Source organism: Macaca thibetana, chromosome 9 (genome assembly GCF_024542745.1).
Source record: "Macaca thibetana thibetana isolate TM-01 chromosome 9, ASM2454274v1, whole genome shotgun sequence".
NCBI classification, from domain to species: domain Eukaryota; kingdom Metazoa; phylum Chordata; class Mammalia; order Primates; family Cercopithecidae; genus Macaca; species Macaca thibetana.
In genome coordinates, this window is record NC_065586.1 from 38,092,470 (window position 1) to 38,227,723 (window position 135,254).

At 39.7% G+C, this 135,254-nt stretch overlaps 2 protein-coding genes across 13 annotated transcripts; one reads left to right on the plus strand and one right to left on the minus strand.

Moving 5' to 3' along the window:
- Positions 1-3,459: 3,459 nt before the first annotated feature.
- On the plus strand, positions 3,460-4,634 carry LOC126963118 (enolase-phosphatase E1-like). Its single transcript, XM_050805113.1, has one exon. It carries the CDS (start codon positions 3,676-3,678, stop codon positions 4,459-4,461), a length of 786 nt encoding a protein of 261 aa, XP_050661070.1. The 5' UTR covers positions 3,460-3,675; the 3' UTR covers positions 4,462-4,634.
- A 9,753-nt stretch (positions 4,635-14,387) lies between these two features.
- On the minus strand, positions 14,388-116,144 carry LOC126963121 (uncharacterized). Of its 12 annotated transcripts, XR_007728940.1 has the most exons (7): positions 115,420-116,142; positions 103,567-103,704; positions 101,764-101,875; positions 37,602-37,712; positions 35,925-36,024; positions 33,824-33,968; positions 14,388-19,063 (listed from the first exon to the last, which is right to left on the minus strand). XR_007728940.1 is itself a non-coding variant. In XM_050805116.1 (4 exons), the coding sequence occupies exons 1-4, from the start codon at positions 115,697-115,699 to the stop codon at positions 37,628-37,630; spliced, it is 591 nt and encodes a 196-aa protein (XP_050661073.1). In that variant the 5' UTR covers positions 115,700-116,144; the 3' UTR covers positions 36,401-37,627. The 12 variants fall into 12 exon arrangements, 2 of the variants coding, with proteins under 2 accessions (XP_050661073.1, XP_050661072.1); XR_007728942.1 differs by lacking the exon at positions 101,764-101,875 and having other exon boundaries at positions 115,420-116,144; XM_050805116.1 differs by lacking the exons at positions 14,388-19,063; positions 33,824-33,968; positions 35,925-36,024 and having other exon boundaries at positions 36,401-37,712; positions 103,567-103,680; positions 115,420-116,144.
- Between the last annotated feature and the right edge of the window lie 19,110 nt (positions 116,145-135,254).

Below are 135,254 nucleotides of genomic sequence, written 5' to 3' on the forward strand. Positions count from 1 at the left end.
TTTTCTTGTAAATTTGTTTGAGTTCTTTGTAGGTTCTGGATATTAGCCCTTTGTCAGATGAGTAGATTGCAAAAATTTTCTCCCATTCTGTAGGTTGCCTGTTCACTCTGATGGTAGTTTCTTTTGCTGTGCAGAAGCTCTTTAGTTTAATTAGATCCCATTTGTCAATTTTGGCTTTTGTTGCCGTTGCTTTTGGTGTTTTAGACATGAAGTCTTTGCCCATGCCTATGTCCTGAATGGTACTACCTAGGTTTTCCTCTAGGATTTTTATGGTATTAGGTCTAACATTTAAGTCTCTAATCCGATGATGGATTTATTTGTATTCCAGACCTCAACATTACACAATATATTTTTGTAACAAACCTGCACTTGTACCCCCAAATTTAAAATAAAAGTTGAAAAAATAAAAAGAATAAAAGGTGATTGGCTGTGTCATACAAAAATACTATGACTTATCTTAAAATTAGTCTCTGACCCATGAGGAAAAAAATCAGACTTCTTCGTGCAGATCTAGTTGACATTATTAGACAACTCTACTAGAGTTCTGCCTTAGTGGTTGTCATATACGTTGTTATAGCCATCCTTGAAAAGAAAAAAACAAGACAGGAAAACTGAAGCTTCAAAATCCTTCCTGTATTTTCTAAATATCTCTCATTGTATTGCTTGCATTCCTCCAACTGATAGATTCCAGAAGCTCACATAGTTGCAAATGAAAACATGAGTAGTAAATATACCGCCAAATTATTTCAGAACTCAGCAATTATAAATTGATTTTTATTCATATAGTTATCTTTTTATTGATCCATAATTCAAATTTAGCAATAAATTAAAGATAAATCATAAATGAACACTTGGAAAAAGGTTCAAAGTTGGCATTTAATAAAAATAGTTTAATATGTTCTTATTCCTTTCTCATAAAAAAACTGGATGAAGAGAAATTTTAATCTTCATAAAAATGTAAATTCCAATGTAGATCAAATATTTGGTTGTTTTGTTTGTTGAAAGCGTGACTTTGTTTGCTTCATTTAGAGAGACTATAAGATGAAAAAGTTTAGCACTAGTAAGAGAATTAAGCACTAGAATCACAGAGAATGGGATTTTGAAATGCCCCTGTGAGTTTATATACGTTCCTAAAGTTCCATGTTTAATATTCTGAATAAAATAGGTGGCTATGCTCAGGACCTTGGAAGTTAATAGTAACTTCTTTCTTTTTCAGATACTGTGTTGACCAGTGGTCATACCACTGCCTATTTATTTGTTGAAAATATTGTTTACACAGTAAGTTTGCCTCTGTTTATTGAGCCATTCTTAGCTCATGTGTGGCTTGTACTTCTCTGAACCCTTTATATAAGAACTCTCCTTGTTACTATTCCTTATTTTAAATCTTCACAATGTATTTGATAGATCCTTTAAAGGCCTGAATGGTTATGAAATGTTTACATTATTGTTTTTGAAGATTACATAAAATCAGAATTTTTTGACAGGTGGTTAGCTGATTACCCCATTCTTCAAATGACCATTTCACATTTACCTGCAAAGGAGAACAACACTCAGAAAGGTGATGTCTCCCAAATCATCCAAGCTAAGAGAAAGTCTTTCTCTACTATTAATGAGAAGGTCCATCATAGATTGAGAGCTCTTCTGGAAGTGAATCTGCCTGTATGTTCCCTACAAACAACCCCTAGAGAGTTAGCTACTGAGATGGCTATATTTTCAAACTTAGCTGCCTTGGTGAAAGCAGTTCTGGAGTGGAGACATGGGATTTCTCATGGAAAGTGAAAATAACTCACTAAGAATAAGGTTTTTTCATACTCTTCTGTCTTTTCACAGGATATTCTTGTCGCTGATTGTCAGAATCTGGTTTTGAGACTACAGCTTGGACTAAAGTTTTGTCTAGAATTGTTTCTTTATTCAGTATAGACATTTTCATGCTATGATTTATTTTTAAGCCTAGGGGAAACAATAAGCAATGTCTGCCTATCTTATTTCAAATTTGATATGTAAAAATTGTGGATTGATTTTTATTGGAGCAAATTTGCAATGGAAAGTCTTTAGGTGATTTATTTGTTTGGCACCTAATACAGCTCTAAGTTCACAATAGTCATCTCATTTCAAATGTAAAGCCTCACCGTAAAAACAAAAACCATATACTTACCCAAATGTATAGAAAATAAAGAAAGACTAAAAAAATTTGATTTTTGTAATTTTATCACCAAAGAGACAGTCACTACTAATGCTTTGCTGGGAATCCTTCGAAACGTTGTTCTATGTCCGTGTGTGTGTGTGTGTGTGTGTGTGTATGTGTATTTTTAAATAAGATGATGCATTATACAACAAAAGGCTTTGTTATTTAAAAAAAATTAGACACATGTTCTATGCCTTAAAATGTAATTCAACAAAATTATTGTTTATGATTAAAGAGTATTAAGTTTTACAGATGTTCCATCACTTATTTCAGCAGTCTCCTATTTTAGACATTTTGGTTATTTCCAGCATTTAAAGATTATAACTAAATTGTTATGTTTGCCTGTCATGAACTGTCATAACCTGGCTAATGTTTAAATACTCTACTAAAAAAAAAAACATGAGTATGAGGTGATCAGTCTATGTGGAATCAGTAATCTCCTATGATAGCAGTCCCCAACCTTTTTGGCACCAGGGACCAGTTTCATGGAAGACAGTTACTCCATGGACAAGGAGACTTCCATGAGTCCCCTAGGAGCTGGTTTCAGGATGATCCAAAAACATTACATTTATTTTGCAGTTTATTTATATTATATATTACATCATAATATATAAGAAAATAATTATACAATTCATCATAATGCAGAATCAGTGGGAGTCCTGAGCTTGCTTTCCTGCAACTGAACAGTCCCATCTGGGGGTGATGGGAGACAGTGAGAGATCATCAGGGATTAGATTTTCAGAAAGAGCACTCAACCTAGATCATTTTTGTGCACAGTTCTCAATAGCATTCATGCTCCTGTGAGAATCTAATGCTGCTGCTGATCTGACAGGAGGCAGAGCTTCAGGTGGGAATGCCAGTGATAGGGAATGGCTGTAAATACAGATGAAGCTTTGCTTGCCAACCTGTTGCTCACCTCCTGCTGTGGGGCATGGTTCCTAACAGGCCATGGTCTGGTACCAGCTCATGGCCTGTGTTGTGGGTTGGGGCCCCCTGCCCTAAGAGACAGTGGTGATTAATCCAGGTTGGATGTGATGATGTCTTAGCCTGGGATGTTAGAGGAGAAGGCAGTGAGATGTTGTCAGAGTCTGGATTTATTTTACCTTTTTAAAATCTAACAGAACTTGCACAAGGATTAGATTGTGAGTTATGGAAGAAAGAAATAAGTCAAGATTCATCTTTTTTTTTTTTTTTTGAAGAAAATGCTTTTATTAATCACAACATGAAATCAACAGATATCCTATTAGAATTAAACCAGGATAAATACTGCTGTCCACGAGTTCAGGGGCTCCTGGGTGGCCGCCTTTTCCAGTGCCAGGTGTGCAGAGGTGTTCTCTTCCCTACGCGCGGCGGGCTGCACTTGGTCGCTGGCTCCAAGATCGCGCGGGGCCGTCGGAAGCCCAGGACGGTACCGGGGGCAGCAGCCGCAGCCGGCGCCGCCCTCCACCCTCCCCGACTGCAGGCCGAGTCCCGTAGCATCCGGTAGGGAAATGGTCGTGCTTTCGGTCCCCGCCGAAGTCACCGTGATCCTGTTAGATATCGAAGGTACCACAACCCAGATTGCTTTCGTGAAGGACATTTTATTTCCTTACTTCGAAGAAAATGTTAAAGAGTATCTGCAGACACATTGGGAAGAAGAGGAGTGCCAGCAGGATGTCAGTCTTTTGAGGAAACAGGCTGAAGAGGACGCCCACCTGGATGGGGCTGTTCCTATCCCTGCAGCATCTGGGAATGGAGTGGATGATCTGCAGCAGATGATCCAGGCCGTGGTAGATAATGTGTGCTGGCAGATGTCCCTGGATCGAAAGACCACTGCACTCAAACAGCTTCAGGGCCACATGTGGAGGGCGGCATTCACAGCTGGGCGCATGAAAGCAGAGTTCTTTGCAGATGTAGTTCCAGCAGTCAGGAAATGGAGAGAGGCCGAAATGAAGGTGTACATCCATTCCTCAGGGAGTGTGGAGGCACAGAAACTGTTATTTGGGCACTCTACGGAGGGAGATATTCTTGAGCTTGTCGATGGTCACTTTGATACCAAGATTGGACGCAAAGTGGAGAGTGAAAGTTACCGAAAGATTGCAGACAGCATTGGGTGCTCAACCAACAGCATTTTGTTTCTGACAGATGTTACTCGAGAGGCCAGTGCTGCTGAGGAAGCAGATGTGCACGTAGCTGTGGTGGTGAGACCAGGCTACGCAGGATTAACAGATGACGAGAAGACTTACTACAGCCTCATCACATCCTTCAGCGAACTATACCTGCCTTCCTCAACCTAGAGAAGGGTTGCTAAGGCAGACCGCACTGTTCCCAGAGTTGTCCCTGTAGTGTCTAGGTTTATTCTAATGGTAAAAGTAACTTACTTAAAAAACATACATGTACACATATGTATGCAAGTATGTATATATGTGTATGCTCAAATTAACTTCCACAGGTACATAAGTGAAAGAAGATTCATCTTTTTAAGAGGACAAAGGAGGAAAAATGAACAACTCGGTAGATGCTTAAAGGAACATTGTTAAGAGGCAATATCCATTTCATATTAAAAAAAAACTTTTTACAAAATGTACAGAACAATTGAAGTCCCAAAATGATCAATAAAAACAACTTACTGATTTTGTCCGTTCAGCTACTCTCTTAACAGATTAATGAATCCATGTTGTATATGGCCTTAGGTTGAAGCAAACACTTGCCATGAACGGAGAGGGGCCTTCTGTCACTATGGGATAAATCTTAGAGGAAGGCCAGCCGTGACAGCAAAAGCATGTTCATCTTCAGAGTACTTTGGGGACACTCATTACTGGAAGTCATTGTTAAAAATTCTGAGACAAGGGAGTTAGGAAGATCGAACTCCCCAGTAAGCTATGAGTCATAAGAATCTTTCCATAAGGATTGGTAACTTGGAAGCAGGGATTCTGTAGCAGGTGGAGTTTGGATGAATCTGCCAGGCCAGCTGAGAAGCCCTGTCTGAGTGACTGTCTTCCTCTTCAGTTCAGTCATCTGGCTGTCTGGGGGAGTATGCTGACCTGGCTGGTGTTTTTTGGCATCTACTCAACCATCTGGCCCGCCATTCTCATTGCCCCAAATATAAGAATACAGATAAGTATGCCTAATTTGGAGTTTGCCTTCTGTGTCTTGTGACAACAATGTTTCTCTATGTGTGGGTAAACGGGCCTTCTGTGTTTTACAACTGCAATGAGGTTCAGTAGAGGCTGGTCCCCTACCTGTTTCTACCAGATCTATCAGGAGGTAAACCAAATTTTAGCACCTGGAAGATGTCACTCAGTCCACAGAAATGGCATTTTAGATTTAGTGTATTATAAAAAGTCAACTAAAATCCTCTTAGTTACCTGGCATGTCCACATTTTCATAATAAATTATGTGTTAATTGCACATAGTACTGACATGTACAGTTTGTGGCCCTTTGGAAACTGGAGTTATTTTGAGTTTTTCATAATCCAGTGATTATATTGGTTACAGTTTTGATGTTGTACTCTGATTAGTAGTTATCCTCTGCTGAGTCACCTATGGAAGTTAAATGTAACAGCTCTATGAACCAGCATCTCTCATTGTTCATCTCTTTGAACTAGAGAGGCTGAGATTAAAGACCTTTATACTCATTTGAATGTCTCTCTATTCTTTTCTTTTATATTACCTTTGTCTAGTGCATGAGATTGAGCCATCAACAGTGACAAACTGGATCATGGAATTTCACAGTATCAAGTTTGGATATAAAGGAGCTTGGCAATCTTGTGGTCCACAACACCTCAATTTACCAAGGAAGCTGTGCAAGCTCAGGTCTCCAGGTTCATCCCAGGAACCCACAGCGTTCCTGTCCTTAGATCCCCAAAACAGGCTGTGGGACCCTGTGCTTTAGAGACCTCTGCAATGGCCCTCCCTAGCTGGGTGTGTTCCTCTGCACAGAGTGAAAAGTTGTGATGCACACAGCCAGTCTTCCCACTTTTAATCTGTTCTCTGGTCTCCCAGGAACCCGAGTCTCTTTCTCAAACAGGAAATGCCCACTGCCCAGGCCTGCCTGGGCCTCCTTCCAAATCCAGGCCAGTTTGCACAATCCTGGGCCCTAGGGGCAGCTGTTTACAAGGGACGTGCACTGAGTAGATTGATGTTTGCACTGGTGTTTCCACACACGTTAGAAGAGGATGTTCATGCTGGGGCATGGAACCCAGGTGGGAAGGGAAGAACAGTGGGTCAGACTTTAATTGGTGTTTCTGACCCAGGAATACATATTTTAGGGGCAGGCCTGTGCATGGCACAGTTGTCTGCTATCTCTGCCTCACTGTGCAGAAGTAAACAAAATCCCCCAGGTTCACCCAAGTCTAGACCGTGTCCAGCTGCTGTTTCTTGTGAGGTACATATTGAAGGTAGTTAATAAAAATTGTTGAACCAATGAATTGGTCTGTCTTGTGCACCAGGCTATGAGGTCTGAAAGGACTGGATCAAGGTCTGTTTTGCTCATTACTGTATCTCCACACACAGGAGACATACTTAATAAATATGTGCTGAATAAAAGTGAAAGAATAATAAGTCAAGAGTTATAAATCCAGGAACACTCTAAAAAATCCAGGCCAGACACTTTTGACCAGATAGTGTAGTTAACTATAGCAGTATCCTCCATATGTGTGTTCAGAGCCTGCTCTGAGGGACTAGGCAAATACAAGTGAAATGCAAGTTTGCCAAAAGGTTTCACCCACCTGTAGGTACATTCAGGGTTACATGAAGACTGCCTGATTTCAGGACTTATTTCCTTTATTTGCATAATGCTTGTCCTCAGTCCTTAAGATGTCCCCTTCAGCATTTCTGAGAGTCACCAGGGAGTGTCTCACTTGTGATTAAGAAAAAATCTAACTTTATTAATTCTCTCACTGCCTTGTAGACACCACATTTATCCTCCAAGGATCACTTACTCTCCTAGGTCCTGTTCCTCCATTCATAACGTTCTTCAGCAAACCCCCACTGCTGCTTCACTGACCACAAAGGACTTTACCACACTCTAGAGCATTTCTGAAAATTTCACAGCAATAAAGCTTGGTGGTCTATGGCAAACTCTCTGCTGTGGTTACCTCTCTCTCCCTTGTAACTTTTAATCTGAGGTGTTAAAAACAGTGCACTATGTGTGTGTGTGCCTTAATATTTATAGTGTTCACTGAATGTTTTTTCAGTTTTTACCTGTGGCTCTCACTTTGCCTAGGACCCACACACGCATCTATGGAATTTGGCTGGGAACAGATATGAGTCACAGTCGCAAAGTTATACTCAGAATCCATATTCTCCTCTGGAAAGAAACTGGGGGGCTCCTTATGACTCCCACCTTCCATCCTTAGGATGAGTTCTCTCCCAGAGGACTCTATAGCCCTCCTTCAATTAGACTGCTGTCAGGGTATCTCACAATTTATTCAAAATGCCTGGTGGCCCAAGCAGGAGACAAAGCTCAAGCTCTTTCCTATAGGCTCTTCAGGTTCCAGGAAAACAGGCTGGCTTCACAAATTCCCCAGACATGCTTGGACAGGCCCAGATTCAAGCTGAAACTCTGCTATGTTGATACACAAAAAAATCTTCAAATGAACTCAGCTGTAACAAACCTTCAAACCACATAAAGCCATCCCAACCTTTGGCAATAAACACAGCCAACAGCAACAGAGGCCATGAGGTGACAGCAAGAGCAACTTAAAGGCCATGAAAGGGAATACAGAAGCCAAATACCTCACAGGATACTCTGCCAAGAACAAGAAGGAGTTTGAGCTTCTGACAATTCTGCTGAAATTCCTCCATGATACTCTTCAAACTAAGAACACTGGTTACTTGACATTATACAAATATATAGAAAGACTGGATATATAAATCATTAAAATAGTTGTGTTTGGATGATGAAATTGTGATGCTTTTTCTAAATAAGGTTTAATTTGTATATTTTGCTACTCTGTTTTCACAATTAAATGGCAAGGGAAAAAATGAAAAAAAAAAAGGAGTCTTTATCTTCTGTAAAGAACCTCATGATATGGTATGTGAAACCCAACCAGACAACATATTAGAAAGTTCCAGTCGAAGTTTTTGAAATCAAAGAAGCCATGTGCATCCTTCCTGTCTTGAAAATATTCCACATTTGTGGGATCTTAAAAGGAACCCTGTTTTTCCATTTCTCTCTTCTTAAGCTTAGATCTAAGTTAAAATCTCAGATTCTGTCTATCCTGATTAATGCCAGCTAAGTCTTCAGCTATGGAAAATATGCGACAATGTTTTTCTTTAGGGGACTATGTGTTTTTTCCCCCAGTAACATATCTGTGAGATTAAAGTTTCCCCATAAAGGATCATCAAGGCAAATACTTAAAGGTAGAATATGACTAAATATTTTTAGTTCACTCTCTTTCCCAAAGTTGCCTGCTGATGGAGATTTGGAGAGATGAGGAAAACTTGATCCAAAATTAGATTTGGAAATGTGTTTATATTTTCTTCATGCTTTTCCCAATAGTTTTGACTTTAGTACTGGTAGAGGGAATGCCATGTTACTTGACCGCTGTATGAAAGTCAGGAGACCTAGCAGGGTTTATGCACAGGCAGTTATATAACCTTTGGCAAATCACTTTACCTGCATTAATATCCCAATCAGCAAAGTTAGAATACCACTCACCCTAATTACCTTAGAGGATTGTGGAAACGATATAACAACCTGTGGAAAATCTAAAACAGGCATGCTCTTCTTTTTCCTGGAGTGATTAATTATTTGTAAACCTTCATGAATAGAAAGATTGCTGTGATTTAAACTCCAAATTCTTTTTGCCACATAATTTCAACATTTTATAGGTTCTAAATTGGATGTTTCTCAGCAAGGTCCATTGACCACCTGCATCCAGATCATCTGGGTTGCTTGTTAAAATGACAACCCCTCCACCTGCAGGCAATCTCTCCCTCTCTCTCTGTCTCTGTTTCTCTCTCTCTCTCTCTCTCTCTCTCTCTCTCTCACACACACACACACACACACACACACACACACACACACATATGCAATGAATAGGAACCTCTGGGTGTGGCACGCCAGCACCTAAATTTTAATAAATCTCCAGGTGATTGTTTCCTTTAAACTTTGAGAACCACTGCTCCAAAACACCTAAAATATGATGGCTCCACTAGAATGTTTTAGCTCTATGGTACACTGAAGATAGTCACAGCTGAGAATGTCTCTGGAGGAGGAGAGATTAAGAGTGGGAATAGGCCTAGGGTCAGGAGAGGACTTGTTTTCACGTTAAGGTTTGTGGTCTGGGGCCATGTTTGGTTGCCCAACCATCCATTCTTCTTCACCCTTTCCTAATTGTTCCTGTACGTGCTGTGACTTTCCCCCTTACTCCTGGGGAAAACTTAATCCCATCCCCTCTTCTGTAGTGATTGATTAATGAAGCCTAGAGACATGGGGAGACACTTGTCAGGGGCTTCTGGGATAGCAGCAAGTGTGCTCCTAAAAGAAATCCATCAGAGAGATAGCTTTCTCATCCGAATGCTGTCGTTGCTGCTGTGATGCTGGGAATGGTTTGGCCAAAGGAGGAAAACCACCCTCAGAATCCTACTGCTTGCAGACAAAAAGGCAAACAAAACCAAAAGTGTCTTTCTTACTGCTTTATTATTTGACAAGTAAATAAAACCCAAAAGTCTCTGCATGATTGTTAGACCCTATATACAGCCAGCTTCAAAGCCCAACCCAAATGGGGCACTCAGTGTCTCCTGTGTGTGGCCTGGCATTGTGGGCAGCTCTTGTCAAGGAAGCTTCTCTTCACCCAAGTGAGGCTGTCAAGATGTTTCCTTAGCCTGTTCACTCTGATGGTAGTTTCTTTTGCTGTGCAGAAGCTCTTTAGTTTAATTAGATCCCATTTGTCAATTTTGGCTTTTGCTGCTGTTGCTTTTGGTGTTTTAGACATGAAGTCTTTGCCCATGCCTATGTCCTGAATGGTACTACCTAGGTTTTCCTCTAGGATTTTTATGGTATTAGGTCTAACATTTAAGTCTCTAATCCATCTTGAATTAATTTTCGTATAAGGAGTAAGGAAAGGATCCAGTTACAGAATGGGAGAAAATTTTTGCAATCTACTCATCTGACAAAGGGCTAATATCCAGAACCTACAAAGAACTCAAACAAATTTTCAAGAAAAAAACAAACAACCCCATCAAAAAGTGGGCAAAGGATATGAACAGACATTTCTCAAAAGAAGACATTCATACAGCCAACAGACACATGAAAAAATGCTCATCATCACTGGCCATCAGAGAAATGCAAATCAAAACCACAATGAGATAGCATCTCACACCAGTTAGAATGGCAATCATTAAAAAGTCAGGAAACAACAGGTGCTGGAGAGGATGTGGAGAAATAGGAACACTTTTACACTGTTGGTGGGATTGTAAACTAGTTCAACCATTATGGAAAACAGTATGGCGATTCCTCAAGGATCTAGAACTAGATGTACCATATGACCCAGCCATCCCATTACTGGGTATATACCCAAAGGATTATAAATCATGCTGCTATAAAGACACATGCACACGTATGTTTATTGTGGCACTATTCACAATAGCAAAGACTTGGAATCAACCCAAATGTCCATCAGTGACAGATTGGATTAAGAAAATGTGGCACATATACACCATGGAATACTATGCAGCCATAAAAAAGGATGAGTTTGTGTCCTTTGTAGGGACATGGATGCAGCTGGAAACCATCATTCTTAGCAAACTATCACAAGAACAGAAAACCAAACACCGCATGTTCTCACTCATAGGTGGGAACTGAGCAATGAGATCACTCGGACTCAGGAAGGGGAACATCACACACCGGGGCCTATCATGGGGAGGGGGGAGGGGGGAGGGATTGCATTGGGAGTTATACCTGATGTAAATGACAAGTTGATGGGTGCAGCACACCAACAAGGCACAAGTATACATATGTAACAAACCTGCACGTTATGCACATGTACCCTACAACTTAAAGTATAATAATAATAAATAAATTTTAAAAAATCATAAAATGAAACATTAAAAAAAAAAAAAAAAAAAAGATGTTTCCTTAGCTTCATAAGCTCCTGGTCAGCCAAGGAAGTAAATGCTTTTTAAGAACAAAATCTTTAGTATAGCATGTTTAGCTGTTTTACTACACCTGAAGTTACAGATTGGTTTACGAACCTTGTAAAGAATTATTTAGTGTTGCAATTATCAGGTTTTTAGGTAATAACATCCCAGAAAATGCCTAATAATCATATCTTAAGCTTATTTGAATTAATATCTAACACAGTATTTCATAGACTCAGTCCAGTTTTCCTCAAGTATCATATTTCAGAAACCTGAGCCCTGTCTGGTGAGGAGCAGTCAGCCTCATCAAGGAGGAAGTCCCATCAGCAGAGGCTTGCCATTCTGTTTGAAATGACATTGTGGCATATTTTTGTACAGTTTTCTTGAATATTGAAGTTGGCTGAATTATTTGTTGAAGTGCAATTTCCATTCTGCCTTTTAAACTTGTACATTTTGTGGAATAGTAAGACTCACTAACAACAAGTGATATGCTGTTTTTCTGGATGATATTCTCATCTGAATACAAAGCACGATGAGATGAGCAAAGTTAACCTGGCACAGACTTCCTGGTTTCTCCCATACCTGTGACTCTTGTACCTGCACCCTGCGGTCCCCCATTCACGTGTATTTCTCTCCTTGAAGGCTCCTGATATCAATCCCTGTCTGAAGCAATTTCTAGAACAACAACAACAACAAAAATACTATAACAAAAAGCCATCTTCACTGATAATAAAAAAGTCAGAAACTTTAACTTGACCAGTGCTAGAGAGGTGCGTTCTCACAGCCTGTAAATATTTGGGTTCTATAATCAGAAAACTCAGGCATCCATCGACAACAATTCTGTCACAGAATTGCTTTTGTCATTGTCATATGTAATGCCAACTGGTTTTTGTTTTTCTTTTCTAATTAACAAATAAAAAGAAGGTACGTGTATATATATATATATGTATATATATATATATATTTGTATAGGGGTGTGTGTGTATATATATGTATATATAAAGTTGGAAGTGGTTTCAGATTCTTTTTATAGGCAGTGATGGGCACGGCACCCCCCTTTATCATAATTGCCTCTGGATTCTCTTGAATCCTTTGGATTAAAGTGACCCAAATCCAGTTTTTCCTATTCAGTTAAAATTATAACTGTGAAAGTAGGATTTGAACTAAATTAACCTAATGCCTAAATTATTTATGAAGTTAAGTCTATTGTTCATAATAGGTATACTTGTGTTATTTCTGAGCCTCAGCTTTTCAGGTGTATGAAGGAGATAATATCTATCTTTGGATTTTATATGGAAATTAAAGAAAATAAGGCATGTAAATAGGAGTTTATTGTTTATTGAACAATTACTATGTGTCAGACAATATATTTATGAAAATATGTTTTTACTATATGCAATTACATGCATAAGTTTATCATCAGCTTATTCAGTAATCTGGAACCTCAGGAAACTGAGGCTTAAAGAGGAAGAATCAGGTCCTTAACCAGGGAGGGAGCAGAGTAGCTGGGATTTCCCCTGCAGTCAGTCAGACTCCAAGCTGTGAGTTTCCTCACTTTGTGACTCTGGATAGCACCTACAGTGTTAATGAACCAGGCATCTGAGAAACGGTTAACTCTTTTTAACATTTTGCACTTAATAAATTTAATCTGAAGTGACTTACCCTCCAATGCAATCTAATTTTAAAAATACAAATGTAGAGTTATAAGGAATAAGCAGACTTTGTGTTTGAGCTGCAATCTTTTGTCCACAAGCCCAATCTTTCCTATGGTAAAGCAGGTTTCAAACAGCAGTGTTTAATTTTTATGTACATTATGAAAAGTCAAATGGTATTTCTGGTTCTAGATCCTTGAGGAATTGCCACACTGTCTTCTACAATGGTTGAACTAATTTACACTCCCACCAACAGTGTAAAAACGTTCTTATTTCTGCACAGCCTCTCCAGCACCTGTTGTTTCCAGACTTTTTAATGATCACCATTCTAACTAGTGTGAGATGGTATCTCATTATGGTTTTGATTTACATTTCTCTAATGACCAGTGATGACGAGCTTTTTTTTTCATGTTTCTTGCCTGCATAAATGTCTTCTTTTAAGAAGTGTCTGTTTGTATCCTTTGTCCACTTTTTGGTGGAATTGTTTGATTTTTTTCTTGTAAATTTGTTTAGGCTCCTTGTAGGTTCTGGATATTAGACCTTTGTCAGATGGGTAGATTGCAAAAATTTTCTCCCATTCTGTAGGTTGCCTGTTCACTCTGATTTTAGTTTCTTTTGCTGTGTAGAAACTCCTTAGTTTAATTAAATCCCATTTGTCAATTTTGGCTTTTGTTACAATTGCTTTTGGTGTTTTAGTCATGAAGTATTTGCCCATGCCTATTTCCTGAATGGTATTGGCTAGGTTTTCTTCTAGGGTTTTTATAGATTTAGGTTTTATATTTAAGTCTTTAATACATCTTGAGTTAATTTTTTTATAATGTGCGAGGAAGGTGTCCAGTTTCAGTTTTCTGCATGTGGCTAGCCAGTTTTCCCAGCACCATTTATTAAATAGGGAATCCTTTCCCTATTGCTTGCTTTTCTCAGGTTTCTCGAATATCAGATGTTTATAGATGGGTGGTGTTATCTCTGAGACCTCTGTTCTGTTCCATTGGTCTATACATCTGTTTTGGTACCAGTACTATGCTATTTTGGTTACTGCAGATTTGTAGTATAGTTTGAAGTCAGGTAGTGTGATGCCATCAGATTTGTTCTTTTTTCTTAGGATTGCCTTGGCTATAAGGGGTCTTTTTTGTTTCCACATGAAATTTAAAGTAGTTTTTTCTAACTCTGTGGAGAAAGTCAATGGTAGCTTGATGGGAATAGCATTGAATCTATAAATTACTTTGGACTGTGTGGCCATTTTTATTGATTCTTCCTATCCATGAGCATGGAATATTTTTCCATTTGTTTGCATCCTCTCTTATTTCCTTGAGCAGTGATTTGTATTCTCCTTGAAGAGTTCCTTCATATCCCTTGTAAATTGTATTCCTAGGTATTTTATTTTCTATGTAGCAATTGTGAATGGGAGTTCATTCATGATTTAGATCTCTGCTTGTCTATTGTTGTTACTTAGGAATGCTTGTGATTTTAGCACATTGATTTTACATCCTGAGACTTTGCTGAAGTTGCTTATAAGCTTAAGAAGTTTTGGGGCTGAGATGATGGGGTTTTCTAAATATACAATCATGTCGTCTGCAAACAGAGACAATTTGGTTTCCTCTCTTCCTATTTGAGTACAGTTTATTTCTTTCTCTTGCCTGATTGCTCTGGCCAGAACGTCCAATACTGTGTTGAATAATAGCAATGAGAGAGGGCATTCTTGTCTTGTGCTGGTTTTCAAAGGGAATGCTTCCAGCTTTTACCCATTCAGTATGATATTGGCTATGTGCTTATAATAAATAGCTCTTATTATTTTGATATATGTTCCACCAATACCTAGTTTATTGAGAGTTTTTAGCACCAAGGGTGCTAAATTTTATCAAAGGCCTTTTCTGGATCTATTGAGATAATCATGTGGTTTTTGTCATTGGTTCTGTTTATATGATGGATTATATTTATTGATTTGCCTATGTTGAGACAACCTTGCATCCCAGGGATGAAGCTGACTTGAACGGGATAGATAGGCTTTTTGATGTGCTACTGGATTCAGTTTGTCTGTATTTTATTGAGGATTTTCATGTAAATGTTAATCAGGGATATTGGCCTGAATTTTTCTTTTTCTGTTGTGTCTCTGTCAGGTTTTGGAATTGGGATGATGCTGGCCTCATAAAATGAGTTAGAGAGGAATCCCTCTTTTTCTACTGTTTGGAATAGTTTCAGAAGGAATTGTACCAGCTCCTCTTCATACCTCTGGTAGAATTCAGCTGTGAATCCATCTGGTCCTGAGCTTTTTTTGGTTGGTAGGCTATTAATTACAGCCTCAATTTCAGAACTCGTTATTGGTCTATTCAGTGATTCAACTTCTCCTTGGTTTCATCTTGGGAGGGTGTATGAGTACTGGAATTTGTCCATTTCTTCTAGATTTTCTAGTTGATTTGCATAGAGCTGTTGCAGCATTTTCTGATGGTAGTTTGTATTTCTGTGGCATCAGTGGTGATATCCCCTTTATCATTTTTTATTGTGTCTTTTTGTTTCTTCTCTCTTCTTTATTAGGCTGGCTAGTGGTCTATTTATTTTGTTAATCTTTTAAAAAACAGATCCTGGATTTATTGATTTTTGAAGGGATTTTCAAGTCTATAAATCTTTCAGTTCTGCTTTGATCTTAGTTATTTCTTGTCTTCTGCTAGCTTTTGAATTTGTTTGCTCTTGCTTCTCTAGTTCTTTTAATTGTGATGTTAGGGTGTTGATTTTAGATCATTTACACTTTCTGATGTGGGCATTTAGTGCTACAAATTTCCCTCAAAACAGTGCATTAGCTGTGCCCCAGAGATTCTGGTACATTGTCTCTTTGTTCTCATTGTTTTCAAAGAACATTGTTATTTCTGCCTTAATTTCATTTACCCAGTATTCAGGGGCAGGATGTTCAGTTTCCATGTAGTTTTGCGATTTTGAGTGAGTTTCTTAATCCTGAGTCCTAATTTGATTGCACTGCAGTCTGAGAGACTGTTTCTTATGATTTCCATTCTTTTGCATGTGCTGAAGAGTGTTTTGCTTCCAATTACGTGGTCAATTTTAAAATATGTGCTATGTGGTGCTAAGAAGAATGTATATTTTGTTGATTTGGGGTGGAGGGTTCTGTAGATGTCTATTAAGTCTGCTTGGTCCAGAGCTGAGTTCAAGTCCTGAATATCCTTGTTAATTTTCTGTCTCATTGATCTGTCTAATATTGACAGTGGAGTATTAAAGTCTCCCACTGTTATTGTGTGGGAGTCTAAGTCTCTTTGTAGGTCTCTACGAACTTGCTTTATGAATCTGGGTGCTCCTGTATTGGGTGCATATATATTTAGAATAGTTAGCTCTTCTTATTGCATTGATCACTTTACCATTACGTAATGACCTTCTTTGTCTTCTTTGATCTTTGTTGGTTTAAAGGTTTAAAGTCTGTTTTATAAGAGACTAGCATTGCAACCCCTCCTTTTTTTGCTTTCCATTTGCTTGGTACATATTCCTCCAACCTTTTATTTTTAGCTTATATGCGTCTTTGCATATGAGATGTGTCTCCTGAATGCAGCACACAGATGGGTCTTACTCTATCCAATTTGCCAGTCTGTGTCTTTTAATTGGGACATTTAGCCCATTTACATTTAAGGTTAAAGTGGGTATGTATGAATTTGATCCTGTCATCATGATGCTAACTGGTTATTTTGCACATTGGTTGATGCAGTTTCTTCATAATGTCATTGGTCTTTATATTTTGGTGTGTTTTTGCAGCGGCTGGTACTGGTTTTTCCTTTCCATATTTAGTGCTTCCTTCAGGAGCTCTTGTAAGGCAGGCCTGGTGGTAATAAAATCCCTCAGCATTTGCTTGTCTAAAAAGGATTTTATTTCTCCTTGACTTATGAAATGTAATTTGGCTGGATATGAAATTCTGGGTTGAAAATTCTTTTCCTTAAGAAAGTTGAATATTGGCTCGCATTTTCTTCTGGCTTGTAGGGTTTCTGAAGAGAGATCTGGTGTTAGTCTGATGGGCTTTTCTTTGTAGGTCACCAACCTTTCTCTCTCGTTGCCATTAACATTTTTTCCTTTGTTTCAACCTTGAAGATTCTGACAATTATGTGTCTTGAGGTTGCTATTCTCAAGGAGTATCTTAGTGGCGTTCTCTGTATTTCCTGAATTTGGATGTTGGCCTGTCTTGCTAGGTGGGGAAGTTCTCCTGGATAGTATCCTGAAGTGTGTTTTCCAACTTGGTTCCATTCTTCCCATTGCTTTCAGGGACCCCAATCAATTGTAAGTTTGGTCTAGTCCCACATTTATTACAGATTTTTTGTTCCTTTTCAATCTTGTTTCTCTAATCTTGTCTTCACATCTTATTTCAGTAAATTGATCTTCAATCCCTGATATCCTTTCTTCTGCTTCATCGATTCAGTTATTGATACTTGTGTATGCCTCACAATGTTCTTGTGCTGTGTTTTTCAACTCCATTAGGTCATTTATGTTCTTTTCTAAACTGGTTATTGTAGTTAGCAGTTCCTGTAACTTTTTGTCAAAGTTCTTGGCTTCCTTGCATTGGGGTAGAACATGCTCCTTTAACTCAGAGGAGTTTGTTATCACTCATCTTCTGAAGCTTTCTTCTGTCAGTTCATCAAACTCATTCTCTGTCCAGTTTTGTGCCCTTGCTAGAGAGGAGTTGTGATCATTTGAAGGAGAAGAGGCATTCTGGTTTTGGAATTTTCAGCATTTTTGTGCTGGTTTTTCCTCATCTTCATGAATTTATCTACCTTTGATGTTGGAGGCTGATGACCTTTGGATGGAGTTTCTGTGTGGGGGTTTCTTTTGTTGATGTTGATGTTATTGCTTTCTGTTTGCTAGTTTTTCTTCTAACAGTCAGATCCCTCTTCTCCTGGAGTGCAGTTTGCTGGAGTTCCACTCTAGATTCTATCTGCCTAGGTATCACCAGCAGAGGCTGCAGAACAGCAAAGATGGCTGCCCACCTCTTTCTCTAGAAGCTTCATCCCAGAGGGACACCAGCCTGATGCCAGTGGAAGCTCTCCTGTATGAGGTGTCTGTCAACCCCTGTTGGGAGGTCTCTCCCAGTCAGGAGGCACGGGGGTCAGTGATCCACTTGAGGAGTCAGTATGTCCCTTAGCAGAGCTCAAGTGTTGTACTGGTAGAACTCTACTTGTAAAAATCTGCTGCTCTCCTCAGAACCGGCAAGCAGGAATGTTTAAGACTGCTGAAGGTGTGCCCACAGCAACCCCCTTCCCCAAGATGCTCTGTCCCAGTAAGAGGGGAGTTTTATCTATAAGCTCCTGACTCGGGCTGCTGCCTTTCTTTCAGAGATGCCCTTCCAGGTGAAGAGGAATCTAGAGAGGCAGTCTGCCACAGCTGCTTTGCTGCACTGTGTTGAGTTCTGCCCGGTCTGAACCTCTAGGCCTTTTTAGCACTGTCAGGGGACAGCTCAGTAATGGTGGATGTACCTCAGTAATGGTGGATGCCCCTCCCCCAACCAAACTGGAACATCCTAGGTCAACTTCAGACTGCTGTGCTAGCAGCCAGAATTTCAGGCCAGTAGTTCTTAGCTTGCTGGGTTCTGTGGGAGTGGGACCTGCTGAGGGAGACCACTTGTCTCTCTGGCGTCAGCCCCCTTTCCAGGGGAGTGAACGGTTCTGTCTCAGTGAGATTCCAGGCGCCACTGGGGTAAGAAAAAAAAAAACAAAAAACAAAACAAAAAAAAACTCCTGCAGTTAGCTCAGTGTCTGCCTGAACAGCTGCCCAGTGTTGTGCTTGAAACCCAGGGTCCTGGTGGTGTAGGCACACTAGGGAATCTCCTGGTCTTCAAATTGCAAAAATTGTGGGAAAAATGTAGTGTCTGGGCCAGATAGCACAGTCCATCATGGCTTCCCTTGGCTGGGAAAGGGCGCACCCCTCCACCCACTTCTTGTACTTCCTGGGTGAGGTGATACCCCAACCTGCTCCTGCTCACCCTCTGTAGGCTGCACCTACTGCCTAACCAGTTACAATGAGATAACAGGGTACCTCAGTTGGAAATGCAGAAATCACCCACCTTCTGAGTTGATCTCGCTGGGAGCTGCAGACCTAAGATGTTTCTATTCGGCCATCTTGCCAGCCCATATTTGAACTTTGAGTTACCAGCCGTCATAAGTGTTTGGCATTTCTTTGGCTAAAGGCAAAAAAGAGAAATCTAGGTTGCTTTTGTCTGTGCTCCTATGTGTTCTTAGAGTCACAATACTTCTGTAATGATTGTGGCCTGATTTCATTGAAAGATGGAAACTGAAACAAGGTCATATTTAAATGTGCAAATATTTTTCAGTGTCCTCAGATGATAAACCCTATCACTTTGCTCAGCAGTAGTGAAGACATCTCTTGTGCAGGGTGCAGTGGCATCTTGTCATCTTCTGCTTGCTCTGCATTCATTTCCCTTTCTTCTGGTCACATCCTTAATCCCTTAAGGATGTGATCCCTTGCCCTTTTTTGAACATACATTCAAATGGTGCTGGTTTCACCTCTATGCCACCTCTGGGGTCTGGATCTGTGGCCCAACACTAGTCAACAAGGTTTTTCCATAGGCTTTACATGGCTTTGCTGGTTGGTCATTGTAGGGTCAAATTTACAAAGAAAAGGGTAGTCAGCTCAGGTACATTGACAACAGCTGGCCAGCTAGCTGACCCAGAGCACTTTTTATGGAGTCCTATTTGGAAAAAGGAGTCAGGCTGGCAGGACCAAGGAAAAGCAAAAAAAGAAAGCAAATAAGCTGTAAGTCTGCTTTTCGTCATGGTCCAGAACATGTAACCCTCGTGCACCCAACTTATCACCAGGTACTTGCAAGTTAGCTCACTCGCAACCTTGGTATTATCAGTACCGCACAAAGCCCTCTTCAGCACACAGCAGAAACACTATCCTATAAAATCTCCAGCAAGCCCTTGCTTTATTGCAGTTTCTTTCTCTCATGCTGATGTGATCATTGCTTTCTTACAATATATTTTCATACTTTCTCTAATAAATCTGCCTTTCTTTATCTACAACTGACTTGGTAAATTCTTTTGCCCCTGCACCACCAGCCCAAGTATTTGTTGGCCTTATCTGCAACACTTTTTTATATTCCTGGCAAGGATCCATAATATCTAAGTAGGCTCTGTGAACATCCATCCTGTATGACTCATTTGGTTAAGTTCCAAAGCTTGCATAGCTAATTTATAGTGTTGGAGGTCAGGAGAGTGGTTATGCCTGGGTTGAGGAATAATGAATAAGAAATGGAAAGGGCATGAGGAGGCAGTTTCTGACTTTTTAAAAATAGAAGTGCTGTCCACATGTATTCATTTTTTGAAAATGGAACACCACTTGAGATGCACACATTTGATCTGTGCACTTTATGGGTATTCTACTTCTAAAAAGTTTTCACTAAAAATAACCCATAAGATTGTAAAAAAAAAAAATTTCTCAGCCTAACTTTTATTAATACTAAGTTCAGACAGGAGGAAGGCAAGACAACAAATCTAAGTACTACATGTCTTCCATATGAAGGCCCTGAGACAGCAGCTTATTTCACATTCACCCTGTGAGTCCTTTAGGTTATAATCACATCTAAGTTTTGATTTGTTTATTGAAAATTCCCAGTTTGGTTTTTTTAGATTGTTTTCTTTAACAGATCAATAATAATTAAATCAATATGTTTTTGACTCTCAATGGAATACTGTTGAATAAATTTTTCAGTGGGCTGCTTATGCAATAAATAATCTAGAAATTTATTTCAACATACTGACTTGGATATTACTGCCATTTGGGTGATATTTTAAAAAATTTTTTAAAATAAAAAAGGACAAAATTCTTCAGACCAGTTTAAGTGATGAGTGATAGAGGAGAAAAACTAATGAAATATCAGTAAGGAAATCTAGAAAAGAATTATGCTTCTGGAGCAAAAGACAAAGAATTTCTAGAAGAAATGAATGGGCAGAAGTAAGTGCTGCCAGGAGAGTGACCAATGTGAAGGTTAAGGAGAAGTCACGCATTTGGGAAGGAGGATGCCAAAGTGACAATGACAACATGCTGCAAGAAAAGAGCTAAGGTGCACAAAAACCTACACCAAGGCTCAGATAATTGTCCTTTTAAAGAAAAGCACCAATCCACCAGTTGACCTCAAGCAAGTGTGAACAGGGTTACGATGAAAGCACATCTCAAAATTTTTTTCTAAGAACAAGGCATGTAAATGATGAGTTGATGGGTGCTGACGAGTTGATGGGTGCAGCACACCAACATGGCACAAGTATACATATGTAACAAACCTGCACGTTATGCACATGTACCCTAGAACTTAAAGTATAATAATAATAATAATAATAATAATAAATAAATAAAAACAAAAAAACAGGAAAAAATAAAGAACAGGGCAATTATTGCTTAAAGATTTCTATAGCCACAAAATAGAGAAAATTAAGTGATTTAGAAAAACACTAGGGGATTTTCCACGCAAGCTTTCATCTAGAGGATTTTTCATCCTTTCAATATAAAGATTTAGTTTTTCATTAATTTTAATAAATCATTTAAATTATACATATGACAAAGGATGAGCAAACAAATTTAACAGCAACTAAAAGACATTAATCTGTATTAGGATGTGGAGAAAAAGATCAGGGCTGAAGCAACAACAACAAAAATAGTAAAACAAATTACTGTCTGAAGGTAGCATGCAAATAAAATTTAAGTATTCGTGGAGAATGCAAAAAGCTAATAACTTCCAAATATATGTCACTAGCACAACACTTTATAGTTGCCTACAACTCAATTTACTTTGAAAGTGGAGATACATCTCTTTTATATTTTGTATTTCTTTAAATACCTAATAGAATACTTGGCACACAAATACTAGGTAGAAAAAAACTGTACACCAATTAAATTTTTAAAATAATTTCTATATCAACTTTAGGATTGTATTGTAATGAAATATTTTTCCAGTGATTCACTGGAAAAAAAATGAATGCTGTAGATATTTTTCCCCAGATGTGTATTTGTACTTACGTCCTAATGACCAACAGACTACCCTCAAAATTGATTTTTTTTTTTTTTTTTTTTTTTGTTTTTTTGTTTTTTTGAGACGGAGTCTCACGCTGTTGCCCAGGCTGGAGTGCAGTGGCGCGATCTCGGCTCACTGCAAGCTCCGCCTCCTGGGTTCACGCCATTCTCCTGCCTCAGCCTCCTGAGTAGCTAGGACTACAGGCGCCCGCCACCGCGCCCGGCTAATTTTTTGTATTTTTAGTAGAGACGGGGTTTCACTGTGGTCTCGATCTCCTGACCTTGTGATCCGCCCGCCTCGGCCTCCCAAAGTGCTGGGATTACAGGCTTGAGCCACCGCGCCCGGCAGAATTGATTCATTTTTAACTCAAGCGTCTAAGAGACAGAAATGCATGTTAGGAATTTAGATGTCATATTACACAATAATTGTTTTCTTTATTCTTGTGGGACATACTGATTTTGAGCATAAGTCTGTGGAGTAGAAATGAGAAAATATTTGGAAACTTTCTTTTTCTTAGTTGGAGCCTTTTATTGCTAAAAGTGAATATTCCATAGAGCTTAGGAAAGATCTATGTTTTTAGCATTTAAAAACAGAGCTGCATTTAAGTTCTGTGGCAATAGAAGATATTGGTTTAAAATGACATGGCAGATGTCATGAAATTTGTTTTAGAGCATTACTCCCAGGTTAAGTTATGTGTGCCAAGTTACAAGCTAAAATACATTTTTACAAATCAGCAAAGCTCTGAATTGAGAGACTATGATGATAAAAGAGTGTCATGTTCTGTGATGGGCCATAAGTGCTCTATCGAGCTGTGGATGAGGAAATGAACCTCACATTGCCCTAGAAACATGCTGTGTCTCTTCCTGAGTGGATTTAGCAAAGCCAAAGATGGTCCCTGAGGTTTACTTTGTTTAATAGAAGTGTGTTTTAATACATGTTGTTCATTCGTTTCACTCATTTTTAGAGTGATCTGTGGTTTTCCTCAACAGGTATTTGATGTTTCTTTAGGGCGATGTTCTGTCAGACAAAAATGATAGGGTTGAAAGTTCATTATATTCTGAATGTGGTAGAAATCAAGTTGCTTCTTAGATCTGAGCCATTTGATTCCTGCTTTCATCCCTATTAACTTACAGTATATAAATATCATTAGGAGACTCTGTGAGGTGGGTTTGGACTGATGTTGGAAGGTTTATGCTACAGTTCCTGCTTCTGCATTTAAGTGTATAAGTGTTTTACAGGGATGGCCAATGTGTCCCACTCTGAGAAAAGAAGAGAAAACAGGCCAAACAAGGTTTTCTTTTGTCTGATAATTTTAAAAATTCCAACGTAATATATTTAACAGATTTGTTGTACTGAATTGTTTTTGTGTGTGTGTATAGTTTGCCTGATTTTGAGACTTCATAGTCTTTTAAAAAGATGGAGGTGTGTGACCTTCAGAGCCTTTTTCTCATTTTTATTAGTAGTGTTTTCAGCTTGAGTACTTTCCATGCAGAGCCTATCTTGCATACCACCTACTAATCTCTTTGATTATGAGACATTTAATTTGGCTTTGGGGTGGAATTTTCTTGATGCCTATGAAAAATAAGTTAAAAGACAATGGCAACAACAAGTGGAAACTTTTACCACTCTCTTTCTCTCTCACTCTCCCATTCTCTCTCTCTGTCACCACACACACACACACACACACACACACACACACACACACACACACACAGGTTAGTCATCTTTTTTTCTTCTGCCTGTGTCACACAGGTATTCTAGGACACTGTGCATACAGAGTGCAATGCTCTCTCATCCATGCCTTGGAGCTGCCCCCTGTATCCCCCTCCTCTGTAGTGGCCTAGTTGATGACATTGGTGACTGTGTGGGGTCACAGGTTGGATCTTACCTTTGTGTGAAGCACAGAGATTTTGTTCATATGTTTATTTTTTGCATCAATATGAGGACCGAATGATTTTAGAACTACTGATAGAAAATATTCTTCAAAGAATATCCAGGGCTGAAAGCATAAAAAGTTAGCACAAGTGTTAAGGGGATGGTAATATTAGATAAACCCAAGTTTGGGACTGTTTTCATAAAACATATTGGACATATCAATAAAATTTGGTTTTAGCATAAATCTGGAGGAGTTTATTACTGACAACTATGGCTGCATGCATGCATTGGTTCCCAGTCTGCATGCTGGAGCTCCATAGAGTCAGGACAGCTTAAGACGTCCTGCCAGTGTGTCCTGGCAATTCTGTAATACAGGAGCTGTTCTTTCTGCTCCTTGTGTTGTGACATACCACAACACATGTAACGCCCTGAGCCTGGGTATGTCTGACAAATTGAGGATATAGGGCCTAATTTGTTTAGAGTTTTGCCAGGTTGAACACATAAAGGTGTCTTGTATACTCCCCTGAATATATACTATGGTTATGTTGAGAATTACCATAGTGAGGGACTGGGTACTTCCTGTAGATCACATGGTAATGGAAGCCTCCCACAGGAGGCACCATCTTGGCAGAGATCTGAGTGAGGAGCAGACCTGGTGCTGCCCATGCCAGGAGAGGCCAAGCTGAGCCAAGGACACAGCATGTGGTATGTTTTGAGGACAAGGTCACAGCCAGCCAGGCAGGCAGGAAAAAGAAGGTGGCAGGGAGAGTGGCAGAAAGGAGAGAAGAGGGGTGCACAGCAGCTGGACCATGGGGATCTTTGTAAAAGAGCAAGAGACTTGACTTTTCCTGGAGATGGGATGGAGAGCCTATGGGGAGCTTTAGCAGGAAAATGACATCCTCTGATGTTCAATGTTCACTTTAAAAGCTGACCCTGACTGTCTAGGAAATAGATGGTACAGGGGAAGGAGTGGAGGCAGGGAGGCCAGTTCAGTGATGACTTGCAGTTGAGGGTCAGATGGACACAAGGAACATGGCTGTCTTTAGGATGCTAGCACCTGTGCAGGGATTGGAGTAGAAGCCGTCAACTGAAGAATCACGAGGTTCAAAATTTGGGAAGAGCTTGATTTCCCATAAAGGGTTACAAACTGAAGGTTGGCCATCCTGCTGGCTGGGAGGCATAGCTGAGAGGAAACACTTGGAGGAAATGGAAGGCAAGTCAGAAATTCACGCTGAGTGGGGTGGCCAAATATACATATTTAATGAGTTATAATGAGCTATAGGAGGAGTTACAAATATTTCTGAGAGGGGAAACCTGTTCATGAACAATTCTTAATGCCTCTTCATGGATTGCATGTTTTTAAAAATGGCAGCGTTAGTGTAATCTGAGGTGGAGTTTTCAACCCTCTGACGTCAAAAGGTAAAGTGAAGGACACCAAAACCCCCACTGCATCCTTTGAGAGTCCGCCAAAACACACCCAGTGATACTGGTCAGTGTTTAGAAAGAAATGCATTGTGTGACTGGTGAGCTGTCACTTGTAAGCAGTGAAGAGGAAGGGGAGTCTGCTAGCAGCCTCAGATGATTACCTAAAGATGAAAAAGAAATGAGTCATCTATTTCTTGTTTTCCAGAGCTGGTCTCTGTTTACTCCTTAGGAAAGAGTTTTGGCTAAAGGTTGATAAAGAAGGGGCATACTGAGGCATGCTTGACCTCCCATCTGACATGGCCGATAACTGAGCTTTTAAGGTTTATCTGGAATCCTCTTGGCCAAGAGAGGGGTCTTTTCAGTTGACTAGGGGCTTAAGATTTTATTTGTATTTCTCAAAGATTAGGGAAAAAGAAGAATCAAAGCCACCTGCTAGAGTTTTGCCTAAGCAGGAAGTTGGGGAGGTAGTAGAGCTGTTGGCCAAGATGGAAATCACTTAGAAAGGAGGGGGCTTGTAGGGAAACCACACCTCCATTCCAGCCATATCAGTTGCTAATGTAGGTGACACAGAGAAACAACAGAGCACCCATGAGTGTCTTCATGGAGTTTGGATCATGATGGGTAAAAAGACTATGTGTTTAGTATAAGAGAATGTCTAAGGCATGCCTCATCTCAGAAGCCAGGGGGTGGTATAATTATTGCTGAAATTATACCAGGGGTGGTATAATTATTGCTGAAATTATACCAGGGGTTGGTTGGTATAATTAGTGCTGAAATTAGTGCTGAACTGTGGGGTGGCTTCATTGCTCCAGTGAGGAAGGAAGTGCTGAAGGGAAACAGGTGGAAGAGGCGAAGCAACTGGATAAGTTTGTGTAAGTACACTCCAGGATGTTCCCACAAGAATAAAATCCCCTAAGGATGCTTTTTCTCAAAATGCGTCTCCACTGTTAAGTGATATGCCTCTGTATTTTGTAAACTGTTTATCCCCTCTGGCATGATTTGAAGACTAATTTTATCTTTACTTCAAGGTAGCAAACTTAAAAGGACTTGTCCTACTAAGGAATAGTGAGGGCCCATGAAATCCAATAAAATGTGATGGACAGTTTAGATTCCCAATCTTCTATTTATGAATGAGCTCTGTGTTGCTTATTAACTGAGCACCAGGATACAGCAGCTTTTGCTTTATTGAGTAAGGATACATGACTGGTTGCTCACATAGCACAGCTGCAGTGTGCTGGAGGAATAGCAACAACATTCTTTGCAAACAGTCCAATTATTACATTTATCATTTTAAACTGTTACATTTTAAGCAAAATAGAAAAATGGTCGGCCGGGCGCGGTGGCTCACGCCTGTAATCCCAGCACTTTGGGAGGCCGAGGCGGGCGGATCACGAGGTCAGGAGATCGAGACCATCCTGGCTAACACGGTGAAACCCCGTCTCTCTACTAAAAATGCAAAAAAAAAATTAGCCGGGCGAGGCGGCGGGCGCCTGTAGTCCCAGCTATCGGGAGGCTGAGGCAGGAGAATGGCGTGAACCCGGGAGGCGGAGCTTGCAGTGAGCCGAGATCGCGCCATTGCACTCCAGCTGGGCTAAGCGAACTCTGTCTCAAAAAAAAAAAAAAAAAAAAAAAAAAAAAAAAAAAAAAAAAAAAAAAGAAAAAAGAAAAATGGTCAGGAATATGGTAAAATAATTAATGTATATGAGGTAAAGCCAGACTAGGATTGCTGGGCTAAAAATTGAAGCCATTTTATACAAATTGTAGGGCTTGCAATTCATTAAAATAAAAATTATTAAAATGAGAGCAAATCATAATATTAGCAAATTATGAAGTAGAAAGTAAAGCCATTGTCTGCTAAGCATATAGGTCTGCAGGAGGATTGTTTGAGCCCAGGTCTGGGCTGTAGAATGTCACACTGAAAGGGTATCTCCACTAAGCTCGACATCAATATGATGAACTCCTGGGAACAGGGAACCACCAGGTTGCTTAAGGAGGGGTGAACAAGCTCAGGTCAGAAACAGATCCGATCAAAACTCCCATGCTGATTGGTAGTTGAATCACACCTGTGAATAGCCACTTCCCTCCAGCTTGGGCAATATAGCCAGACTCTGTCTTTCATAAAAATTGTATTTAAAAATAAAAATACGATATCCATGAAACAGTCACTGACTCTAGCATTGGAGAGACCTGGATTCAAATCTTGCCTGGGACCTTTACTATATGACATTGGGTTGAACCCCTGAGCCTTATTTTCTTCATCTGTGAAATGGGAATAATTAGTATCTCTATCAGAAGGGTTTTGAAATAATCTATGTGGGAGTACCCAGGAAGAGGTGTGGATAGAAGAGAGTAGAAACTGAAACAAAGACCCACGTCTCACTTACGCCTGGGGGCAGTGCGTCATTGATGAAAGTAGGAAGTACTAGGGAAAAGGAGGAGAAAGTGAGGTTTGATTTTAGACTAAATTTGTATGTGTTTATGATTTCGAAAACTTTTTTTGGAAGTTTGGAGTGATTGCAGGGTGTGCTGGTGAATCCTCTTGTGCACTCAGAAGTGTGTGTGTATAAATGAATCACTACTCTAGGATACACATCCCATTCTGGCAAACATGTAGAACCTGTGCCTATCAGCAAGCTTTGGGGAATGTGCTTTCTTCATATTTGTGTCTCTGAGAAATAACCAAGAGGTTGATGTGCAAAAACTGTTCAAAGACTGCTGGTGGAAGGAAGGCATGGTAGTAGTGGTTGTAACATTATTCATTTTATAAAAGAAATAAATCACTGATAAGAAACTTCAGCAAAGTCTCAGGATACAAAATTAATGTGCAAAAATCACAAGTATTCTTATACACCAGTAACAGACAAACAGAGAACCAAATCATGAATGAACTTCCATTCACAATTGCTTCAAAGAGAATGAAATACCTAGGAATCCAACTTACTAGGGAATGTAAAGGACCTCTTCAAGGAGAACTACAAACCACTGCTCAGTGAAATAAAAGAGGACACAAACAAATGGAAGAATATACCATGCTCATGGATAGGAAGAATCAATATCGTGAAAATGGCCATACTGCCCAAGGTAATTTATAGATTCAATGCCATCCCCATCAAGCTACCAATGAGTTTCTTCAGACAATTGGAAAAAACTGCTTTAAAGTTCATATGGAACCAAAAAAGAGCCTGCATTGCCAAGACAATCCTAAGTCAAAAGAACAAAGCTGGAGGCATCACGCTACCTGACTTCAAACTATACTACAAGGCTACAATAACCAAAACAGCATGGTACTGGTACCAAAACAGAGATATAGACCAATGGAACAGAACAGAGTCCTCAGAAATAATACCACACATCTACAGCCATCTGATCTTTGACAAACCTCAGAAAAACAAGAAATGGGGAAAGGATTCCCTATTTAATAAATGGTGCTGGGAAAATTGGCTAGCCACAAGTAGAAAGCTGAAACTAGATCCTTTCCTTACTCCTTATACGAAAATTAATTCAAGATGGATTAGAGACTTAAATGTTAGACCTAATACCATAAAAACCCTAGAAGAAAACCTAGGTAATACCATTCAGGACATAGGCATGGGCAAGGACTTCATGTCTAAAACACCAAAAGCAAGGACAACAAAAGCCAAAATTGACAAATGGGACCTAATTAAACTAAAGAGCTTCTGCACAGCAAAAGAAACTACCATCAGAGTGAACAGGTAACCTACAGAATGGGAGAAAATCTTTGCAATCTACTCATCTGACAAAGGGCTAATATCCACAACCTACAAAGAACTCAAACAAATTTACAAGAAAAAAACAAACAACCCCATTGAAAAGTGGGCAAAGGATATGAATAGACATTTCTCAAAAGAAGACATTCATACAGCCAACAGACACATGAAAAAATGCTCATCATCACTGGCCATCAGAGAAATGCAAATCAAAACCACAATGGGATACCATCTCACACCAGTTAGAATGGCAATCATTAAAAAGTCAGGAAACAACAGGTGCTGGAGAGGATGTGGAGAAATAGGAACACTTTTACACTGTTGGTGGGGTTGTAAACTAGTTCAACCATTATGGAAAACAGTATGGCGATTCCTCAAGGATCTAGAACTAGAAGTACCATATGACCCAGCCATCCCATTACTGGGTATATACCCAAAGGATTATAAATCATGCTGCTATAAAGACACATGCACATGTATGTTTATTGTGGCACTATTCACAATAGCAAAGACTTGGAATCAACCCAAATGTCCATCAGTGACAGACTGGATTAAGAAAATGTGGCACATATACACCATGGAATACTATGCAGCCATTAAAAAGGATGAGTTCATGTCCTTTGTAGAGACATGGATGCAGCTGGAAACCATCATTCTCAGCAAACTATTGCAAGAACAGAAAACCAAACACCGCATGTTCTCACTCATAGGTGGGAACTGAACAGTGAGATCACTTGGACTCAGGAACGGGAACATCACACACTGGGGCCTATCACGGGGAGGGGGGAGGGGGAAGGGATTGCATTGGGAGTTATACCTGATGTAAATGACGAGTTGATGGGTGCTAACGAGTTGACGGGTGCAGCATGCCAACATGGCACAGGTATACATATGTAACAAACCTGCACGTTATGCACATGTACCCGAGAACTTAAAGTATAATAATAATAAAAAAAGAAATCAATCAATGTTAAAAGTAGATAGAATTATTTTAACTTTTAAATGTGGACATTTTTTCCATTTTCATTACGGTTTTCATTGGGATTACAATGATATATTTATTAAATCTTTTCTCCCCCAAGAACATCATTCTATTAAAAAAAAAAAAAAAGAACACTGATGTTTGGTGCGTAAAGGCAGTAAAAAGAGTAACAGCAAGAGGGAGGGAGGTACGGAAGGAGAGAAGGAGAAAGAGAATGAATTTTGGGGGGCTACAAGCTGCTGCTAAATTTCAGTTGCAGTTGTCAGAGTTGAAGAAAACATTAGGGGAAATGTCTCATTAAGCAGCTCCCTGGATTTTTCTGCCCTGGGAAGGCTGCCTGAGGGATGGATCATGGCCAGCCTGCAGGGGTCAGATTCCTGGTACAGTGTTCTAGCCTCTTATCTTATTGGCTCCAGCTAAGTGATTTTACAGCCAGAACTGTTTTAAGATCAGTGCAAGGCACTGTACAGATATTTGTGGGTGGAGAAGTAGAATTTGAGGAAGGAAGAAGCAAATGCTCAGTTTTGAAGGTTTCGTTCCATGGCTTCTTGGGTTTCTGGTGAAATGGAACGTGTGGAAGTAGGAGCACAGTTAACTATGCTAGGCAGGGCAGCCCTGTGAGGCAGGTTCTACTGCTGTCTTGGTTTTACAGAGGGGGAAAGCGAGGCACAGAGGGGTTAATTAACCTTTTAAGTGTTGCAGTCTAAGGCACAGAAGCACAGTTCCAAGCAAGGTCCATCTGAATCTTAAGTCCTCCCTCTTTGCCACCATGCTCCACTGCTGAGACCATCCCTGTGAGTCCTGCCACTCTCCTCCCCCAGTCTATTTGCACTGCTATTCAGTGAGGCCAAGAAAGCCAATGGCCAGGTCCCCAAGAGGACATCTCTTCCCTCCTGTGAGCCATTCTCATACATCTCAATTCTGAGATACAGCTTGAAAAGCACCTCAGCAAATCCACTGCATGGAAGGCAAAACAACCTTGATCCACAGCAATGACCACAAGCAAGGGAAGCCTGGCTATAAGCACAGTCATAATGTTATTCAAGGTTGGTGATTCAAAGCCTTCCATGTCTACCTGAACATCCTCAGCTCCTGCTGACATCACCAGTGGAGGTCCTCCGCTGATTGATGTAAATCATTTTTAAACCCAGCAGTGCACTGATGACTGTTAATTCCATGCTCCACAAACTTGCCCTGAAATGCCTCTAATAGGGTATGAGAAAGAGAAGACGCCCCAGTATGTATCCTATGGCATTGCATCTCAACAATGATATTTATTTAAAGACTCTGCTTTTAGGTAAAATAAATTATTCAAATGTATTCTGAAAATGTTATTGGTTTTAATATAAAATGATATGTTCTCCAAATCTTTGGGTGAGATTGAAGATCCAGGAAGATGTATCTTGATCTTCTTGATCATTTGGCTTAAAGCAACTACCCAAAGGTAGTACTCTAATTTAGGATCCATGAATCTTCAGGTCATACTACCATTTTTAAAAGTATTCTGAATGCCCCAATAAGTGGTAGATAGGAACTTTTCAGTGAGATAAAATAGCTCATATTCAGGATATGTTCGTGTGTATACACATTCTGTGACTTCTATTCTGTACATTTTCATTAATTCCATGTAGAAAAGTAGAGGCTGGGGACCCTGTCCCTCCCAGAGTCACTGCCGTTAGGCCCTGTGGGTGACCACTTGTCTTTAGCACCTGTAGGGCTCACCATTGGGGTGGGAGGAGTCTTTATCAGCAGCAGCAACAATGACTGGATGTCTCCAGTTTATGATTCCTGCCATCTGGGAGGCTACAGAAAAGCCTGAGTGCCAAGATGTTCTCAGGACTGCCAGCTCTGAAATTTCTTTTCTCAGTGATAAGGATAAGATAAGCAAATGGCCTGGACAGTTCCACTCTGTGTAATAGAGGTGGCCTCATTCCCTCCCCAGCCCTGCAGAAAGAGCTGAGGCTCTGAAGCACAACTTAGGCTGAGAATCACCCGCTTCTTCCTGGGGCCCTGACTCAGGCAGGCACCCAGTTCAGCAGTTTGATATGCAGCTATGTGAACAACACTTTTCATGAGCGATCATCACCCCTTTTCTCTTGTCTATTTGGGCACTAAATTGCTGGTGAACATCCTTCATGATCAAAGAGCAATATCTGAGTGTGTCCTGAGTGATGTTCTGTGGAGATAAGAAGCATGGCTTGCCACCTCATTGTAAGAGAAAGTTTATCTGCATCAATTAATTAAAATAGAAGGCAGTCAATGGGCATTGGGCACAAGGGAATGATGGTTGTATTGGAGCATGATGAAGAGATGTCAGCTTTCTCTTAGCACCAACATCACTATTAACACTTGCTGTCTGTCACCGATCAGCAATCTGTTCCCAGTGTAATCTTAGAGTTCCATAGCACAGCTCAACCCTTCTACCTCTCTGAGAAGAGTGGTGTGTAGGCCTTCTGACAGCAGGAGAAAGTTGCACTCTTTGAGAGTCAGTTTCTTCTCAAAACTCATTCAGAAATCATCACATTTCACACGTTGGCCTCGTCCAAGATGTTTAAATAAGAATTGTGGTTATGGTTCATAGTGTAAAAAGTCAGTTAGTTATAGGTAATACGTATGGCACTTACCATGTACCAAGAACTTGTATAGTTTGTTACATTTAGTAATTAATTTAAGTCTCACAGTATCCCTACAAGGTTTATTTTCCTTTTTACAGAGGACAAAACTGAGGCACAGTGGTTAAGAAATGACTCAATGGCAAAGGTGGGATTGGAGTCCCAACAGTGTAAACATGCTTGATTTGGATTGAATGTTTGTGTCATTCCCCATATCCCAATATTACAGCCCTAACCACCAATGTGATGGTATTGAGATTGGAACCTTGGGCAGATAATTAGGGTTAGCTGAGGTCAGGAGGGTGGAGCCCTTATTATGGGATTAGTGCCCTTCTAAGAAAGGATAGTAGAGGGCTCACACATGCTCTCTCTCTCCATGCACAAGAAAGAGCACACAGTGAGGTGGAAAGGGGCCCTCACCAGAACCTGACCATGCTGGCACCCTAATTGCAGACTTCCAGCCTCCAGGACTGTGAAAATATGACTATCTGTGGTTTAAGTCACCAAGTCTCTGGTATGTTTTATGGCAGCCCATATGGTAACCCAAATGATGCTTTTCACCACTGTGTGGTCCAGCCTTTTATGGAAGCTCTCAGCTCCTCAGCCTTGCAAAAAAATACTTGCTGGTCACTCTGGTCCTTTCAGATGCCCTTTCTTAGTGGTGCCTCCACCAGACCCTTGACTTCATCCTTTTCTGTCACAGGAGGGGTAAGTAAAGTACCTCCTCCCTATGCATCTGTCGTGGGAAGTGTGGGTAACTCACAGATGATGCCACAGGGCATGTGTTCAGGTACTACAGCCAACAGCGAATGAATGAAATGAAATGGTATTTATCCATTCCAGGGCTTTGCTCTGCAGGGCCAAGAAAACAGCTCTATCTGTGCCTCAACCCAGTCCTGGGTCCTTGCACCTTCCAAATGCAGAGGCCAACAGGCCATAACCATGGGGAGGGAATTCATCTTTTATGGGCTCCTCACTCAGGTGGTGACAAGGCAAGGTAGTCATCTGTCCTATCTTTATCAGTATCTGTCCTAAATACTGTGCTCTGACATTGATGCTAATATTCTGAATTATCAGGGGTTTTGTGGTGGTTAGACCTCTAATTTTTCTTTTCGGGAAGAGGAATAACTTCTGTGTCAGCACAGTGTCTCAGGAGGGTTGCAATCTAGAAATCTGGAGGATTGCAATCCAGAAATAGTGATTGTAAAAATTGCCTATAAACACACAATATAAACAATATGCCACAGACACACAGGCCCCAAGCATAGTTTCTGGAAGCTGTGGTCTTAACCTCTGCCAGAGGAGAGTCACGTTGGGAACTCTGGGTGGCATCTGGGTGCCTTTGCAACCCTTCCTCTGGCTCCTGCCAGACAATTGTCCCCAAAACAGAGAAGATAGAGACTTCACATTGTCTTCAGTATTTAATTATGCTGTTTCTAAAAATAAAAGACAGTACAAGCTGCTTATCTTTAAACCACACAGTACCAGTTTTAACCTGTTTTATTCTCACCTTGAAATAGAGTCACATGTTTCAGCAGCAATATGCTGTTTCCCTGCCTCAATTTCTTACATCACACCCTGTGGAGAATGGTGTAGAAAATGCCCTGTTTTTACATCCAGATAAGAGCTTCAGGAAGTTACTGAAGAGTGAAATGCAAGGGGTCATTCTGGTTGACCCCAAATAACTATTTGGTTAGACCAACCATTTGGTCTCTAAATTTGGATGCTAAAGAGAAAGATAGAAAATTCAAATAATCACTATCTGTAGAAGAAAAATTAGTTAATCATTTGACAGGTTTAAGGGTCTTGCCTTTCTCTCACAGAACTTTACTTCCAAATACCCTGTTTGGGAAAATTGGAAAATGTCTTCTCCTTACCTCCTGGGGGAAAAATAAGAGTTTAAATGTTGCCACCAACTCAAACAAAACACACCTCATTATTTGTGTTCTGGAGGGAGAGGGAGACCTTTTTTTGCTCCAAAATTTCCTTTCTGGAACTTCTTTTTTTAAGTAAAAACATTGTGTTTAAAGACTACTCAGGTGCAGTATTGAGAAGTAGGGAAAGAATAGAAGGAGGAGTTGAATCTGTAATTGACTGTGAACAATCAGTTGAGATAATTCACTGCCTCCAGATCAGCCTTCTTTTTGAAGCTTGTAACCTTGGGCTGTCCTGCGAGTCATTAGAGAGCAACCCCTGTCATGTAGGTTTAGTCTTAAATAGCTCATAGGTGGTGGGAAAGTTCATCAGAGTAGTTCCATCTCATGCAAAAACCCATTTCCCCGTGAGCCGCTAGAGTGGCTCACATCAGAAAGATGCCATACCAAATGCTGGCCAGGACCTGAAGCAACTGGAATGCATGTGCATTTACTTTGTCCTCAGCCACTTGGGAGAACTCTTTGGCTGTTTCTTATAAAGCTAATCATAGTCTTTCCAAATAACAGGGCAATCCCACTTCCAGTTGTTTACATTTAAAAAAATTGGAAACATGTCCACAAAAAAAGACTTGTAGAAGCTTGTTCATAGCAGCCTTATTCTTAATAACAGGTCACAAATATGGCCTGGCTTCACATCCCATGCTTGAGAAAAACTGTGTATAGGTTAAGGCATTTCAAATTAGAAGAGTGAAGTATTCTTCATTTTTCCAAATATCCCAAAATAGAAATACTTACAATAAATTCTTCTAGAGAGGTAGCTCACATATCTATGAGCAAATCAGTCACAAAGATGGCATTATTTATGTAGGTAAAATAGAAAATACTACTCAATTTTTGCTTTTATGTTCTAAAACATGTTATTTCCAAGATATTTCATGTACAAAGTAAATGCAGTGGCTAATTTCCAAGATCATGTAAATTTTAATTTTATCCATGAGCAAAAGGAGGGGCTGCTTGAAAAACATAATAATGATTGTTGTTTTGGGTGGTCCCAATTTCTCCTGCAAATAGGTGGCAACTTCCTTGAAAATTGAGACTCTGGGCTGGGCACGGTGGCATCTGTAATCCTAGCACTTTGGGAGGCTCAGGTGGGTGGATCACCTGAGGTCAGGAGTTCAAGACCAGCCAGGCCAACATGGTGAAACCCTGTCTCTAGTAAAATACAAAATTTAGCCAGGTGTAATGTCTGGTCCCTGTAATCCCAGCTACTCTGGAGGCTGAGAAGGGAGAATTGCTTGAACCCAGGAGATGGTGGTTGTAGTGAGCTGAGATCATACCACTGCACTCCAGCCTGGGCGGCTGAGCAAGACTCCATCTCAAACAAACAAAAAAAAATTTGAGACTCTGAGCTTAGCCTTACTTTGGGCAAACACAATTATTTTGGGTTCCCAAGGTTGATAATTGAGACTTTAATTCAATCATTCCAGGAAAAGACATCAGATTTCATTTTTATCTCACCATTTTTTCCTACACTCATTAAGAATTTTTCTTGTCTGACAGTCAAGGATGTCTTTTGTGAAAGTCTTCATTTTGGCATTATTTTGACAGCCAATGATATCTAATGCAAAGAGAGAGGGGAGAAAGAATATTACAGCCACATTTTCTTGTTTTTTTTCACCCATTCACTAAGTTTTTTAACTGCTCATAAAAATTAAATCATTTTAATTTCTTAAATGTTTTGATTGACCACTACTTCCATTCTCTTTGGTAAAACCATGTTCTGAAAATAGCAGAGTCAGAATCCTTTGGAAATAAAAAAGTTATAGACAGAAAAACTATTTTCTTAATCTAATGGATATACTGTATGAAATATTAGTTCTGTTATTTTCTCTTTCAGCTGATATGCCCAATTGTGACACAACATATTCCCTTCCTGAATTTGTTCAGTTTTGCAGAGATAAATTAGTTTTAAATAAACATGGATTAGTCTTGCCCACAGAAACAAGCTTCTGCCCACCGCCTGGCATCACAGCCCCCAAACTCAGCTATTTCCAGGAGTCCACAGCATCTCATCTCTGGACTCAGTCAGAAAGACACCTACTGAAGTCCAGAGGCATATTCTGAAAGGCATTTTTGTCTTGTTTCATTGAGGGGAGAGGGGAAGAGAGTTTATATTGACTGTCACCTGCAATATTTGCCTAAAGTACATATATGCTCAATATGTAATATCTATTTAATATTTAAACTACACTCACCCCTCTGCTCAAAAACAAGAATTTGGTGAGTTTATTTGGGCATTTTTTCTTTGATCATGAGGCCCATATTATGTCTCATATTATACTCCAAGCCAAAAATATTTGTTGAGGCAAGTAAATTAAAATGCTTCTCCCAAGGAGAAAAGGCATGTTGTAAATTGTTTTCCTCTGAGAAGGCTACGGTGCTTCACTGTGATTTATCTTTCTGAATTGCAGCTTTAGAAAACATGTTGATTTTTTCTTCCCATACACTGAAGAAAAATATTAATCCTGACTGTCCCCAACCACCCATCATTGGATATAAGTTGCCAAATATCTGCTGAGGTGCAGTATGCTATGATATGCACCTTAAAGTTCCCAGAATAGGTTTACAGTAGTGAGAGGGAACTGGGGAGCAGCTTCATTTTGAGGAGCAGGCTTTCATTTGAGGAGCAGCTGAAGGTCTTATTTTGTGATGGCAACACACGGTGATATTAGGGAGCTTCCAAGGTGATGCTGCTATTCTTTCATCTTGCCTTCTGCCAGTCTTTCTTTCCTTTTTTTTTTTTTTTTTTATTTTTTTGAGATAGAGTCTCTCACTGTCATCAAGGCTGGAGTACAATGGCACGAACTCAGTTCACTGCCACTTCCACCTCTTGGGTTCATGCAATTCTCCTGCCTCAATCTCTGGAGTAGCTGGGATTCCAGGCACACATCACCATACCTTGCTAATTTTTTGTATTTTTAGTAGAGATGGGTTTCACTATGTTGACTAGATTGGTCTCAAATTCCTGACCTTGTGATCTGCCCACCTCAGCCTCCCAAACTGCTGGGATTACAGGTGTGAGCCACCACACCCAGCCACCTTTGGTCAATCTTACGGATATTTTGTTTTGTTTTAAATTTTCATGGCCATCACTCTTTTGAAAGAGCTTTAAATTCCAGTGCAAGGCAGGCCTACCTTTTCATATATATTTTTGTGAGCACTTAAGAAACTGAGCTGCTCCATCTTTCTGCACCTTCTCTATTTTTTTTTGCCCAGTTTCTCACTTGCATTTCAGGACCTGGAATCCTGAAAGAAAGAGAACCAGAATGAGGTAATTCAGTCACTTTTTTCATTAAGTCAACTTTCTGGATGCAGATCCATTATTATTACACTAATTAAGTCCAGATTTGGAACTCCATAAAATGCCTACACTATTATTCTTTTAACCAGAATTTTCATGAGGAACCAAACTAACCTATCTTTTATGAAAATAATTGATTGATTATATGTGATACCTAGCTAATGAATGTTTGTCTTAGAAGTATGAAGTTTAAATTACTCAGGACTGTTTTAAAATCCCTTACTTTATGTTCACAGAAAATGTTTGCCTATGACAGCATTCTTAGGTAAGCTACCATGTACCAGTTCTCATTTAGGAGAAATTTGTTAGTATTCCTTTATAAAAATAATATAAACTCCAGACCACTGAATACAGAGAACCCTATTTTCATTTATCCAACTGTATCTCCTGTATTTTACCATGCTTCAAACAATACAGTCCCCAATTCTAGAATGACTTTCTTTTCCTTCCTTCCTTTTTTTATTTTATTTTATTTTATTTTTTTGATGGAGTCTCACTCTGTCACCCAGGCTTGAATATAGTGGCACAATCTCAGTTCATTGCAACCTCCGCCTCCCAGGTTCCAGTGATTCTCCTGCCTCAGCCTTTTGAGCAGCTGGGATTATGGGCATGTGACACCACATCTGGCTAATTTTTGTATTCTTTAGTAGAGAAGGGGTTTCACCACATTGGCCAGGCTGGTCTCGAACTCCTGCCTCCCAGAGTTCTTGGGGGTGGGGGGAGGGGGCAGGGATTACAGGCGTGAGCCACTGCACCTGGCCTTTATTTTCTTCTTATAATCCCAGATAGGCAGTTAAATGGAAATAAGAGGTAATGAGCTATTTCTATATATAAATAGGCCTTGATTTTTTTTAACTTTCTAACTAAACTAATTTATTTTGAAGTACATTCACATTTTCATCCACATTTAGAATTAAACACTTTGACTGGCTATATTTGCATGCAAAAAGAGTCCAGGAAAAAAGTTTCCGAAACAAAAAGATGGAAGGTAAAAATCCCAAATCAATCTATTTCTTTTAAAAGTCCCTAACAACCTGGAGACCCTCTTAGGTATATCTGTAAAGTCACAAGTCTCATACTCATGTGTCAGTAGCCAACAAGCCCACTTTGTCCATTCTGTGATCATCTGTCCTCTTGACGTGGGGGTTAGAGGAAGCAAGCCCTGGACCACTGGGGGATAAGCCAGTTACAGATAATGGGGCTTACAAAGTTGTGATGCAGAACACACAAAATCCTGACTCCTGGTGAGACTTAAGTGACATGGCAGTGGCTAATCCTTAACAACTCACTTTATAACCTATAAATATTAATATTAATTTTAGGCCACTCTCATGTAGACTTTAAACAAGAAAGATTTTAGAATCATTTTTTTTTCCCTAATTCAGGTCTCATGAGATAAAAAATGCTTGAGAACACTGTTTTAAATCATCAGCACCTCTTCTACTCAAGTGCTACATGCAGAAAGAAGGTGAATCATCCCCAGCATTGCAATGCAGTGATCCCTAATAGCAGCAAAGTCTCCAGGCTAGCTCACAGGGGCTAGCCTAGTGGAAATATTAATAAATTGCTGAGTAACTCTAAGATATGAATGCAGTTTCATCCACTGAGACCATGCACAATGCCTGGGAGCATAGAGATGCTCAGACCATTGCCCTCTGAGGCCTTGTATTGAATTAAGTGGAAAGTGGCAGCTTCTATGGTGGGTCGGGTTCTCTTTTTTTCTTGGTCTGTAGCCACGCTGTAGATTTTCAGGGCCCAGACTTCCTATTTCAGCTTCCTCAGAAACCTCCTTTTTTCCCAGATTAGGAGACAACAATGGGTGCTTTTCTTCCCCTGTGCAGGGGAAAGGGTACAGGGGAAAGGGTACGGAGGTAAGGAGAGGAAGGATGATGGTAGGAAGAGGTATCCTGGAAGAAAGACAAATGCTAGTTATTAAGGAGTAGCCAGAATGTTCTCCTGGTACCTGTGCAAGCTGGTGGCTCATAGCAGGTGGGGAACACACTCAGTAGCCTTGTCAGTTTAGCTCCAGAAGTCCGTAAGATAAAAGGCAGTGTTTGAGTTCCCAAATATTTCATATAAACAGGGTATATTTTAACATCCTTTTTGGCTGTCTCTTTTCCAACAAAAGACATTTTCTCATTTATTGTTTAAATTAAAATTCCACAGGCTCTGCTTTGACCTGCAGTATTTAATCTATCCTGAGTCACAGAATACTATTTGATGGAATTAAGGTATTATGTGTTAAAGCCTGTGTGGCTTTCTCTTGTTTACTTTGGGGGAAAGGATTCCAGGCACATATACAGTGTCTCAGTGCTAATACTCCATGATGGATTAACTCACAATGTCGGGAGATGACTCATATTATCTTAACATGCTTTCTTTTATTGAAAGTGGAGGGTGGGTAGGGGTAGGATGAGATTCTGCAGAAGTGGCCCATGTCTTCAGAATGTTCTCCTGACACTTTTTTTTTTTTTTTGAGATAGAGTCTCCCACTGTCACCCATGCTGGAGTGCAGTGGCACAATCTCGGCTGACTACAACCTCCGCCTCCCAGGTTCAAGTGATTCTCATGCCTCGGCCTCCCAAGTAGCTGGGACTATAGGCGTGCACCACCACACCCAGCTAAGTTTTATATTTTTAGTAGAGATGGGATTTCACAGTGTTGGCCAGGATGGTCTTGATCTCTTGACCTCGCAATCTGCCCACCTTGGCCTCCCCAAAGTGCTGGGATTACAGGCATAAGCCACTGGCGCCCCGTCCTCCTGACACTTTTTATTTTGAGGCAAAGGTGCTCAGTTTTTGTTCTCATTCTATCTTTGAGTTCTGTTACCCAGCAGGATTCTCACATGTGTTTATGTTGAAATTAAACCAATGCAAAGGCTTTTACCTTGAGGTGTTACTAAATCATGAACCTATTCTCTTTATAGTTTTTTCCTCCTATATAATCTATATCTTGTTAAATGTCTCTTCTTCTCCTAGATTGTTTTCAATAGTAGATCAATTTTAGCTTTGTTCATTCTCAATTTTGGAAAAACCATGAGATTAGCCAATTATTTGAATATTGTAAGGTATTGATCAGTTTAATCAGAAAAGAAAAGGTACAGGAACACTTCCTACGGTTCCAGAACAGTGAACTTCCCAGGCTGAGGGTTATTTCATAAGTTGTAGTATGCCATCAGAGCCTATATGTGTGATCCCGAATGATGAGTCATCACCAGAGGAAGATGAAAAATCTGTGTTCTGTATTTGTGTTGACACCACATTTCAGGTCAAAGGCTTTGCATCCAGACCATGCACTCTAGCATCCTAAGTCCATGGCTGCTGTGGCAATGGCTCTTTTCACACGAAAAAGGGAGGGAGAAAACTGGCTAACTCCTAGACTCTCTCACTGCCATCAGACCAGGGACCAGGGAACCAGTGTCTCTTCCCTAGGGTGAGGATTTAAAGCATCTTCTGGGTTTTCAGATTCTGCAAAGAAAAGCTTTAGAGGAAGACGCTGGGTCTTTGTGAACCCCAACCTGTCTTTGAATGACTGGGTTCCTCAGTATATCTACAGACTTCAGTAGATCTACAGACTTCTAGTTCTTTTTGGGGTGGTGGTGACTCTTGATGTTTATTGTCTGGGTCTGGTCTGCAGCACTTGGGATGCCTCCAGGCTCTGGAGATGGATTACAAGTCATGCATGGAGACTGTACATGCTACACCACTTCTGAAGCCTCGACCTCTATCAAAGGGCATTTCGGTATGGCCTGAGATGGGAGTAACCTCTCTTTTCAGCTGTGTCAAGTTCTTATGTCATGTTCTTTTTGTTTTTTCCTCATAATACAAGGCCAAGCACATCTGCAAAAAGGCATTGCTGGAGGAGGTTCAAGAGCTGGAAACCAAGTCTCCAGTCCTGGCAAAAGCAGTGCTGTGGAACAGCAATGAAAGAGGTAGGGAGCTTCATCCCGATACTTACAGAACACAAATTCTCCTTGTCCCTTTCCCTGTTTTTCTTTCTATTTATACATTTTTTCCCCCATCTTGCTTTTCGATGGAAGCACAACATGCTGAGTTTTAAGCATTTTGGTTATTCTCAGATTTAAGTTGCACTCTTTCAGTGGCCGCATGAAATCTGATTTTTCTGGGTCACTGGGTCTGTCCCTGGGTAAGACTGTGGGTTTTATTGGGTTTAGAAGTGAGCAAAACTACCCATGCGCACAAAATCAATGTCATAGCATTATTATCTTAAGGTGGAAAGGTCCAGGTTTAGCAGGATTCCACAGAGGAGTTAAAGCTAGGCCTTTGGATTTCAGATCCAATTATTGTTCCCAAGAATGAGTATCTCACATGAAGGTTTGCATGTGAAATAATTCATGTTATTATTCATTTAAATCTTCTTAATCCCACTTGAGCATATCTAGGGGTTGCTTTTAATTAATTAATATTTTCTGCTGGGGTTGAGGAGGATCGTGTGAACTTTTGGAACAAATATTGCTGCTTACGTTGCTAATTGCTCATGAACATCAGTCTGCCTGCCCTTTCCTGCATATAACAGCTAAACTTGTGCATAGTTTTTGTTTCATCACATATGTTAAGATGCTGTTAGAGTGCACTTTGTTAAAATCTCTATACCACCACAGAAAATTTCCCTGGGCCTGAGAGCGATTTTCAGAGTACTAGAAAGCCATTACTGTATTAAGGATATGGAACGTCTAGAATATTCTGAGTATGATTCTATAAAGGCTTAGAAAGAAATTCATAACTAACTTCTAATGAAACAAATATGTAGAAGTCAAACACTTATAGAGATTATCACCTTGTGTATGGTTTTATATTTTGTTTATTTGTACCATCTTTTAACACAATAAAGATAAAGCAATTTTTTTGTTGTTAAAGAGAATCCAAAAATTTTGAGAGGCTTTACAAATATAATTCAATGGATAGTTTAGGAAGAAGACTATGACATATAGTTGAAGTTGTGGGTTTTTGATTATTTTAAGTAAGTAGGTTTATTAAGCATTCATTTTATAGCCCCTATGCTAGCCACTAAAATATCATCAGTCAACAACACAAAAAGCACTGTATACAATAAGCTTAAAATTGTGAATATGTGGGGATAGCAGGCTGATTTTACTGCAGGTGTATATACAACCACTATATGTGACTAAGGCAGCCACAGGAATATTCTATCTTTCACATGGTTTAAGCACCGGGCTCAGAACCTACTAGAGTTTTAAGGGCCTACAACATTATTTGAGACCTGAAGAAAATATATTTATAGGCTCCAAAAATTGGGCAGCAGGAAACCTATGCATAATGAAATAAAGAAATGCTTAAAACATTGTAAAATGAGTATCAGTTGTAATAACTGTTAAGCTTAGGAAGCACGATAAGTTTATCATATTTAGAAACAACTTATAGGCTTTCTTTTATCTCAAGAGTTCTCAAGTATACACAATGTTTGCTGAGCAAGCATAAGTAATTTCTAAGTAAAATGAGAATTTCAGAGCAAAGTTCTAAAACTCCTTGAAAACATTCTACAAGAAAACATTACATAAGTCTGAAATCAGGTGTTGGTCAGCTGGGTTCTTATCAGAAGACTCTGGAAAGTAACGTCTTCCAAGTACATTTATGCTGTTAGCAGAATCCATTGCCTTTCTTGCATTTACAGAACTGAGGTAACCATTCCTTACTAGCTCTCAGCTGTAGGACAGGGGATACTTTTAGTTCCTAGAGGCTTTTATAAGGACTTTGCATGTATCCCTACATCTTCAAGCTACCAAAGATGAGTTTAATCCATCTCATACTTAGAATTTATCTGACTTCCCCTTCTGATGCATGTCTCTTATTTTCTCTTTTGCCACATCTTCCACTGGCTTTCTATCTTCCCCTTCTGCTTTTGAAGGCTCATGTGATTACATTGGATCTGCCCAGATAATCAGATAATGCAGGATAATTTACTTATTTTAAAGTCAGCTGACAAGTAACCTTAATTCAATCTGCAAAGTCCCTTCACAGCAGAACCTACATTCGTGTTTCATTGAATTACCTGGGGATAGGGAACTGGGGATTTCTTGAGAATTCTGCCTACTACAAGAAGATATTCTGGGTTCCTCTCTTTTATATAGAGTGTTGTTTCTTTCTCATATTTTAAAATTCCTCCTCTTAGGTCCTTAATCATTGAAAATACTTATCTCATACTCTTTGTTTGCATTTCTGTTTTCTAAGACCCTTGTAGGGCTGTCTAAATGTTTTTATCTGTTAATTTGTCATCATAGGGATTGGTTCCTTTCATGTTTTCTTATTCTGGATTGTAAATTTATGTTTCAGCCTGGGTTGAGGATATGTCCCTTTAAGAGAGGTTTTGTGTTTACTCTACCACCTATGTTGATTTATTGACTCCTTACGTTAATTTAATGTTTGGAATTTATCAAACCAGGCACATAGTGTAAATTCAAACCCTCAATCTATTTGAATGCAAGTCTGTTTGGCTATACATTTTAATAGTATACTTTTTCCCTCCTTTCCATAGTATAGAACAAATTGGACACACTTTATTATTGTCTCCCAATGCTGTGGTTTTGGGTTTTGTGATTTGTGTGCATGTGCGTTTGTGTTTTTGTTGTTGTTATTAAATGTTCTACCCTTCCACTAAAAGTGTACCCCTTTGAAAGTCTCAGTCATATGAACACTGTCTGATCAGTTTCAACCTTCCATTCATTAGAAGCATGAAGTCTTTTTATTTTGAACATTAAAACCAAAGTTCATGCATTATTGAGACAGGCTAACTTCTCCAAGGCAGCCTGTTTGAGCTTTACGTTTTAAGGTTTCCATTATATTTCTCACTCCTAAAGATTTTCCTCACTGTCTTGTGGACTCAGGTATTCATTTTAGGTAATTTTAATTAGGATAGTTTTTAGGTTGTCTAGTTTGCCTTATTGGTGGAAACAGAAATTCTTTCAGTGATTTATTTTTCAAACAACTTCTTAGTGACCTCTACAACTACAACTCCACTCAAGTCAGGAATGACTTTCACATTGCCAAGACAGTAAATATTTTGTCTTCATCTTAGGCAACATTTCATCAAAATTGTTTTCATTGAGACATTCTGGTTGGAAACACATTCTAATATTTTAATTTTTTTAAATTTTGTAACAGTGTGCTTAGTTTGGCTGTCCTATTCTTTCTTCCTTTATTTAACTTTTATTTTTTCAGGACTACATGTGCAGGTCTGTTATATAGGTAAACTAGTGTCATGGTGATTTGTTGCACAGATTATTGTATCACCTCATGTATTAAGCCTAGTACCCTCTTTTTTCCTGATCCTCCCTCTCATCCCACTCTCCACCCTCTGATAAGTCCAAGTGCTTCTTGTTCCCCTTTATGTGTCTCTCTGTTAACATTTAGCTCCCGCTTATATTTGAGAAGATGTGGTATTTGGCTTTCTGTTTCTGCATTTGTTTGCTAAGTAATACAATCTCCAGCTCCATTCCTGTTTCTGCAAAGGACATAATTTCATTCTTCTTTATGTCTGCATAGTATTCCATGGTCTTAATATTCTGACAATTTTTAGTTTTCCCATAGTTTTATTGTATCTTAAATTGTATAAAAATTCCTTGAGCATTTGCCTTTCTCAATCCACAATTTTTACCAGATTTCAGTATTTAAAATATTTGGTATCCAATATGACAATAACTACTGAAGTGATCTCCCTGACTCTACTCTTCTGTTGTCTTTAAAGGCATTGTCCATGCTGCAGTCAAAGTGATTACTTTTTGATTATTATTTTGTATCCAATATGACAATAGCTACTGAAGTGATCTCCCTGACTCTGCTCCTCTGTTGTCTTTCAAGGCACTGTCCACACTGCAGTCAAAGTGATTATTTTTTGAAGCAGAGTTTCACTCTTGTAGCCCAGACTGGAGTATAGTAGCACAATCTCAGTTCACTGCAACTTCCACCTCTGGGGTCAAGTGATTTTCCTGCCTCAGCCTCCTGAGTAGCTGAGATTACAGGTGCCCAACACCACTTCCAGCTAATTTTTGTATTTTCAGTAGATACAGCATTTCACCATGTTGGCCAGGTTGGTCTTGAACTCCTGATCTCAGGTGATCCACATGCCTCAGCCTCCCAAAGTGCTGGGATTACGGACATGAACCACCATGCCTGGCCCAAAGTGATCTTATGGATACATGAGGCAGAAAGAAATTATGAAGGCAAATAATGAGGGTTAAAGAGTCCTTGACAGAACTTCCCTTCTAACAGAAAGCAGCCCAGAAAATTATTTTCTTTTCTAACAAAGAGCAGCCTGAGAAATTGAGCTGCAGACATAGATAAGCAAGCTGGAAGCTTGCATGTGGGAATTGTGGCAGCTATGCCAAGAGAAAAGGGCTACCTGGGGGGCATGCATGTTCAGCATGGAGGCTCCATCCTCTCTTTTTATTACCATGTTTACAGGAACAAAGAAATGGGCAGCATGGCACAGCTCAGGCAGAGAACCTGCCTGCATAATAAAAGATTAGGATGGGGCAACCAGAAATTCACCTTCTATGCAAATAGCACACCTGATCTAACCAGTTTTTCATGTTCTATGTAAATCGGACACTGCCTTCTCACCAGCTGATCTTTAAAACCCTCTGTATTTTGCCATGGACAGGCAACCCATTTTTCCATGACAACTCTCTGCAGCAGAGAGCTATTCTCTTTATTTGCCTATTAAACTTCCACTCTTACCCTCCCTCTTTGTGTGTCTGCATCCTAGTTTTCCATGGCCATAAGACAAGGAATCTTGGGTGTTACTCCAGATGTGGCCGTTTCATTGTGGGGCTCATCCAGAATCCAAGGTAGATTCATCAGAAGAGTTAAGTATAGGAGTGGACCCAACTCTCTTCTTGTATTTTGAGGCCTTCTGTCCTCAATTTTAAATTGTAAAATCAGACTTAAAACTGGGGCATTTGATGGCCAGTTAAGAGACCATTATGATTGTCACCACTCTCAAGACTCAGGTGACAGACTTGCTGGGGACTACTGAGCAAATCCCCCAGTGCCTTCAAGGGTGCTGGGAATGTTGGCTCTGTTTTGAACTGGGTGACTTTCACAAAGAGCCTAGCTGTCATGTGGGGCTGAAAGAGATCCAGTGGTAATTGACAGTTTCTGGCCACGGCTACATCCCAAGGTTACCTGAAGGCTTCTGGACTGTTACTCTTCCTGCATCTTACTGCCTGCTGGGCATCAGCAACAGAATCTCCAATTTTTTGCATCAAATATTTTTTCTTTCCTCTCCATGACCACCATGTCTCCTGTTCACTCTCTATATGTAATGCTGCAATAATTTTTACAGTTAAGGGAAATAATCCTGTTAGGCAAGATCAGCAAATGCCATAGTAACTGGGAATATAGCTTAAGAGATTGCCACTTTTGTGATTTTTCTAGGAACAGAGGGTCTTCCCTCCCCCAACCAGTGAACATCTTTTTCTCTATGCCTTTTGTCTGGAAAGCACATGGTATTTCAAGACCTACTACAGCATCACCTAGTGTAATAGGAATCTTCTCCAAGAGGTACCTGGTCAGGCCTTTGCTGAAATACTGTACTTTCCCAATTCTACTCCCGTTATGCACCCCTCAACTATAAACCAAGTATTGGGCCCCATCTGTGACTGGGAAAACTCAATAATGAGAAGGAAGATCTCTCCCAAAACCAAATTTTGTGTCAATAATTTCCCATCAGCAGAAAAACTGCACTGACATTCAGTTCCTGTGGTTTTTAAGGCACCTATTCTACCTCCAATTAGAAAGATACTTAACTAATAAGGGAATTTTATGTAGCATGGATGTTAACCAGAACCAATGCATAAGAATAAATACTTTAATCTGGTGTATAATAACAAAATATAGAATGCAACCCAGTAATCTCCTTCCATTAAGAGGCCTTGCCCACATAAAACTGTTACATAATCTGTCCTGAGAGCCATCTATTGGGAAGTCATGCAGATCACAGAAGTCTAGAAAGTCAAAGGGAAATCACCAAGAGAGGACTAAAGTTTTATTGGTGAGTGTGACTAATCCCATTGCTTAACTCCTCCGGATCCATGGCTGAGGGTGATGGTGGCATTCACCTTTCATGGACGCTGGGGCTCAGGGAACCAAGGAAGGAAACAGTTGAAGGGATGCCCCCATTGTTGTCCCCTTCAGCGTGGGTCATTCCAAAAGAAAGGAAGGAGACTAAAATGGAATGCCTTTTTCTCACTTATCTTTCTAGATGGGTACCAGACTATCTTCAGCCTGCATTCCTCTGGAGTTCATTCTGAAGCACTGGGATTCGTATGACCCCAAGACTTTGAAGAAAAAGTGGCTCATTTTCTGTTGCACAAGGGTGTGGCCTTCTTACCATCTTGAACTACTTGGCTTTGAAGGGAAGCCTCAATTTTAATACTATCCAAAAATTATATCATTTCGGCAGATGAGAGAGCAAATGGTTCCAGGTTTTCTATTCACAGGTTTTCTTTGCTCCATGAGACAACCCAGATTTTTGCAATTATTGGACAATTGACCCAGCTGGTTTAGCAGTCATATCAGGCAGGCCCAAAGGGAATAACTCTCCAAAACTAGAAATGCAACCACTAGGAGAACCACCTGAGAAAGCTATCGAGTGTCCCAGCCCTTCCTGTCCCCCTTACTCAGGACCCCCTCCAACCACATCATAGGCTCCTCCACTTCCACCATCTTCAAAACTCCCCACTCCTCCAGCTTTGCTCTTGCTCATATAGGAAATGGCCAATGAAGGTGATATCACTAGGGTTCAAGTTCCCTCCTCATTTCAGGACTGTAGGCAAATAAAGGGAGACTTAGGCCAATTTTCTGATGACCCTAACAGGTATATAGAAGCCTTCCAAATTTTAATTCAGGTGTTTGACTTCTCATGGAGGGATGTTATGCTGCTCCTAAGCCAAGCTCTAACTGCTGCTGAAAAACAGGCAGCTCTGCAGGCACCAGAGAAATTCAAAGATGAGCACTATGTCTCCTACAGTAGGCCAAAAAGCAGAAGAGAAAATAGGTAAGACAAAAAAAAAAAAAAAAAAAAAAAAAAGGGGGGAAACGCTAAGGCTAGGCATGGTGGCTCACACCTGTAATCCCAGCATTTTGGGAGGCCAAGGAGGGTGGATGATGAGGTCAAGAGATTGAGACCATCCTGGCCAACTGGTGAAACCCTGTCTCTACTAAAAATACAAAAAGTTAGCCAGGTGTGGTAGTGGGTGCCTGTAGTCCCAGCTACTCAGGAGGCTGAGGCAGGAGAATCACTTGAGCCTGGGAGTTGGAGGAGATTGTAGTGAGCCAAGATTGTGCCACTGCACTCCAGTCTGGAGACAGAGTGAGACTCTGTCTTAAAAAAAAAAAAAAGAAAGAAAGAAAGAAAGAAACACCATTCCCAATAGAAAGAGAGGAAGTACCTCTTGACAACCTTGATTAGAACTCCAGTAACTCCACAGATGAATGGAAAAGAAAACACTCTTTAATGTGCATATTGGAGGGCCTATGAAAAAATTAGTGCCAAACCTCTTAGTTACTCTAAAATGTCCATGATAGACAAAAACCCAGATGAGAATCCCACAACCTTTATGGCAAGGCTGAGAGAGGCACTAATAAAACTCACCTCCTTATTTCCTGAATCAGTCGAGGGGCAGCTAATTTTAGAGGACAAATTTATTACACAGGAAGCTTCTGATATCAGAAAGAAACTGTAGAAGCAGGTATAGGACCAGATACCACCTTGGAAAACCTCTTGAGGATGGCCTCAAGTATTGGTATTTTATAATAGGGACCAGGAGGAGGCCCAGGAGAAAGAGGAAAAACACAGAGAAGGACAAAGGCTGTAGTAGCTGCTTTACAGGCTTGCAAAATCCAGGATCCCCAAGGTGCATCTGCTAGTTGATACCAATGTGGCAAGTCAGGGGCATTTTAAGAAGAATTGCCCAGGCAGCAAGAAGAAGCCACCTTGACCCTGTCCAGCCTGTGGCAGCAGCCACTGGAAATCTAACTGCCCCCAGAGACGGAGTTCACCAGGTCTAAAACTGGTTTCATCAAAAGTCCAACAGGACTGATGGGTCCCAGGGCTCAGACCCCCAGCTCCAGTGGCTAAAACTGCCATTATTGCTCAGGAGCCCTGGTGATACTGGAACTTGAAGGAGGGAGGCTGGACTTCCTTCTGGACACTGGACCAGCAGTCTGTGGTGAAATGCAGAGTCCTCTGGACCTCTGAAGCAGAGAGCTATTTTCTTTCTTTTGCCTATTAAACTTCTGCTCTCACCCTCACTCTTTGTTCTATGTCCATGTCCTAGTTTTCCATAGCTGTGAGACAATGAACCTCCAGTGTTACTCCAGAGAATGAAGCTGTTTTATTATGAAAGCATACTTCTGATTATGCAGTTCTGTCTTTAAACGTTTTAAATGGCTTTCCATTAGAATGAAATTTAAAAGTCCTTTATGGCCTGAAAGCCTATACCAGTTGACTCCTAACTTCATCTGTGAGCATCTTATTTCTTTTCTTACTATACCATAATGACTGTGTCAGCTAGAGTTGATTGTTACATAAGTCACAGAAATGAATTCTGTGCAATTTAACCAAAAAGGGGGAATTTATTGCCTATTTATGTTTATTGTTGAGAAAAAAAAAGTCTGTCTCATAATTCTGGAAAGACAGAAATAAGCCTGGTTTTAAGAGTTAGATGAACAAGAATTAGCCAATAGCCTTCATTTTACTACCATTGGACTAACATAGGTATGACCATTTTCTGCTCTTTTGAGTACACGTTTAAGATTGAAACAACTAAAAGAAACTATTAGTGTCTTGGCATGGGTCACATGTTCACCCATGGGACAAGAGGGTATGAAATGTTGGAGGTACAATTCACTGATAGAAAAAAATTGCTATTTAGGAAAGACATGAAAGGAATTCTGAGTAAGTGAAAACAACAGAAATTGTTTCTAAGGATTACTTATTAGTTGATGTGTTACTTTTTCAGAGATGCCTGCTCTAGACTGTTAATCTCAGTGGTTACATTTTAAAATTCTGTCAAAGCACATTTTACTTTTCATCATAATATTAATATGTGTATGATTATTTGATCTCTATTTCCTTCACTTTAAGTTTCATAAATGCAAGAATAACATCTATTTAGTTTTTTTTTTTTTTTTTTTTTTTTTTTTTTTCTGAGATGAGTCTCGCTCTTTCCCCCAGGTTGGAGTGCAGTGGCATGATCTTGGCTCACTGCAAGCTCTGCTTCCTGGGTTCATGCCATTCTCCTGACTCAGCCTCCCAAGTAGCCGGGACTATAAGTGCCCACCACCGTGAATGGCTAATTTTTTGTATATTTAGTAGAGATGGGGTTTCACCATGTTAGTCAGGATGGTCTTGATCTCCAATCTGCCTGCCTCAGCCTCCCAAAGTCGTGGGATTACAGGTGTGAACCACCACACCCGGGTGACATCTATTTAGATTTTGGAATATTTTTGCATCTATTATTTTACCTAGGCATAAAAGGCACATGTGATAGAATACTGTAAAATAAAGTTAATTATGAAAAATTTTACTGATGCAGTCAATTAAATGATGTTAAGATATTTAAAATAATTTTATAATCTAATAGAAAAATGTGCATGTTAAAAATAAAAAGAATAGAAAATTCTATAATTGGTAGAGGCAATTATATAGAGGAAAACAAAACCAGAAACTAGGCACTAAAAGGCTTGAAAAACACTTTATCTCTTTTTCATTTATGAAGTTTAGTTTTGATAGATATAGAATTCTTGGTTGGCCAGGTGCAGTGGTTCATGCCAGTAATCCCAGCACTTTGGGAGGCCAAGGCGGGTGGATCATGAGGTCAGGAGATTGAGACCACCCTGGCTAACACAGTGAAACGCTATCTCTACTAAAAATAAAAAAAAATTAGCCTGGCATGGTGGTAGGTGCCTGTAGTCCCAGCTACTCAGGAGGCTGAGGCAGAAGAATAGCATGAACCCAGGAGGTAGAGCTTGCAGTGAGCTGAGATCACACCACTGCACTCCAGCCTGGGTGACAGAGTGAGATTCTGTCTCAAAAAAAAAAAAAAAAAAGAATTATTGGCTGAGATTTATTTTGTTTCAGGCTAAAAGCAGGAGGACCCCAGTCCCTCTGGTTTGTAAGGTTTTTGCTGAGAAATCTGCTATTAGTCTGACAGATTTCTTTTATAGGCTACCTGATACTCTGTCTCACAGCTTTTAAAATTCTTTCCTTCACATTGACTTTTTTCAGACAAACAAGTGCTGAGGTAATTTGCCACTAACGAACCAGCACTACAAGAAATTCTAAAGGGAGTTCTAAATTTTAAAACAAAAGCTTGATATACACCAGAATACAACTTCCTTAAAGCATAAATCTCACAGGGTACTGGGGGAACTCGCCCCCAATAATTCAACGTTATTTCACATAGGTTCTTTTCTACTTCCCTTAGTGTCAGCCAGTCTGAGAAATAAAGGGAAAGAGTACAAAAGAGAGAAATTTTAAAGCTGGGTGTCCAGGGAAGACATCACATGTCAGCAGGTTCCATGATGCCCCCCAAGCTGCAAAACCAGTAAGTTTTTATTGGTGATTTTCAAAGGGGAGGGAGTGTACGAATAGGGTGTGGGTCACAGAGATCACATGCTTCAAAAGGTAATAAAATATCACAAGGCAAATGGAGGCAGGGCGAGATCACAGGACTGGAGCAAAATTAAAATTGCTAATGAAGTTTCAGGCATGCATTGTCATTGATAACATGTTATCAGGAGACAAAGAGTTTGAGAGCAGACAACCAGTCTGACCAAAATTTATTAGGCGGGAATTTCCTCATCCTAATAAGCCTGGGAGCACTACGGGAGACCAGGGCTTATTTCATCCCTTCTCTACAACCATAAAAGACAGATATTCACACAGCGGCCATTTCAGTGACCTCCCCCTAGGAACGCATTCTCTTTCTCAGGGCTGTTCCTTGCTGAGAGAAAGAATTCAGCAATATTTCTCCCATTTGCTTTTGAAAGAAGAGAAATATGGCTCTGCTCCTCCTGGCTCTCAGGCAGCCAGACCTAATGGCTGTCTCCCTTGTTCCCTGAACATCGCTGTTATCCTGTTCTTTTTTCAAGGTGCCCAGATTTCATATTGTTTAAACAATTTGTGCAGTTAACGCAATCATCACAAGGTCCTGAGGTGACATACATCCACTTATGAAGATGACAGGATTAAGAGATTAAAGACAGGTATAGGAAATCACAAGAGTATTGATTGGGGAAGTGATAAATGTCCATGAAATCTTCACAATTTATGTTCAGAGACTGCAATAAAGACAGGCGTAAGAAATTATAAAAGTATTAATTTGGGGAACTAATAAATGTCCATGAAATCTTCACAATTTATGTTCTTCTGCCATGGCTTCAGCCAGTCCCTCCATTCAGGGTCCCTGATTTCCTGCAACAACAGGGCCTATAAAACAATAACACAATGAAAAAAACAAAGTGTCTAGGTAACACTAACAGGATTAATTGAACAGTACCTCACATCTTAACATTAACATTGAATGTAAATGGCCTAAATGCTCCATCTAAAATAAATATAGAATGACAGAATATATAAAAACCCATCAACCACATATCTGCTGTCTTCAAGAGAGTCACCTAACACATAAGGACTCATGAAACTTAAGGTAAAAAGGTGGAAAAATATTTTCCACAAAAACAAAAAACCAAAAGCAAGCAGAGGTAGCTATTCTTATATCAAACAAAACAAACCTTAAAGGAACAAAAGTCTGCTGCTTTAAGGTCTGTATTCTTTTTTATATTTAAAAAAAAGACAAAGAAGAATACTATATAATAATAAAAGGATTAATCCAACAGGAGGTTCAGTATCTTTTTTTGTTTTAAAAAAAGACAAAGAAGGATACTATACAATGATAAAAGGATTAGTCCAACAAGAAGAGATTACAATCCTAATTTATAGGCATCTAACACTGGAGTTCCCTTATTTATAAAACAATTCCTACTATACCTAAGAACTGAGATAAACAGCAACACAGTAACAATGGGGGACTTCAATACTTTACTGACAGTGCTAGACAAGTCATCAAGACAGAAAGTAAAGAAGAAGCAATGAACTTAAATTACACTCTAAAACAAATAAACTTAACAGACATTTACAAAACATTCTTCCTCAAAACTGCAGAATATACATTAATCTCATCAGGACATGGAGAATTCTTTAAGATATACCATGTAATAGGCCACAAAAAAAACAAGTCTGAATAAATTTAGAAAAGTCAGCCAGGTGCGGTGGCTCAGCCAAGGTGGGCAGATCACAAGGTCAGGAGTTCGAGAACAGCACAGCCAGCAAGGTGAAACCCCATCTGTACTAAAACTACAAATATTAGCCAGGCGCAGTGGCAGGCACCTGTAATCCCAGCTGCTTGGGAGGCTGAGGCAGGAGAATTGCTTGAACCTGTGTGGCAGAGGTTGCAGTGAGCCTAGATCATGCCACTGCACTCCAGCCTGGGCAACAGGGTGAGACTCCATCTCAAAAAAAAAAAAGAAAAAAAAAGTAGAAAAATCACAATGAAATAAAACCGGAAATTAACTTCAAAAAGGAACCCTCAAAATTATAAAAATAAATGGAAATTAAATAATCTTCTCCTGAGTGATGTTTGAGTTAAAAATGAAATCAAGATGGAAATTTAACAGTTCTTTAAAATGAATGATAATAGTGACACAACTTGTCTAAACATCTGGAATACAGCAAAAGTGGTGCTAAGAGGAAACTTTATAGCATTAAATCCCTACATCAAAAAGTCTGAAAGAGCACAAATAGACAACTAAGATCACAGTTCAAGAAACTAGAGAAACAAGAACTAAACCCAAACAAAGCAGAAAACAAGAAATAAGAATAGAAGTGAATTAAATAGAAACAAAAAAATACAAAAGATAAATGAAACAAAAAGCTGTTTTTTGAAAAGATAAACAAAATTGATAGACCATTTGCAAGATTTTTCATGAAAAGAAAAGAGAAAATCTAAATAAGCTCAGTTAGAAATAAAACTGGAGATATTACAACCAATATCACAAAAATTTTAAAAAATTATTTAAGGCTACCATGAACACCTTTACACGTACAAACTAGAAAATCTACAGAAAATTGACAGAATCCTGGAAATATACAACTCTTTTAAATCAGTAAGAAATAGGAACCCTGAAAAGCCCAATAACAAGCAGCGAAATGGAATCAGTAATAAAAAGAAAGTTGCCAATAATGAAAAAGGCTAAAACCGAAGGGATTCACAGCTGAATTTGATTAGACATCCAAAGAGGAATCGCTACTATTTCTACTAAAACTATTCCAAAAGACAGAGAAAGAGGAAATCCTCCCTAAATTATTCTGTGTAGCCAGTATCATCCTAATAGTAAAATCAGGAAAGGCTATAACAAAAACAGACAACTACAGAACAATGTCGCTAATGAACACAGATGCAAAACTTCTCAGCAATATACAGCTAACTGAATTCAACACACCTCAAAAAGATAATACATCATGACAAAGTAGGTTTTATCCTAGGGATGCAGGGATGGTTTAACATATGTAAGTCTGCCAGGCACGGTGTTTCATGCCTGTAATCTCAGTACTTTGGGAGGCCGAAGTGGGTAGATCACGAAGTCAAGAGATTGAGACCATCCCGGGCAACGTGGCGAAACCCCATATCCACTAAAAATACAAAACTAAGCTGGGTGTGTTGGTGAGTGCCTGTAGTCCCAGCTACTTGGGAGGCTGAGGCAGGAGAATCACTTGAACCTGGGAGGTGGAGGTTGCAGTGAGCCAAGATCGTGCCATTGCACTCCAGCCTGGGTAACAAAAGCAAAACTTTGTCTCAAAAAAAAAAAAAAAAAAAAAAAAAAAAAAAAAAGAAACAAACAAAATATGCAAGTCAATAGATGTGATACATCACATAAACATAATTTTTTTTTAAAGTATGATCATCTCAAAAAATTCAGAAAAAGCATGTGATGAAATTCAGGATTATTTTATGATATACTTCAAACAAATAAAAGCCATTTATGACAAACTCACAACCAACATCATACTAAATAAGAAAATTTGAAAGCATTCCCACTGAGAACTGAAACAAGACAAGGATGCCCACTTTCATCACTTCTATTCAGCATAGTACTGGAAGTCCTGGCCAGAGCAATCATACAAAAGAAATACATAAAGGGCATCCAACTTAGAAAAGAGGAAGTCAAACTGTTTCTGTTCACTGATGGTATGATCTTATACCTAGAAAACTTGAAAGACTCATCTAAAAAGCTTCCAGATTTTATAAGCAAATTCAGGAAAGTCTCAGGATACAAAATCAATGTACACAAATTAGTAGCATTGCTATACACCAAAAACAATGAAGCTGAGAATCAAATTAAGAATTAAGAACTCAATCTGTTTTACAATAGCTGCAAAAATAATTTTAAAAATAAAATACTTAGAGGCCTGGCATGGTGGCTCATGCCTGTAATCCCAGCACTTTGGGAGGCCGATGTGGGCAGATCAAGATGTCAGGAGATCGAAACCATCCTGGCTAACATGGTGAAACTCTGTCTCTACTTAAAATACAAAAAATTAGCTGAGTGTGGTGGTGGGTACCTGTAGTCCCAGCTACTCGGGAGGCTGAGGCAGGAGAATGGTGTGAACCCGGGAGGTGGAGCTTGCAGTGAGTAGAGATCGTGCCACTACACTCCAGCCTGGGCGACACAGTGAGACTCCATCTTTAAAAAATTAAAATAAAAGAACTCTACAAGGAAAATTACAAAACACTGTTGAACGAAATAATAAATGACACTAACAAATGGAAACACATGTCATGTACATAGATGGTGACATGGTTAGGTTTGTGTCCTCACCCAAATCTCATTTTTAATTATAATTCCCATAATCCCCATTTGTCAAGAAAGAGACCAGGTGGAGGTAATTAGATCATGGGGGTGATGTCCCCCATGCTGTTTTTGTGATAGTAAATTCTCATGAATCTGATGGTTTTATAAGTGCTTGGTAGCTCCTTTTGTGTTCATTCTCCCTCCTTCTGCCAAGTGAAGAAGGCGCCTTGTTTGTTTTGCTTCCCGTTTAACTTCCACTGTAATTGTAAGTTTCTTGAGGCCTCCCAAGTCCTGTTGATCTGTGAGTCAATTAAACCTCTTTCCATGATAAATTACCCAGTCATGGGCACTTCTTTATAGCAGTATGAAAACAGGCTAATACAGATATAAAAAAATTATTGAGAAAATGACCATACTGTGCAAAGCAATCTATAGATTCAATGTAATTTTTATCAAAATACCATAACTCTTCTTCTCAGAACTGGAAAAAAAAAGTATTCTAAAATTCATGTGGAACTCATTAAGAACCTGCGGAGCCAAAGCCATACTAAGCAAAAAGAACAAATCCGGGGTCATCACATTACCTGATTTCAAATTATAATACAAGGCTATAGTTACCAAAGCAGCATGGTACTGGTATAAAAATAGGCATGCAGACCCACAGAACAGAATAGAGAATCCTAAAATAAAGACAAATACAACCAACTGGTCTTTGACACAGCATATAAGAACATAAATTGAAAAAAGGACACCATATTCAACAAATAGTGCTTGAAAACCAGCAAACCACACATAGAAGAATGAAGCTAAATCTTCATCTCTCACCTCATACAAAAATCAACTTCTGATGGATCAAAGTCTGAAATCTAAGACCAGAAACCATATAAATTCTAGAAGATAACATTAGAAAACCTCTTCCAGACGTTGGCTTAGAAAAAGAATTTATGACTTAGATCTCATAAGCAAATAAAAAATAAATAAATGGAACCTAATTTAAAAGTTTCACAGCAAACAACAACAACAACAATAATAATAATCAGAGTAAAGGGACAACCCACAGATAGAAAATCAATAACAATAATAATAACAATAATAATAATAATTAAAGGGACAACCATGGATAGAACTATGCATATGAGAAGACTAATATCCAAAAACTACAAGAAACTCAGACAAATTGGCCAGACAAAAACAAATAATCCCATCAAATGTAGGGAAAGGACATGAACAGACAATTTTTAAAAGAAGATATACAAACAGCCAACGAACATAAGAAAAAATGCTGAACATCACTAATTATCAGGGAAATGCAAATTAGAATCACAGTAAGATACCACCTTACTCCTGCATGAATGGCCATAATTAAAAAGTTAAAAAAATAATAAATATTGGCATGGATGTGATAAAAAGGAAACACTTTACACTGCTGGTGAGAACATAATTTAGTACAACCACTATGGAAAGCAGTATGGATATTCCTTAAAGAACTAAAAGTAGAACTACCATTCAATTTAGCAATCCTGCCTCTAGGTATCTACTACCCCCCCAAAAACTAAGTCATTATATGAAAAAGGCACATGAACATGCATGTTTAGAGCAGCACAATTCACAATTACAAAGATATGTAACTAACCTAAGTGCCCATCATCCAAGGAGCAGATAAAGAAAATGTGATATATATGTACCATGAAACACTACTCCCCCATAAAAAGAAGCAAAATAATGTCCTTTGCAGGAACTTAAATGGAGTTAGAGGAAATTATTCTAAGTGAAGTAACTCAAGAATAAAAAAACAAATATTGTAGGTTTTCACTTAGAAAGGGGAGCTAAGCTATGAGGATGCAAATGCCTAAAAATAAAATAATAGACTCACATTATTCTAATATCTGGAATCTACAAGTAACTCAAATCAGCAAGAAAAAAGTCAATAATTGCATCAAAAGGTATGCAAAGTACACGAATAGACAATTATCAAAAGAAGATACTAAAGGAGTCAAAAACATATGGAAAAATGCTAAACATCACTAATCCTAACCCAAGACAGAAGGTTGGGAGGCAGATAAGAAATAAAAAACATATTGGGTACAGTGTACACTGCTCAGGTGATGGGTGCACTAAAATCTAAGAAATCAACACTAGAAAGCTTATTCATGTGATCAAAAACCACCTGTACTTCAAAAACCATTGAAATAAAAATAAAAATATTTAAATAAATACATAAAAATAAAAGGTTTGAAAATATACCAATATATGAAAAATATTTGTGGATAATTTTCCATGTATTTCAAACTTTTAATAATGAGTATACATCATTTTATAGATCATGGCCAGGGAAGCAATATATGAGTACAATTTTTCATCTTCATGTAAATGTAGAGATACATAAAAATTAGTTAATATTAGCCTAAGGAGGTTTATAAACACCTATATTCTATTGAGATGATTTAGTCTCAAGAAACTTAAATTTTATTTTGCTCTTTCTTAGTAATGAATGCATTCGTTGTATGGAAATGTATCCCCCGGTCTTGAAAGAAAAAGCCAATGATAAAGAAGGTTGGAATCTTGAGTTTATTCATTAGTTGTCACAGAGAATGGGGCATTAAAGCAAATTAACAATATAAAAATTTTTGTTATGGGATATTATATTCTGTTTATTTTAAAGTTGCTTAGATTTGAACATTATATTTTTTGTTTTTCTTTTATTGACACATAATGTTTTACATATTTATGGGATACATATGAGTATTTGTTACATGCATAGAATGTGTAATGGTCAAGTCAAGGTATATGGGATATCTATAATTTTGAATATATATAATTTCCATGTGATGAGAACATTTCAAGATCTCTCCTTTAGCTACTTTAAAATATACAATATATTGTCAACACAAGTTGCCCTAGCCTTCTCCTGTACATTAAAACTTACTTCTTTTCCATGTAAGTGTATGTTTTTGCCCATTCACCAGCCTCTCTTTATTTCCCCCTCCCACTCTTCCATACTTCCCAGCCTCTGATATCTATCATTCTATTCTCTATCTCCATGAGATCAAGTTTTTAGCTCTTATGTATGAGTTGAGAACATGTGGTATTTGTCTTCCTGTGCCTGGCTTATTTCACTCAACATAGTCACCTCCAGTTGCACCCATGTTGCTGCAAATGACATAATTTCATTCTTTGTTATGGCTGAATAGTATTCCATTGTGTGCGTGTACCACATTTTCTGTATCCATTGGTTTGTTGAATAAATAGTGGTTGATTTTATGTCTTTGCTATTGTGAATAATGCTGTGATACACATGTGAGTGCATGTATCCATTTGATATACTGATTTAGTTTCCTTTGTGTAATACCCAGTAGTGGGTTTCCTGAATCATCTGGAAGTTCTATTTTTACTTTTGGGAGAAATATCTATACTGTTTTCTATAGTGGTTGTACTAACTTACATTCCCACCAAGAGCATATAAGCATTATTTTTCTTAATATTCTCAACAGCACCTATTATTTTTTGTTTTTTAATCTTAGCCATTCTAACAGGGTAAGATGATGTCTCATTGTGCTTTTGATTAGAATTTCCCAGAGCATATTAAACATTTTTTCACGGGCCTGTTTTCCATTAGCGTGTCATCATTTGAGAAACATCCATTCATGTCCTTTGACCACTTTTTAATTAGATCTTTTTTTAATTGTTGAGTTGAGTTCCTTATATATTCTAAATATTGGTTGTCAGTTGAATACTTTGCAATATATTCTCCTATGCAACATTTTGTCTCTTAACTGTTTTGATTATTTCCTTTGCTGTGCAGAAGCCTTTCAGTTTATTATAGTTTCATTTTGTCAATTTTGCTTTCAGTTGGTTGTGGTTTTGAGGTCTTAACTATAAAATCTTTACCTAGACCAATGTTCTGATTTTTTAAATGTTTTCTCCTGGTAGTTTTATACTTTTAGGTTTTATGTTTAAGTCATTCATCCATCTTGGGTTGGCTTTGTGTATGGTCAGAGATATAGGTTCATTATTTGCATATGGATATTCAATTTTTCCTAGCACCATTTATTGAAGAGGGTATTCCTTCCCCAGAGTACATTCTAGCTGCCTTTGTTGAAAACTAATTGGCTATAAAAACATAGGTGTAATACTGGGTTCTCTATTTTGTTTCATTTGTTTTGGATCACTTTGGCTATTATGGTTCTTTTTTGGTTTCATACAAATGTTAGCTTTCTGGGATTTTTTATTTCTATAAAAATAGTGTTATTTTGACAGCAATTGCATTGACTCTAGATTTCTTTGGGCGGTGTAGTCGTTTTAATGATAAGAATTCTTTCTATCCATGAGCATGAGATTTCTTTGAATTTGTTTATGACCTCTTCAATTTCTTTCATGAGTGTTCTGTAGTTTTCTTTGTAAAGATTTTTCATGTCTTTGGTTGAATTTACACCTGGGCAATTTATACAGCTATTGTAAACAGGATTGCCTTCTTGCTTCATTCTTTTGACTATTTTATTATCAATGTATAGAAACAGTACTGATTTTTGTGTGTTGATTTTGTATTCTCCAAATTTACTGAATTTGTTTATGAGTTCTTTTTTTTGTTTTTTGATGGAGTCTTTCTCTTTAGCCCAGGTTGGAGTGCAATGGCATAATCTCAGCTCATTGTAACCTCTGTCTCCTGGGCTTAAGTAATTCTCCTGCCTCAGCCTCCCGACTAGCTGGGACTACGAGACTGTGCCACCACGCCCGGCTAATTTTTGCATTTTTGGTAGATACAGGGTCTCACCATGTTGGCCAGGCTGGTCTCGAACTCCCAGCCTCAGGTGATCCACCCACCTTGGCCCCTCAAAGTGCCGAAATTAAAGGCATGAGCCACAGTACCTGGCCTTGTTTAGGAGTCTTTTGTTGCAGTCTTTTTAGGTTTTTCTATAGATAAAGTTATGTCATCTTCAAAGTGAACAATTTGACTTCCTTTTGCAAGTCAATTTGGATGTTTGTTATTTTTTTCTCTTGGAAGATTACTGATTAGGACTTTCACATTCAATAAGATTTGTGAAGTAAATACTCTTGTTTTGTTCTAGGTCTTAGAGAAAAAGCTTTCAGCTTTTGTCTGTTCAGTATATTGTAAACTTTGGGTTTGTCACATATGACCTTTATAATTTTGCAGAATGATCTTTCTATGCCTAGTTTGTTGAGAGTTTTTAATAAAAACAGAAGTTGAATTTTATCAATTGCTTCTTCTACATTTATTGACCTAGTTATATGGGTTTTGTCCATCATTCTACTGAGGCAATGTATTTAGTGTATGGATATGTGTATGTGACCATCCTTTCATTTTTGGTACAAATTTCACTTGATTATGGTGTATTACCTTTTGATGTGCTTTTGTATTTGGTTTGCTAGCATTTTATTAAGGATTGTTGCATCTACGTTTATTACAGATATTGGCCTGTAGTTTTTGTTGTTGTTTTGGATCCTTGTCTGGTTTGGTATTGGGGCCTCTCAGAATGAATAAAGCATTCCTTTCTCTTAGTGTTTTTGAAATAGTTTGAGGGGAATTGGTGTTCATTTTTTTTTTTTTTTTTTTTTTTTACATAAATTTGGAAGAGTTCAGCAGTTAATTGATCTAATCTTGTCTCTTTTTTGTTAGGAGACATTTTATTACTGACTCAATCTCATTACTCATTGATTAGTTCAGTTTTTTTATTTCTGATTCAATTTGGATAGGTTATGTATTTATAGAAATTCAATCATTTCCTCTAGATTTTTCTGTTTGCTAGCATTTATAATATTCTCTGATTATCTTTGGTATTTCTGTGATATCAGTTGTAATGCCTATTTTTTAATTATGCTGATTTGGTTCTTATCTCTTTTCTTGATCAGTCAAGCTAACACTTTAGCAATATTGGATATATTATTGAATAACATATTTATCATTTCATTGATTCTTTGTATTTCTTTCTTTACTCCCTCTTTAGTTCTTCTCCAATCTTTATTATTTCTTTCATTGTGCAAATTTTGGGTTTAGTTTATTCTTGCTTTTTCATTTCCTGAGCTGCATTGTTAGATTGTTTATTTGATATCTTTCTGCTTTCTGATGTAGATGTTTATTGCTATAGCCTATCTGTTCCCAATGCTTTTGCTGTATACTACAGATTTTGATTTAACACTTTAAAAAATGACCATTTTAACTATTAATTGACCTAGTGGTCATTCAAGATTAGGTTATTTAATTTTCATGTATTCATATAGTTTCCAAAGATTTTCTTGGTGTTGATTTTTAGTTGTATTTTATGGTGGTTTGACATATTTGCTATAATTTTTTAAATTTGTTGTCATTTGTAGCCTTTTTTTTAAATGTTGACATTTGTAGTCTGTTATGGAGAATGTGCTAACAAAAACAATGCTTATTCTGCTGTTGTTGGATAAAATGTTTTGTAAATATCCATTGAAATCATTTGGCCTAAATTCAAGTTTAAATCCAGTGTTTGTTTTTTGATTTATTGTTTCAGTAATCTTTTTCATGCTGAGGTGAAGTGTTGAAGTCTCCCACAATTATTGTGTTGCAGTCGATTTCTCTCTTTAGATGTAGTAGTATCTACTTTATGAATCTGGGTACTTCAGTGTTTGGTGAATATATATATTTAGAATTGTTATATTCTGTTGTTGGATTGATTAATGAGTTTCTTTTCTTTTTCTAACTTAAATTCTTGTTTGTGTGACATAAGTATAGCTACTTCTGCTTACTTTTGGTTTCTCGTTGCATTAAATATCTTTTTTCGTGCTTTTACTTTCTCGTCTATATTTGTCTTAATAGATGACGTGCATTTCTTGTAGGCAGCATAGTCAGATCATGTTCTCTAAATTTATTCACACAGTTTATTATTTTAAGTGAATAATTTAATCCATTTACATTCAATGTTGTTATTGATGTCTAAGGTATTGTTTCTGTTATATTGTAAATTCCTTTCATATTCTGTTTCTCACTTTTTCTCTTATTTTGTCATTGCTCTTTGTTAGTTTTTTGTTGTGGCACCATGAGTCCTTGCTCTTCCTCATTTGCATCTTTGCTTTACCAATGGTTTTTTACTTTTATGTGTTTTCATAAATGTTATCCTTTTGGTTCCAAGTTTATAATTCATTTTATAAATAATTTTCATCTTAATTTATTTGTTGACTCCATGGTCATTAATGTTGTTTAAATTTCATGTATTTGTATAGTTTCCAGACTTTCCCTTGGTATTGATTTCTAGTTTTACTCTACTGTGGTCTGAGAAGATACTTAATCTGATTTCAGTATTTTAAAATTTGTTGAGACTTATTTTGTGGCCTAAAATATGGTCTATCTTGAACAATAATCCATGTGCTGATTAGAAGGATGTATATTCTGCAGTTGTTGAGTAGAATGTTCTGTAAATATCTCTTAAGTCACTTGGAATAAAGTCCAATTTAAGTCCAATGTTTATTTATTGATGTTCTGTTAGATAATTTGTCTAATACTCTGAATGGAGTATTGAGTTTCCCAGGTATTATTGTATTGCTGCCTATCTCTCTGTTTGTGAGTAAATATTGGTTTTGTAAATCTGGGTGATCCAGTGTTTTATAAATATATATTTATAATTATAGCTTCTTGATTAATTGACCCCCTTATCATCATATAATAACCCTTTTGCTTTTTTTTAACTCTTTTTGACTTAAAGTCTCATTTACTTGATATAAGTGTAGCTTCTCCTTTTTCCTTTTAGTTTCCATTTGCATGGAATATCTTTTTCCACTCCCTTATAGGTAACATGAGTTTCTTATAAGCAGCATATAGCTGGAAAATGTTTTTAAATTTATTAAGCCAGTCTATCTATTTTAAATGAACATTTAATCTATCTACAATAAAGGTTTACATTGATATGTAAGGTTTTGTTCCTGTTATGTTATTGTTTTCTATTTTATGAATTCTTTGAATTTTTTGTTTTTTTGACAGTCATTGTGGTTTGGTGGAATTCTACAGTAGAATCCTTTTATTCATTACTCTTCCTCCTTCATGTAATTGCTTTACCAGTGAGTTTTACACTTTCATGTGTTTTCCTGGTTTTAAATGTTGTCCTTTTGCTTCCATGTTTAGGACTCAGTTGAGCATTTCTTGTAGGGCCAGTCTGGTGGTGACAAATTTCTTCAGAATTTACTTGTCTGGAAATACTTTATTTCTACTTTATTTATGAAATTTAGTCGTGCTGAATGTAGAATTCTTCACTGACTTTTTTTTTTTCTTTCAGCGTTTTGAAAATGCCATCCCATTCTTTTCTGGCCTTTAAGGTTTCTGCTGAGAAGCCCACTTTTAGTCTGATGGGGTCTCCTTCCTAGGTGACTAGATGCACTTTTCTTCCTGATTTTAGAATCTTTGCTTTCATATTGATTTTAGACAGTCAGATTATAATGTGCTGTGGTGAAGTCCTTTTTGCATTGCATTTGTTAGGGATCACTGTGCCTTCCATATCTGAATGTCTAAACCTCTTGCTAAATGTGGAAAGATTTTATCTATTATTTCATTAAATGGATTCTTTGGGCCTTCTCTTAACCCTTAAGAACACTGATAATTTATAAATTAGTTTGCCTTATGTAGTCCCAAATGTCTTAAAGAGTTTCACTTATTTTTAAAAATTTATTTTGCAAAATTTTGTCTGGATTATTTCAAAAGACCTATGTTCAAGTCATAGAACTTTTTTCTTTGGTATAGCCTATTTTTGAAGGTTTTTAATGTGCTTTGTATTTCCTCCTCAACACCACTCATAGGTACCCAAAGTTCAGTGGCAACAAAGGAACGAGAAGAGACAAGTTGAGAGTGAAAGGTGGGGAGCCAGGGGGCCAGTGAAAAATGTGGAGGCTGTAAAGGCTCAGAGCTTTGGTCTTCACGCTATTAATTGAGTATAATCACTCAGATCTGAGAAGCAGATGTTCAGGGGTGAAAGGGGAAAAGGGAGACAATAAGCCATACATGTAATCTATAGCAGTGGTGGTTTAAGTGAATCTCCTTTGTGCTCAAACAGCATATCTTTAGTTAGCTGGTGGGAGCAGGCTTAACTAGGAACCCGCACATCTAGCCACATTCCAATGCTTCAGAGGAGTGTCTTTCTCCTTGAGCACAGTGTTTATAGATAAGAGAGCAGGTTGTACTCAGAGCATGGGAACATAATGGCGATAAGAAGGCTTTCTTCCTCAGAGGCCTCTTATGGCTTTCCATAACTTACTGTCCCATATTTTTATGGCCAGTTTATGTAGGCACCCCACAAGCCTTTTCCCCAACATGCCCCCCTTTTTTCTTTTTTAAAACCACCATTGCTTTTAAGGCTTGTTTGCCCTGCCTGGTCTTTCTCCAGAAGCGTCTTCTGCATCTGCAGACTAAAAGCAAACAGCATAAACAGATACACATTAAAGCAAAATTTGCAATAGTTGATTCTCCAATGGTCTTAATCCACTTAAAAGGATTTACATTTGAAAGTTCATCAGCAGCTCCAGTGAGAACGTCAGTCCCAGGCGAGACAGTTACATGAGCCTGAGATGTTTCAAAAACCTGCTCCTTTATTTTGGCTATATCTAATGTTAAATTTCCATTCCTTCCAGATGACATCTAACTTTTTCCCATGATGTTCAGTAGCATTATATAAATGGGGAGTTATGCAGAAATCAGGAGCATTCCAATCACATTGCATTTGCAATCGATGCTCTAAGCTCATTATACCATCCCCCATCCAAATAACAGTCTATCTAAGATCATTTCTTTGATTTGCCAGTTGTTGGTCTATTTGGGTTTGAGAATTCCACAATTTTGAGGATTTCTTTTTACCAATAATCTACATATTCTGCAGTTTGAACAGAGGAGTGTAAAGCACTTCCAGTAGTCACAGCAGTAGCTGTGACTGCAATAAGGCCCATAATAACTGCTAGAAGGGTAAAAATAAATCTTTATATTCTGGTAAAAACTCCCCTTAACATTTCTGTGATGATATGAATTGAAGGAGAGGTTTCCCAAGGTTTATTGAGAGAAACCGGTATCCAAACTCCTTCTCTGGACCTTACTAGCAACACAGATGTTTTCACACCAAACATGGAATCAATACAGGTGAAAATGTGACAGTTTTGACAAGTAATAGTTTGAGAATTAGGTTGAATATCAATATTTCCAGCAATCAACATAAAAGGAGGTTTGACACAGCTTTGAATGGGTACTGTTTGGTTGGAAGAAAACCAATACACAAATTGAAGTCTCTCACCTTCTCCATTAAGATAATATTTTCCTTCCCAAACCCGAATATGAGATTGGGCCATCAATAATTTCTATAATTTGGGATGTTTAAGGCCTATTACTGGATTAATCATTTTTGGATGTAGGCTGGCCATACCAAAATTGATCCAAATTATGGGAAAACAAGCACAATTTTCAGTGTAAGTAGTGTTATCTCTTTGATAGTATAGAATCTGTTCTAGTTTTGTTTTGCATCTGTTATTCTGATTGGTACAATTAACTGTAAAGGTGCCCTTAGGGGACCAATCAATGATGCTGCCATAGGAATTATTTTGCAGTACCACAGCATGATCAGTAATGTAATCCTCCCAAATTAATATTTCTAAATTCTCTGACCATTGTTGAGATTGTTGGCACCTCTCTTTTTTTGGGCTTAAACTGTTCCAATTGAACCAAACTCTGCCTCTCTCTTCTCCTCTGACTCAGCCTCATCATCTGTCTGAAAAGGCTCCAGTGCTGCATGCACCAATGACCAAACTGACCAAATAGGCAAAGGAATTTCCTCTCCCTCTCTATGTGCTTTTTAAAAGTCCTTTCCAACTTTTTCCCAATCTTTTAATTTCAAAGTTCCCTGTTCAGGGAACCAAGGGCAAAATTGTTCCACAGCATGAAACAAATCTGTAAGATTTTCTGTATCAACTGAACCACCACACTTCAAGAGCTGCCACAGAAAGCTCAAATACATGGCATACTTACTTTCAGTTTGTCTCATTTGTGTCCCTGGCTTTGTCTGAGTGCCCCACTTACCTGCAGAGCTTAAAACTTTTTCATCCTTGGAAGTCCTTGGTCTGTCAGTCCTCCATTTCACATGCTTGACCATTCCTTCACTGGTACTTCAAGCCCCATGTTGGGGGCCAGAGTGTTGGGGTCCAGCCTCAACACCATGTATGGGTACCCAAGGTTTGGTGGTGACAAAGGAATGAAAAAAGACAAGTTAAGAGTGAAAGGTGGGGAGCCAGGGGGCCATTGCCAAATGTGGAGGCTGCAAAGGCTCAGAACTCTAGTCTTCACACTATGTTGAATACAGTCATTTAGATCTGAGAAGCAGATGTCCAAGGGTGAAACGGGAAAAGGGAGACAGCACATCATACACGTAATCTGTAGCAGTGGCAGTTTAAGTGAACCTCCTTTGTGCTCAAACAGCATATCTTTAGTTAGCTGGTGGGAGCAGGCTTAACTAGGAGCCTGCATATCCAGCCACATTCCAATGCTTCAGAGGAGTGTCTTTCTCCTTGAGCACAGGGTTTAAAAGAGAGCAGGTTGTACTCAGAGCATGGGAACATAATGGCGATAAGAAGGCTTTCCTCCTCAGAGGCCTCTTGTGGCTTTCCACAACTTATTGTCCATATTTTTAAGGTCAGTTTATGCAGGCACCCCATAAGCCTTTTTCCCAACACCTCCAATAAATTTTTTTCTTTCAGAATTTCTGGTTTTTCTTTTCTTTTCAAGATATCTCTTTCCTTTCTCATTTGCAACCTGAATTGATTTTCTGAGTTTCTTTTATTGGTTTTCAGATATCTCTTGCATCTAAGCTTCTTTACAATTAATGTTTTGTATTTTTTAGGGGATGATGAATATGTTTATTATCATGATAGTGGTGATGGTTTTATGGGTATACATGTGTCAAATCTTAACCAAATTTTATAATACAAACATGTACAATTTATTGTATGGCAATTATACATCAATCAGGATGTTAAAATAGCGCCACAAACTCTTTTCTGTTTCAGTAAGAGATGGATTTTAATTCTCTTCTCGCTGAGTCTGGGTTGGCCTCAGTGCATCATTTGACCATTAGAATATAGCAGATACTGGGACTTCTGAACATAGGTCTTAAGAGGTCTTGCATCTTTGGCACAGCTGTCTGGGAACACTCTCTGAAAGCTCTGAGCTGCCACTTAAGAAGTCTGGCTACCTTGAGACTGTGATGCTAGAGAGGCCATGTGTAAATATTCCAGGTGAAGCTGCCAGATGAGCTCAGCCTTCTCCATCAAAGTGCCAGATATGTGAGTGACCAGCTCAGACCAGCCCAAATGTCATCTGAATACCACGGGGTAACCTTTGTTATGTGGAAAAAAATATATTATCACGTGGAAAAAATATATTACCCCAATTGAGCCCTGTTTGATTTCCTGACCTCTGAAATTGTGGGATATATTATAATGCAACATCTGTTATTTAAAACCATTGGACAGTTTTGGGGCGGTTTATTATGCAGCAGTAGATAACAAGAAATGAAATTGGCACATGGAAGTCAGGAGTGCTTTTCTAACAAAAACAGGTGGCCTTGACATTGGTACTGGGCAGTGGGCAGAAGCTGGAAGAGCCACGAAGAGACCGATAGTGAAAGGCTGAAGGACAATGATGAAAATGTTATTAGAGCTGGAGAACATATGACACATTATGTGGTGGTAAGAAGTTTTGTGAACCTGTTGACTTTAAATCAATCTTTTGGATATTTTCTCTGATATTTTGAGGATTTATTTTTGGTTAAGATCTTTTGTTAAAGAATTATTATGTTCCTTTAGGGATGTCATATTTCCTTGCTTTCTTACATTTCTTGTGTCTGTACATTGATTTCTGTGCATCTGATATAAGTCACTTTTTATTTTTGAATTTACTTTCCTTGAGGGTGAGGATTATTTTCCTGAAGATGTGACTCTAATGTTGGTTGGGTAGGGTTTTTTTGGCTTTGCATTCAATCGTGATATCTCTGTGTGATTTCTTTGGCTGTAAATATCATATCATTAGTGGTATCTGTGATTTCCTCAGTGTGTTACAGTGTGGTTATTGCTAGAGGCTACAGTGGAGTTGTGATGGCTACACTGAAATGCTATGTGGGCTCATCTCTAGGTTTCAGTGGTAGCACTGGTGGACTAAGCTTATCTATCCTTTTGCCATAGGGTGACATATGCTGTCACCTGTGTTAGTGACTCCAGGCAGGCCACCAGCAGCATAGCTTACTCAGATGCCAGTTGTAATTGTAGTGTACTGGGAAGGCAAATGGACTCTCAAACTTCTGGACAGCCAAAGTGGCATGGACAATGGAGGTAGTAGTGGTGGTGAAATGCTTTTCCAAGTCTCAAGTGCTCTTCTGAGTCCCAACTGTGTTGGCAATGGTTGCAATGGGCTGTGTAGGCCAGCCTCTAGGCTAGTTGGTGGCACTTGTAGGTAAAGGCCAGCAGAAGTGGTAGTAGTAGAGTGTTTCTGCCCACCCTCATTGCCCCCTAAAGACACAATTGGTTGTCCTAGGTGGTGGATTACGTTGAGGAACCTCCCCAGGACCCTGGATCCTCCACTTTGTATCAAGGAAGGGCTGATGCTGGGTGGAGCTGAATTGCACTCAGGTTTCCCCACTGATGAGTACCTGCACAGATATAATAGGTAGGAGTAAGACAATCTCGGGGGACTGGTGAAATGCTTGGGTAAGGGGCAACTGTCACTGCTATGAGGTCCTGCCACAGGGAGGGTGGTGGTGGTCTCAGCAGCCACAGCTTTGACTGGTGGGTGGGGAACTTTTATCCCTCTCATACCTAGTCCTACTGGGGCTTGCTCCCTCCTCCCATCTGTCACAGAAAACCTAGCTATTCTGTCAGAAGAGAGAAATTTATGCTGTTCTTTAGTTCAACCCTGGGTCACAGGAGCCCCTCCCCAGCTCAAGACCAAGCCACTGTGACAACTGTCACACTGCTCAAATCCTGGGGGTAATGCCCACTTTCAGTGCTGTTGGCTGCAGTCCATGCCATGCTTGCTTCTCAGTCTTGGTTGTGTTAGCCCCCTCCCTGCTCATGCCCCAGTTCCGTGAGCAGCAGCTTGAGTTTCCTTAATGCCTAGGACCCTGGTAGCTAGGACCGTGAACACTGTTAAGATCGAGGATTAAGAATGGCATCTTGCTATAGCTGCTTAGCCTTCAGGAAGGGAGTGGAACCAATGGCATGTTCCCTCCCTTCAGTACTTCCTTTTCTCAGTCGCCTGACTGCTCCCTGTGCTAGATTCAGTGATTGGGAGGGTCAAAGTGCTCTCCTGTGATCTAGATTGTATGATTCCCCAGTGAGAAAATGGACCACAGAAAAGCTGTTGCTTACTTTCTCCTGTATTATAGAGTCACTTCTGATTTCCAGTCAGTCTTGGGCACACAGGCTGCCTTTTTTCCCCCTTTCTAGTTTCTGAAGTTTCCTGTCACTTTTCTGTTGAACTCTTGTGTTCTCTCTTTGATAATGTTACTCAGTGTGTGATTGTCTATATGCTATTATGGTACTACATGGATGAGGCTGGCTTGAAATACTCCTAGTCAGTCATCTTTAAAAAATTGTATGATTTTGAATCATGCCACCTTGCTGAGCTCATGTATTAGTTCTGGTGGGTTTTTAAAAATTCCTTAGAATTTCTTTTTTTTTTTTTTTGAGATGGAGTCTCACTCTGTCACCCAGGCTGGAGTGCAGTGGTGGGATCCCAGCTCACTGCAAGCTCTGCCTCCCAGGTTCACGCCATTCTCTTGCCTCAGCTTCCTGAGTAGCTGGGACTACAGGTGCCCACCACCATGTCTGGCTAATTTTTTGTATTTTTCGTAGAGACGGGGAGAAATTTTTATTTGCATGATAATGTCATCTGTAAAGTTTCCATTCCCCATGTGGAGGCCATTAATTTATTTTTGTTACATGATATCTTTGGCTAACACCTCAAGTATAATGTTGAATAGAAGTGGCAGAAACAGACATTCTTGTCTTTTTCTGAAGTAATGTTCCCAAACCCAGGCTTTAACCATTACATGTGACATTAGCTGCACATTTTATAGATGCCGTATAGCAGGCCTAGAAAGTTTTCTTGTATTTCTAGACTGCTTTGGGGTTTTATTACAAATAAATGTTGGTTTTGTTAAATGTTCTTGTGTATATCAAATAATTTTTTTTGTATTTTGTTGTATTTCTGTGTTACACTGAGTAATTTTTGGATGTTTAGCCTAATTTGTATTTTTGAGATAACTCCTTTTGGTAATGGTTAAACTACTAAATAATTATAGAAATCAACTGTTCTGACATAAAACAAATAACTATAAAGAGTGTGGAATAGCTTTATTAGAAAGTTTGACTAGATACACAAATGAACAGCAATTATGAGCACTAAACAAGGTTTAAAGCTTGAAAAAAGTATCAATAACTTGATAAAACCTTAAGTGTTACAGGTAATATCTAACTATTATGAAATGACAGACGAAAGTATCAAAGTATACCCAATAAGCAATATCTAATCACATGCGAATTTCCTCTAAGATTATTTTAAGTAACTATTGGAGTAAATAGAAAATTTAAACTGTGATTACCTTTATAGAGCCTGAGATTTGCTAAGAAAGCATTTTGACTGGAGGCAAAGAATCAAAAATTATTTAATTAATTCTACCAGTACTGTCTTAAGTTCACAGAAAAATCATGATTTTTGGCTATACACATATATTTTTAATTAAAGAGGAGGATTATTACTCAAGAAATTTGTACAAAATATAAACATACTTTTAAGTTTTTTTAAAAAATGTATATTCTACTAATATTACCATGTAGCATATGAAGGTTATGGTATTCTAACTATAGAATCTTAAGATTTTTTTATGAGATACTGTTTTGCCAGACAATATCTATGTGCAGTGTGGCTATATGATGTAGAACAAAAAAATTATATATATATACACATTATATATATACACACATTATATATATATATATATATATATATATATATATATATATATATATATATATTCCCAAGTATTATTTAATGCAGAGAACTGAAAATCTTCAAAAGTTTAAAAAATCCTCAACATGTCCGATGCAACTGATAGAAAAAATATTTCCGCAGGACCAGAAATAAACTAGAAAACTAGAAGCGTTTACAGGAGTAATAACACTGAAAAGCCGCTGCTCCCTTCAGGCCTTGGTTGATTGCAAGGACCTCAAACTAGTGTGGATTGCCCAATTTACCCCCTTGAAATAAACAAAGAAAAAGTACTGACTGAATTTATCCCAAATGTGAGAAGCAAATCATAAAATATAAAACACACAAGAAAATAAGCTACCAGTATAAATAATGTGAAAAAAAATATTTGTATAAATTTTAGTTATTTTAAATATACTTAAAATATTTAACTAAAGACAATGGGTAAAATGGAAAATTTTTAAAAATGATTTGAAAAGACTAAGAAATTGTAAACTAAACAAGCATATTTGGAAAGGAGCCAAAGAGAAATTTAAAAAATGAATAAGTTTAATACACAATATTTGGGTTAAATATTAAGTTAGACTCACATGATAAAAAGATTAGTAAACTGAAATATTGAGCAGAACGAATATCATCAAATAGAGACAAAGTATAAAAATAAAAATATAATTATAGATATAGGAAGAATGAGAAGTAAAAATACATTTATATAATCCAATAGAATATATAAAACTATAGAATATAGAAATAGAATATATAAACATTTCCACCAGCAATAAATGACAGCTTTTGTTACTCTACATCCTCACTAGCAGTTAGTGTAGTCAGTGTTTTAGATTTTAGCTGTTCTAATATGGGTGTAGCAGTATGTCATTGTTATTTTAAATTTCAGTTTCCTAAGGACACATGATGCTGAGCATCTTTCCATACGCTTATTTGTCATGCTTTTAAGCTCTTTAGTGAGACCTCACAACTTTTACATTCATATTTGTTTGAATCCTTTGCCATTTTATAATTGGGTTGTTTTTTATTCTTGAGTTTTAAATGTTTTTAATTAATTTATTTTTTTGCATATTGTGGCTACCAGTCTCTTATCAGTTAAGTGTTTTGCAATTATTTTCTCCCATTCTGTGCCTTTTCCTTCTATTCTTTTAACAGTGTCTTTTGCAGTTCAGAAATGTTATTTTTAATATAGTTCATTTCAGTAGTTTTTGCTTTCATGGACCATGTTTTTGGTTGTTGGTGTATCAAATGAGCCAAACCCAAGGTAATTGAGATTCTGCTTTATGTTATCTTCTAAGAGTTTTGTAGTTTTCCCCTTTACATATGTCTATAATCCATTTTTAGTAATTTTTGTAAAAATTGCAAGGTCTGGGCTTAGGGGTTTTTAAAATTTTTTTAATTTTTCCTATTGCATGTGGATGTCCAGTTGTTCCAGTACCATTTGTTGAAAAATTACCTTTTCTCAATTGAATTGCATTTCCTCTATTCTCAAAGATAAGCTGACTTATTTGTGTGGGTCAATTTCCGAGCTTTCTCTTTTGTTCCATTGATCTCTCTGTTCTTTTACCAGTACCACATTGCTTGATTACTATAGCTTTATAGGAGTTCTTGAAGCTGGGTAGTGTCACTTCTATAGCATTTCTTTTTAAATATTTTCTTTGCTATTCTGAGTCTTTCGTCTTTCAATATAAATTTTAGAATCAGTTTGTCAAAATTCACAAATTAACTTGCTGGAATTTTGAGTGGGGCTGCATTGAATATGTAGATAAAGTGGAGAACATTTTAACAATGCTGAATCTTTCTATTCTTAAACGTGGATTATCTCTTCCCTTACTTAGATCTTCTTTGATGTTTTTAATCACAGTTTTTTAGATTTCTTCATATATATCTTCTATTTATTTTATTAGATTTGTACCTAAATATTTCATTGCTATTTCACCTGAAATCCTCACAATCATTTTCTGTTGTCAGTGACTAGTCATAGGTCTTAAAATGCTACTCAATGAATATGATAAAATGTATACTGAAGTGACATTTTTGATTAATTCAGTAATAAGACAAAACACAGAATAATTTTCTCATATAGATTACACTCAACTGAAAAGATTACTGTATATTTGTTTATACACTAACATCATTCTTATAAATAAAATAACACTAAAATGATACATTATGATAAAGATTTTAAAAAGATATTTAAACAAACTTTTTTTTCAAATAATGTATTAGTTTCATGCAAAGTAGCTCCTAAATTTTTATAAATGGTTTGTTTCTTTTATCATATTCCTTTTTTCTTCAGAGGTCTCTTTTAAGCCCATAGACTTTATAATCAGTCTTTTGTTTTGGGTTTATTTAATAGTAATATTTTCCCCACATTATTTGTGATTACACAGACACATTAGGCTTACAATATTTTGAATAGTCTAAGGTGAAAGCCAATGTAATCAGGATAAACTTGATCTGTGTTATCTGTCTCCTGAGGTGCCCAAGAACTTGATCGTCATTCCCAGCAGCTTCTGGTTGACATTTCTCAGAGTGAGAACTGACGTGTACATTCAGATTCATGAGCTTTTAATGTAGCAGGTAGAATGCAGTTCTCTTGTGCATTCTGACCCACCCATAGATGAGCTCTCTGTTTTTTTTATTTTAGACTATTACTTTCATGTCTGTACCATATTATTGCAAGTTTTATGATTTGTCATAGTGGACAGATTCATCAAATAAAAATATAGGACATAAAATTAACTGTAAAATTTAAATAAACAACAAATAACTTTGGGGTGCACACGTATTCTGTTGGCTATTATCAGTTGTTAGATTCTGTAGATAAATTTTCCAAAGAAATAATGAGAATATTTATACTTTAGTTATCAATTCTAATCTATGATATCATGCTGTTTTCTTGTCCTGCCTCAGCACCAATGCCCTGAAGAGCATTGTTGAAGACTCCATCTGATGATTCAGAGCAAGTATTTTTTAGTGTGTTATTGTTATTAGCAGAAAGAGGGACATAAAATACATGGGGTGGGCTGAATATATCTTAGGTAAGAGAGAAAAATATTCAAATTCTTATGTTATCTGATTTTTTAAATCTTTTTTGGTGTGTGGCTTATAATGTATTATATTAATAAAAGTATATAAACATGTAATTTACAAATAGTTGCCAATATTATTAATGTATGTTTAAGTATTGTATTACTGGTTTTGTCAAAAGAAAATGGGGATACGTAGGGAAAAGAAAGAGAGATCAGACTGTTACTGTGCCTATGTAGAAAAGGAAGACATAAGAAACTCCATTTTGTTTACCTGGCTAGTTGATGATACTCGATTGAGGTGTCTCCATCTTCATGGAGGTGCTTTTCTTTCCATCTCCAGTGGGTTCATTGTAGAACTTTAAATGTCTAGTGAGTATCCAAACAGGAAGCTGATTTTCTCCTGGTGAAACACAAGCAAAACCTCTCCCCCTTGTTATCACCTTCCCTATTTCCCATGTTTTATTTTTATTATCTTTCTACCAAATCAGTTTTCCTTCATTCCTTCATGTGGGCTGTTCCTTTTATCAGTAAGATGTTGTTCTGCAGAGGTAGAGGTCTGATTTCCATAAATGTTAAAAAATTTTAAAATATAGAGTGCTAGATTAAGTTGCATCTGGGGAGTGTTACACTCCTTACTGTCTTTTCTTCTTCTTCTTCTCTTCTTCTTCTTCTTCTTCTTCTTCTTCTTCTTCTTCTTCTTCTTCTTCTTCTTCTTCTTCTTCTTCTTCTTCTTCTTCTTCTTCTTCTTCTTCTTCTTCTTCTTCCTCCTCCTCCTCCTCCTCCTCCTCCTCCTCCTCCTCCTCCTCTCCTTCTTCTTCTTCTTCTTCTTCTTCTTCTTCTTCTTCTTCTTCTTCTTCTTCTTCTTCTTCTTCTTCTTCTTCTTCTTCTTCTTCTTCTTCTTCTTCTTCTTCCTCTTCTTCTTTTTTTTTTTGTTTAACCAATTGAGTTTTGAGGTTCTATTAGTTCTTTCAATTATGGCCTGTCCTTGGGAATTACAGGGAATTCCTGATGTATGTGTAATTTTCCACTGATTTAAGAATTTTGAACCGTCAACATATGGAGACTATTAAGTTCTTAAGTTAAGAGTATCCTGATGCTTTTCTTGATTCCATCATGACAGCAGAGCAAAATTTTGCTGAGGGTGCAGACAAATGCTGAAGAACTATCAGTTATTGGTTCTGGAAGTAACATAAATGTGTTTCTTTACTAACTTAAGCTTTTGGACAAAGATAAACAATAATTTTAACTACAAAATGTGTTTCTTCTAAACTCATAGATATCAGTAGGTTGTAGAGCAATGTTATACAGTATAGTGATAATTGACAATGAAATATAACTGGACCCACTTTTATCTCAGAAGCTGAGTCATTGTGGTAGTTTTTCATTTTTTTCTGTGTTGTAAAGCGACATCATTTGAGTCACTGGATTAAATAAATTTGATAACACAATGATGCCTACATCCTGGCAAATAACATTAGTAGCTGCAAAATTGTTCAGTGAAATCATGCAAGGTGTTCTGATGTTGTGGATTTCCTGAGGCAATTTGAGGAAAAGTATATTTTAAATTGGAGACCAAAGTATTTTTCAAGGCATAAGAGGGTATTCCTCTTATGTAGGATCTTAAATAGGATCTCCAAAAAAAGGATCATGATGTGATCATTTTGATGTAACTTTATGGTTTTCATAAAGTTATTGCAAGTAGTGTTTAGTGTTTATCCTCTTGAAAAGTCAATGATAGACATCAGAAATATGCTGATGTGTTGAAAAGAATTTACATAAAGAATCTCTTATATGGAAATGAAACTGGGAAAGACCCAGGTCATTTTTAGGTGGTACAGCTAAGAGGGTTTTGGTAAGTACAATAATGCCCTCCAAAGGTGTTTATGTTCTACTTCTCAGATACTGGGATTATATTATAACTCATGGCAATAGGCATATAAAGTTGTACATAAGATCAAGATTGCTAATCTTCTTATGAAAAATGGGGATATTATCATGAATTAGAATGGTGAGTTCAGTGTAATAACAAGGGTCCAGAAATATGAAAGCAATGGAGAATAAAAAGTGTCAAAATGATGGCACCTTAGAAAGACAAACAGATATTTTTTCAACTGTTTACTCTGGTAATTTTCTCCATATTATCAAAAAATTCAACCCAGTTGCATAAACTGTACATATAATTGAATAATTTTATATGTTAATAGTATCAACGTGCTAAATATAAAATGAGAGAATATAAAACAAAATCTAAAAGGGGAGGTCCAGGTACAATGAGAGTATAGATAGTGTGCATCCTATAAGGTCATCATCGTGGATGACTTGGTGAGACAAATATTAATACATATATGTTTTATTAATATTATTGCATACACAATTTAATGCAGAAAATAATGTAGAGAGTGAATTATCAAGAAGTCATATGAGATAGTCTGGATTTATTTAGAATAAGAGGATAATGTAAAAATGAAGATGATTTGTGATAAAGATATTGACTACCAAATAATAAACACTAATGAGATGAAGTCTTTCTTTTCCAGATATACAAAACGTTTCCTCTTTGCCATTTAGAAGAACATACTTTCCACTTATGTTATCATTAAAAGATGCCTTTTATTTCCAAGCTGGCATTGGAGTAAGCCAGCACTTACTTTTCCCCCCCCCCTCCACATTTTCACATTCTCTCTCAATAACAAGCCTAAGCCTCATGGCCTGATCACCTGTCACTTGGCCTTTATTCACATAGTGATGCTTCTCATAGTAATGTGTTTGTTGTGTCTGGATGTATTTGAGTCACTGCATTTTTGGAATGACTTCAAATATAAAATGTAATTCTACCTGAGCAGAGTGACAAGGGGCCTCTCCTAATGTACCACCTGCCTCCTGAGTACTCTCCAGGCCATCACCATCAATCCTAGCACCTCCTGCTTGGCAAGAGTTAAACATAAATCCACAAATTACATTATCCATGTTTTCTTCTTTTTTTGGTTCCTCATTTTCCAGAAGTAACATAATCATGTACACAGTAGCTTTTTTCAAGTGACACAGACCAATCAACTCACAAATACTGACAAGTAAATACTGCTCATTTTCCTAGATAATCTCTATAATCAGGGGACTAATTTTTATTCTGGCATTTTCCCTGAATGCTTTCTTTGTAGAAATTATGTTGCTCTCAAGTGTGTACATGGTGACACTCTAGTTTAAGCACCAGAGGTGATCCCAGCACCTTCACAGTCCCAGCCTCTGCTCCAGTTCCTCTCCAGAGAAAAGGGCCAACTATACATCCTGCTGCTGGTGAGTTGCTTTGTTGTCACGGGTTCAATGGACATCATTATTTTATCCTCCTTAACCAGGTGGTGGGCTTTTAACTCAGTTATCCTGGATATCTAGAGGTTTGTAGTCCATCTTTATGCTTTCATTTGTTCTTTGGTACAAATAAATTTGTCTTTTGGTACAAATCAATTGATAAAATAATAATCAATATTCTGCAAAACATAAACTAAAAGAGGCATCAATTTTTAATAAGAATATAACAGAAAAATAATCCTCTGAAAAAATAGATTTTTCCTCCCTCAGTTAAATTATTGAAGTAGCATGGGATTTTCATCTGACTTAAGTAAAATGTGTAAAATTGTAATTTCATATCTAAATATTTTGAATTTGATGCTACCAAGAATTATTTGGTTTATTTAGTTTAAAGTTCACCAGGTTTTGATATTCCCAAATCAAGTCTCTTACTCTTTAATTTTTACACACAAAAAGCATTTCTTTCTTCTTGAAGTGTACTCTTAAGAAGCTGCCATTCATAACCAAATCACTTAGTGTTTTTTCTTTTGAAAATATTTATTCTTTTTTTGACTAAGGTATTTTAGCTAAGTATCTAATTATTGGTTTAATGATAACTTTACTCACCTCTATTAGTATTCATTTCTCTGGCTGTGGCTCTACAAAGCTGTGTCCTCTCATCTTTGCAAGTTACGTATTTTTCTTTTGCTGATTTTTAGTGTTTTCCTCATTTTTGGTATTATGCAGATTAACTATGTTTTTTATGTATTATTTTTCTCTTTGTTGACGCACTGAATTTCTGAATTCATGTTTTCAATTGTAGACACTTATAAATTACCAACTCTTTGACTATAGCTATTTATTTTAAAATATATTTTAAGGAAACAGTTAATTTCTCATTCTTCTACCTCTACTCTTCAAATATGTATAATTATACTTGTGTTTTCCATTATGTTTTCTCTTTTTACTGTATTGGACTATAATAATTGTGCTAATTTCTGTTCACTAATCTCATCAGCTTAGATAAAACTTTAATTTTTAACCTATATGTTAATTATTACATTAATTGTATTTTTAAATATCTATCTTCTACACAGCTGTTTTCCAAATATAACTTCTTAAGCTTATAGCTTCTTGTTCTTTCCATGTTATTTTTTTCTTTTTTTATTGTATTGAATTTCTTCTGACACTCATTCTAGTAACTTATTTCTCTGTGTGCAATGTAAGTTATAATTTGGTTCTCAGATTTGAGGTATCTGCAGTCAGTTTTTTTCATTTGCTTTATGGCAAGTCGGACAACCTGCATGGATTTGGCATCATTGTGTTCACCCATATCTAAGAGCAGCACTTGCTTCTTAGCTTGATGAGTTGTTTCTGGATTGTTTCTTTATTTTACTTATATACCTGGGAGATGTTCATATTTTCCCTTCAACTCTATTCAGCATTTTAAGAATTCTTAAGACTTTCTGAGAATTTTAGCTCTCTTTATTAAATGTTTTTAATATGTATAATATTTTCCTAAAAAGCCCAAATATCAACAGTGTACACATGACGAAAACTATATAAATCTATATAAAATAATATATATATTTATATGTATATAAATATATATTTTGGTTGCAGACAATAGCATCTCATAAAAAATCCCAAGTTACTTCATTTAAAAGATAACTCTCCTCCAATATACTATGAGGTAACAAAAATTTGTAGTGTGTAACTTTTTAATACTAGAAAACTGATTTTACATTTTGCACAAATTTTTGAAATGAGTACTTGCCTGTTTTTCTATAGAATTAATATTGTCAAAATTGCTTATTTGAATTTAGGTTTTTGGCTTTCATCACATGCTTCCTCATTAACATTTCCCTCAATCCATAAATGGAATCTCAGTATGAATCTTCCATTTAACCCAGAAGTTAATTTTTAAAACCTTAATAAAATTTGAATGTAGCTAGATATTATTGGTTGGCTACATATTAGTGAATAATTTCTATTACTTAAGAATGCTCAGAAAATATGATATGCTGAATTTCCACTGTCATAAATTCAATAACATATTTTAGGCCTAAACATTTCCATTTCAAATCCTTGGGTCTGGTATTTAAAAATAATAGCTATCCTTTGTTTTATGGCCAAAAATGCTGCCCATTTATTTTTATTCCTAATTAGTCAGACTTTCTAACAAGTTTATTTAACATTATGTTTATTTGCTTGTTGTATACCAAAACCATTAATTTCTAGAATTTGAATGTCACCTAATATGAGCGAAAAAATGTGTCAGACACTAGGGAAGAAGGTGGATGGAGAAAGGGAAGATGTTGATCAGAAACTACCCAAATTTCATTTACAGAGGAGGAATAAGATTGAATGATCTAGTGCAAAAAATAATGAGTATGATTAATAATGTACTGTATATGTCAAAATTGCTAAAAGTAGATTTAAAAATTGATTTACACAATATTTTACATATTTATAAGGCACATGCAATATGTTTTTACATGTATAGAATTTGTAATGATCAAGTCAGGGTATCTGTGGTATCCATCACTTTGAGCATTTATCAATTCTATATGTCAGGAACATTTCAAGTTATCTCTTCTAGCAATGAAATATAAAATACCTTATAGTTAACTACGGCCAACCTACAGTGCAACTAAACACTAGATTTTATTCCTTTCCAACTGTGGGTTTGTACTCATCTACGACCCTCTTTTCATCCCCTTTCTCACCTACACACTGTGCCAGGCCTCAGGAATATACTATTCTACTCTCTGTCTCTATAAAAATAATCTTTTTAGTTTCCACATATGAATGAGTGTGTGCAAAGTTTTTCTTTCTATTTCTTATTTCACTTAACATAATGACCTCTGGTTCCACTCATATTCTTTATATGGCCCAATAGTATTCCACTGTACATATATATGTGTGTGTGTGTGTGTGTATATATATATATATACACGCACATACATATACATTTGTCCAATTATTCATTGGTGGAAACTTTGATTTTATATAAATGTTATTGTGAATAGTGCTGCAATAAACACACAAGTAGGGATAACCTTTAATATAGTGATTCCTCTTTCTTTAAAGAAATACCCAGTAGTGGGATTCCTAGATCATACATTGTATAATTTGAAGATTTGTTGATACTCCATACAAATTTTAAGATTGTTTTGTCTATTTCTGTGAAAAATGGCATTAATATTTTCATAGGGATTGTATTTAATCTGTAGCTTGCTTTGGGTAGTATGGTCATTTTGATGGTGTTAATTTTTTCAATCTATGAAGATGAGATGTCTTTCCATTCGTTTGTGTCCTTTAAAATTTCTTTCATCAGAGTTTCACAGTATTTTTGTAGATGTAATTCACCTTCTAGATTAAATGTATTCCCTAAATATTTTATTTTTTTAGCTATTGTAGATGAAATTACTTGTTGATTTTTCACTTAATTCATTATTAGTATATGGAAATGTTATGGATTTTTATGTGTTGGTTTTATATCTAAAACTGTACTGAACTTAGAGGTTTTCTTTGTTGAGTCTTTACGTTTTTCTAGATATAAGATGGTGACATCTACCAAAAAAAAGAGACAATTTGACAATTTTCTTATGGACGAATATTATTTCTTTCTCTTACCTGATTGCTCTGGCTAGGACTTCCAGTACTATGATAAATAGTAGTGAAAATGGGTGTCCTTGTCTTGTTCCCATGCTTAGAGGAAAGGCTGTGAGCTCTTCACCATTCAGCATACTATTAGTGGTGACTTTGTTATATATGACCTTTATCATGTTGAGTTGTTTCTTCTATGATATGCCTAGTTTGCTGAGAGTTTTTATTGTGAAGACCTGTTGAATTTTATCAAATGCTTTTTCTGCACTTTTGGAAATAATTATATAATTTTTGCCCTTCATTTTGTTGATGTAAAGTAAAACATGTATTGATTTGCATATGTTGAACCATCATTGCATCCCAGAGATAGATCCCACTTCATCATACTGTATTATTTTTTGATGTGCTATTGAATTTGGTTTTCTAGTTTTTTTTGAGTATTTTTGTATCTATGTATATCAGGAATATTGGCCTATAGTTCCTTTCTATTGAGAGAACCCACTCCCGATGTTTAACATGGGTTCTTTTCTATTTCCTAAGTGTCTTGGCTGGTTTGAGAAATAAAGGGAAAAGGCACAAGAGAGAGAAATTTAAAGCTGCGTGTCTGGGGGAGACATCACATGTCAGCAGGATCCGTGATGTTCCCCGAGTCAAAAAACCAGCAAGTTTTTATTAGAGATTTTCAAAAGGGGAGGGAGGGCACAAACAGGGTGTGGGTCACAGAGATCACATACTTCACAAGGTAATAAAATATCACAAAGCAAATGGAAGCAGGGCGAGATCACAGGACCACTGCATGGGGCAAAATTAAAATTGCTAATGAAGTTTCGGGCACGCATTGTCATTGATAACATCTTTTATTTTTATTTTATTATTATTATACTTTAAGTTCTAGGGTACATGTGCATAATGTGCAGGTTTGTTACATATGTATACTTGTGCCATGTTGGTGTGCTGCACCCATCAACTCGTCATTTACATCAGGTATAACTCCCAATGCAATCCCTCCCCCCTACCCCCTCCCCATGATAGGCCCCGGTGTGTGATGTTCCCCTTCCCGAGTCCAAGTGATCTCATTGTTCAGTTCCCACCTATGAGAACATGCGGTGTTTGGTTTTCTGTTCTTGCGATAGTTTGCTGAGAATGATGCTTTCCAGCTGCATCCATGTCCCTACAAAGGACACGAACTCATCCTTTTTTATGGCTGCATAGTATTCCATGGTGTATATGTGCCACATTTTCTTAATCCAGTCTGTCACTGATGGACATTTGGGTTGATTCCAAGTCTTTGCTATTGTGAATAGTGCCGCAATAAACATATGTGTACATGTGTCTTTATAGCAGCATGATTTATAATCCTTTGGGTATATCCCCAGTAATGGGATGGCTGGGTCATATGGTACTTCTAGTTCTAGATCCTTGAGGAATCGCCATACTGTTTTCCATAATTGTTGAACTAGTTTACAATCCCAGCAACAGTGTAAAAGTGTTCCTATTTCTCCACATCCTCTCCAGCACCTGTTGTTTCCTGACTTTGTAATGATTGCCATTCTAACTGGTGTGAGATGGTATCTCATTGTGGTTTTGATTTGCATTTCTGATGGCCAGTGATGATGAGCATTTTTTCATGTGTCTGTAGGCTGTATGAATGTCTGCTTTTGAGAAATGTCTGTTCATATCCTTTGCCCACTTTTTGATGGGGTTGTTTTTTTCTTGTAAATTTGTTTGAGTTCTTTGTAGGTTCTGGATATCAGCCCTTTATCAGATGAGTAGATTGCAAAAATTTTCTCCCATTCTGTAGGTTGCCTGTTCACTCTGATGGTAGTTTCTTTTGCTGTGCAGAAGCTCTTTAGTTTAATTAGATCCCATTTGTCAATTTTGGCTTTTGTTGCTGTTGCTTTTGGTGTTTTAGACATGAAGTCCTTGCCCATGCCTATGTCCTGAATGGTATTACCTAGGTTATCTTTTAGGGTTTTTATGGTATTAGGTCTAACATTTAAGTCTCTAATCCATCTTGAATTAATTTTCATATAAGGAGTAAGGAAAGGATCCAGTTTCAGCTTTCTACTTATGGCTAGCCAATTTTCCCAGCAAATAAATGGTGCATTGATAACATCTTATCAGGAAACAGGGTTCAAGAGCAGACAACCTGTCTGACCAAAATTTATTAGGCAGGAATTTTCCTCCTCCTAATAAGCCTGGGAGCGCTACAGGAGACAAGGGTATATTTCATCCCTTTGGCTTCAACCGTTAAAGGTGGCACTCCTTAAAGGGGCCATCTAGAAGCCTACCTTCAGGGCACATTCTCTTTCTCGGGGATGTTCCTTGCTGAGAAAAAGAATTCAGCGATATTTCTCCCATTTGCTTTTGAAAGAGGAGAAATATGGTTCTGTTCTGTCCGGCTCACTAGCGGCCAGAAGTCTTATCTCTTTTGTTTCCTGAACATTGCTGTTATCCTGTTCTTTTTTCAAGATGCCCAGATTTCATATTTTTCAAACACACATGCTCTACAAACAATTTGTGCAGTTTACACAATCATCACAGGGTCCTGAGGTGACATTCATCCTCCTCAGCTTACGAAGAAGATGATGGGATTAAGAGATTCAAGACATGCATAGGAAATCACGAGGGTATTGATTAGGGAAGTGATAAGTGTCCATGAAATCTTCACAACTTATGTTTAGAGACTGCAGCAAAGACAGGCATAAGAAATTATAAAAGTATTAATTTGGGGAACTAATAAATGTCCATGAAATCTTCACAATTTATGTTCTTCTGCCGCGGCTTCAGCTGGTCCCTCCGTTCAGGGTCCCTGACTTCCTGCAACACTTTCAGTCTTCTGTTCTTGTCTGATTTTGATATCAAGGTAATGCTGACCTAATAAGATGAGTTAGAGAGAATTTCTTCCCCTTCATTGTTTTGATATGGTTTGAGAACTGGTGTTAACTTTTCTTTGACAGTTTGGTAGAATTTGACAGTGAAGTCATCCAGGCCTGGACTTTTCTTTGTTGGGAGACTTTTTATTACTGACTCAATCTCATTACACATTATTTATCTACTCAGGTTTTCTATTTTTTTTGTTGATTCAATTTTGGTAGGTTTGTCCAGGAATTTATTCATTTCCTCTAGGTTTTCTAGTTTGTTAGTATAGTTGTGCACTGTTTCTGCAGTATTCCATCAGTTTTGGTGCAATTGTGTTTTGATTTTTGTTTCAACAACTCTAAAAAATGTCTTTTTAAAATTTTTATCTTGACCCAAACGTCATTCCAGAGCATGTTGTTTAATTTCCATGTATTTGTACAGTTTCAAAAGTTTCTCATGTTATTGAAATCTCATTTTCATTGTGGCCTGAAAACATATTTGATATGGTTTTGATTAAAAATTTGTTGAGACTTGTGTCCTGACATATGATCTATCTTAGAGAATGTTTCATGTGCTTTTAAGAAAAATATGCATTCTGTCATTGTTGGATGAAGTGTTCTGTAAATGTCTGTTAGATCCATTTGGTCTAATTTTCAGTTTAAATCTAATGTTACTTAATATTCTGTCAAGATGATATGTATAATGATGAAAGTGTGGTACTGAAGTTTTCAACTATTATGTATTGAAGTCTATCTCTTTAGATCTAATAATATTTCCTTTATATATTTGGATGGTCTGGTGTTGGGTGCCCATATATTTAAAATTGTTAAATTCTCTTGCTGAATTCATTCCTTTATCATTGCATACTGTCCTTCTTCTTTTACAGGTTTTGAATTTAAGTCTATCTTATGTTATATAAGTATAATTACTTCTACATGCTTTTGGTTTCTGTTCATAAGAAATTTTTTTCAAATCCTGCTTTAGGGATGTCAGATATTTTTAGTTATTCTTGTACTTTTCTGAAAATTGTAGCTGCCTGCTTAGACTTTTAAAAATATATATTTTTCCAAAAAGCACAAACATCAATTCATTACTACTTATGAAAACATTTCCCATGTATTGTTTTGTGGCACATCAGCATCTCATGAGAATTCTCAAGTGGAACACACTCCCATTCCCCAGTATATCACAAGATAAAAATAATTTATAGAGTGTATTTTTATTTTATGTTTTACACAAATTGCTGAATTAATAATACTCTGTTACAAAGAATAATACCTACAGAGGGCCAGAAATTATCATTTTTTCCATAGCATTAAGCTATATTGGTAGAATTATTTATTTGTATTAAGGTTTTTGGCTGCAATCACAATGTTTCCTCCTTAGACTTTTCCTGAATCCATAAAAATAATACATTTGAATTTCTCACTGAATCTAGAAGTTAATGAAGAAGATCTTAATGAAATGACTATGTGGCTAAATATTATTTGTTGCTTACACTTTAATGGTTTCTATTATCATTTTCAGTGGCCAAAATGTACGACCTGCTGGGTTTCTGCCATTATGAAGTAAAAGACATTTTTTAAACCTTAAGTTTTTCCATTTAATATACTTTGATATTTGAAAGTAATGTACAGTCTCTCTGTATTGGTCAAAGAGGCTGCCTATTTATATGCTTTACTCAAGCTTTCTAATAAAGTTATATAACATTATTCATGTATATTTTTTGTTGTATGCCAAAGCAGTTGCTTTTTATGAAAATTTTAATATAAATATATAAATAAAAATGTGTGAACTTTATTCTTTCCAAGGAATCTTTGGGTTATTAAATTTAAATTCTAAGGTATTAACTTTATAAATAATACCTTAGAATTATACCTAGCATATTGTATATGCTAAGTGCTGGCAACTCTTATTCACAAAATTGTCTTTTATTCAAACAATTATTCAAATACAGTATTATTTTGTATTTTTATTAAAATTTATTATTTGACCTTCCTCAATTTTGCTAAAAAATTGGAGGTAGGTATATTCCGCCTTTATAAATTCCAAAGTGAAATGGCAGTTTCACTAATTTCCTTTAGATACAGTAACTCATTTTTATCAAACAGTAAATACATGTTTTAAACAGTAGTTATATTCTCTGTCCTATAACACAGAAAATTTTAAGTCATTCATTAACTGGGCTAAAGCCTTATTCTGTATTATTACTCCAGAGTTTTTTTGTTTTTCACTTGAGATGGAGTTTTACTCTTGTCACCCAGGCTGGAGTACAGTTGCATGATCTTGGCTCACTGCAACCTGCGCCTTCTGGGCTCAATTGATTCTCCTTCCTCAGCCTCCTGAGTAGCTGGAATTACAGGTGTCTATCACCATGCCTGGCTATTTTTTTTTTTTTTTTTTTTTTTAGTAGAGACTGGGTTTCACCATGTTGGGCAGGCTGCTCTAACTCCTGACCTTAGGTGATCCACTCACCTCCGTCTCCCAAAGTGCTGGGATTACAGGCATTAGCCACTAAGCCTGGCCACTCCAGAGTTTTTCATGTCAACTGCCGAGAAAATTCATTTTTACGGGGCCAGGTATGGTGGTTCACACCTGTAATCCCAGCACTTTGGGAGACCAAGGTGGGTGAATCACCTGAGGTTGGGAGTTCGAGATCAGCCTGACCAATATAGAGAAACCCCGTCTCTACTAAAAATACAATATTAGCTGGGCTTGGTGGTACATGCATGTAATCCCAGCTACTCGGGAGGCTGAGGCAGGAGAATCACTTGAACCCAGGAGGTGGAGGCTGTGGTGAGCTGAGATTGTGCCACTGCACTCCAGCCTAGGCAACAAGAGCGAAACTCTGCCTCAAAAAAAAAAACAACCAAAAAACAAAAAAAATTTTTATGGAATACTACAAAATAGAAACAAATGTTTCGATAGGTACAAACTATAAAAGTTAACTAAAAATAGATTATATAGACATATATGAAGAAACAAAATTTATAAATAATTACGTTAAGAGAATATTAGTTAAAATGTTTTGACATAAAGCTCAGTGACAAATTGCTTAAATGGTAAATTACATCAGCTTTTAATGAAGAATTAATGCAAATTATATACAAAAACTCCCAGCAATATAAGAAAAGGTAACATTTCCCAATCCATCTATTAGTTAGTATTAGCATGATAAAAAAAATACAAAAAAATCACAAGTAAAAAAACCATGAACCAATATGTTATATGAATATAGACACATAAATTATCAAAACTACTAACAAACTGAATCCAACAACATATAAAAAGGATTATATACTATGACAAAGTAAGATATTTTCAAAAATGCAATGTTGGCAAAATATTCAAAATTTAAAGTATTGCATAATATTACTTTAATAAAGGGGAAATGATTATTTTAACAGACATAGAAAAAGACTTAAGAAATCCAATATCAATTTGGAATAAGACTCACAGCTAACTACTAATATAGACATCTCAGTCCTGCTTAAAATCATCTATTAAAACCTAGAGCTAACATACATAATAGTAAAAGAATGAGAGCATTATTTATAAGCTTGGAAACAAGACAAGAATTTCGTATTAAACCAATTTAATCAACATTGTACTAGAGGTATTATCCAAGAAAATTATACTAGAAAAATAAGCAAAATTATCCAGATTAGACAAAAAAAAAAAATTGTATTACACAATACATGCTCTTCTACATAAAAATGTGACAAATTCACTAAAAACTTAATAATTAACACCAGAAGTACAAGACAAACATAAGTTCTTTACACTAAAATATTTTAAATGATGAAATAAAATATTTTATATAATGAAATAAATTGAAGAAAAATTGAATAGATTGAGAGCCAGTCAATGTTTTGGGATAACAATATTTCGTATTTAGATAAAAATAACAAAACATTTACAGATTCAATTCAAATTCCCAACTACCTTTTAAAATAGAAACCAACAAGCTCTTTATAAAATATTAATGTCCAAAGAAAATCAAATATACACAACAAAATTTGAAAAATAATTCAATGGCTTATACTAAAAATATCCATTCTTATTACAATGTTACAGTAAATAAACAGTATAGTGCTATTATGAAGATAAATCTGGCCAGGCACAGTGGTTCATGCTTGTAATCCCAGCACTTTGGGAGGCTGAGGCGGGTTAATCATCTGAGTTCAGGAGTTCAAGACCAGCCTGGCCAACATGGTGAAACCTCTTCTCTACTAAAATGACAAAAAATTAGCTGGGCATGGTGGCGAACACCTATAATCCCAGTTACTCAGGAGGCTGAGGCAGGAGAATTGTTTGAACCTGGGAGGCAGAGGTTGGAGTGAGCTGAGATCATGCCACTGCACTCCAGCCTAGGCGACACAGCAAACTCCATCTCATAAAAAAAATAAAAAATAAAAAAAAGAGATTAAGTACACGAGTAGAATAAAACTGAAGGTCCATTAATAATCATATTAATTTGGTAAGCTTATTTTGTCAAAGATGCCAAGACATTTCAATAGGAAATAGACATTTTTGGTGACTGGCAAGATGGCCGAATAGGAAAAGCTCCAGTCTGCAGTTCCCAGTAAGAGCAACGCAGAAGGCAGCTGCTTTCTGCATTTTTAACTGAGTTATCCGGCTCATCTCGTTGGGACTGGTTAGACAGTGGATATAGCCCACAGAGTGTGAGTCAAAGCAGGGTGGGGCATCACCTCACCCAGGAAGTGCAAGGGGTTGGGGAACTCCCTCCCCTAGCCAAGGGAAGCCCTGAGGAACTGTGCTGTGAGGAACGGTGCACTCCAGCCCAGATAGCACACTTTTCCCACAGTCTTCACAACCCTCAGACCAGGAGAATCTCTCCAGTGCCTATACCACCAGGGCCCTAGGTTTCAAGAACAAAACTGGGTGGCTGTTTGGGAAGACACTGAGCTAGCTGCAGGAGTATTTTTTCATCCCCCAGTGGCACCTGGAACACCAGCAAGACAGCACCGTTTATTCCCCTGGAAAGGGGGCTGAAGCCAGGAAGCTAAGTGATCTTTCTTAGCGGATCCCACCCCCACAAAGTCCAGGAAGCTAAGATCCACTGGCTTGAAATTCTCTCTGCCAGCACAGCAGTCTGAAGTCAACCTGGGATGCTCAAGCTTGGTGGGGAGAGGGGTATCTGTCATTACTGAGACTTGAGTAGGCAATTTTCTCCTCACAGTATAAGCTGCCAGTAAGTTCGAACTGGGTGGAGGCCACTACAGCTTAGCCTCTCTAGATTCCTCCTTTCTGGGCAGGGCATCTCTGAAAAAAAGGCAGCAGCCCCAGTCAGGGGCTTATAGGTCAACCTCCCATCTCCCTGGGACAGAGCACCTAGGGGACGGGAGGCTGTAGGAGCAACTTTAGCAGACTTAAACGTGCCTGTTTGCTGGCTCTGAAGAGAGTAGCTTATCTCCCAGCACAGCACTCGAGCTCTCCATAAGGGATTCTCTGACTCCCATTCCTCCTGATTGGGAGACACCTCCCAGTAAAGGTCAACGGACACCTCACACAGGAGATTTCTGGCTGGCATCTGGCAGGTGCCCCTCTGGGAAGCAGTGAAGGAACAGGCAGCAATTTTTGCTGTTCTGCAGCCTGTGCTGGTGACACAGGCAAACAGGGCCTAAAGTGGACCTCCAGTAAACTCCAGCAGACCTGCTGCAGAAGGGCCTGTTAGAAGGAAAACAAACAGAAAGGAATAGTATCAACATCAACCAAAAGAACATCCACACAGAAACTCCATGCAAAGCTCACCAACGTCAAAGACCAAAGAAAGCTAAATCCACAAAGATGAGGAAAAACAGCGCAAAAAGGCTGCAAATTCCAAAAGCCAGAACGACTCTTCTCCTCCAAAAAAAACACAGCTCCTCACCAGCAAGGGAACAAAACTGGATGGAGAATGAGCTTGACAGACTGGCAGAAGGCTTCAGAAGGTGTGTAATAACAAACTCCTCTGAACTAAAGGAGGATGTTCTAACCCAATGCAAGGAAGCTTAGAACTTTGAAAAAAAAGGTTAGAATAATTGCTAACTAGAATAAACAGTTTAGAGACAAACATAAGTGACTCCATCTTGCTCGGAGCTCCAATCACTCCGAGCTCTATCTTACGCCAAGCACCTTTTTCTCTGAGCTCCATATGCTCCAACCTAAACCTTGATAAGGACTCCACCTTGATCAGAGCTCTAACTGCTGTGAGGTCCATCTGCTCTGAGCTCCTTCTTGCTCATAGCTCCATCTGATCTGAGCTTCATGTTGCTCGGAGCTCCATGTGATCCGCCCCATCTTGCTCCAAGCACCATCTGCTCCGAGCATCATCTACTCCAAATTAAATCTTGACCGGAGCGCCATATTGCTTGGAGCTCCATCTGCTCTGAGTTGCATCTCAGTCGAAGTGCCATCACACTCAGAGCTCCATCTGCTCCAAACTGCATTTCGCTCAGAGCTCCATCTGCTCCGAGTTCCATCTCACTCAGAGCTCTATCTTGCTCAAAGTTTTATCTGCTTATGAGCTCCATCTGGCTTGTAGCTCCATCTGCTCAGAGCTCCAACTGCTCCGAGCTCCCTCATACTCCAGGCAATATCTGCTTCAACCTCTCTCTTGCTTTGAGCTCCATCTGCTCTGAGCTCCATTTCACTCGGAGCTCAAATAACTGCAAGCTCCACATGCTCCAAGCTCCATCTTGCTCAGAGCACCATCTTCTTAGAGCTCCAACTGCTCCAAGTTCCATCTTGCTCAGAGCTTTATCTACTCCAAGTGCTATATCTTGCTAAGAGGCCCAATCACTTCGAGCTCTGTCTTGCCTTTAACACCATCTTCAAGGTTCTCCATCTTGCTTGGAGCTCCATCTGCTCTGAGCTCCCTCTTGCTAAGCAGCATCTGCTCGGAGCTCTGTCTTGCTCTGAGCAACATCTGCTCCGAGCTCTATCTTGCTCAGACCTCCATCTGCTCTGAGCTCCATCTTGCTTGGAGGTCTAATCCCTTTGAGAGCTGCATCTTGCTCTGAGTACCATCTTCTCAGAGCACCGTCTGCTCAGAGCTCTGTCTACTCAGAGCTCCATTTGATCCAAGCTCCATCTTGCTCAGAACTCCTATCATTCCAACCTCCATCCTGCTCTGAGCACCATCTACTCCCAGCTCCATCTTGCTTCAAGCTCCAATCACTCTGAGCTCCATCTTTCCCTGAGCACCATCTGCTCAGAGATCCATCTTCTTTGGAGCTCCATTCACCTTGAGCTCCATCTTGCTCTGAGCTCCATGTTACTGTGAGCAACATCTTCTCCAAGCTTCATCTTGTTCAGAGCTCCATCTGCTCTGAGCTCCAGCTTGCTCAGAGCTCCAATCACTCTGAGCTCCATCTTGCCCTGGGCACCATCTGCTCCGAGATCCATCTTCTTTGGAGCTCCAATAACTTTGAGCTCCATTTTGCCCTGAGCACCAGCTGCATGGAGGTATACCTTGCTCTGAGGACCACCTGGTCAGAAAACCATCCTCTTCGGAGCTCCAATCACTTTGAGCTCCATTTTGCCCTGAGCGGCAGCTGCACGAAGCTCCATCTTGGTCTGAGGACCAACTGCTCAGAGGTCCATTTCACTGTGAGCAACATCTCTGAGTTCAATCTTGCTTGGAGATCCATCTGCTCTGAGTTCCAGCTTGCTAAGAGCTCCAATCACTCTGAGCTCCGTCTTGCTCTGAGCACCATCTGCTTGGAGCTCCGTTTTATTCTAAGCAACATCTTTTCTGAGTTCCATCTGCTCGGAGCTCCAGCTTGCTCAGAGCTCTAATCACTCTGAGCTCCATCTTACTGTGAGCATCATCTGCTTGGAGCTCCATCTTACTCTCTAAGCAACATCTTTTCTAAGCTCCATCTGCCCTGAGCTCCAGCTTGCTTGGAGCTCCAATCACTCTCAGCTCCATCTTGCTTGGATCACCATCTGCTTGGAGCTTCATCTTACTCTCTAAGCAACATCTTTTCCAAGCTCCATCTGCTCTGAGGTTCAGCTTGCTTGGAGTTCCAATTACTCTGGGCTCCATCTTGCTCTGAGTACCAACTGCTCGGAGCTCCATCTTACTCTAAGAAATATCTTTTTTGAGCTCCATCTGCTCCAAGCTCCAGCTTGCTCTGAGCCCCAGTCACACTGAGCTCCATCTTGCTCTGAGCACCATCTGCTTGGAGCTCCATCTTTAAGCAGTATCTTTTCCGAGCTCCAGTTTGCTCAGAGCTCCAATCACTCTGAGCTCCATCTTCCTCTGATCACCATCTGCTTGGAGTTCCATCTTACTCTCTAAGCAACATCTTTTTCGAGCTCCATCTGTTCTGAGCTCCAGCTTGCTTGGAGCTCCAATCACTTTGAGCTCCATCTTGCTCTGAGCACCATCTGCTCAGAGCTCCATCTTACTCTTTAAGCAACATCTTTTGGAAGCTCCATCTTCTCGGAGCTCCAATCACTCTGAGCTCCATTTTGCTTGGATCACCATCTGCTTGGAACTCCATCTTACTCTAAGCAACATCTTTTCTGAGCTCTAGCTTGCTAGAGTTCTAATCACTCTGAGCTCCATCTTGCTCTGAGCACCATTGGCTCAGAGCTCCATCTTATTCTAAGCAACATCTTTTTTGGGCACCAGATTGTTCAGAGCTCCAATCACTCTGAGCACCATCTTGCTCTGAGCACAATCTGCTCTAAGCTCCATCTTGCTCAGACCTCCAATGGCTCAGAACAATGTTGGGAGTGCCAATCACTCTGAGCTTAAGCTTGCTCTGAGCATCATCTTCTCTGAGCTCCATCTCACACTGAAAAACACCTGCTGCAAGCTCCATCTTGCTTGGAGCTCCTTCTTGCTCCAAGCTCTATCTACTCCAAGCTCCATCTTGCCCAGAGCTCCATCTGCTCCAAGCTCCATCTTGCTGGGAGCTCCAATCACTCCAAGCACCATCTTGATGTGAGCACCATCTGCATAGACATTCATCTTACTTGGAGCTCCATCTAGTCAGAGGTCCATCTACTCTGAGCTCTGTCTTGCTGGGAGTTCCAATCACTCCAACCTCCATCTTTTTGGGAGCTCCAATCACTTCCTGCTCCATTGTGCTCTGAGCAGTATCTGGTCAGAGCTCATCTTACTTTGAACAACATGAGCTCTGAGCTCCACCTTGTTTGGAGCTGTAATCACTATGGGCTCCATTTGCTCTGAGCTCCAACTAACACCGAGCAACATCTCCTCCAAACTCCATCTTGCTTAGAGCTCCTTTTCTGCTCTACCTGCTCTGAGCTGCATCTTGCTCACAGCTCCCATCACTCAGAGCAATGTTTAGAGTGCCAATCACTCCGAGCTCCCTCTTGCTCTTCTGAACACCATTTGCTCTGAGCTCCATCTTATACCAGCAACATCTGCTCCAAGTTCTATTTTGCTTGGAGCTCCTTCTTGCTCAGAGGTCTGTCTGATCTGAACTCCATCTTGTTCTGAGCTCCAATCACTCCAAGCTCCATCTTGCTCTGGGCGCCATCTGTTTGAGGCTGCATCTGCTCCAAGCTCCATCTTGCTTAGAGCGCCCATCACTCTGACCTCCATTTTGCGCTGAGTACCATCTGCTCAGAGCTGCATCTACTCAGAATTCCATTTGATCCAAGTTCCATCTTTCTCAGAGCTCCAATCACTCCAAACTCCATCTTTCTCTGAGCATCCTCTGCTCAGAGCTCCATTTGCTCAGAGCTCCAATCACTCTGAGCTCCATCTTGCTCTGAGCACCATCTGCTCTGAGCTCCATCTGAAATCAAGCAACATTTGCTCCAAGCTCCATCTTGCTTAGAGCTCCTTCTTGCTCAGAACTTCATCTGCTCCAAGCTCCATCTTGCTCAGAGATCCATCTGCTCCAAGCTCCATCTTGCTGAGAGCTCCAATCACTTCTAGCTTCGTTTTGCTCTGAGCACCACCTGCTCAAGCTCCATCTTACTATGAGCAACATGTTTTCTGAGCTACATCTTGCTCAGAGCTGCATCTGCCCCATTGTGCTCGAAGCTCCAATCACTGCGAGCTCAATCTTGCTCCAAGTACCAACTGCTCAGAGCTCCAATCCTTTAGAGCAATGTTTTTAAGTTCCAATCACTCCAAGCGCCATGTTGCTCTGAGCTCCCATCTTACACCGAGTAACATCTGCTCCAAGTTCCATCTTGCTTGGAACTTATTTTTGTTCAGAGCGCTATCTGCTCTGAGCTCCATCTTCCCTGAGCTCCATCTTGCTTGGAGCTCTAATCACGCTGAGCTCCATCTTGCTCTGAGCACCATCTGCTCTGAGCTGCATCTAAAACCGAGCAACATCTGCTCCAAGCTCCATCTTGCTTAGAGCTCCTTCTTGCTCAGAGATTCATCTTGCTCAGAGTCCCAATTGCTCAGAGCAATGTTCACAGTTCCAATCACTCCAAGCTCCATCTTGCTCTGAGCTCCATCTTACACCAAGCAACATCTGCTCCAAGCTCCATCTTGCTTGGAGGTACTTCCTCCTCAAAGCTCTATCTCCTCCTAGCTCCATCTTGCTCAGAGCTCCAATCACTCCAAGCTCTATCGTGCTCTCAGCACCATCTGCACAGAGCTTCATCTTTCTTGGAATTCTAATCATTCTATGCTCCATCTTGCTGTGAGCACCATCTGCTTGGAGCTCCATCTTGGTCTGAGTACCATCTGCTTGGATCTCCATCTTACTGTGAGCAACATCTTCTATGAGCTCCATCTGTTCCGACCTCCAATCACTCTGACAGGCTCCATCTTGCTAGGAGCACCATATGCTCAGAGCTCATCTTACTTTGAGCACCATCTACTCCGAGCTTCATCCTGCTCAGAGCTCCATCTATTCTGAGCTCCATCTCGCTCTGGGCACAATCTGCTCAGAGCTCCATCTGTTCTGAGCTCCATCTTGCTCATAGTTCTAATCACTCTGAGCTCCAGTTTGCTCTGAGCACCATCTGCTCTAAGCCCCATCTGCTCGGACGGAGTTCCATTTGCCCCAAGCTCCGTCTTGCTCAGCGCTTCAAGTACTCTGACCTCCATCTTGCTCTGAGCACCATCTGCTCAAACCTACTTCTTGGAGCTCCAGTCACTGAGCTCCATCTTGCTCTGAGCACCATCTGCTTTGAGCTCAATCTTCTCTGAGCTCCATCTTGCTAAGAGCTCCAATCACTTTGAGCTCCATTTTGCTCTGAGCGCCATCTACTCGGTGTTACATCTTGTTCTAGGCACCATCTGCTTGGAGCTCCATCTTACTGTGAGCAACATCTTCTCTGAGCTCCACCTTACTGAGAGCTCCATCTGCTCCGAGCTTTAGCTTGCTTGGAGTTCCAATCATTCTGAGCTCTCTCTTGCTCTGAGTACCATCTGCTTGGAACTGTCTTACCCTGAGCAACATCTGCTACGAGTTCCATGTTGCTCAAAGCTCCATCTTCTCCAAGATCCATCTTGCTCAGAGCTGTATCTAAAATCAAGCAATATTTGCACCAAAGTCCCATCTTGCTTAGAGCTCCTTATTGCTCAGCCTTCCATCTGCTCTGAGGACCATCTTGTTCAGAGATCCATCTTGCTCAGAGCTCCAACTGCTCAAAGCAATGTTCGGAGTTCCAGTGAGTCCAAGCTTTATCTTGCTCTGAGCTCCATCTTACACAGAGAAACATCGGCTCCAAGCTCCACCTTGCTTGGAGCTCCTTCTTGTCTGAACTCTGTCTTCTCTGAGTTCCAATCACCCCATGCTCCATCTTGCTTTGAACTCCATCTGCTCAGAGCTCCATCTGCACCAAGCTCCATTTTGCTCGGACCTCCAATCACTCTAACCTCCATCTCGCTCTGAGCACCATCTGCTCTGAGCTCCACCTTGCTCAGAGCTCCAATCACTCCGAGCTCCATCTTGCTCTGAGCACCATCTGCTCTGAGCTCCATCTTGCTCTGAGACCATATGCTTGGAGCTCCATCTTACTCTGACAACATCTGCTCCTAGCTTCATATTGCTCAGAGCTCCATCTCTCCTCTGGAGCTCCATCTGCTCTGAGCTCAACATGCTTGGAGCTCAACATGCTTGGAGCTCATCTTGCTCAGAGGTCCATCTTGCTGTGAGCACCATCTGCTCCATGTGTTTACTGCAGCACTATTCACAATAGGAAAGACATGGAACCAATCTATATGTCCATCAGTGATAGACTGGAAAAAGAAAATGTGCTACATATACACCATGGAATACTATGCAGCCATAAAAAGGTATAAGATCAAGTCCTCTGCAGAGACATGGATGAAGCTGGAAGCCATGACCCTCAGCAAACTAACACAGGAACAGAAAACCAAACACTGCATATTCTCACTCATAAGTGGGAGCTGAACAATAAGAACACATTTTACTACTATTACATCCTCTGAAGATGGTCTGTTTCTCTTAACAAAGGATATCTATACTTTGTAATTTTTCTCTCTCTCTAAAGGATTGTGGCTTCTCCTGTCTGTGCCATTTTAGGGTACAGGCTGACTACCTCACCTTGAAATGACCCACTCCATGTCCACACATGGTTGGTCCCTCCTATAAACTGTTTGTTACCACCCGTGGGTCCACTTGAGGGGAGGTGACCTCACAGAGTACTGCACCAGGAAAATCACCAACTGAAAGAATTGCTGAAACAATATGTGTGTCTGGTTATTTCAAATAATAAATATAAGTCAGTTGAAGGTGATAAGGTCGGTAACATCTTGAGGTGATAAAATGTCAGTAACATCTTAGATGACCAAGACTAATCCTGTGGGGCCCAAGAACATATTACAATATGGATTATCCCAGCAAAAGTATCACCCATAAGACAACAGCAAAAGACACTCAGGCTCAAATGTTAAATGTCCTCTCTTGATGTGTGAAAGCACACGACCAACAGGAGGCAAAAACATCAGGGAGACAAAGGTTTTGCTGCATATCTGTGGGCTTCAGTCTCCAGTGAGATACTCAGAGCCTACATCTCCTCTGTTACCACTGCTGCTTTTATTGTACAGCACATTTCCATATATGTTTAATTCTATTTTTTGAATTCTATACTTCATTGTTCTCTCAGTCATGAATCAACATTTCACTTTCAATTTCCAAGTATTTACAATACATGAAAATAAAAGTTATTTTATTTTTTATTTTTTGAGATGGAGTCTCCCTCTGTCACCCAGGCTGGAGCGCAGTGGCACAACGTCAGCTCACTGCAAGCTAGGCCTCCCAGGTTCATGCCATTCTCCTGCCTCAGCATCCCAAGTAGCTGAGACTACAGGCACCAGCCACCATGCCTGGCTAATTTTTTGTATTTTTAGTAGAGATGGGGTTTCACCATGTTAGCCAGGATGGTCTCAATCTGACCTCGTGATCTAGGCTTGCCTTGGCCTCCCAAAGTGCTGGGATTACAAGCGTGAGCCACCGCGCCTGGTCTGAAAAGTTATTTTTTATATTCAGACTTTCATGCATATTTTTATTTATTCTTCTTTACAACGAATTTTCTAATCTCCAGAGCACAATCAGATAGTAGCTATATTGCAGTAAAGCTCAATTTATCAACTGATTAAACAATCATTGACCTCTTCATACTGTTAAATATACTTTTCTAAAATTGTGGGGGTTTTTTATTTGTACAAATCCATTTAATATTTTATACATTTTTACAGCAATTCTAATTTGGTTAAATTTTTAAAATATACTGTGCTGTAGAATCCTGACAACGTCTTTTTACATCCATGATGATGAACACATGGCATTCTCATCAACTCTATGAATGTGCTTAATAGTATTAGTGGATTCCCTAATGCTGAACCTCACTTGCACTCCTGCCACAAAGGATGTCTGGTCATGCTACAATATCCTAATGTGTTGATACAATGACTTCTAATATTTGTAAATTGTACTTTTACATCCATATGTCCTATTTGTCTGTGGTATTCCGCGTGTCTCAATCCAGTTAATGATCTTATATCACCCCAAAATTTTGGGGGTAATGTTTAACTGCTTTATAACTCTTACACAGTTTAAGTGACATTTGTTTACCTTTCTTTTTTATTTTTTATTTTTTTTGAGATGGCATCTCGCTCTGTCCCCAAGACTGGAGTGCAATGGCATGATCTCGGCTCACTGCAACCTCCGCCTCTGGGATTGAAGCTATTCTCCTGCCTCAGTCTCCCGAGTAGCTGGGATTACAGGCGCACACCACCACGCCTGGCTAATTTTTCTATTTTTAGTAAAGACAGGGTTTCACCATGTGGACCAGGCTGGTCTCAAGCTCTGGACCTCAGGTGATCTGCCTGCCTCGGCCTCCCAAAGTGCCAGGATTACAGGCATGAGCCACCGTGCCTGGCCTACTGAAACTTTTTATACTGGAACTTACTTGTGTATTAGAGTGCTCTTTTGATAAATATCTCTCTGATTTCTATTATTTCATTAACGTTTACCCCTGTTGATTCTAAATTGATGAATCACCTGACTGGTACTGTGTTCGTAATATCGTTAATCACAGTAAAAGTAGGTATTCTTTTAGAAAATCAAGGTTGAAAGCTTAAACACACACATACACACACACACACACACACACACACACACAAAGGGAACAAAATAAAACTTAACACCAATCCTCTCCATCCATTAATGGCATAAACACAGAAAGATAACCAAACAGACTAAATGAGAGAGCCAGATAATCAGACCAAAATTATATAGAGTAAACACATTTTTTAGAAACACACCAAAGGCACCCAGGTTGAGAAACTTGGATAGTCACATGCAAAGGACTAAAGAAAGACCCTTATGTTGCACAAGACACAAACATCAACACAAAATAAACTGAACACCGAAGTCTAATCCTGAAACCAAAACAAACTCCTAGGAAAAAACATAGGGTGACTGTCTATTTTGGGGAAACCTGAATCTGTGCACACCAGTTGCAAAAAGAAAAAATTAAGGAGAATATAACGATAAATAATACGATAGCTTCGCCATCTCTCTTATTTCCCAATGGGACACAGAAATCACTGCTAACAAAAGCAAATATAAACATGTTAGACAAAGGACAACTTTAAAATTTCTAAACAAGGAGAAAACAATGAACCCAAAGAAAAGGCATCCTGCAGATTGGGATAAAATTACGGAAAATCATGTATCTGAAAGGAACTGTTATCTAACATACACAAGAGACTAAAGGTACTAAGTGGGCAAAAAGACAAAACAACTAAAAACTATATTTATCCAAACAATCTGCTACTGGAATAAAAATATAAAGGCTACCCAATGGACGGAATGAGGGAGTCCCATATGCCACCCAAATGTATATACAGGGAACACATTTTTCAAACTAACAAAAAAAGGCACAATGGGAAAAGGAAAGTCTGTTCAATAAACAATTTTGAGCAAACTGGATAACCACATGAAAAACAGTGAAATAGGACAAAAGTCAAGGTAAATTACACTGAAGTCCTAAACTAAACCTTGAAACCACTTACTTCTCTCAGGAAAACACAGAGTGAGAGTCTACTTTAGAAGACTAATCTACACACACAAGTTGCAAAATGTAAAATACAAAAAGAAAAATAAAAGAAAAATTAGAAGAAAAAAACCCATAGACAATGCCATGGTTTGGCAATCTTTTTCACTGTTTTTAATTGCACACAAAAGTCACCACTAATATATAAACATGTGGGACTATGGAAAACATTGGCTCTTATGAAAAGGAAACAATGAACCAGAAGAGAAAGCATCTCACAGATTGAAAGAAAACTAGGGAAAATCCTATCTTTGAAAGGGGTCATTATAAAACATGTGTAAGAAACTAATAGTACCATGTGAGGGAAAAACAAAAAGAAACAAAAACAAATACCCAAGTTAAGTCTGGGCAAATGACCTGAATAGATATGTCTGAAAAGTAGATGTGAAATTGACTCACAGGTAAAAGAAAAGCTTCTCCAAAGCTCTAATCCTCACAAGAATGTCAAGGAAAACCACACTGAGATACCACTTCCATCCACATAGAATGAATGTTACCGAAAACAAAAAAATAAATAAATGAATAAAAGTTTGAAAAGGAAACCACCAGTATAGACTTGCAGAAACTCTTCTCATACACTATTGGTGAGAATGTCTATTTGTACGCAGACTAGGAAAAACAGCTGGAAGCTCCTCAAACAAAGTAAAAACACCATTTCATCTAGCCACCCACCACTGGCTGTACATTTACAGCCAATGAAATTCCTATGTGGAAGAGCTACCCGCCTTGCCCTGTATACTGTAGTACTCATAATAGCCAAGATAGGAAATACACCTACCTTTTCATCCATTGATGAAGGGATGAGGAAACTGCAATGTTCATCCAGAACGGAATATTCTTCAACCATAGAAATGGGTGAAATCTAGTCATTTGCAGCCATGTGGAAAAACCTGGGGGACATTACGTTAAATGAAATGAGCCAGGCAGAGAAAGGCATATACTGCATAATCTCACGCATATGGAATCTAAAACACACGCATGTGGAATCTAAAATACTTGACCTCATAGAAGTACAAAGTTCAACAGTGGTTACCAGAGGCTGGGGAGAAGAGGGGGCCTGGGCAGGGATTGGTGATGGGTACAAAGTTACACTTAGAAAACTGAGATCAATCCGGCCCTTCTCTTCTATAGCAGGGTGACTAGGGTTAATATTGTAGCGAATTTTTCAAATAGCTGGAAAAGATGCTGAATATCCTCTCCATAGTCAAGTAACACTTAGAGGACTTCATAGACGCTAAATACTGTGATTTGATCAATATGCTAGGTGTACCTATATCAAAATGGCTCCTGCACCCTCTAGTTATATACATACACTCTAGGGCGATTTCTTTAAAAAAAAAAATATATATATGCCAATGATGCTAAAATTCACATGGAACCATGAAACATCCTGAATTTCTAAAACAATCCTGGAAATACAAAGCACATGGGATGCATCACTGTCCTCCATTTCAAAATATATTGAAAAGCTAGTTATCTAAACAATAGATGACTGGCATTAAGTAAGAAACCCAAACCAACAGACAGAATAAGGGAGCTCAATCACAAACCCAAATTCCTAGGTAGTGTACACATTTTGTAAAAGAACACCAAAAAACACAATGAAGAAAGGGGAATCTGTTTAATAAATTGTTTTGAAAATTGGATATTCCTATGTAAAATAATAAAATAGGACCCCTGTTGTATAAAAGCCACAACAATCAACTCAAATGAATTAGAAACTCATACACAAAACTTGAAAGCATCAAGCTCCTCCAATGAGAAGACATACGGTGTGGGTATATTTAGGTCAGCGTGGATCTGTGTTCACAGTATGCCAAAACAAAACAAAAAATACAGGGGGAAAACTCATGGGTGATGGATTAGTTTGGTTATAATTTGATTTTCTTCATCAGTCACCTACATCACAGGGAACCAAGAAAACAGACACATGTGGGACTCATCACACTCTAGAGTTTGTGCCCAAGCAGATTAAAAAAAAAATGAAAAAAAATTAAAAATTATCCTGAAGTTTACAAGAAAGGTTTCAGCAAACACACATCTGAAAAAAGATTGTCTTCAAAATGTCTAAGCAACTAACATTACTTACTAGCAAAAACACAAAAGAGAAACTAATAACCAAACAAAATGGGGCAAAATAACCTGAATAGACATTTCTGCAAAGAAGACATAACATTGAAAACAAGTTTTTAAAACTTGGATAACATCACAAATGATGAGAAAGATGTAAATCAAAACAGCACACATATCATCTCACTATAATTCAAATGGATGTTACCAAAGCGATAAAATATATTAAAAGAGACAAAAATGCTGGTGTAAATTTCCAGAAAGGAACTCATTTGATAAGAATGTTAATTAGTGTACATACTACAGAAACCAGTGGGAGGTTCCTCCAAAAATTAAACCTACAACTACCACTGCAGTGGTAGTTCTAACAATTCAACTACTAGAATTCACTAATAATTCTACTACTAAGTACACTTTCAGTGCAAAAGAAATCAGTCCATGCAAGAGATATCTGCCATCCTATGTGGACTGCAGCACTATTCACAATTGCCAAGATAAAGGATAAACTTACCTGTCCATCCACAGATGAAGGGATAAAGTAACTGTGGTGGATGTACACGAATAGAATATTCTTCAGCCAGAAAAACAGAATGAAATTTCATCATTTGGAGCCACACTGCTGAACCTGGAGGACATCATGGTAAATGACCTAAGCCAGGCAGAGAAAGAAAAACTTTGCCACATCTCACTCACGTAGAATCCAAAATAAAAGTCTTTATTGCATAGATCTAGAGAACACAATAGTGGCTACTAGATATTGGGGGGAAGAGGGGGCATGGGCAGGGATCAGAAATAGGTGCAAAGTTACACTTAGATGAATGAGATGTTCCTCTCTGTTCCACAGTACAGTGACTAGAGGTTAACACAACATTATACCTTTTTCACAAAATCTGGAAAAAAAGATTCCAAATGTTTTCACCACAAAGAAATTAACAACTGTTTGTGATAATACAGACTCTTGCAAATGCAAGATTCCAAATTGTTTTCACCACAAAGAAATGAAAAACTGTTTGTGACAACAGAGACCCTAAATATCCTGATTTTACCATTCCTCTGTATCTGCATTAACCAAAACGCCCCATTCTAACTTCCCCCATTGTATAACTTTACTATGTGGCCAACCTTTTGAAAAATATGTAAATACGCAAGGCTAAAATTCATATGGACCACAAAACACCCTGAATTTCCAAAGCAATCCTGAGAAATCCAAACTACATCAGTTGTGTCACACTTCCCGATTTTAAATTTCATTGAAAAGCTAAGGACCCCATTACACACAGAGCAGTGGAACAGATTAGAGAACCCCGACGTAAACCTGCACCCCAAACAGCATCTGATCTTCAACAAAATCCACACAACTAAGCTTTGGAGAAAGGACTCCCTCCTCTCAATAGATGGCGCTGGGATAAATGTCTAGCCAGTTGCAGAAGAAAAACTGGCGGGCCCCTGTGTCTCATCATGTGCAGAAATTAACTCAAGATGAATGAAATATGTAAATGCAAGACCTCAAACTATGAAAAGCCTGCAAGAGAACCTAGGAAATACCCTTCTTCACAGAGGATTTGGCAGAGCATGGATATGCCTAAGTCCCCAAAAGCAAGTGCAACTAAAACAATTATTGACAAGTAGGACCTAATATACAAAAGAGCTGCTGCACAGCAGAATAAATTACCAACAGAGTAAACAGACAGCCTACACAACGGGAGAAAATGTTCCCACATATGCACCTGATGAAGTCTAATATCGAGAATGTACCTCAAATATGTTAAGTATATAAATCAGCAAAACAAAAACTCAATGAAGAAAAAGGGCAAGGGGCATGAAAACATGCCATCTCAAAGGTTTACAGCTACCAACGGACAGGACAACATTTCTCTACCTCAGTAATCATCGGAAAAATGCAAAGCAAAAGGTCCATGAGATAGCATTTTACAGTTGTCAGAATGAAAATTATGACACAGTCCACAAGAATGAATGCCGGTGAGGCAGGGGAGGAGAGGGATGCTGGTCTGCTGTTGGTGGAAATGCAAACCAGTTCAGACACCATGGAAAGCAATGTGGGGATTTCTCAAATAATTTTCTCCACATCACTAATCCTCACAAAAATGCCCATGAAAACCACACCAAGATTCCATCTCATTCCTCTCAGAATGAATACTATCAAAAACAAACAAAACAAAATGTTTGAAGGTGATAGCCAGTATAAATTTACAGAAGGGTAACCTCTTACACGCTATTGGTGGGTTTGTAAATTAGTATATACACTATGAAAAAACAGCTAGAGGTTCCTGAAAAAATTCACAGTAGAACTACCATGTCAGCTTGCAGCCCCCACCACTGGTTCCACATTTGAAGCAGTTGAAATCCCTAGGTTGAAGAGAACTATCTGCCTTCCCATGGGTACTAAAGCACTTGTAGCTGTGACCAAGGTACAGAACCAACCTACCTGTCCGTACACAGCTGCAGGGATGAAGAAACTGCTGTACAGATGCACCACGAAATATGTTTCAGCCACAAAGCTTTGGGAAATCCTGCCATCTGCAGCCACATAAAGAAATCTGGAGAACAACAGGTCTAAAAAATGAGCCTGGTAGAGAAAGTCCCATGCCATGTGATTGCAGGCATGTAGACTGAAAAAAGTTTTGTCTCCTAGAAGTAGAAAGTTCAATAGGGGTTACCAGAGGCTGCCGGGGAGGTGGAGGGGGTCTGGGAAGGAATCAGTAATGGGTACAAACTTACTCTCAGAAAACAGTAATCAATTCTGGTCTTCCATTCCACAGCAGGGTGACTAGTCTTAACACTAATGTATCATATGTTTCAAAATAGCTAGAAGGAAAGATTCTGAATATTGTTACCACTCAAAAAATATTAACTATATGACGTATAGAGATGTTAAATAACCCGACTTTATCATTACTCAACATATACATGTATCAAAATCTTCCTTGTACCCTCTAATTATATACATTTAGTATATAGCAAATAGTGTTTTAAGAAATATAAAGAAACAATGCCAAAATTTATGCAGAAATGTGAAACACCCTGAATTTCCAAAGCTATCCTGAGAAATACAAACCATACAGGATGCATCACATTCCCTGAGTTCTAATTAAATGAAAATCCCTAGTTAACTAACCCATATGTTACTGGCATACACAGAGAAACACCGACCAATAAGCAAAATGAGGACACTCAATAATAAATTTATATAGAGTGAACAAATAACAAATGTATATAGAGTGAACACATTTTTCAAAACACCACCAAAATGACACAATGGAAAAGGTATCAAAAACTAGATATCCATATGCAAAAGAAAAATACAAGACTCTTATGGTACTAAATACACAATAATCAACTCAAAAGGATTAATGATTATACACAAAACTTGCAACCATAAAGTTACTATAAAGACAACCCCAGGTGTGCATATACTTAGGGATGTGCATATACTCGGATGTATGCTCACTTTTTGCTCATGTATGCAAAAAGTAACAAAAATACAAGGGAAAAAAATAATTGACAATGAACTCCTTTGCTGATTTTGTTTTTCCTTGATTAGTAAACAACAGCACAGCTAACCAAGAAATTATACACATTTGGGACCACGTCAAACCAAAGAGTTTGGGCCCAACAAAGGAAACAATGAACACAATGAAAAAGTACACTAAAAATTATAAGAAAAGTTTGGGCAGACAGAAGACAGGTGATTTCTGCATTTTCAACTGAGGTACTGGGTTCATCTCACTAGGGAGTGCGGGACAATCAGTGCTGGTCAGCTGCTGCAGCCAGAGCAGCGAGAGCTGAAGCAGGGCGAGGCATCGCCTCACCTGGGAAGCTCAAGGGGGAAGGGAATCCCTTTTCCTAGCCAGGGGAACTGAGACACACAACACCTGGAAAATCGGGTAACTCCCACCCCAATACTGCACTCTACCAAGGATCTTAGCAAACAGGCACACCAGGAGATTATATCCCACACCTGGCTGGGAGGGTCCCACGCCCACGGAGCCTCCCTCATTGCTAGCACAGCAGTCTGCAATCTCGCGGCAAGGCAGCAGCAAGGCTGGGGGAGGGTCGCCCGCCATTGCCGAGGCTTAAGTAGATAAAGCCACTGGGAAGCTCGAACTCGATGGAGCTCACAGCAGCTCAAGGAGTCCTGCCTGTCTCTGTAGACTCCACCTCTGGGGACAGGGCACAGCTAAACAACAAAAACAACAACAACAGCAGCAGCTGAAACCTCTGCAGACACAAACGACTCTGTCTGACAGCTTTGAAGAGAGCAGTGGATCTCCAAACACGGAAGATGAGATCTGAGAACGGACAGACTGCCTGCTCAAGTGGGTTCCTGACCCCTGAGTAGCCTAACGGGGAGACATCCCCCACTAGGGGCAGACCGACACCCCACACCTCACATGGTGGAGTACACCCCTGAAAGGAAGCTTCCAAAGCAAGAATCAGACAGGTACACTCGCTGTTCAGAAATATTCTATCTTCTGCAGCCTCTGCTGCTGACACCCAGGCAAACAGGGTCTGGAGTGGACTTCAAGCAATCTCCAACAGACCTACAGCTGAGGGTCCTGACTGTTAGAAGGAAAACTAACAAAAAGGAAGGACACCCACACCAAAACCCCATCAGTACGTCACCATCATCAAAGATCAGAGGCAGATAAAACCACAAAGATGGGGAAAAAGCAGGGAAGAAAAGCCGAAAATTCAAAAAATAAGAGCGCATTGCCCCCTGCAAAGGAACGCAGCTCATCGCCAGCAACGGATCAAAGCTGGACGGAGAATGACTTTGATGAGATGAGAGAAGGCGGCTCCAGTCCATCAAACTTCTCAGAACTAAAGGAGGAATTACATACCCAGCGCAAAGAAACTAAAAATCTTGAAAAAAGAGTGGAAGAATTGATAACTAGAATAATTAATACAGAGAAGGCCATAAACGAATTGACAGAGATGAAAACCATGACACGAGAAATACGTGACAAATGCACAAGCTTCAGTAACCGACTCGATCAACTGGAAGAAAGAGTATCAGCGATTGAGGATCAAATGAATGAAATGAAGCAAGAAGAGAAACCTAAAGAAAAAAGAAGAAAAAGAAATGAACAAAGCCTGCAACAAGTATGGGACTATGTAAAAAGACCAAATCTACGTCTGATTGGGGTGCCTGAAAGTGAGGGGGAAAATAGAACCAAGTTGGAAAACACTCTGCAGGATATCATCCAGGAGAACTTCCCCAATCTAGTAGGGCAGGCCAACATTCAAATTCAGGAAATACAGAGAACGCCACAAAGATACTCCTCAAGAAGAGCAACTCCAAGACACATAATTGCCAGATTCACCAAACTTGAAATGAAGGAAAAAATGTTAAGGGCAGCCAGAGAGAAAGGTCGGGTTACCCACAAAGGGAAGCCCATCAGACTAACAGCAGATCTCTCAGCAGAAACTCTACAAGCCAGAAGAGAGTGGGGGCCAATATTCAACATTCTTAAAGAAAAGAATTTTAAACACAGAATTTCATATCCAGCCAAACTAAGTTTCATCAGTGAAGGAGAAATAAAATCCTTTACAGATAAGCAAATGCTTAGAGATTCTGTCACCACCAGGCCTACCTTACAAGAGACCCTGAAGGAAGCACTAAACATGGAAAGGAACAACAGGTACCAGCCATTGCAAAAACATGCCAAAATGTAAAGACCATCGAAGCTAGGAAGAAACTGCATCAACTAACGAGCAAAATAACCAGTTAATATCATAATGGCAGGATTAAGTTCACACATAACAATATTAACCTTAAATGTAAATAGACTAAATGTTCCAATGAAAAGACACAGACTGGCAAACTGGATAAAGAGTCAAGACCCATCAGTCTGCTGTATTCAGGAGACCCATCTCACATGCAGAGACATACATAGACTCAAAATAAAGGGATGGAGGAAGGTCTACTAAGCAAATGGAGAACAAAAAAAAGCAGGGGTTGCAATACTAGTCTCTGATAAAACAGACTTTAAACCATCAAAGATCAAAAGAGACAAAGAAGGCCATTACATAATGGTAAAGGGATCAATTCAACAGGAAGAGCTAAGTACCCTAAATATATATGCACCCAATACAGGAGCACCCAGATTCATAAAGCAAGTCCTTAGAGACTTACAAAGAGACTTAGACTCCCATACAATAATAATGGGAGACTTCAACACCCCACTGTCAACATTAGACAGATCAACGAGACAGAAATTAACAAGGATATCCAGGAATTGAACTCATCTCTGCAGCAAGCAGACCTAATAGACATCTACAGAACTCTCCACCCCAAATCAACAGAATATACATTCTACTCAGCACCACATCACACTTATTCCAAAATTGACCACATACTTGGAAGTAAAGCACTCCTCAGCAAATGTACAAGAACAGAAATTATAACAAACTGGCTATCAGGCTACAGTGCAATCAAACTATAACTCAGGACTAAGAAACTCAATCAAAACCGCTCAACTACATGGAAACTGAATAACCTACTCCTGAATGACTACTGGGTACATAACGAAATGAAGGCAGAAATAAAGATGTTCTTTGAAACCAACGAGAACAAAGATACAACATACCAGAATCTCTGGGACACATTTAAAGCAGTGTGTAGAGGGAAATTTAGAGCACTAAATGCCCACAAGAGAAAGCAGGAAAGATCTAAAATTGACACTCTAACATCACAATTAAAAGAACTAGAGAAGCAAGAGCAAACACATTCAAAAGCTAGCAGAAGGCAAGAAATAACTAAGATCAGAGCAGAACTGAAGGAGATAGAGACACAAAAAACCCTTCAAAAAATCAATGAATCCAGGAGTTGGTTTTTGGAAAAGATCAACAAAATTGATAGACCGCTAGCAAGACTAATAAAGAAGAAAAGAGAGAAGAATCAAATAGACGCAATAACAAATGATAAAGGGGATATCACCACTGACCTCACAGAAATACAAACTACCATCAGAGAATACTATAAACACCTCTATACAAATAAACTAGAAAATCTAGAAGAAATGGATAACTTCCTGGACACTTACACTCTCCCAAGAATAAACCAGGAAGAAGCTGAATTCCTGAAGTAGCAGGCTCTGAAATTGAGGCAATAATTAACAGCCTACCAACCAAAAAAAGTCCAGGACCAGATGGATTCACAGCTGAATTCTACCAGAGGTACAAGGAGGAGCTGGTACCACTCCTTCTGAAACAATTCCAATCAATAGAAAAAGAGGGAATCCTCCCTAACTCATTTTATGAGGCCAACATCATCCTGATACCAAAGCCTGGCAGAGACACAACAAAAAAAGAGAACTTTAGACCAATATCCCTGATGAACATTGATGCAAAAATCCTCAATAAAATACTGGCAAACCGGATCCAGCAGCACATCAAAAAGCTTATCCACCATGATCAAGTGGGCTTCATCCCTGGGATGCAAGGCTGGTTCAACATACGCAAATCAATAAACGTAATCCAGCATATAAACAGAACCAAAGACAAAAACCACATGATTATCTCAATAGATGCAGAAAAGGCTTTTGACAAAATTCCACAGCCCTTCATGCTAAAAATGCTCAATAAATTCGGTATTGATGGAACGCATCTCAAAATAATAAGAGCTATTTATGACAAACCCAGGGCCAATATCATACTGAATAGGCAAAAACTGGAAAAATTCCCTTTGAAAACTGGCACAAGACAAGGATGCCCTCTCTCACCACTCCTATTCAACATAGTGTTGGAAGTTCTGCTTAGGACAATCAGGCAAAAGAAAGAAATAAACGGTATTCAGTTAGGAAAAGAAGAAGTCAAATTGTCCCTGTTTGCAGATGACATGATTGTATATTTAGAAAACCCCATTGTCTCAGCCCAAAATCTCCTTAAGCTGATAAGAAACTTCAGCAAAGTCTCAGGATACAAAATCAATGTGCAAAAATCACAAGCATACTTATACACCAATAACAGACAAACAGAGAGCCAAATCTTGAATGAACTTCCATTGACAATTGCTTCAAAGAGAATGAAATACCTAGGAATCCAACTTACAAGGGATGTAAAGGACCTCTTCAAGGAGAACTACAAACCACTGCTCAGTGAAATAAAAGAGGACACAAACAAATGGAAGAACATACCATGCTCATGGATAGGAAGAATCGATTTCGTGAAAATGGCCATACTGCCCAAAGTAATTTATAGATTCATGCCATCCCCATCAAGCTACCAATGAGTTTCTTCACAGAACTGGAAAAAACTGCTTTAAAGTTCATATGGAACCAAAAAAGAGCCCACATTGCCAAGACAATCCTAAGTCAAAAGAACAAAGCTGGAGGCATCACGCTACCTGACTTCAAACTATACTACAAGGCTACAGTAACCAAAACAGCATGGTATTGGTACCAAAACAGAGATATAGACCAATGGAACAGAACAGAGTCCTCAGAAATAATACCACACATCTACAGCCATCTGATCTTTGACAAACCTCAGAAAAACAAGAAGTGGGGAAAGGATTCCCTATTTAATAAATGGTGCTGAGAAAATTGGTTAGCCATAAGTAGAAAGCTGAAACTGGATCCTTTCCTTACTCCTTATATGAAAATTAACTCAAGATGGATTAGAGACTTAAATGTTAGACCTAATACCATAAAAACCCTAAAAGATAACCTAGGTAATACCATTCAGGACATAGGCATGGGCAAGGACTTCATGTCTAAAACACCAAAAGCAACAGCAACAAAAGCCAAAATTGACAAATGGGATCTAATTAAACTAAAGAGCTTCTGCACAGCAAAAGAAACTACCATCAGAGTGAACAGGCAACCTACAGAATAGGAGAAAATTTTTGCAATCTACTCATCTGACAAAGGGCTAATATCCAGAACCTACAAAGAACTCAAACAAATGTACAAGAAAAAAACAAACCACCCCATCGAAAAGTGGGCAAAGGATATGAACAGACATTTCTCAAAAGAAGACATTCATACAGCCAACAGACACATGAAAAAATGCTCATCATCACTGGCCATCCGAGAAATGCGAATCAAAACCACAATGAGATACCATCTCACACCAGTTAGAATGGCAATCATTAAAAAGTCAGGAAACAACAAGTGCTGGAGAGGATGTGGAGAAATAGGAACACTGTTACACTGCTGGTGGGATTGTAAACTAGTTCAACCATTATGGAAAACAGTATGGCGATACCTCAAGGATCTAGAACTAGAAGTACCATATGACCCAGCCATCCCATTACTGGGGATATACCCAAAGGATTATAAATCATGCTGCTATAAAGACACATGCACACGTATGTTTATTGCGGCACTATTCACAACAGCAAAGACTTGGAATCAACCCAAATGTCCATCAGTGACAGACTGGATTAAGAAAATGTGGCACATATACACCACGGAATACTATGCAGCCATAAAAAAGGATGAGTTTGTGTCCTTTGTAGGGACATGGATGCAGCTGGAAACCATCATTCTCAGCAAACTATCGCAAGAACAGAAAACCAAACACCGCATTTTCTCACTCATAGGTGGGAACTGAACAATGAGATCACTTGGACTCGGGAAGGGGAACATCACACACCGGGGCCTATCATGGGGAGGGGGTAGGGGGGAGGGATTGCATTGGGTGTTATACCTGATGTAAATGACGAGTTGATGGGTGCTGACGAGTTGATGGGTGCTGACGAGTTGATGGGTGCAGCATGCCAACATGGCACAAGTATACATATGTAACAAACCTGCACGTTATGCACATGTACCCCAGAACTTACAGTATAATAATAAAAAAAAAAAAAAGAAAAGTTTGGGCAAACATACAGTGAATAAGTGGTTATTTTTGAAAAGGTACAAGCCAGTAATACTACCAGCTAGCAGAAAAGCAAACAAACAAACAAACAAACAAACAGAAACATAACCAGTCCAAAATGGGGCAAATAACCTGAGGAGCTATTTGTGCAAAGAAGACAGGAAACTGACCCAATGTTTACAAAAACGTGGTTAACACTACTACTCATGGAAAAAAGGTAGATCAAAACCACACTCTGATCTCATCTCACTCCAACTAGAATGAATATTACAAAAAGATAAAAATATTTAAAAGATAATTCCTGGTATAAATTTCCAGAAAGTGGAACTGTTTGTGGAAATGTAAATTAGTATTAACACTACAAAAAACAGTTGGGGGTCCTGCAAATAATAGAAAAACAAGAAATAACATACCATCTAGCACTACTGAATATGCATTCAACCTACCTGTTCATTCACAGATAAAGGGATCAAGAAATTCTCATATACATATACTAGGGAATATTATTTGGCCATCAAAATAATGAAACAGTGTCATTTAGAGCAACCCAGAAGAACCTGGAAAACATTATGTTAAATGTAATGAGTTATGCCTAGAAAGACAAACACTGCAGGATACCACTCATGTGAAATCTTAAGATGTTTATCTTAAAGAAGTAGGAAGCACAATATTGGTTACCAGGGTCTGGGAGATAGAGGGGGAATGGGGAAGGATTGGTTAAGGAAACAAAGTTACCTTAACTTTATAGGAATAAATCTAAGTGTTCTCCTCCTCAGCCTGGTGACTGGAGTTAACAAGATTACATTTTTTTAAAGAGCAAGAAGGTAGAATTTTGAATGTTCTCTACACACACAGAAAAAATACCTAGATGAGAGAATAGACATCCTGAAGTACCCTAATTTGATCATTACCCAATCTACATGTATGAAAATGTACCCCTAATTATGGACCTTTATGTTGTGAAAAAATGTTAAAAGAAATAAATACATATTGCTAAAAATCACAGGAAACCACAAAAGTAATGAATATCTAAAGGAATCCTGAGAAATACAATCAAAGCGAGGACCCACAATGCTTGATATCAAATTACACTGCCAGGTTGTAGTTATGCAGCAGATATATGGTACTTGCATAAAAACAAATACCTAGAACTATGGACAAAAACAAGGAGGACAAAAACATGGCCAACACAAATATGGACATAGTCAACCGACTTTGATAAAGAACATCACAATGTGGAAGAAATACCCTGGAAGAAAAACCTCATTGACAATTAAGTGCTTTGTCACTGATATATATTTTCTTATATGGGTGACCAAAATTACATGCATGAAACGCAAAAATAAACATATGGGACTACATCAACCTGAAAAGTTTCTACACAGCAAAGAAAACTACTTTCCAAATAAAAAAAAAGTATCCTATAGATTAGGCAAAAACTTCAGGCAATCAGGTAATTCATGAAGAGTTGTCATCTAATGTGTACACACACAAAAAAAACACTACAAAGTAGCAAAATAATCCAATCTAATATGTCGCAAAGAACCTGAACAATTCTGCGCAGACATAAAATCTAACAACAGATAAGGGATAAGGTCCTCAAAATTAACTATTCATTAGAAAACTGTAATTCAAAACCACACGCAGATAATCTCACACTTATTGAATACTCCTAGAAATTTTTTTCAAAATAGGAGGGGCCGGGAGCGGTGGCTAATCCTAGCACTTTGGGAGGCTGAGGCGGGAGGATCACCCGAGGTCAGGAGTTTGAGACCAGCCTGACCAATATAGTGAAACCTGTCTTTACTACAAATACAAAAATTAGCCAGGCATGGTGGTGGGCGCCTGTAGTTCCAACTACTTCAGAGGCTAAGACAGGAGAATTGCTTGAAACTGAGAGGCAGAGGTTGCAGTGAGCCGAGATGGCGCCACTGCACTCTACCTGGGAGACAGAGCGAGACTCTATCTCAAAAAAAAAAAAAAAAAAAAAAAAAAAAAAAAAAAAAAAAAAGGAATGTGGGTGTGCTTTTCGAAAAAGGAGAACTCATACACTGTAGGTGGAAATGAAAACTACGATACACACTATGGAAAACAGCTAAATAGCTAGAGACTCCTCAAAGAATTGAAACTACAGCTGTAGTTGCTCTAGCAAGGTCTCTTGCTATAGCAAGGTCTCTTTCTAACGGTCCTGGGGCATCAAAAATAACCCTAGACCCCAGCTCAGAGTCCCGTGGGGCTCACAGGGACCCAGGTCCCGCGCTTCACCGCCGGCTCTGGGCCAGGGCGCTCCTGTACACTGAACGCGGGTCGGACAGGGGCATAGCCTTCCTGTCTGGGATGCAGACGTTGCCGCGGCCAAGGCCCCACAACCGACCCCACGTAGACAACTCGGGCCCAGATGCCTAACAAGAAGTCAGAGCCCGAAAGCAGGGAGCGGCCAGAAAGGAGCAGAGAGCTGCCAGGAAGGTGCAGGGAGGCCAGGAGGGTTCCCGGTGGGGTCCATGCCCCCGCCACTTACCTCCAAGACCTGCCTCTTCCTCCACCGTCACATGGAAACTACCACCGCTTCTCCGAACCTCGCTCTGACCACGCAACTGCTGCTGCTGCTGGAACCGCGCACGAAGCGCAGTCTCGGCTTCCAGGGAAATGCAAGCTGGCGGCGTCCCTCGCGCCAGGCTGAAGCACCACCCCTTCTTAAAGGGGCCGCGGCTCGGATTGGCCAGAAGCAGCTTGCCTTGCGGCATAGGCTGAGCCTCTGCCCACCCACAGGGTTGGACGAAAGGCCCCCAGTCTCTCATCCTCCCCGGCTCTAAGGCCCTGGAGGTCGCAGGAGCCTCCCTATGACCCCAGCCCCGAGATCGGCTCCCTAGCGCCTGGGACCTGCCCCTGCCCTCCTCTGGACCTCAGCTTCACCATCCGCAAAGGAAGCGGCCTGGCCGGAGCTCTGGGGTCCCTCAAACTCGGCGCCTCAGGATCTAGGATGGGCTCCCCTGACCCTCTGCAGAGGGGGCCCAGAGAACCACCGAAAGCTGGGAGCTGGAGGGACAGTACCGAGGGCAGCAGGGCCTCCCCGGCCTCACTGTCCGCATCCATCCTGTGGGAGCCCGGCGGCCTCGGTAGGGCCCAGAGAACCGCGGCCTCACCAGGGCTGCCTGGGTCACCAGGCTCCCCAGAAGGCAGGCAGGGGCCCTGGGGTACGGTGCCACCTCAGCTTCCCTCTGCGTCAGCGCCTGCGAGGGGCCCTGCGGACTCCAGACCCGCCCCTTCCCAGAGAGGGGGACCCGCATTGGTCTCTGTGACGCCCACGGGAGGGGCCGTACTGACCTCTCCCAGGGAACTGCGGGTGAGGCAGGGGGAATCCCGGCCACGTCTTGAAGCTCGCTGCGCCCCTCAACCCCAGAAAGCACGCAGGAGCAAAGGAAAGGAAGGAGAGCCCATACATTTTCAATCTTCCATTTCCTTGTTTTCTTTTTTCTTCCCCCCCTCCAAAAGGAAAGACAGTGTAGCTTCGTCGCCTGTACATCATCCATTCCCCAGGGCCGTGGTGCAGATCCAGCTCTCTGCTTGCCTTTGGCCTGCCCAGGTGAGGTATACGGCTGCCACAGCGCTGAGGTCAAGCCTGGCTGGGGCGCACAGGCCGCTGCGGGTGCTGGCTGCGTGGCTCCTGGGAGGTGAAACAAGAGGGTGCCCCAGACCCTGGCTGCAGAGCTCTTGATGTCATGCCCGGCGCCCTCCATCCACTGCCTCCGGGCAGCGCTCCAGAGCCCCATCCGGCGCAAGAAGTCTATCACTTCGTCCGTCATTCGTTGGAAAAAATCAAAAGCACATCATAATCCCTGGAACAATCACTGAAAAATACGTCAGAAATAGAGCAAAATAATAAAATAGGATTGTAAATGCCACACTGAAATAAGTTTATTTTAAAAATGGTAGTCAATGGAAAAACAGGATCAGAAGACAGGAGAGAGGAAAAACAAATAGTTATCTGACTGAAACAGAATTAGAAATTAACAACAGAAAGAAATATTGGACATCTGAAAATATGTGAAAATTTAACAACCCACCTCTAAATCATTGGATCAAAAAAGAAACCACAAGATAAATTTGAAAATATTTCGAGCTGCACTCCAGTCTGGGTAACGGACTGAGACCCTGTTTGTAAGAAAACAAAACAAAACAATCTCAAAAAGCTATAAAATTAAATGCCAACTTTCCTCTGTCCCCAAACTCTCCGTGGCTCTCTCTTGTCCTCAGAGTGAAGCACATGCTTCTCACTGTGGCCTCCAGGACCTAGGTGGCCTGACCAGTGCAGACCCTGTCACCGTCTCCTCCTCTGCCCACTCGCCCACACTATCACGCTGTCCAGTCACATAGACTCTTTATTTTTCCAAATGCCAAGCTCCTGATCACCCCTGGGCCTTTGCCTTTGCAGTTTCCCCTGCCAGGACCAGTCTTTCCCCAGACCTTCCTATTCCTGCCTCTTCCTGGCTTGGCTGCCTCTTTCTGATGCTTCAGGCCTCAGCCCAAATGTCACCTCTTTGGAGAGGACTTCCTTGAAATCCCTGCCTAACAGCCCCCATCATGGTCGACACTTTTTTCTTTTTGGACTTAGGTTTTGACATAAAGAAGTTTCGGCCGGGCGCGGTGGGTCACGCCTGTTATCCCAGCACTTTGGGAGGCCGAAGCGAGCAGATTACAAGGTCAGGAGATCGAGACCATCCTGGCTAACACGGTGAAATCCTGTCTCTACTAAAAATGCAAAAATTAGCCAGGCGTGGTGGCGGGTGCCTGTAGTCTCAGCTACTCAGGAGGCTGAGGCAGGAGAATGGCGTGAATCCGGGGGGCAGAACTTGCAGTGAACCGAGATCACCCCATTGCACTCCAGCCTGGGTGACAGAGCGAGACTCCGTCTCAAAAATAAAAAGAAAAAAAAGTTCTTTCATAAAAATGACTTGGGCAGCTATCATCTATTTAAAAGGTCTGACTTTGGTGAAATAACTTGGGCTTTCCTGTTCTTTGAGTTTTGATAAAACAACTGTAAAACCATCTGCCTTTTTTTCTTTTTTTTTTTTTTTTTTTTTTTTTTTTGAGACGGAGTCTCGCTCTGTCACCCAGGCTGGAGGGCAGTGGCGCAATCTTGGTTCACTGCAAGCTGCAGCTTCTGGGTTCACGCCATTCTCCTGCCTCAGCCTCCTGGTTAGCTGGGACTACAGGTCATCTGATCTGCCTTTTTTGTTTTAATTGAGATTAATTTATACTTTGTTATTACTATTTTTTCTTTTTTTACAGAGAGGGTCTCATTCTGTCTCCCAGGCTAAAACATAGTTATTCATAGCTCATTGCAGCCTCAAACCACCTTGGCTTTGTAACAGTAGGTCCTCAGTCACCTGTCTCATCTTCTATGGATGTTGGTTTACTTCAGCTTTCTAATTATTTGGAGGTCAGCTTGGCTCAGTGGTTAGCACAAGTTGATAATAAATGCTTAAGCATGAGGGTGCAAAGAAAGGGGTAGGGAGGTGCAAGACTCTCAGCTTCAAATGCCCAGTCCCCTGCTCATCTGCTCCCACCCCTGTCTAGCCTCTGCATCTAAGCCCAACTACATGACTCCTCTCCTTAAAAGCTCTCTTGGATTTTTCCTATCCTTTCTGCTCTGCTCTATCCTCGGGTCAGTGGATCCACCCATCTTCCTTTGTGCTGGGCAGATGCCACAGCTTTCTGCTTTCTGGCTGGACAAGCCAAGGGGGGGCAGGTGTGTGTGTGTATAGAAGATGCCTCCCTAAACCTTGGTCTTTTGCCTCATGTCTGGCACATTCAGCCTTTGCTGACATCTCCCCAGAAATACCAGCCTCACCAGCATCTGCCAAATGGGGTAGCAGGGGTCTATCTGGAGCTTGGGTGGGATTCTCACATGACTACGAATACACATGCACACCCTGGGCTTCCACATCTGCATTTGTTGGTTGGCTCTTCACACCTGAGTCTAAGACAGGTCAATGGTGAGTGGCTGGATTTGCAAGCGTGTGTATTTCAGGGCAGGGTGTCAGCTGGAGCAGTCTGAGAGGAAGTTGTCAAGGGAAGCTAAAGAGGAGGCAGTCAGTAATGTCTCTCTTGACCTGTTGCACTCTCCAAATTTTACTGTCCTTTCCTAGGCCTGATCTAAAGGGCTGTCTAGTCTAGGTGAGACAAGTCTGGATAGATCTACCGCCAGCCCCATGGGGTCAGAACTAGAGGAGAAGGATGGGGACTGTGGGATTCCAGAGGAATGGCAAGGAGGGCTTGCTGGAGGAATGGGTTTTTTTTTCAGCTGAGTTATTTTTTCTCTGTAGCTCAGTGCAGTGGCACAATCACTGCTCACTGCAGCCTTGACCTTCCATGCTCAATTGATCCTCCTGCTTCAGGCTGGGACTACAGGCACATGCCACTGCACACGGCTAATTTTTGTATTTTTTTGTAGAGATGGGGTTATACCATGTTGTTCAGGCTGGTCTTGAACTCCTGGGTTCAAGTAATCCTCCTGTCTTGGCCTCTCCGAGTGCTGGAATTATAGGCATGAGCCACCTCATCTGACCTGACCTGAGTTCTGAAGTGTGAATAGGAGTTGGGCAGGTGAAGAAGGGAAAAAGGGCCTTCTAGACAGAAATATTTATCAAAGATAGAGAGAAGTAGGCAGGAGCTGATTAGGGCAGGGTCTTTTAATGTCAGGCTGGGTGCAGGAATTTCTCACAAGGCCAGTGTGGAACCATGGAGAATATGTGAGCAAGGGAGGCCATGATTAGAGCTTGATCTCTCAGGGGCAAGAGTAGGGGACAGTTTGGTTCTTGGGTGAGGGAATCAGGAGAGTTCCAGTGTCATGGGGGGTCAGGAGAGTCAAGCCCCACAGGAGCTCATCTGTACCTGTCCCCTCGCGCCAGAGTTGGTGGAGGACCTCCTGATGTTCTGGAGGGTCAGATAAGTCCTGGGACACAGTGACTTACAGTGTGAGGTACAGACCAGCACAGAGAGGGTACCACCACATGCTCTGCTCAGATGATCACAGCGCTGACCTCATCTCCAGCCTCCTGCCATCACCTTCCCAGTTCTGATAGTCCTGCGTTCCATGGCAGCCAGGAGCTGCATGTTAAAATAATAAATCAGCGCCATCCCTTCTCTCCTCAAAACCCTCTCGTAGCTCTTCTTTGCTCTTAGACTAAAACTCAGAGTCTCCCATAACTCAGAAGGCCGAGAGTGGCCCAGCCTCTGTGGCCTCTTGCCTTCCCCAACCACTCCAACCTCACTGCTGTTTCTCTCCCTCCTTGAGATCTGTGTACCTGCTGTTTCTTCTGCATGGAATTCACTTCCTGTCTTAGCTCTAGGATCTCAGTTCAGAAAGGCCTCCTCAACTTCCTGCCTCTCAGGATTCCCCTGTCACATGACCCCTGCACTAGCCATAGTGTCCCTATAACTAAATTGGGACAGATTCAGAAGGGGCTTTATTGAGCCTTCTATGCTCAAGAGACTCAGGCCAAGCCCAGCCCTGGTCCCTGCTCTCATGAGACCATGGGCGTAGGGGTCATTTTGGGAATTATCTTGGCACTGGGTCCTGTGGGATGGTGTCACCTCCAGCCTCCAGGGACCCATCCTAACCATGGGTCCCTATGTGTTTAATACATTTAAAAGGAATATATACAGCTCTTAAGAAACCAGGATAGATTTAATTGATCTGCCAACCTTAGCCCCCCAAAGCAAAGGAGGTGGAAATGGGCAGATTGAAGGCAGAGGCAGAGATGAGTGCTGACAGCTGGGTTTGGGGATGAGGAGTCTGAGGCACCTCTGGAGTCTGGAGACTCTAGTCCCACTATTTAAAGAGTACCATCCCCTCCATAGGAGCTTGAATCTCTTCTCCAGCTGTTGTCAAGGAACTTTGGCCATGTCATGGTCCCTGCCACCTCTCCACCTTCTGTCCCCACGGGCGACTTCCCAAACCTAGCACACCATTGGCGTTATCCTGTGGGCATTTAACCTGGCCTGACAGACATCAGGATCTCTTAGAATTATGAAATGTCCAGATTATAGACTCTCCCTCTTTGCCCTCTCCAAACCCCTGATAAATGAGGAGCGTTAACTGACCTATCACATGTTTTCCTGTAACATGCTGTGCCTCCTATCTTGAGGTCATTACCACACACTCATCACCTTTGCTGACTTTCCTTTTTCTGCTCTCCTAGATTGTGACTTTCTTGAGGACAAGAAACTCAGGAAATGTACATTTAGTGATGCATTGATTAGACAAATATTTATTGCACATCTGCTGCATGCTAAACAATGAAGACTGCAATGTCCTTATTTTTGGAATTTCCAGCTTTTCTGCCCTGCTTTTTCCCCATCTTTGTGGTTTTATCTGCCTCTGGTCTTTGATGATGGTGATGTACTGATGGGGTTTTGGTGTAGGTGTCCTTCCTGTTTGATAGTTTTCCTTCTAACAGTCAGGACCCTCAGCTGTAGGTCTGTTGGAGATTGCTTGAGGTCCACTCCAGACCCTGTTTGCCTGGGTATCAGCAGCAGAGGCTGCAGAAGATAGAATATTTCTGAACAGCGAGTGTACCTGTCTGATGCTTGCTTTGGAAGCTTCCTCTCAGGGGTGTACTCCTCCCTGTGAGGTGTGGGGTGTCAGACTGCCCCTAGTGGGGGATGTCTCCCAGTTAGGCTACTCAGGGGTCAGGGACCCACTTGAGCAGGGAGTCTGTCCTTTCTCAGATCTCAACCTCCGTGTTTGGAGATCCACTGCTCTCTTCAAAGCTGTCAGACAGAGTCGTTTGCGTCTGCAGAGGTTTCGGCTGTGTTTGTTATTGCCCTGTCCCCAGAGGTGGAGTCTACAGAGACAGGCAGGTTTCCTTGAGCTGCTGTGAGCTCCACCCACTTCGAGCTTCCCAGCAGCTTTGTTTACCTACTTAAGCCTCAGCAATGGCGGGCGCCCCTCCCCCAGCCTCCCTGCTGCCTTGCCGGTAGATCACAGACTGCTGTGCTAGCAATGAGGGAGGCTCCGTGGGTGTGGGACCCTCCCGGCCAGGTGTGGGATATGATCTCCTGGTGTGCCTGTTTGCTTAAAGCGCAGTATTGGGGTGGGAGTTACCCAATTTTCCAGGTGTTGTGTGTCTCAGTTCCCCTGGCTAGGAAAAGGGATTCCCTTCCCCCTTGCGCTTCCCAGGTGAGGCAATGCCTCGCCCTGCTTCAGCTCTCGCTGGTCGGGCTGCAGCAGCTGACCAGCACCGATCGTCCGGCACTCCCCAGTGAGATGAACCCAGTACCTCAGTTGAAAATGCAGAAATCACCGGTCTTCTGTGTCGCTCGCGCTGGGAGTTGGAGACTGGAGCTGTTCCTATTCGGCCATCTTGCTCCGCCCCTGACTGCAATGTCCTAGAAGGCATCTTCTTCTACTATGAATTAATGATTAAATGGGTGGATGACTGAAAAAATGAAGCAAGGGGAAATGTTTGCTGCTGCTTAGAGGGAAGAGAAGAATATCGAGACTAAATTGGAAAGTCTATGAGGTAGTAGTCAAATCAATCTTTTCCTCTAATCTATCCTTAGGACCTAGCACTGTGCCTGGCACATTTTAAACAGTCCGTAGATAATTATTGGAAGGTATATTGGTGGATGAAGTATGTCATTGAATGATTGCATTTGCCTTCAGAACTAACTGTAAAACTTTGCAGATTTCCAAGCACGTTGCTATGTATGGCCTTATTTTCTTTCCATTCTACTTTAGATGTGAGGTAAGTAGGCCAGACTGTGACCCCCATTTTACAAGTAAAGAAAATCACAAACGCTCTGTAATTTGTGCTCAAAGATACCAGTCAGGTACTGTAGAGGGATCACACAAATATAAGCTTCTGACTCAAAATTCAGTAACCCAGGCTTTTCACTAACCCGGGCTGTTTAAGTAGGTTGGAATGACTGGGGTCCATCCACTCATCCATTCACCGACCAGTCAATCTACCTTGTCATCTTAATTCGTGGTATATGGAGAGCTTCATTAACTTCTGAGCTTGCCCTTGGTCTGATTGCATAAGAGAGCCCCAAGTGGAACCCAGCACTTATATTATTCTGCTAGGTGATGGTCCATGGGCAAGCGTTGGTAGCCCCCAGCCTCTCTCTGTAATGGTGGCTTCTGCATTTTATACTGGTTTTCCCCCACTGTATCCCTTTGTACATTTGTGACCTTCTTGCCCTCCTGCCCTTATGCCGCTCCTCCATCTGAAGTACCCTCTGCCACAGCCATTTGTCAAAATCTTGCCAATTATTTGAGACTCCTCCATGAAGACTTTCTAGATCTAGCCAGAAGTAATCTCCTTTCCTCTAAGCTTCCTACTTTGCTTTATAGCTATTTATAGCATGTCTTTTCTCAGGCCCTTAGACTAAGTTCCCAAGGACAGAGTCCCACAATGCCAGATCTCAGAAGAAGCTGGTTGACTAAATGAATCTTTAAAGTGAGTGTCTATTTGTATCTGCTATAGAGGTAATATATAGTCAATATAGAAAAAGCATAGAAAAATGAATCAGAACATGATTAAAATCATCTCTGATCCCACTATTTAGAAAGTGCCATTCTTTGTGGTCCATTATTTTTCCAGCTGTATATACATATATTCATGTCTAAACAGAATCATAAGGGTGTCCATTTTCTATATGAACTTCCCCTATCTCGCTTCATGAAAATATAAGCTCCTTGAAAGTTAACACTTTCTTTTCATGTGCATTCTCCATGATGCCTGAATTTAAGCCAGATGTTAGGTAAATTTCTGTAGAGTTGCTGTACAGGAATCCAGCCATTATTGACACCCCAAATTGCTGTCTCTTCTCTCTGTTCTCTGGAAATACTTATCTGACTTCAAATATGGGACAGCTCAGTTAAACATACAGAACATTTATGTTAAACATACAGAACATTTACCCTACCCTCTTCAGCTGCTGTGCCAGGCACCAGGCTACATAAATAATTCTGACATGTCCCTGCACTAGGATCCAATAAGGGAAGTCAGCTATATAAAGAGACCATATATATATATATATATATATAAAACTTATATATTGTGTGTATGTATATTATATATATATAGTGTTTGTGTGTGTGTGTATATATATCTCAAGACGGTGGTAAAAGAGGACGCTATAACTATATATATAATAAATGTAACTATGGAGTGCTCTCTAAATACCAAGACCAAACTTACAGCTAATTTGTACTATCTCATTTGATTATAAAAACAACCTTGTGAGGCAGGTGCTGTTATTATCCTCATTTGGTAGATGAGGGAACTGAGGCATGAAGAAGTGAAGAGCTTGCCCAAAAACACACAGGTTGAACACGGGGGAGCTGGGATGCAAATTCAAGTAGTTGGTCTTCAGACCCTGTGATCTTATGCAGCATGCAATAGTCCTCCTTATGAAAGCATGGAGGACCATAACATATTGAATTAGGAAAAAATCATAGTATATGTGGTACGTTATATAAATATCTGGTCAGAATTCATACATAAGTGCAAGGAAAGGCATAGCAAGAGATCAGACTGGGGAGAAGTGCATATAACAGGCCAGGAAGGGCCTTGTGTGTCAGGCTCAATAAATTAGGTTTTATCCTGAGGGACAGTAGAAAACATTGGAGGGGTTTGAGCAAAAGAATTATATAGTCAGATTGAGAAGTTAGAAATTTCATCCTGGTAGCCATTTGATGGATGGCTGGAAGGAAGGAAGCCTGAAGGTAGGGATACCTATTAAGGGGCCTACTGAATAGTCTTCATTTGCTTCTTGAGATCCCCTTTCCCACCTGCTGTCCCCAGGAAGGCTGACTTGTATGATTTGTTTCATTTAAGCATCCTTGGGTGTTTGGTTGAGGTCAACCTGTGTGAGACACCTACAAAAAATTGGTGGGTAGAAGGAGAATGAGGTTGGGAATTTACTCTGTTGAAAACTTCCATCCTGGGTTGTGCATTGGCAGTGGCTGGGTTATTCTAGTAAAGGCTATAGTTCCTATCTGGCAGCTATATGGTAGCCCTTTCCTACAGCTCTGGATTTTTTGGGTTTTATAATACTCCATCCCCCACCATCCCTTGTGCCTTCAGGCCTAGGGTGGTGACAGTTCTTTGCTGTTGTTGATCTTGGAGTACTTTGTTGCTCATTATTGGTTTGCCTTAAAACTGCCCAAGCCTTTGTGAACGCTCCTTTCATTAAACACTTCCCAATGACCTTCCTGAGTATGTCTCCTCTTCTCTGGTGAGACTCTGACTGGCACAGAACCATTTGCAATAGCCCCTGAGAGAGATATAAAGCTTTGCATTAATTAAGCATTTTAGAGATCAAAAAGGCCGTGAGTATTTGTGATTATTTCCCAGGCCCACTCAGCAAGACTTGATGTGTGACAATCACCCATGAATGCTGCAACAACTAGTGGCAAGGTTGGTTAAAGTAAACATCACTACATTTCCCAGTTCTTTCTGCCCAGGCAGTGAGCTCATCTCATGTAATGTCTGCTTTCTCCATGGCAAGAAAAAGACCATTTGCAAACTCATTGGAAACTTTCTCTGGGCTTCAGCAAATAATCTTCTGGGGGTCAGCTGGTGCCGTAGAATCAGAAGGTCGGTTAGCCACTTGGGAGATGTTACCAAGATGGCTGGTGATGAGAAGAGCTGCTTCTTTTCTTTTCTTTTTTCTTTTTTTTAGACGGAGTCTCTCTCTGTCACCCAGTCTGGAGTGCAGTGGCACAATCTCAGCTCACTGCAAGCTCTGCCTCCTGGGTTCATGCCATTCTCCTGCCTCAGCCTCTCAAGTAGCTGGGAATACAGTCACCAGCCACCATGCCCGGCTAATTTTTTTGTATTTTTAGTAGAGACAGGATTTCACTGTGTTAGCCAGGATAGTCTCGATCTCCTGACCTTGTGATCCGCCTGCTTCAGCCTCCCAAAGTGCTGAGATTACAGGCATGAGCCGCTGCACCCGGCCGAGCTGCTTATTTTCATAATGACCTTCAGGAATTAAATAAAAATACAGTGAGTGCCTGGATTAGGAGGAACAAGCCAATTAAAAGCACAACATGCCTTCGGGATTTTTCATTTCTTTTCCAGGAGGCTGAAAGGCATCAGTGGCCACCGAGGCAGGATGGCAGTCTACCCAGAATCACTGATGAAGGCTGATCCTCTCTCGGCTTTTGTGGGGCAGTTGAGGGAATTTGAGCCTATTGAATATTTCATGAGTTGTAGTCCACGGGGGAGAACAGAAAAAGGTGAAAATGCAATCCCTGTGTTTCTTTATGATTCCAACACAAAACCAAGCTATCCAGGGTGGGAGGGAGGCAGGTGCTGGAGTCAGCTTACTGCTGGAAGGCATGGTACACCAATTCTCCCACTTTAATATCTGCTGTTTCATTTTATATTCATCATGTCAGCATAATCTGCCTTTATGGGAATCATCTTGGTTCCCGACCAAATGCATTTAGTCCCCCTTTTGCTTTAAGATGGATTGTAATATGACTTGAAGACTTAATGAAATGTTTATATGGAAGGAGTAGGGGAAGAAAAAAGGGAAGATGCAATTGGAAAATCAATCAGCAGAGAACTTCAATAGTTGGTTTTGGTCATGCTACTGTTTTATTCACCTGTTTTTAAGGGACACAGGACTGGTTTTCTGACCAAGTGTACTCTACTAGTTCTGAATAAAATGTGCACAGTATCACCAAGCATTCAAAGCCCTTAAGCCCTTAACTCTGTCTAAACTACATTTATTTTTATTTATTTATTTATTCTGAGACAGAGTCTCACTCTGTCACCCGGGCTGGAGTGCAGTGACGCCATCTCGGCTCATAGCAACCTCTGCCTCCCGGGTTAAAGCAATTCTTCTGCCTCAGCCCCCCGAGTAGCTGGAACTACAGGTGTGTGCCACCACACCTGGCTAATTTTTGCATTTTTAGTAGAGGCAGGGTTTCACCATATTGGTCTGGCTGGTCTCGAACTCCTGACCTTGTGATCCGCCCACCTTGGCCTCCCAAAGTGCTGGGATTACAGGCATGAGCCACCGTACCCAGCCCTGAACTACATTTCTAACCTGGCATTCTGCTCCACTCCAACATACACACACAGCTTCATGCCCCTGAGATGGCCAGCTGATCTCTATGCCTTCTCCTCCTTTCCTCTGAGGGACATCAGTATGTCCATCTTCTACATTGCTCCTACCACCACCTTTTGGAAGTAGTTCTTGGCTGCAACCTAGGAGAGTCTTTTCCCACCTTTGAGTTTTCAATAGACCTTTACTTTTTCTTTTTTTTTTTTAATTCTCTGATGAAATGTAACAATCTTTGAATTTTACTTTTTAGTCCCTCCAGCATTTTATTATGAATGTGTGTAAGTAAGTGTGTTACTGAGTCACTGAAATATATGTAAATACAAAAATATATATATACCAAATCACTGAAATATATATACATGTGCATTAAGCATTTTAAATATGAAAAAGGGCATGAGTATTTGAAATATATATACATACACATATATCTATATGTATTTCAGTGATTCAGTAATTATTTACTGAGCATGTATTATGTGCCAAGCACTTTCCAAAGTGCTTGAGAGATGGCAGGAAATAAGACATGCAAAGTTTCTGCTCTCCTCGAGAGAGAGACAATAAATACATGTTCAAGGAAATGTAGAGCATAAATTTCTTTCTTTCTTTCATTTTATTTTATTTTATTTTATTTTTATTTTTGAGACATGGTCTCACTCTGTTGCCCAAGCCAGAGTGCAGTGGCATGATCTCCACTCCCTGAAACCTCTACTTTCCAGGTTCAAGCAATTATTGTGCCTCCGCCTCCTGAGTCATGGCTGGGATTACAGGCACATGCCACCATGCCCAGTTAATTTTTGCGTTTTTGGTAGAGATGGGCTTTCACCATGTTAGCCAGACTGGTCTCAAATGCACGGCTTTAAGTGATCTGCCTGCCTCGGCCTCCCAAAGTGCTGAGATTATAGGCGTGGGCCACCGCACCAGGCCTGAATTTCTAATCGTGATAACTGCTATCGAAAGTTTTTGTAAAAGCTATATAATAAAGATTGGATGTGCGTGAAGAGGACTACTTCAGCTAGAGTGGACAGGGTTAGTTTCTCTAAGCAGGTATCATTTGGACTGAGAGACAAACACTGAGAAGAAGCCAGCTTGCAGGTTCTTGGAGGAGAGTGCTAGGAGTGTTGGGCAGAAAATACTCATGCCCTGGGACAAGTGGGAGTCTGGCCTGTTTCAGGAATAGTTTTAAGTCCTGCAGGGATAGAGTATATGATGAAGGGGTGATGGCAGGAGATAGTCCCAATAACACACAGTCACCTGGATCTTGGTAAATGGAGAGCGTGCATGCGTGTGGACAGTAACATGAGAGAAGAGACAGTGGGCTGGGTAGAATATCTACTGCCAAATGGCTATGAGTTCCCTGAAGGCAAGGCTATGTCTCATTTAACCCCATATTCTGAGCTACTGAGCTGCCTGGAATTGAGTAGGTGTTTGATAAATATGTTGAATAAATAAACAAATGCATGAATAAACGAATAATGAGTGAATGAATGAGCATGGCCTTCTGCTTCTGCTAAAGCAGTTTTCCCTTTAACATTTCATACCCCTCCTCTCTTGTCTTCAACAACAGTTTCTTTTCTTTGTAATAAAGTAAGTCTGGAGTTACTCTCTGTAATTAAATATTTACTGTGTTTCACACACTGTTATTATCATTTAACATTTACTCTCTGCTGACTGTGCACTCATCACTGTAGCAAACAAAGAGCTCAATCTAGTTTTGGTCCATGGGCTAATTTAGTCAAGAAAAAGGAGATGTTAAGTGCAACTGGCATAGTAGAAATTGCATGGACTGGAAATCCACTCGTTCTAGCTAGGTACAAATTCACCAGTGAACTTAAACAAGTCACTAACCTTCTGCAACCTTCTGCTTTCTCATCTGAACAAGGAAAAGGGAAGCCTCTTTAATAGTGAGATTTCAGGCACTGGCTGGAGACAGCGCTAGAAGTGAGGACCTCAGATTTCCACAAGCACCCCTCTGTTCATTCCGCCTTCATCTATGCCAGGCTGTGTCAACCAGATGTAGCCTACCTTGGAGCTTTTTCTCTGGCACCACTCCAGGGACACTCAGCATATGGAGTGCCTGCTTAGCCAGCAGCACGTGGAACTACAGAATTAGACGCTGTTATTTCTAGTCTAGCTCTCAGCCCTGGGTTCCCTGAAACTCTGGTTTTGGGCTTTGATGCACTGAGATAAAAATGAACCAGGCCATTTACCATAATGTCTTCACCTTGCCTTGGCCCAGCTGGCTGTCTGCCAGGGAAGCTACTGCCAAGGCCTCGGGTGCTGAGGCTGGGAGGGGGTCAGTGGGGCAGCAGATCACCCCAGCCTGGGATGAAGAGAAGGTGCTGAGAGGAGACCTGCTGTTCAAATTGGTCACCCAGCCAGTCCCTCCCCCTGGGCACTACAGCGGGTTTGCAGGGCCCTTTGGGGCTTGTGCTCTAAGTGCTGACAAACCTTTGTGATTGTCTGAAGGCCTGTTCAACTCTTCCAGCTGCAAGGGAAGCCCAAACATGTGTTCACTTGGCCTAATAACTTACTATGTTCTCGCCACTTTGTCTTTTACTTGGAATGAGTAGGAGGCCATGGAAAAACTGTAAACGGAGGACTTAGTGATGTGAGATGACTTTTGCTTGGCAGGATTCCTCTGGCTCCTGATTGAGAATAGAATGGACAAGTGGAAGAAGAGAGTCAGGTTAAGAAGCCCTTACTGGATGAGAAGTGGGAGAGAAAGCAAACTGTCAAAGATGGCTCACAGTTTTTGTTTTTTATTCTTTTCAGAGCAGTTGAAGGATGAATTAGATTCTGTTCCTATCAGTAATGATGACGATGATAATAAATCAATACCTAACTTAAAAATTCATAGCTAACATTTTTTAGCCCTTATTAAGTGCTAAACACCTAAGGATTTTTGATTGTGAACCTTAAGGAGGGAAAGTCTATTGGACATGGGTGATATAAGAATAATTCAGTAGGCCGGGCACAGTGGCCCACACCTGTAATCCCAGCACTTTGGGAGGCCAAGCCAGGTGGATCATGAGGTCAGGAGTTTGAGACCATCCTGGCTAACATGTTGAAACCCCTGTCTCTACTAAAAATACAAAAAATTAGCTGGGCGTGGTGGCAGGTGCCTGTAGTCCCAGCTACTTGGGAGGCTGAGGCAGGAGAATGGCGTGAACCTGGGAGGCGGAGCTTGCAGCAAGCCAAGATTGCACCACTGCACTCCAGCCTGGTCGACAGAGGAAGACTCTGTCAAAAAAAAAAAAAAGAATAATTCAGCAGAATTGGGTGATGAGTAGGTGATTTGGTGGTATCATCTCCCCTTCTTTTCAAGATGATTCTTTTTCATTTCGTGTCACCAGATATGATGGGCCCTGCAGTGGGACATGGGGAGAGCTGATTGGATAAGAGGCTGTAACTCAGTTTGCTTATCAGTCCCCGTTATGTGTGTGTGTTTGCGTGTGTGTGTGTGTGAATGCACTTGAGGCCTTTGGGGACTGTAGGAATACTGTCCAAGGTCATAGCTGTCTCAGGAGGGAGGAGCCAAGATTCTAAGCCTCCAACACTACTAAGGCTACTTGTCTACTGATGGACACTATAAAGGCTATTTGTCTCCTATTTGTCCCCCTTGAGTGCATATGTAACAATCCTCCAAGAACTCCACCACCCTTCTCTTGTATTCATCCATAAGATGCACTGATAGGCCTTGTCTTTCTAGGATATTTGCAGGTACACACCCCTTTAGTCAAGGGGACTGTGGAACAATTGTACAATCCCTTGTGATGACACTTTTGGCACCTTATGCCATCACCCTTTTTCACTAATAAAAAGGTATGACACATTGAACAAAAATACTATTCAAATGATAATCATTTTAAAACTATTTACAGAAGGAAAACTAGCATAGAGATAAGAGTAAGAAACTTCAAGTCAGGAGATTGAATTTTGTAATTTACTAGAAAGTCCTCAACCCCACTGGCTATATGAGAATGTTGGGATGGGGCAGTAGCTTTGCAAGTATTTTTTAGCCAAGGAAACCTTTGTGCCAACATTCTCTTGCTTGGGAGTACACTATATAACTTACAAAAAAATGGAGCTGCTCTCGTGGAAGCAAGAGGAACACGGTCAGGGCAAACCTCTTGCCAAGCTCCTTTCCTGTGCAAGATGACCCTGAGCTACCTCAGCTGAGCTGGTGCCTTTTTGGGCCTTTCTGGCTGTGAGGTTTGGACATGAGTACTTCCAGCTCAACTTCTAAAGAATCTACACTCTCAACTCCCACTCCTTTCATGGATTTCTTTCCTTTGTCTTCTTCTAGTTCCATAGCCTCAAAAGAATGAAAGCATATTATCCTTAGTTTTAGTCCACTATCAGAGTAGAATGAATTACCTGATCATGCATGGTGTATTAAAAAGGGGCTCAGGCAGATCTGGGTGCAAACCCTGCCTCCACTACTCTGTTACTTTAGGTGAATCTTGGTCACAGTTGACCCATCTATAAATGAAAGTGATGATCCCTGGCTCATGGACTTGATGTGAGGAAAGGCATCCTGGCAAAAAACAGGTGCCTCTGAGCTCCTGATTATGTGGGTTCTCTTCCTCCCTGCAGCACCAAGACCAGGTGTACAGCTCACCCAGTGCCTCAGGTCTTGTCTTGCAGAGATGTCTGGCATGGTGGCGGACATCTTGCTGGTGCACTGGAGACAGCAGTGGCTGGAGAATAGCACCTTGTACTTCCACGTCTCCATGAGCAGCTCCAGGCAGCTGGCCCAAGTCACCGCCCCCACTCTCCAAGAGCCCTCAGAGATTGTTGAGGAGCAGATGCACATCCTCCACATATCTGTGATTGTAAGTGAGTGGGGGATGTGATTGGGGTCAGGGATTGGGTTGGGGAGAAATGGGTGGAGAGATGGAGGGGGTGGGGAGTTGTCCACAGACAGAGGGAAAGAGCCAAGCTCAAGAGGTTAAAATGAGAAACAGAAAATCAAATGGATTCTGTGGTGTCACTTGGACTGATGCATACCCATCCATCATCTGTCAGCTGTGACAAACTTCAGAGAAGAAAATAAGGGGTCTCCAATGCCTTGGCCTTCTGGCTGACATCTCTGGGAATATATCTGTCATGAGCTTGGACTGCTTTGCTTAGGGCTAAGGTTCAGTGCTTCAGAATACAACTGGCCATTCCAAGAATGACTGAACAAATGAAACTGGAATAAAACCAGAATGGGCTGCCCTTTCCTAAGCGCCCTTGATGTGTCAGGTGTTTTAACCCTCACAACAACTGCATGATGGCCCTTGGAGCTGGGGGTATGTAGCCATTGTGGTGTTCCACAGAGGCCCCTCCATAACTCCCACTTTACAGTTGTGAATACTGTGGCAGAGGGCAAAGAAACTTACCCAACCAAGGTCACATAGCCAGTGAAAGATGAAGCTACTCTTGAGTGTTCAAATCTGAGCATATCTGGCTACCAAGCCTGAACTATGTCCCCTACACCCTGTACCTCTCCAAGTCTGTTGGAGTGATAGGCTTGGTCTTAGCTCTCCTTCCAACTTGTTACACAAGGTGCTGACCTACTTTACAGGGACAATTAAGTGAGCAAAGGAAGGTGGTGACCCGAGTGAAGGTGAAGCAGAGCTGCATTAAACACACATTTGGAGTTACTTTTTCTATCGTACACAGGAGGGTCCATCTCAGTCCAAATAGAATGGCAGATCAGGCTAAATGTGGTAACCACATTCCAGAGGCTTATCACGACAGCCAACTAACCCTTGAATATTTATTCTTTCTATCAATGTACCTTAAGATCAGAAGTTACTTTTCATAACCATTGTACTGCTTGTCTTTGGGCAATAGGAAAAGGTTTGGAAGGAAGATGGGGCTCTTAGAGTGAATCATTGATACAAGCTAGCTTTTGATATACGTTTTGGTATATCAAAGATACACTTTTTGGTGGCAATGTCTGATTTATTTGTAACATCTTGGAGAAGATTGGAATCTCTTTTTCTTTCTGTATCAGGCCAGGACAATAGGAGAAAAGGGACGGCAGATCTGTAGAGAATGAGAAGGTGACTTGTTTAGGGTTTCCTGCCCTTGTGAGGTAGGGGCTCAAGGATTAGATTTAATCCCTCCATTTGCAGTGAAAGGAAGAAAACTCACTTTCCCACCCTCATCCTGGAGGTTACTTATGTTATTTGCAGACCCCAACTTCTGCCTCTCTGTTGAATACACTTCTTATGCAGGTTGCCCTTACTGTTGTACATTACCAATGGGAGAAACATCCAAGGCTCTGGAAAGGACAGTGACAGTTGTCCTACATTGGCTAGTTCCAAGACCCTGAGGGAATCACCAAGTCAGTAATTAGGCAATTTCTTTTTCTTTCTTTTTTTCTTTTCTTTTTTTGAGATGGAGTCTTGCTCTGTTGCCCAGGCTGGAGTGCAATGGCATGATCTCGACTCACTGCCAGCTCCATCTCCCAGGTTTAAGTGATTCTCCTGCCTAAGACTCCTGAGTAACTTACAGGTGCCCGCCACCACACCCAGCTAATTTTTGTATTTTTAGTAGAGGCAGGGATTTCACCATGTTGGTCAGGCTGGCCTCAAACTCCTGAACTCAGGTGATCCACCTGCATTGGCCTCCCAAAGTGCTGTGATTATAGGTGTGAGCCACCACGCCCGGCCAGTAATTTCTTAAACTTTTATTTTTAGCAACTCCACATACATGAGAACTCTCATAATGTCCTAGTCAATAAAAAGAAAAGTTATTGAAGTTATAGATATTGCACCCAGGGATCCAGATCAAATCTTAAGGAAGGAAGAAGCTTAGAGGAGAACTTCACCCTGCCACTCTCTCATTGGAATTCCCTTCAAACAACGTGTGAGGTGTCAGCCCCATTTGAAGAACTAGTTTATATATCAGAGCATGGCCTGAAAGTCAAGTCATCATGGCATCAACTCTGGTCTTTTTTTTTTTTTTTTTTTTTTTTTTTTTTTTTTAATAGAGACAAGGCTTCACTATATTGCCCAGGTTGGTCGTGAATTCCTGGGCTTAAATGATCCTCTCTCCTTGGCCATCCAAAGTGCTGGGATTACAGGTGTGAGCCACTGTGCCTCACCAGTTTTGGTCTTATAGATGACTAAGTGTTTTGGGGAGGGTATTTCAGGTGATGTGCAATTGCTCTATTCCTCTTAGACATCCCAGAATCTGGTCACAACCTCCTTTTTTCCACTACTCTTTTTCTATATGCACATTAAACCTGTTCTCCGCTATTTCCCAGTCTATCAGCCCCTTTATGGTGTCAGTGCTTCCTGATCTATCACTTACAACAGGGCTTATACTGGCATTCTCAGATCTTTGTTTTTCTTCCACACCTGTCTTTTCTATCCCCATTGCTGGACCTGTGTTCATTGTCTCCACTGAGCTACTGAGTGCCATTCCATAACACTGTGCTGACTGACTCTATTACAGATTTATGAGCTCCAGTCACAGCTTGGCTCTCAATCCTATCCTGAAACCTTTTTATTCTCTTCTGGTTGACTGCCATTCATTTTTTTCTACAGCAGCCATTCCAGACTTTCATTCTCTTCAAACTTGTTACTCCACCCCACCTTATAAACTCAATAAGGAATTTACCTTTTATGTCTCAATTTATCTGTAGTCTTTACCAGTCCTCACCACGTTCCCTGCTATTTCAGAGGCAGGTCTCTGGGCATATACATATATATTTTGCCTGTTCCTAGTGACTCTTTGTAAATATGTTCAGGTTTTCTCCATCCTAAGATAAAAATTCCTTTAAGCTTATCTCTTCTTCAGACTCTCTGTGCCTTTTTTTTCTTTACCATCAAACTACCTCAACAGTCTTTCTTCTACTCCTTTCGTCATTGTGAGCCACTATAGCCAAGCTTTGTGTCCACCATCCCAATGAAAGGCTCTCGTTTGTGATGACTTGCTTGCAGAACTCAGCAGCCTCCTTTTGTTCTCACACTGTTTCATCTTGTCACAACATTTGACATCATTTGGACCTCTTTCCTTCCCTGACTGTATGCTATCTCTGGATGAGTTTACCTACTCTGGTGATTTCATTTAGGAACTTTGTCTGTGTGTATAGTGATGAGTCTCTTATCAGAATCTGTAACTACCTATCGTATGAGCTTTTCCCCAAGGTTCAAACTTGTATTTCCAAATGACTACTCTCCTTTTCCATTTTGCAGAAATTTATCCAAATTTGCATGTGATGTATCCAAAACTGAGCTTATACAACCACTATGGAGAATGGTT

Bases quoted from the DNA above. Each gene is read 5' to 3' on its own strand.
- LOC126963118 (XM_050805113.1), top strand. From the start codon at position 3,676: ATGGTCGTGCTTTCGGTCCCCGCCGAAGTCACCGTGATCCTGTTAGAT.
- LOC126963121 (XM_050805115.1), bottom strand. From the start codon at position 115,699: ATGAGAGACTGGGGGCCTTTCGTCCAACCCTGTGGGTGGGCAGAGGCT. The intron at 101,876-103,566 runs GTAAGTTTATCC...AATGTCCCCCAG, and splicing joins CTTCATCTGTGGATGGACAG to GTTTTTCCACATGGCTGCAA. The intron at 91,137-101,763 runs GTAGGTGTATTT...TCCTTCTAACAG, and splicing joins CTTCATCAATGGATGAAAAG to GCCCTTCTGCAGCAGGTCTG.